The sequence below is a fragment of the Pleuronectes platessa genome, chromosome 15, assembly GCF_947347685.1.
Source record: "Pleuronectes platessa chromosome 15, fPlePla1.1, whole genome shotgun sequence".
Taxonomy (NCBI): domain Eukaryota; kingdom Metazoa; phylum Chordata; class Actinopteri; order Pleuronectiformes; family Pleuronectidae; genus Pleuronectes; species Pleuronectes platessa.
The window spans coordinates 18,629,236-18,769,377 of record NC_070640.1 but is presented as its reverse complement, the minus strand read 5'-3'; the positions used below and the strand labels follow the sequence as shown (position 1 = coordinate 18,769,377).

General features: G+C 41.7%; 11 protein-coding genes and 2 long non-coding RNA genes across 24 annotated transcripts in view; 7 read left to right on the top strand and 6 right to left on the bottom strand.

Moving 5' to 3' along the window:
• The window catches only part of ggnbp2 (gametogenetin binding protein 2), a 6,591-nt gene extending 377 nt beyond the window's left edge, over nt 1-6,214 (top strand). The window contains exons 2-14 of one of the 2 annotated variants that reach the window (XM_053442102.1): nt 548-674; nt 1,373-1,453; nt 1,644-1,897; nt 2,240-2,338; nt 3,308-3,421; nt 3,531-3,740; nt 3,863-4,037; nt 4,121-4,297; nt 4,447-4,582; nt 4,669-4,794; nt 4,918-5,063; nt 5,151-5,342; nt 5,442-6,214. In XM_053442102.1, the coding sequence (XP_053298077.1) occupies nt 582-674; nt 1,373-1,453; nt 1,644-1,897; nt 2,240-2,338; nt 3,308-3,421; nt 3,531-3,740; nt 3,863-4,037; nt 4,121-4,297; nt 4,447-4,582; nt 4,669-4,794; nt 4,918-5,063; nt 5,151-5,342; nt 5,442-5,648 (2,010 nt within the window). In that variant the 5' untranslated portion in view covers nt 548-581 and the 3' untranslated portion in view covers nt 5,649-6,214. Of the gene's footprint in view, nt 1-547; nt 675-1,372; nt 1,454-1,643; nt 1,898-2,239; nt 2,339-3,307; nt 3,422-3,530; nt 3,741-3,862; nt 4,038-4,120; nt 4,298-4,446; nt 4,583-4,668; nt 4,795-4,914; nt 5,064-5,150; nt 5,343-5,441 lie in introns of both variants that reach the window. The other variant, XM_053442101.1, reaches the window with a different exon arrangement.
• A 964-nt stretch (nt 6,215-7,178) lies between these two features.
• dhrs11a (dehydrogenase/reductase 11a) lies at nt 7,179-23,273 on the top strand. Its single transcript, XM_053442225.1, has 7 exons — nt 7,179-7,551; nt 20,183-20,392; nt 21,091-21,185; nt 21,784-21,913; nt 22,018-22,110; nt 22,198-22,263; nt 22,358-23,273. Exons 1-7 carry the CDS (start codon nt 7,420-7,422, stop codon nt 22,397-22,399), a joined length of 768 nt encoding a protein of 255 aa, XP_053298200.1. The 5' UTR covers nt 7,179-7,419; the 3' UTR covers nt 22,400-23,273.
• Nucleotides 23,274-23,276: 3 nt separating this feature from the next.
• On the bottom strand, nt 23,277-29,154 carry si:ch211-283g2.1 (sodium- and chloride-dependent GABA transporter ine). Its single transcript, XM_053442224.1, has 13 exons — nt 28,962-29,154; nt 28,430-28,564; nt 28,148-28,352; nt 26,726-26,858; nt 26,502-26,636; nt 26,214-26,317; nt 26,007-26,131; nt 25,319-25,431; nt 25,088-25,228; nt 24,879-24,978; nt 24,620-24,720; nt 24,351-24,518; nt 23,277-24,233 (listed from the first exon to the last, which is right to left on the bottom strand). Exons 1-13 carry the CDS (start codon nt 29,086-29,088, stop codon nt 24,081-24,083), a joined length of 1,740 nt encoding a protein of 579 aa, XP_053298199.1. The 5' UTR covers nt 29,089-29,154; the 3' UTR covers nt 23,277-24,080.
• A 3,459-nt stretch (nt 29,155-32,613) lies between these two features.
• LOC128457671 (flotillin-2a) lies at nt 32,614-50,044 on the top strand. 2 transcript variants are annotated; one of them, XM_053442468.1, is made up of 11 exons: nt 32,614-32,839; nt 35,749-35,830; nt 39,627-39,717; nt 42,451-42,574; nt 43,325-43,443; nt 43,576-43,689; nt 43,851-43,970; nt 44,054-44,268; nt 44,997-45,180; nt 45,748-45,897; nt 46,760-50,044. In XM_053442468.1, the coding sequence occupies exons 1-11, from the start codon at nt 32,791-32,793 to the stop codon at nt 46,796-46,798; spliced, it is 1,287 nt and encodes a 428-aa protein (XP_053298443.1). In that variant the 5' UTR covers nt 32,614-32,790; the 3' UTR covers nt 46,799-50,044. The 2 variants fall into 2 exon arrangements, with proteins under 2 accessions (XP_053298443.1, XP_053298444.1); XM_053442469.1 differs by lacking the exon at nt 39,627-39,717 and adding an exon at nt 39,017-39,107.
• A 3,849-nt stretch (nt 50,045-53,893) lies between these two features.
• LOC128457525 (uncharacterized) lies at nt 53,894-54,660 on the top strand. The gene is made up of 2 exons (XR_008341931.1): nt 53,894-54,129; nt 54,347-54,660. It is a non-coding gene; the product is annotated as an uncharacterized LOC128457525 (long non-coding RNA).
• Nucleotides 54,661-55,723: 1,063 nt separating this feature from the next.
• eral1 (Era-like 12S mitochondrial rRNA chaperone 1) lies at nt 55,724-83,446 on the bottom strand. Of its 3 annotated transcripts, XM_053442257.1 has the most exons (12): nt 83,248-83,446; nt 82,100-82,286; nt 61,851-62,009; nt 61,547-61,674; nt 61,377-61,454; nt 61,238-61,284; nt 61,080-61,141; nt 60,859-60,971; nt 60,029-60,334; nt 58,613-58,762; nt 58,078-58,158; nt 55,724-56,207 (listed from the first exon to the last, which is right to left on the bottom strand). In XM_053442257.1, the coding sequence occupies exons 3-12, from the start codon at nt 61,918-61,920 to the stop codon at nt 56,085-56,087; spliced, it is 1,158 nt and encodes a 385-aa protein (XP_053298232.1). In that variant the 5' UTR covers nt 61,921-62,009; nt 82,100-82,286; nt 83,248-83,446; the 3' UTR covers nt 55,724-56,084. The 3 variants fall into 3 exon arrangements, with proteins under 3 accessions (XP_053298232.1, XP_053298233.1, XP_053298231.1); XM_053442258.1 differs by lacking the exon at nt 82,100-82,286; XM_053442256.1 differs by lacking the exons at nt 82,100-82,286; nt 83,248-83,446 and adding an exon at nt 63,793-64,036.
• Nucleotides 68,451-97,658, top strand: fam222ba (family with sequence similarity 222 member Ba). Of its 4 annotated transcripts, none has more exons than XM_053442252.1 (3): nt 68,451-68,583; nt 87,544-87,671; nt 93,935-97,658. In XM_053442252.1, the coding sequence occupies exons 2-3, from the start codon at nt 87,590-87,592 to the stop codon at nt 95,668-95,670; spliced, it is 1,818 nt and encodes a 605-aa protein (XP_053298227.1). In that variant the 5' UTR covers nt 68,451-68,583; nt 87,544-87,589; the 3' UTR covers nt 95,671-97,658. The 4 variants fall into 4 exon arrangements, with proteins under 4 accessions (XP_053298227.1, XP_053298228.1, XP_053298229.1 ...); XM_053442253.1 differs by lacking the exon at nt 68,451-68,583 and adding an exon at nt 83,041-83,499; XM_053442254.1 differs by lacking the exon at nt 68,451-68,583 and adding an exon at nt 84,622-85,411.
• Nucleotides 97,268-109,271, bottom strand: trpv1 (transient receptor potential cation channel, subfamily V, member 1). 2 transcript variants are annotated; one of them, XM_053442250.1, is made up of 16 exons: nt 109,112-109,271; nt 107,157-107,363; nt 106,831-106,988; nt 106,581-106,733; nt 106,329-106,466; nt 104,782-105,080; nt 104,453-104,629; nt 104,208-104,363; nt 103,744-103,839; nt 103,585-103,655; nt 101,744-101,909; nt 101,587-101,653; nt 101,034-101,371; nt 100,819-100,940; nt 98,695-98,816; nt 97,268-98,588 (listed from the first exon to the last, which is right to left on the bottom strand). In XM_053442250.1, the coding sequence occupies exons 2-16, from the start codon at nt 107,339-107,341 to the stop codon at nt 98,494-98,496; spliced, it is 2,343 nt and encodes a 780-aa protein (XP_053298225.1). In that variant the 5' UTR covers nt 107,342-107,363; nt 109,112-109,271; the 3' UTR covers nt 97,268-98,493. The 2 variants fall into 2 exon arrangements, with proteins under 2 accessions (XP_053298225.1, XP_053298226.1); XM_053442251.1 differs by lacking the exon at nt 109,112-109,271 and adding an exon at nt 108,634-109,084.
• On the top strand, nt 101,387-101,909 carry LOC128457526 (uncharacterized). The gene is made up of 2 exons (XR_008341932.1): nt 101,387-101,476; nt 101,570-101,909. It is a non-coding gene; the product is annotated as an uncharacterized LOC128457526 (long non-coding RNA).
• A 246-nt stretch (nt 109,272-109,517) lies between the features above and the next one.
• Nucleotides 109,518-118,623, bottom strand: shpk (sedoheptulokinase). The gene is made up of 7 exons (XM_053442248.1): nt 118,434-118,623; nt 118,179-118,320; nt 115,582-115,756; nt 115,335-115,487; nt 114,976-115,151; nt 114,372-114,572; nt 109,518-112,617 (listed from the first exon to the last, which is right to left on the bottom strand). The coding sequence occupies exons 1-7, from the start codon at nt 118,617-118,619 to the stop codon at nt 112,223-112,225; spliced, it is 1,428 nt and encodes a 475-aa protein (XP_053298223.1). The 5' UTR covers nt 118,620-118,623; the 3' UTR covers nt 109,518-112,222.
• A 1,922-nt stretch (nt 118,624-120,545) lies between these two features.
• emc6 (ER membrane protein complex subunit 6) lies at nt 120,546-123,090 on the top strand. Of its 3 annotated transcripts, none has more exons than XM_053442245.1 (2): nt 120,546-120,687; nt 122,280-123,090. In XM_053442245.1, the coding sequence occupies exon 2, from the start codon at nt 122,308-122,310 to the stop codon at nt 122,638-122,640; it is 333 nt and encodes a 110-aa protein (XP_053298220.1). In that variant the 5' UTR covers nt 120,546-120,687; nt 122,280-122,307; the 3' UTR covers nt 122,641-123,090. The 3 variants fall into 3 exon arrangements, with proteins under 3 accessions (XP_053298220.1, XP_053298219.1, XP_053298221.1); XM_053442244.1 differs by having other exon boundaries at nt 120,552-120,687; nt 122,277-123,090; XM_053442246.1 differs by lacking the exon at nt 120,546-120,687 and adding an exon at nt 120,763-120,782.
• Nucleotides 123,091-123,267: 177 nt separating this feature from the next.
• Nucleotides 123,268-130,595, bottom strand: p2rx5 (purinergic receptor P2X, ligand-gated ion channel, 5). The gene is made up of 12 exons (XM_053442247.1): nt 130,432-130,595; nt 128,766-128,916; nt 128,401-128,472; nt 128,234-128,309; nt 127,954-128,038; nt 127,677-127,757; nt 126,791-126,932; nt 125,899-126,032; nt 125,690-125,783; nt 125,541-125,606; nt 124,793-124,881; nt 123,268-124,695 (listed from the first exon to the last, which is right to left on the bottom strand). The coding sequence occupies exons 1-12, from the start codon at nt 130,560-130,562 to the stop codon at nt 124,443-124,445; spliced, it is 1,374 nt and encodes a 457-aa protein (XP_053298222.1). The 5' UTR covers nt 130,563-130,595; the 3' UTR covers nt 123,268-124,442.
• A 1,633-nt stretch (nt 130,596-132,228) lies between these two features.
• Nucleotides 132,229-139,792, bottom strand: ubb (ubiquitin B). Of its 2 annotated transcripts, XM_053442243.1 has the most exons (3): nt 139,634-139,792; nt 136,701-138,987; nt 132,229-132,979 (listed from the first exon to the last, which is right to left on the bottom strand). In XM_053442243.1, the coding sequence occupies exons 2-3, from the start codon at nt 138,977-138,979 to the stop codon at nt 132,289-132,291; spliced, it is 2,970 nt and encodes a 989-aa protein (XP_053298218.1). In that variant the 5' UTR covers nt 138,980-138,987; nt 139,634-139,792; the 3' UTR covers nt 132,229-132,288. The 2 variants fall into 2 exon arrangements, with proteins under 2 accessions (XP_053298218.1, XP_053298217.1); XM_053442242.1 differs by lacking the exons at nt 136,701-138,987; nt 139,634-139,792 and adding an exon at nt 133,605-133,750 and having other exon boundaries at nt 132,229-132,986.
• Nucleotides 139,793-140,142: the final 350 nt, after the last annotated feature.

The window sequence follows — 140,142 nt, the reverse complement described above, 5'->3', positions numbered from 1 at the left end:
GCGGAACAAACTCCTATACACAACGTAAGCTAATCGCTTTAGGATATTCTGCTTCGGATACAGCGACCGGCTTCCTCTGTTCGTAAACCCGTGCTGCCATAGGAAATGAGCTAGCATGCTAACATGAGTAGCCACTGGTCACTATTTTATCATATCGGCCCCACCATTAGACGTTAGCGTAATTAAACCAGTCTTCATAACTTTAATCGTTTTAGAAGTGCAGACAGGTTTTCCACACCCTCAGCCCTCCCGTGTTTGCTTTCGTTTCCCATGTTGTTCAGCTAACTTAGCTGCTTAAATCTGGGTCAAGGAAAATCGGAAAGATCGGCATTGGCTTTAGCGACGTTAAATGAAATGTTGTCGACCTCTACACAAACTTGACGTGTTGCGACGTGTTTCAGTGGCACGTCGTTTGAACGGCAGGTTCTACTGAGAGAAGGTGATGTTGTAGCTAGCCCTGCAATGACCTGCAGTCGGTTAGCATTAGCTCGTTGTAGCTCTCTGCTGGTCTGAGCTGGTCAGTCATTATCCTGTGTGTCCCCTGCAGGCGAGCTGCACCACAACCCACACTGGAAGAAGTCATGGCTCGTCTGGTGGCAGTGTGCAGGGAAGGGGAAGAGGACTACCCGTTCCTCGCCAGACAAATCCCCCTGTATATCGATGATACTCTCACGGTAAGCCAGCTCTACCATATGTATGACCACAAGGAGAATGGCTGCTAAGATCACAACTGGGATGTGGCAAACGCAGCCATCTCTCTCTTTGGGTCAGATGTATGCATCCCATATCCTTTCACTAACATTTGGTGTCACGAAGCAAAGGTGCAGTTGTTCCATTAAAAAGGCCAAGCCTGTTTGAAGGACAAACATTTTATTTATTTTTTTACTTTGATGCACAAATAATCATACAGGCGTATCAATAAAATGAGAGGTGTAGTTAAGTAAGTACATTCTTATGGATGTGTAGGGATGATGGATGAGAAAATGTATAAGCTGCCAGAGGTTATTGAGCCACCTTGACCCTTTTAACATGTTGTGGAACAGGTGCAATATCGCTAATGACAAAGTAAAACCATATATCTTTAATATTACATGACATATATTAGTCATACACCCAATGTATGTCTCGGAGGGTATTCTCCTACTATTGTAGATTAAAAAAGAAAAGAAAACAATGACCAACTGCCAGCTACTCAAAGTCAAGAATTTGTTTTATTGTACAAACGTTAACAACCAAGGGAAGCTTGACTGAATTTTATTATTGGCATGTGATATTCACACCCAGAACATGACATATTAGCAGTTTGTTCTGTGACACGATCCTGATGAGACATGATGTTTATTAACTGTTGTGTTTCATCTCATGTTGCCAGATGGTGATGGAATTTTCTGATTGTATCGTGGATGTTGACAGCCACGAAATAAACGTTTCTCAATGGAAACAATTTTCTGAGGTGAGTTGTTTAATTTTACACATAGTTACCTCACCTTAAATCAATGAGCGTCCTGTTTTAAATGCACCCTACTGTGGGTGTGGTGCCAAGAGCTTGACACCACGTCCTTGTGTTAATGAGTGTGTAGTTGGTCTTCATGTGACTTCTCAGCAAAGTGGTGACAGTTGTTGTTGTTTCCTTGGTCTTACAGTATCACTCCAAGCTGAAGCAACAGGACTTGAATATCGCCATGATGGTGACCTCCAGAGAGGTCTACAGTGCATTATCTCAGCTGGTGCCATGCGTGGGGTGCAGACGAAGTGTGGAGCGCCTCTTCTCACATCTGGTGGAATCAGGGAACCCGGCTCTGGAGCCTCTCACAGTGAAACCCACAGGCATGCTCTCTGTCACCAAGGCCTGTTTAGCAGATGTGAAGAAGCTTCACACCCTCTTCTATGTTCACGGGTAAGATATAGTGAAATGTGGTGGGGTTTTTTATACTGCATATTGAGTTGAACTGTGTTTCTTCATTCAACACAAACTTCAAATCAATATGAAAACAGTTGTTAGCATGAAATGCTCTGTTTGTTGAATTAGTAAGTGAGGATATAATGCTGTACCCAATTAAAACACTCCTATCCTCTTTAGTAGGCGTCAGGCGTAAATTTTTGTTGTTTGTCAAGTCTTTTGACACTTGGATTTAAAGGGGGGGAAATTAATGAATAAAACTAACAAAGAATGATGATGCTGATTTATATTAACTCGAACAATATTGTTTTTTTTTACTCAATTTTTTCCTTCTTACAGGTCAAAGTTAAATGACATGATTGATGCCATTCCTAAAAGTAAAAAGAACAAGAGGTGCCAGTTACACTCCTTAGACACACACAAGCCTAAGCCCTTGGGGTGAGTAAAAGACTTGATCCCGTCTATTTTTCTAGTTGTGCAAATTTATTCCTGAGAATGTATTGTTCAGAGGCTTCATTTGAGAAGTGGACTAGTCACTCTTCCCAGCAGACAGGACCAGTGTGTTTAAGTTGTCCTCTAGCACAGTGAGAGAGGGACAAAGGGTGGTAGGTTTTGTGAATTGCACTGGAAGATGACATGGTATGTGTCTTTGAGCAGCTTGTGTCCATGAGTAGCGGGTAGGCACAAGTTAAAAAGAACAGTTTAGCTCTTTCTCTAGCCTAATGTATAAAAAGTATTATCAGTATTATGAAAATAGTTCTGCAGCTCTAAACTAATCTTCATGATCATTTGAGTGTTTTCTGTTAAATTGGTGAAAATCTGCATTGTTTGGTACCATTCTATGGAAATGATTGGGTTATATAAATACTAAAGCTCTTTCAGTAGATTACTGTTTTGTTGAACTTGAACAGTCAGGTTAATCCTCTCAACTGAAATTTATAGTTTAATTTAAACAAGGTCATTGATTACACACATTTGCCATTTGTCACACCCACTGTAGTTTTTGTGTAATAATTTCTGTTAGAAATCCTTATGCAGTGCGCTTTGGGGCTAACAGCAGCAGTTCCATGCTTTTAAGGCTGTAGACTCTGGGATTAGACTCCCTCAGTCGGTTTGTAGTAAACATATTGGAGCATTTAACAGCTTAAGAGACAGATATTTCCCTCAGGAGTTTGTAGAAACTAAAACAAAACTGAAAGTATGAATTAGATTGGTATTATAATCTCCAAGTGACCATAAAACTGGACTCCTAATGAATGTGAATATCCTCTGTGTCTATGTCCCCATATAGTCAGTGTTGTGTATTCCACTTATTTCTGTGGCTTCCAAGTGGCTTAAAAATCAGCATTTTTACAATATTTATACATTATGATGACATTGCTTTAATAATGGGATGTTTGCTTACAGGGGGAGCTGGATGGATATATGGGAGCTTATGTCTCAGGAGTGCAGGGATGAGGTGGTCCTCATTGATAGTGCCTGTCTCCTAGAGACGCTGGAGACATACTTGCGTAAACACAGGTAATACACGGCTGTCATACTAAAGCATAATTTCCCAAATTCCTAACAATAATTTGTTAATCGCTTAATAAAAAACTGGATTAATTGCATACGACTTTGTTCTGCACAGGTTCTGCACTGACTGTAAGAATAAAGTGCTGAGAGCGTACAACATCCTGGTGGGGGAGTTGGACTGCACTAAAGAGAAGGGCTACTGTGCTGCCTTGTATGAAGGACTATGCTGTTGTCCTCATGAGCGCCACATCCATGTGTGCTGCGAAACAGACTTCATCGCTCACCTGCTTGGCCGGGCAGAGCCCGAGTTTGCAGGCGGTTATGAGTAAGTCAAGGTTCATACAGTGACAATCACCAGTGAAAAGGTCTGTTTCATTTGAGACAGTTTCTGTCATACCTTGTTCCTTTCTATATATTTATATATCGTTTTGATTTTCTTTTTTAAAGACGCAGAGAGAGACATGCCAAGACCATTGATATTGCACAAGAGGAGGTCTTGACTTGTCTGGGCATACATCTCTATGAGCGTCTGCACAGGATCTGGCAGAAACTAAGAGCTGAGGAGCAGACATGGCAGTTATTGTTCCATTTGGGAATTGATGCACTACGCAGAAGTTTTGAGGTGAGCAAAATCCAAGCCAGTGTGTGTATGACATGATTTTTATATACTTGTCAGAGTGACATATGTAATATTGTGCCCCCCAGATGGCCGTGGAGAAGATGCAGGGGATCAGTCGGCTCGAGCAGTTCGTCGAGGAGCTGTCTGAAGAGGAGAGAGCCAAAGAGCTGAAGCAGGAGAAAAAGAGGCAAAAGAAAAAAAATCGCCGCAAAAACAAGTGTGGTGAACAGGAGTTAGAGGACAAGGACCAAAATCTGGATGAGGTAAACCCACTCATAAAAAGTGTGAGACACAAAGCAACCAATGTATACAACTGTATATAGTGTACATAGGCAGTACAGTACACTACATGTACTGTAGAGCTACATGTTTGACCGCCTGTAATTCAGTCCACTCATTTGGTGTTTTGCAGGTTTCTATTGAGGCTGTGAAAGACAGTTGCAAGGTCTGTGGTAGCCATGACGAGGAGGAGGTGACGACCAGGTGTGAGGAGGGCAGCGCTGCCAGCGGAAGCACTTCCTGTAGCTGCTCAGACGCAACCAAACAAGGTAAAGATGCACTGGGAATATTTGTCTTGTTAAGGCATTAACCTCCTTAAGACACTGTAAAGCAAATGTTTTTCCACATTCCCCAGATTTGTCCACCCACAGCAATGCCAGTGACTGCGGCTACTCTTCAAGCATGGAGGGCAGTGACATAGGATCACGAGAAGGCTCCGACGTAGCCTGTTCCGAGGGGATGTGCAACCATCACGAAGCAGGTCAGGCCGAGTAGCTCTGAGCTGCTCAGGACTATGAACTCAACCATTTCAGGGAATAATTAAAAAAAATTGTAGTTTAGTCCACTTCCTCACAGTCTTGTTTTTGTTTACTCTCTAAAGCAGAAGAGCCGACTGTCCATCACTGTGCTGAAGACAAGGAGGAGGATGGGATAGACAGTTGTCTGGACTGCTGGCAGCACTCTGAGGGAAACGCTCAATGCAAGAGTAAAAAAAAGAAAAGGAAGGGAAAGGGTTTATGCAATGATCAGGTGAGGAAATACGTTTGAGAATTCACATGCTGTTTACGGAATGTACCAAGCTGCATATTTTTTATGAAAGCATGCACCTTTCTACAGGGACTAAAATGTGAAGGCTGTGTGTCAGCTGGGAACACAACAGGCCACAGTCCACCATCATCTCACACTTGCCGAACCAAAGAAATCCTCTCCTCCTTATGTGGCAGTACATGTTCCAGCATTGCACTACGGTTACCATGGGCAGTACATCAAAAGAGCCTCAGCCCTCACACAAGTCTTGTGGAACTTCTGGTTAGTGAGAAGTGTTAAATAAAATGTCTGTCACAGCTGACAATCTGCTGTCTAATTCTGTTACTTAATTAATTTTCTCCTGTCGTGTTTTTTATTCAGAATGAGTCAGAGGTGAGTTCCGATGAAGAGAACTGTCTGACACAGGACGAGATCAAGGCATTTCTAGAAAGAAACCAATCCTTCTACAACAACCGCCACCAGTACCGTCAGCTTCTGAAAGAGAAATTCACCAACTACTGCCTCGTCACTGAGCGGAGTAAGCCAGTGTGTGGAAAGTGGTTTGCCACCACCACCAGTGTCACCTAACTGCACTACTGACATCTTCCCCTGGGAGAAACACGACCACTGCTGCAACACATTTAGAAAAGTTAAAATCTTGACTTATATTTGGTGTCTTGTTCACTCATTTTTCCTTCAGAGTAAATGTAATTCTTACTTTCTGTTGGGCACCTCTCTCTTTTGCACTCGTAGACCAATACACCTTGCAGTTAATTTCTCGGCCGCTCTCATCTGTAATTGTTTTCACTTTGACCAAGCCTAGCTGTTTGTTGTTGGTCTCTTGTAGGGTTGTGGGGTAAGAGCTCAGTGGAATCTGTAATCATGCTTTGCAAGCTGTGAAATTGGGAATACGTTTTTTGGGAGTCTTGTGTTTTGTTTTTTCTTTCTTTCTTTCTTTTTCTGTTTTCTATCATTTTTCTTTGCTGACACTTCAGTGTAGTGGTAAAGGTTGTACCATTTAATGTGTACAGAAATTCTAAATTTAAAGATTTTACAGAGAATAAACATCCGTTTGTAATAAGGAATTGGGTGTGATGTTAAGAGCGCAATGTTCAAAATTTACTAAATAAAGAATATTTATTAGTATGCATATATACATTTGTTCATCGTTTACTTGACCTCACGAGTCCTTAACTCTATTTTAATCTGAGATTGTTTGTATGTCACTTTTTCTGTGAATCCTGGCCTTTAACAATTAAACACTATGCACACAGGACCAGTTTATCATACAGGTTATAAGCCAGGTTTTAAGTTAAGAACTTTCTTTATTCAACGTATCTATTGAAGTTTATCACAATCAGGGAACTGGACATCTGGAGGAATATTCCAGTGTCAGCAAATCTGGAACAATACAAGTTAAACATGACTATTTTGCATATTCAGTATAAATTAAACCAAATAGTATGTAGCTTTTTATCTTCTGCAAATACTGCAAGGTTCTCCTGCTAAACTGATAATATTTACCGTTGATCATTTCTTTCCCATATTTCAGTTTTTATTTCAAATGTATAGTTCACTGAAAATGTCAACCAAATTCATGAATGAATTCCTCACAATACCTGGAGCTGGGTTCATTGAGTGCATGGGGATTTCACTGCCTTTCCTTTTCTATAGTAAATTAGACTATTCTCAGTTAAGATGCAGCCAGAACAGTATTAAATATATTCTCTACATTTATGAATTATCTGATACAGCTGTGGCTTTCCTAAATAGCCTTAAAGACTGATTTAATACAACTTGTTGACATTGCCATTGCTGTATGTTTTCAGTTGCTAAATGCATGTGTTCGATGACATTATCAGCTGTGTCACAGCAGGAACATATATGTAGGGGGTTGATTTCTAGAAAACTAAAATGGGATGGCTAATAACGTCATCTTGAGTAAAACAAAGGTGTCTAAAAGCTTTGATTACAGGAAAACGTGAAGGCAACACAGTCATGGCTAGTTCAATCCACTAGATGGCGATAGATGACCACGCAATAAGCAAACTCGGGGCTCGTGGGTTGAAAAACGGAGTGGGAGGTGACGTGAACCAAACATTTGTGCACACTGCCTCCCTTCATATTTCATCCAGCGGAGCGCATGGATCCGGGCTTCAGGTCCACTGGCTGCCGCCGTCCTGGATGCTGCAGACTCAGGCAGGAGCTCGTAGCTGCCGCGTCCCCTCGTGTAATTATATCGCTTGTTTGAAACCACTGCGACAGTGATCTGAGCAGACGGGACATTACAGCAGCAGCGGTGCTTTGGTGCTCGGAGTGCCCGCTCAGGCAGGCAGCAGGCAGGCAGCAGGCAAGAGAGATGGAGCGCTGGAAAGGCAGAGTGGCCCTGGTGACCGGAGCCTCGGTGGGAATTGGAGCGGCCACAGCCCGGGCACTGGTCCAGCAAGGCATGCGGGTCGTCGGCTGTGCCAGGAACGTCGACAAAATAGAGGTGGGTGATTTAGTTTATTGTCGTTGGCCGTTAAGTGTTTCCGACACGCACAGGGGAAGCTAGCTTTACGACATCAAAACTAGCCCCCTAACCTTAACCGCTAGCTGTCGTTAGCTTCACAACTTCAGCTAGGAAGCCCCAGTGGTGGACAGTAGCAAGTCAAGTAACCTATTGAATTCAAGAAGAGGAGCTTCATTCATCCGAATAGTGTTAAGAATAAAAGAAAGTGAACTAATGTTACATCAGTCAATAACTAAACCTTGTGTAAACTGTGGGATCACCAGAGGTGTAAACCAAAGCTAAATCACGACAAGCTAGTGTTTACAACTTTACAGGGACGTAATTGTATCGTAGCTTGATGATCCACTTAATTTATGTGATGTCTCACAGTGCCCCTGTACAATACAGCACCACTGATGCCTGCAGCTCCTATCACCACATATCCCAAAAACCCTTTGCTCTTTATGCAACTCTGTTTGCTGTTGGGGAGGGGAAAACATTTCTCTTAAGGTTGACCTGCCCCAGAGAGGTCAGCAGACCAGCATCAGCAGAGCGTCTGTGGTAAATGACCCTTAAAACGAGCATGATACCGGCTAACAACTGACCATTATGCAGGACAGACAAGATAGTAGGTCATCATCTCAAAGCCCTAATTCACCCACTCCCAGTCTTTAGTAATAAACTTGTTCTGGTAGTGTCAAGTTTCCTCACTACACTTTATGGTCAGTGGACGTATCAACCAATAACCTTAATAAAATAAAACATCCTGCATACAGTTCCTCATTGTGTATGGTATTTGTCTTCTAGAGATCAATTATCAATACCATCAATCCAAGCTGTTACATTTTCTATGAACGCACTGTTCCACTGATAATCTACTTTTTTTCACATCTATATTTTGAGCCACACTATTCATCTCTGCTCGAGGTTTGGGATAAACATGATCCGATACACATACACGTATCACATTTTGACGTTGTTGCTCTGTTGTCTTGTTACAGATAGCTTAAGACACGCCCTCTGTGATAAGGAAAGACAAGTCAGAACATTATTCAGGTCCCGCTCTCATCATGACTCTGATTGTAATAGGTTAGTTTTTAAGTGCGTGCAAATTTGTTATCCGTGTTTTGTACTCTGGGAATTTTTAGGGGGTTTAACCAAAAACATGAATTTATTATGAAGGTTAACATGGGAGGCTGATTTTCAGAATAGTCACAGTTGTTTTAATTCAACTCCTGTGACACACATTCTGGCACAAAGACTCTGGTGGTGAATATCTTGGAGCAGGTGACAGTGGCCCCACCCCTCAAACTCTTGTCTAACCGTGAGCCATAAGGCACTACACCTTGCTTATCTTGTCAGCCGGTAATCAAGCCTTACTCTCTTCACTCCACAGATGTCCTAGCTTCTTGCTGTATGTCTTCTGGTTGAACACCTTGAATGCACCCGGTGTGTTCTTAACAAAGCAGAGCTCAGCATGCCTTGCATTGTTCACATCACTGTCACATTTTAATATTTAGGTGTTGTACAGAGTGTCATCTACTGTGAGTCATAAAACACAGTCGCATTATACGGCAGCAGTCACGTGAATAATCCCTCTGATGTAGTTAAACTTAAGTTTATTTAATTAAGTTTATTTAATAAATATGAATTGTAACTCGTTATAGCTAATTGTAACTATCCTGGTAGAGATCTAGGCTAAAGAGATAAATAAGGTACTGTACATCTTATTGTTCTTCAGCGTTAATGTGAAGAGCTGTGGTGAAGGCAGCTCCTTCCAGTTCAATCAGCTCCTAACCGGGGGCCATCAATGTGATATTGTGTTGCATATAAACTGGATGACCTCTGATATTCCAGTGTCAAGCTGTTTACAAAAGACAGACGCATGCAAGGGACACGATTTAGTTTGAATAGTTTGTCATCATGTGTCAATCTTTTCTCTCCATAGTGCATTCTGGCATTGTTCTTTACTATAGCGAAAGCTAACTATTTTCATTATTAATTAATCAGACATTTATATAATGTCCAATATTAGTGAAAAATACCCCCCAAGCTTCCCAAATCACAAGATATGACTTCAAATGTGTTGTAATCCTCATAATGAAATTATTTTTCTTTATCTGACTTTTTTAATACAAAAAGATTTGAAACAGTTTGGCGATCATCATAGTTGTTACTGTGTTTATTTTTTTACTCTATCAACAAATCAATTTCCAGTCTGCAACAAGGTAGTTGCAATACAGACAAACAGGCACGTACTGCACTAAGTGAATTTTTTCAATAATGTCTTGTTTTGGACATGCAAGCATTTCTCCCACCTTGGCTACACACACACACACGTACACACACTCATGCCCATACACGCATACAGTGAGTGTGAGTTGCGCAATAGAAAACCTCCCTCCATTCATACTCTGGTCACATGCTCCCTCCTGTCAATAGTTAACTGCCACAGCTTGTGTCAGCCCTCTTATATTGCTTGTGCAAGACGACAACAAGGTCATAACATTTAAAATCTTTATGGTGCCTTTTTTTTTTTTATATGTCTGTCAGCATTAACGTGACTGCAGCTCAGCCAGAGCAGTCTCAGTTGCTCTTAAATATGGATTACATTACATGAAACCAAGATTCCATAAACTGAATATTTGCCCGAAAGACCGGAAGATGTGAGTTTGTATAAACTGACAGATTTCTGCTCTCTCCACGAGAGTCTGTACAAGACTTTTAGAGAGATGTCTGTGTGAGTTGAGGGACAAAGCCAGTATTGTGCCCTCTCTGCTATGTAAACTGGGTTCTTGCTGTAGTTGTGCCAAACCTGGCATGCTGCTAGTGGGGGATGCAAGTGTCTATCACCAAGTAATTGTTCTTGACTTCCATATTGGTGTTAATTTCTTTACTTGAGGAGATTAAACGTTTTTTACAGCAGTATTTTCACCTCAGAGTAGACCAGATAAAATGATGGCCAAATGTATTTAAATGTAATAGATTTTTGTTTTTGTCTGTAAACAAACCATGGAGAGAGGGGAGTGGAGAGTTGTGGCAGCAGTATTGTTTTGCTGTCTCTGTGAGACTATGCACTAGGCAGTGGGGGAGCAGCGAGCTGGAGGGCGACGTGTGGTCACCATGGACTCTGAGCAGGAATGGAAGCAACCGTACGCATCCAAGTAGCAGCAACACAGCTTCTCATTAATGCTTGTGAAACTGACCAACGTCCAGCGGAAGAACTGCAGCATCTGCTTTGAGTGTTGAGGAGCAACATCATAAAAGTGGAGAAGTGTCCAAAGCCTATATGCATGTTTTTGAGACTGATGCCATATAAGAAGGCGTATCTGAGCTCACATCTGACTCAGAGGAAGAAGAGGACAGCTAGTTACTGACTGAATAGACCTCTAAGGCCCTCCAGCCCACATAGCCCATATCTGTGGTTTGGATGAACCTGCTTATCAAGCACAATGTGATGCAGTAGTAAATACACAGTCATGGGAGAATGAACTCTTGTTGTTAATTCCCACAAATCAAACTACAAAGGCACCCAGTAGGGCTTAATCCTCCACCTCATCCAGATAATCCTGAATATTGGATTCTTTTACATCAAGATCCTAAAATCGTTTACAGAGAAGTACTGCAAAAAAGTCCTTATTTTGCCATGTTAAGTAAAACGGGTTTAAATTATAAAATAAAATAAAATAATTTATAAAAAACAAATCAGTGGAGAAAGTAAAAAGCAATAAAGCGTCAAACATGATTCATATTTGAGAATTAAAATATTGCACTATAGAAGATAAAATCAAGGTATCAAACTCAACTTGGAAAGAAAGCCAGTGAGAGGAGGCGGGTCTTAAGCAGTGATATAAATGTGACTCGGGTCTAAACAGGTTAAGATGTTCCAGAGATTAGAGGCAGCCTCTGGATCTAGATCTGCACAAAAATGTCAAGGGCTCTTCACCTGCAGTTTCCAAGTTTGATACAAATTGCTTCAGTACTTTTGTTTAATCCTGCTGTCGATTTAAACAAACCAGCAACCTGATTTCTGTGACATAACATAAATCTGGTTTTTAACATAACCCAATGGCAAAAGTAATAATGTATTTTTTTAAAGAAAAACATACTTGGTTTAAAACTTTTTTTATAGTGCACTTGTTGTATGAATCTCCCATAACTGGGTTGCTTATGAGTTTTAGTTGTCATAGCTCATGCCTACAGTCTCTAATGTAAGATAAGCCTGTTGCAATCGTATTCTGCAGAGGCAAAGGGTGGGATGGGGTGGGGTTTTTCACATATTCGATGATTCAAATGATTGATTGTGCATCTAGAAAGTATAGTTTGTGTTCCTGTTTCTACAAAATAATCCAAACCCGACTCATCACTTGTTAGAAACCAGTCACAAATCAATGAACATGGATTTTTATCAGGGCCTGAGGGACGGACCACAAAACCAGAGAAATTGTCCCCTTACTGGTTAATGAAATTATTTATCAGCCGTTATGTACTGTGTAGGATTATTCTGTAGTCACACTTGTTACTCTGACTGAATACAGAAACGGCATCGCCATCTAGATAACAAATCTGTTTGTATTGCCAGTCCATTTAAAACTGGTACGGTGAAACTGACATCACCTTGATGCGTTGAGGCTTCACACAGTACAGACATCTGTCAAAATGTAAAAGCTTTGGCTGCTACAATTTTAGATCAGATAAAATAGGCAAACAATTACTTTATCGTGCTCAACCATTTGTGGTTGGCATACAGTGAGCTTGTGTTAGTATTCCTACTGCTTTTTTTCAATGCTGAATACAAGGAGTATAAAGTTGCTTTCCGACATGCACTGAGCGCCGTATAATCAACAATGTGAGAATGCAAACATCTCAGTCAGTTGCTGCCGAGTTTCTCCTTCCAGCCACCTAGTCGAACTTCAGCATAAAGCCACAGTGAGTGTCCAGGCCCTTTCCTCCGCTTAAAACCGCGAGTTTTGGAATCTGGCCTCATTTTTGTTTGAAAACTTCAGGGATAAATTCATCTGCATTCACTTCCTTATGGCTCTTATCAAGTCACTACTCCGCTATCAGGGGTGAAGGCACAAAGGTAAACGCTTTGTCAGTAGCGGTTCTCCCTCCAAGACAAGAAATCCTTGTTCTTACATTTCACTATTGCTGTTGCCAGTTCAAAGTATTTTCTCTAACTAAGGGACAAATGGACAATCTGCTTCCTGCTTTATGGGCAAAAAATGCACATCTGTACAGCTTTTATTTTAGTATTAAAACTTTAACTTTAATTAGCATGGATATAGTCTCTCTCTGCCTGTTTAGACTTTGAGACAATTGACCAACACATTATTCACTGGGCTAATAGGCCTAATTTAACAGGCTCCTGATTGGCTGCCTGTGAATGCAGCTCTGCATAAAGCAGAATCCTCTAGACTTCTTAGCCAGCCTAAGCATTTATTCTTTGAGCGAGTAAATCTTAAATTAAAACTCAAAGCCCTCTGCAGGTGAGCCAGGAGGTCAATTTCAGACCACGGTTGACCAGCTTTGATTTGGTGCCCATTCTGAAGGAGCCAAGAAATGCTCAGTCATGCTTCAAAAGCTGAGGTGACACAACAAAAGTCAATCAGCGTCCCGCTGTCTCCACTACCTCCTCTGGGTTGTGTCTGTACATGTTGAAACACAGTGATTCGATTTCACCCGAGAACGGGTTTGAAGTGGGCCAGGTCAGAAAGATTTACATTCTTTGTCTCAATCCCTCTTCATCACTTTGTGCCCTGATTCTTCTTTTTATATTTTGTCTATTCCCTATTAATCATTAAAATATATTGATAGGTGTGATGTGTAAATGCACAGTTGGATCGTTGTTTAAACATATCCCCAAAACGCCTTTGCTTATTAAATAAAGTCTCTATGAATAGTTCAATCCCTAGGTTTTAAGATTGTTCCTTTTGGTGTGTCAGCATTGCTGTCTGCTCCTGTGCAGTTATTTGACTTCCCATGACATTTCTCTCCTGAACACAGAGAGTTGCCTCATGGCCTCGACAGCTTTCGCTTCGGTCTTACCCATGCAGAAAGCTTTCCCACTGAGCTGTGAGCTGACAGAGGCTCTAACTGATAATCCATCATGTGTCCATGGATTCTGCTCCCGAGAGAAGAAACATTCACACCACAACACATAACAACATTTCCTCGTGTATGATCCTCCCAAAGCAGCAGTTCAGAATGTGAGGTTATTAATGACATACAGGTCTGTAGACGAAGGGCTGGGCAATGAGACGATATCTATAAATGAATCACAAATGAAAGAAAATACCATGATTTGAAAAGTATAACCCGCTGAAAACATTTCAATAAATGTCTTCTAGTTTTAGCTCAACCCTCACAACCATTTTTATCACTTTTCACTATTAAGCGACAGCAGTAGGCTTACGAATCTGACACGTGTAAACAAAAGTAAAACATGAAAATGTGAAAGCAGAGGCAAATGGCTGACGATGAAATTCAGTAAAAGAGAGGTCACACCGCATCAGTGATATGGAAGCGGTTCAGATTTCTTAAACCGGAGAGAGATATCCGATGCAGGTTATGCGGGCGACCCGTGCTGACAAAGAGTGGAAATGCAATGAACTTTTTTGACCATCTGAACAGGAGCCGTCCCGTCGAGTTCACTGAAAACACTCAAATTGCTTTCACTGACAACCAGGCTCTATAACCAGCTCCCCCAGGAGTAGTGGCTGAGTCTGCCTTTTCAGTCATTGTCCCACATGATAAGAGCCCTGAAGTATGGATTTATTTAGGAATGCGTCTGAGAAAAATGTTATTTGATCAAAGTTATTGATTAAAGATAATTAATAGTTTACAACTATAACAAAACTCAACTGATTCAAACTGAATGTAGCCCTTGAGCCTCAAATTAAATGGTGTCCTGTGGAGGGCCCTTGTTAACAAAGGTTATATTTACAGTTAATTTTTCCATCACAGTCCCACAAGACCAGCCTCAACAGTAAATTTCCAATTTAAATTTAATATATATATATATAAATCTTTTCCATAATGGCAAGCTTTTTTACTTTAGTATACCTGAATGAGTAAGAACCATAGTTCAGACTAATGGATTAATTCGCCCTGTAAGAGTCTGTGAAATCAGATATTAAGATTTTGTGTTTGTAGTCTCAACTCAAATCTGGTGAGATACTCTTCTCTGAAACTCAGTAGCTTTTTTTATGTGTATCTCTGCAGCAATACATTGTTACCAGTACTGCAAATAATATGCAAATTACATTTTTCAGTGCTCACAATAAATAACTCGCGTCTAGAGTATTTTTAATTGGTAACTGGTTCTTAATACAATTACCAGCCTGATTTGACTAGACTGCTCCGTGACTCCTATGAGCCACTCTCCCGGCACCACCACAGTGCTGATCTCTCTGTGCCTATCTTTAACATTTACTGGCATTGACATCAACTCTCCGGGCCTCCTGCTCTGATAGTTAGGCCGTTTCCTGTCCTATTCTGTCACACACTTGCTGAAAAGCTCCTCTCTGTGTGTATTTTGTCTGTGTGTATTTGAGGGAGGTACAATGGAAGAACATGTCATGGAACTGCTATGTGCAACTGTTGCAGCAGGCTGGCACATGTAACGTACTTATTCGTGCAATCAGCATTCAATTACCATATGTGGCAGCGGTGTAGTGCGTACAGTCATGCAGATAAAGCTCAGGAGCTCCAGTTAATGTTGACATCAAACATCAGAAGACCTGCAGCTGTTTTCAGAGCAAAGCAACAACCCTACCGAGTATTACTTTGGTGTTTCTCAGTGGGTGAATGTTGTAGCAGCGACAGCCGAGTGAGAAAGAAAGGATTGTATGAGTCTACAGCACAAAGACAACTTGAGTTCACCCAGTTCTATATTACCATTCAGCATTGGTGGGGCTGGACAGAGAAAATGCTAATTTTATAGTTTTTGGCTTCGACATCAGCCAAATTGGATTTGTTGCCGGGTGTTTGTTTGATATTGGAAACATTTTATGGCCACTGTGAGCTCACACTCTTTAGGCCCAACCCAGGCTGGCCCGGCTTGAAAGAGTTTCATTTTTGGACTGTGTCAGATCACCACTGTCTCCATGCCTCTCTCCCATGTCTGTTTTTGTTGCCTGCTCAGGGTTTAAGTTATCACAAACGCAGCATGCATTACAATGCGGTATCAGAGTCGGGCGTAGGCTTTTGCAGTGAGAGCAAAAGTTGTGGTAACGATCGCCGGCATCAGGGGCAGAAAAAAAAAAGGTCTCACATGAGAGAGAGGAGGCACATGAATGATTCGTCAAGAGGGAAACTTCATCCCTCAGCATGTTTCAACTACAAACAACCGAAATTTAGTAATTTTTTTAATCATATGACGGCCATGTGAATCCAGGAATAAAGGCGGCACTCTGTAGAAATATCAGCCTCTTCCTTAATTTGATATCTTCGTTTGGAGGACAATAATCAGACTGCACTAGTTACACCGGTCTGTTACACAGCACCTGGCTGCCTGCTCTCTGTCTCCCCTGACAGGGTTATAAAAGCCTTCTCATTTAAACCAGATACTCATACTAAACATATGCTGTCGTTGACTCATCACCCAGCAGCACTGTGTTAGGACTTAAACTTATTTATGCCTGCACAGTCGCTGATCCTTGTGACATTATTTCAGAGTGCTGATATAGGTTTTCCAAACTGACCCATGTTCATGCAATGCCTGGACCTCCAGAAAAGCCTAAGTCTGTCAATGAGTGTAGTTTCTAACAAAGAGTGTAATAAATGTTCTTATCGCCCTGACTTGATTAGATAACCCTCAGGGAGGTGGTGTAAAACCGCCCCGTTCAACCTTTAGACCTCTTATAGTGGCCGTCTTTCATTGTGCGAAGACGAGATAATTGCAAAACCATCCTTTCCACCCTGCTGCAATCAGCCTGATGTCTCCTTTGACCCCCACACTCGGCATGACTGATCAAAAACTTGGAAAGTGTTTATTTTTATTGTCACACAGCAGTAGTATAGCTGGATAATGAGTGAAATAAAGAATAACAACTGGATGTGTTCCTCAGACACTAAATGGAGGGTTCATTTAATTAAATACTGGCACTAAATTAGTCACATGCGATGCGAGTTCATCTAATTGGTGGATATTTCCATGAAGCTCTACTTGTAAGACCGTCTCCTACAAAAATCCTACTGAAATCTGAATAATCCAGTTTTTAATGCCGTATGTATGCTTCATCTTTTATTTTCTCTCTCCCTCCTTTTCACGACTTTGTCTGCCAACCCCTCCCCATCCTCCTCCATTTCCTCCCTCCTTTTCCACACTTAGTTCGATCACTGGACAACAGTCTCGTTAATGAGGATGAAAATTCATAATGACAGGAAAAACTGTTCTGTGTGTCACAGGTACTTAAGAGACAGGACAGGAAGGATGAAGAGGGGAGGGGTTAGTGGCTGATTTACATCTTTTTGATTACATTTTTTTTTAACCACCCACCATCAGTCTTTTCAGAGAATAAGAGGAGACGCAGCTTCCCTTAAACATAAGCCCACTTTTGTGTAGAAGAACTACACAGTCCACCTGAGACTAATATAATTTTCTCTGCTAATAGCTCTTGCCTTGTGCTATCGATCGTCTCCTCTCATGAAGCTTATCTGCCCTCAGCACTTTGGCATCTTTTATTTTTATCTCCTGCCTCCTCTCCAGTGAGTTGTTTTGCTGTTGTATTTACACCAGTTCCAAGTGAGTGTGTGAATGATTGAACATGGCGCGGGACGGTGATGCCCGATGCATTGTAGACCTTATATAACAGCCCCCCTGCAGGGGTTAATGTCAATTTGTAGGCATGTACACATATGACTGAGTGCTGTGGGGGTGTATGTACACCCATTACTGGGACATGTACAGGCTTTATGACCTGTTGTAACACTATTTGTCTTCTGAGCTGTATGAGTCTTTGTGTTTCAACATTGGTCTTATCAAGACTGTCTGAGTAATTGCAAATAGGGATTTTTGTTTGAGGTCTGTGTATCTGCAATCTTTCATAAGTACACAATTCCAAACCATATAAATATACGTGATAATACAGGTGATGTTCAAATAGGTTTGTGCATGTTTTTATGTTTTTTTTTTATGTGGACGAATGTAGAAGATAGTTCAGAACTTGAATGTTGCTTTTAGAGAAAAATGGTTGCATAATGCTATTAGTTGCGTCTATTTTGGTTTATTGGATTCCGATGTTGCATTTGATTGATTTAGAAGTGCACCGTCAATTCACCCTGCCAGCAAACATAGCATTTCAGCAAAGTCAGTTTAGCCACATTGCTGTGTCTGCCTTAGAAAAATTATTATGGTTGTCAAACAGGTTTATTAATACTTTTAAAGGGTGTGAACATGCAAAACCTTTTCGATCTTTTGTTTTATTTTTGATGAGCTCTACGTAGAATCAATTCGTAAACAATGCAATTGCTCCACTTTTCGGAATGGTTGTTTATCTGTGGGACTGCAGCGCCATGTCTGTAGGCACAGCCAGTCTGAAGGCTGGAACTGACCACAGCAGCCAAGCTGGTGCCAGAACACACACTCTCTCACACACATTCACAGCCTGCTACTTCCTGTAGTTGGACCAAGATCACAGCCTGTTTTCCCTGCTGCTCCCACTTAAGTGTAATTCTCTCCCAGGAACAAAAGATGGGCCTTACTTCCCCTTTACGTTAACCTCCTTTCTGAATAAAGACGAGCCTCTCCATTCATGGGCCAGAGATCTCCTTCCCGCCTGAAAGCCTTTCCCTCCAGACAACTGTGTATGCTAGAGCCACAGTCTAAAGACAGCTCAGATACTTTGCATTAAGGCGTTACTGCAGCTGAACTGCACCAGGCTCACAAGTTCACCTTTCTACAAGGTGGTCAAAAGAGTCAGTTTTAGTCTTTACAGATGAGACAAGTGTTTTCAGTGATGTTGTATTTTGACAGATTTGCTCGGGTAACGCTTCCCCTCTGGTAAATCCGAGTTAAATGGTTTAGAGGAAGAGCAGGGAAATCGACACACTCCTAAGTGTGAGATAGGGTGCATCAACTCCATTACGCCTCTATTAGAAAACAGCCAGTGATCCCTTTATCCAATTTCATCCTGATTATAAAAAGCAGGCTTCACAAGTATACTTAGTGTCTTCAAGGAGCTGCTGCAGTGGCTGCTGCGATCTGAGAGCAGCCATCTTCACCTGTCAGACAATTAACACAAAATCCCACAGCATTTATTCGCACGACAACATGTGTTGATGTCCAACTTTCTGCTTTCTTAATTTACATTCTGGATGTGAGTGGCCAGGATCAGATCGTGCTGTCTCTTCTCTGGCTTTAGTTTTATCCCTGTCAGTTTTATCCCTGTCAGTGAGCGGTAAACATGAACTTCCTATCTTCAATATTTATATTTTATTTATATTATATATATATTTTAATGGTTTTAATCTGTAATAGTAGAGAAGTGGTTTAAAAATCCAGTCTCCGATGCTCCAGGTTACACAAGTATGGATGCAAACTTCACGAAAAGTGTAAATGTTCAAAATCAGTTGTGCAGAGGCAGGATGTAACTTATAACTTCTGCTGCTGAGATCACGTGTATTGGTTTAGCAAACGTTTCACATGTAGTGGACCGCTTTTTAATTTTTGCATCAGCTGTGTGTTAGAAATGGCATCATCACGCCGACTCTGACATGAATCTCCCGCTGTGTTATCATCACTTGGGCTCATTCGGCCATTCTCTGGATTTGTTACTGGGGTGCTAACCAAAGAAACTCCAGAGAATGTCCAGAGCCTCTCACTCGGACATTGGTGCTCTCACATACTGCCCCTCTGGAGAATTTGAAATGAAAGCTTTATATGCTTTAAAGCTGGATATATCTGAATGAAATGCATGCTCATATATTTTAAAAAAACAAGATAACAAATATGTCTCCATTAGAAATGTAATCCTCTCGGCTCCACACCCGCATAGAGTGTTACAGTGCCGCACATCATCTCAGTCTGTCACCAGCCCCGCCCTTATTATCCATGCCCCTGCTGTCTGACCGGCACCCAGAATGAGACATCAGGTGACCGGTGCAGCTGTGCCTAACGAAGGAATGGGGTTGATGATGTGTGACAGTTAGAATCAAACCTCACAGTGGTGGACAGCCGGCTGACCTGTTTGGAGCGTAGCCTGCCCGGCCCGCTGCAGGCTCAGGCGAGCTGTATCCTCGAGAAAGTGACAGCAGCGCAAAGCTCCTCTTTCAGTCATGATTTGGATTTTGGCCGAAATTTAATTGAAATGCTTTATTATCAGGGAAAGAAACATAATAAGGCAGGTGTGGTTTTGTCCACACTTGTGTCAAATGTGCCCTCTTGATGTGGCGTTGATCTAATGGCTGCACGCTCTCTCTGCCTTCTCAGAGACGAAGTCGGTAGGGTGCAGGGTGGAACCCTTATCTTAGTTATGATGCTGCAGGTTAATTATTTCTAGCTCTTAACTAACCGTGTCTCAGTCCTGTAAATCAATATATGGCAATTTACAGTGTTTTTTAAAAAAAAAAGCGTTTTCTTTCACTCTGATACAGGGTTTAAATTTGGGTCTGATTTTGTGTTTTGCAGAAGCTGGCAGCAGAATGTCAGAGTGCAGGCTACAGTGGCACACTGATCCCCTACAAGTGTGACCTGTCCAACGAGGACGAGATCCTGTCCATGTTTTCAGCAATAAAGACGCTGCACAAAGGCGTGGACGTGTGCATCAACAACGCTGGACTGGCCCACAGCGAGCCACTGCTCAGCGGAAAGACAGAGGGCTGGAGGAACATGATCGATGTGGGTTGATCACAGACACACAAATATTAATGCCTAGGCAGTAACAAGCTGAAGTGAAAACTTTTAATTGTAATGGGTATAGTTATGTGTGTGTTTTTTTTTAAATGTATGTTTACTCTGATGGAGTTGTGGGAACTCTTGTGTTTGTATAGTAAAGAGTAAACACATTCATGTTTGTATATGTACACACACATGCTAATCCTGATGTCCCCCCCCCCCCACCGAGGCAGTTTCTGTGGAGGCCCTGACAGAGCAGAGGCCCACTATTGAAAAGAGCCCAATTTATCTTGTTGGAACTTTACTTTCTGATTTATTGAGCTCTTGACCACCAAAGACCCCCCACTCTAAAGCCCCTGTATCCAACGTCCTGCATTTGTAACGGTCGTCCATCTGTTGTCATGGCACCCTACATAAATTTGTACTCGAGTGTATTTTTAGCTCGAGTTTAATCTGTACCCTGACCTTGTTTAGTCACCTCCCTATCTTCCTACCACGTTGGCTTTAAACATACCGTCTATGAGTATCACTACAATAGCAGATTAGATGCCACAACCTGGACATGAACAGCAAGTTCAGATCTAACACACTGACCCAGTGAGCAGCACTCACTGTTACGTGACATTAAAAACATTTAATTTAACAATACAATAGGATTCTGCAAATGACACATGAAGTTTCTGTCTTCGCCCCGTCTGCAGGTGAATGTCTTAGCCTTGTCTATCTGCACCAGGGAGGCATACAAATCAATGAAGGAAAGGAATGTGGACGATGGCCACATCATTAATATTAACAGGTAAGATATGCATCTTCTAATCTCACGAATGTAAAGATCGATATGAAAATTCTTCTGTCAGTTTTTTCAAGGGGATTTTAATAAGTTAAAGTTTCAATGTGGAAGATTGAGTTGAAAGGGAACTATTGAGCAGAAGATAATCCTAGTGATTTTTTCACTTGTGTGTAATCACCTACATTTTACGAGCCCTATATATTTAAATACTTAATATCAGGAGCGGGTCCTCTCGACAGAGGTCGCATGGCTTTTACAGTAGCCCAGACTGGACAAACTAAACACCTTTTGAGTCTATTACAATTGAATGCTTCTCCACTAGACTCAACCACTAGATGTCACTAAATTATACACACTGAACCTTTATGTAAAGACAACGGGGGCCCCGCCTGACCCCTGGTGGTGGAAGTCAGCCAATATTGACCTCTTTTATTATAGAAATGCTACTAAGACACTCTATTAATAATTAACCATAAAGAAGAGGAATTGAACATAACATGACTAGTAAATCAGACGCTATAGAGTTTAAAGATTCATTCATTTAATTTGGACTTGAATCAAGTGTTTCTAATTAGATCATGTCCGTCTCTTCTGTCTTCTGTAGTATGAGTGGACACCGAGTGGTGCCAAGTGCTGAGGTGCATTTCTACAGTGCCACTAAATATGCTGTGACTGCTCTGACTGAGGGGATACGACAAGAGCTCAGAGAAGCAAATACACACATCAGAGCCACAGTAAGTTAGTTGTCACCCCCAGTGTTCAGATCCTTCTCTCCTCACTGGATCACTTAAATCACTGTACAGTTGGTTCACAACTCATGCATGTTCCTCCTCTACAGTGTATATCTCCTGGAATAGTGGAGACTGAGTTTGCCTTCCGGCACCATGACAGTGATCCAGAGAAAGCAGCTGCGGTGTACGAGAGTATCAAAGTAAGAGCCGACGGATGTATTTCAATAATGTAAAAAAAAAAACAGGAGCGCTGCTGCATCAATAATACTCTTGTCTCCACTTCTCAGTGTTTGAAAGCAGAAGACATAGCCAGTGCGGTCACATTTGTCCTCAGTGCCCCTCCTCACGTCCAGGTATCTCCTTCTCTCTCTTTATCTTGCTTTTATATCATCAAGTACACGGTTCGGCTTCAATATTGATCTCCCTTGCTCTTTTCCTTGTCCTTAGATTGGAGACATGCAGATGAGGCCGGTCGAACAGGTGTCGTAACAGTCAAACAGGAAGCTGCAGGAGGAGCACAGCAGCCATCATGACCCATTAGCGACCTCTGCTGGGCACGGGAGGGAGGGGGGATAAAACAAATCAACTACAGCTGTTTTGGATCTGCTCGGATGTGGATGAGGAGATCTGGAGCCTTAGGGAGGCTGTGCGAGGAAATGAAGGGCGTAGACTTTGCAAACCACTACAAAAATACTACTGAACGCAGCAACCTAGTGTTTTATGAATTGCGGAGCCCGGCCCTGAACCGGGCTGACTGGTAGGAACAAATGACAACGGAGAGTGCTGCTGCTGTGCTACATGGTCATCTGCGTGACCATCACTTCAGAGGGAAGACTATGCCATTGATTGCACATGTTTTATTTTTTTTGATTTTGTTTTTGTAGGTCATATGACATATCTTTTTGAAATGGAAAGAGTTTAAGTTTAAGTATAATTGCCATTAATAAGTTTTATAAATATTTTAACTTTTGATCATGAATAGATGTGGTCTCATACTCACTAAATATAGACAATACTATGTCCTGTACTCCTGTAACTAACCATGAACTGACTTGCATCCTGCCACCTGTAGTCACCATAAGTTTTCACAAACACATTCACTTACCTTTCTATACACTTCTCCGCCCTGTACAAGGAATCGGGGACGACCAAGGCCATTGTCTTTTGAGTGCATGAATTTCGAATCCACCTTTTATTTGCCTGTATAATTTCATTTCTTCTGCACTTTTGATTCATTTGTGGTGAGTTTTAACAAGTAAACACTGGCAACTTATGTAGGGGAGGAAGCTAACTCATTGCACACTTATTCCCTTGAGATGTGTACCTTTCAATTTCTCATTAAAAAAAAATTGATTGCCCCGAAGGAAGTCGTGTTGTGATGTGTTCACCAGACTGCATGCGTCAGCTTGTCATTGCAGAAATGCAGCGATCTTTGGACGTTGTGACATGTTTTTATTAGACATCATGACATGACATGAGAGCTCCATGATCCATGTAATCATCTGTTAAGCAGCAGCGTAATCTCTTATCCGAAGTGCTCTGTTGTTTTTGACCTAATAAATGAGTCAGCCACAATTAATTCTACGGTGCAATATGATCAAAGGGAACTGGTTCTTACAGCTGAAGCTTGGTATTGAACTATGGATGTTAAATAGTTTAATGTTATTAGCTAAAAACTAGATACTGAATTAAATAAAGGCCCCTGATCACAGATTTGTCGATCTGCATTAATTTATGCGGCCAAGAGATGGCACCCTCAGCAAAGTCAAGTCCACAAGAGACCAGTCTGGTTTGTGTATATATCAAGTCTTGAGTCCCCTCCTTTGTCCTTTGGAGCTCTCACGCCAGAGGAAATGCAGGCCAGATGTTGAGGATGCCTCAACAATAACCGATTCTTAACACGTGTCTGTCCACAAAATCATATAAACGAACAAAACAGTCACCGGACGTTTGACAAAATTCTCAAATTAAATTCACATGCTTAAAAAAATGTCCATTTAAAATAATCTACATGCAGCAACAAGTTTCCACAATCATGCAATAGTTTAAGTGGCATAAATATGCTTAATTCTTTACCGGAAGTTTGTTCAAGATTTAAGACTAATAGCAAAACACTTCGAGATGAAGTTAAACCTGCAGATGATGGTGGCAGTGTGAACATCATGAGGTATCAGAGGTTTGTCTGAATTTGAGATTTTTCAGTCACAAGAGAGTTGGAGCTGATGACAGCCATGACTGGATATGCATCGTTTCCTCCCCTCTCATCATAGCTCTTTTTTGTCTTCTCATTCAGGCTGTGCGGTGTGATCGAGAGCTTCAGTTTCTGTCGGATAAAATGAATCAAAGACATTAACCCACAGCTTGACGTGGTAACACACTCACATGAGTTTTAAATGCAGAGCCTTGAGCGGAGAAAAGGTTAATTGTACACGTAGTTCACCTGCATGAATGAGCCAGGCAGCACCCACAATGTGTGAACTGCACCCAGGGGAATCCAGATGATGGAAGCCATGGCAATGACCCACCCGACACCCTGAGCCCAGGGAGGGAAGACGTAGTCCTCGTAGCGGGCTGGTTTGAATTGTATGATGGAGAAAATGAGGAGGACCTGCAGAAAGAAACACTCAAAGTTCAGTAGTGACACTTTAGGATGGATCTTTAACTTTACGTTTTGGGGGAAACTAAGTCCTGGGGGTCCTGCCTACTTACAGCGATCAGTGCAGGAGCAACTATCAGCCAGCACAGTCTGAAGAAGATATTTGCTCTCTTCCCTGTCATCTCTTCCAAGTTGTCTGAAAGTCGCTTCACACCTGCGATTGGGAAACTACTTTGGTAAAACGTTCAGCTGTTATCAGTCTGTTTTATGTTGTTGCTAAATTGATGAGATGCATCCATGTTTGGTTTAAAGTGTATCATCACATTAACTGACCACTAAAATTTGAATTAGAGCCGAACATCTTTTTCTTACCATAGCACCAACAGATTGCTACAACCTCAAAGAAAGCAAGAAACATGATGGACACGATCGCAGTGTAATGGTCCATCAGCTGAAAAATAAATATTCCCACCTGGATACAGACAGAAGCAGTGTTTAGGACAACAGGTGCGAGACTGAAGATCTTACAGTTTGGTTATAGCTTGGTGAAACATCAACCAGGGATGAAGTAGAGTTTGTACCTGCATGACACAAGGAATTCCTAAAAGGCTGGCTGCACCACAGACAGCGAGAACAAACAGCTCCTGCCTCTTAAAAAATCCTATCAGCTGCTGATAGTATTGATCCATCAGACTGGTCACCATCACTTCAACCATCGCAAACTGACAAAAAAAGTAATTAGACGAAATTATAAGAGGTAATACGGAATATCACTAGGACAGATCCAAACGATGGCCGTTCCCTGACTTTACCTCACTGTCCAGTCCGAGGCAGAGCAGCATGAAGAAGAACAACACAGCCCAGAGCTGAGGCACAGGCATGTTGGCAAAGGCTTGTGGGTAAATGACAAAAACCAGTCCTGGACCTGGATACACAAGAAAATCAATAATGCAACGCAGACTAAAAACTCAATCATGAAGACACTTCTAAAGAACAAACTGTGACATGTAATAACAAAAAGCTGTTAGGGGAAAGATCAACATGAACATAATTAATCTGTTCCCTATACACTTTTTCATGGAGACAATAAACACACACTTGAAGAGCTAAATACTCTGTATTGTTCATAAAACGTTCATACTGCTACAGCAGTGTGTTATAATGAATACAGATGATTAACATTTACACACATGTCAGTTCAAGCACTTGGATATTTCATGTACATCTTTAGTTAAAGAAATGTTTCTTGTCTCTTATTCAATTATTTTACAATTTATTCTTAATGAAGTTTTTTTATCCGCCTTTTCTCTCGCAAGAAAACAGATTTATAACCATTCGCACCCACACATGCGAAAACTGGCTTATTTTACTGCAAGTGAATTAATTTCACAAATATTATCCTGATACCATGGTATAAAAATGGGTCAGAATTTATAAAAAGGCTTATCAGAATTTAGAATTGTTATGATTTGATATGAGACTATGGTTTTGTTCTCTTACCGTCCACAGCCAGATCGCTGACAGGAATGCCCTGAAGATAAGACATGTATCCAAAGGCGGAGAAAATGACGAAGCCTGCCAGGATACTGGTGAGGGAGTTGATGATACTTATAGTCAGGGTGTCCCTGTTGGGAAGAGAAGATGTTCTTTATATCACTTTCTACTTCTGTTGAGGGAGAAAGAATAGGAGGATTTCTGTCTTATTACTTCAGAATATTGTTGTTGAAGGAATTGTAGCTGGACATGGCCATGAGGGAGCCGAAACCAATCCCAATGGAGTTAAAGATCTGAGCTGCAGCGTTCACCCACACCTTCAACACAGAGGGGATGTTCATCCGTTACTATTGATAGTCACTGCCAAAACCTATCAACAATGCCTGTGTCAATGTTAACAAAATAAATAGTTGGCTGACTACCCTCCTGTGTCAGTCAGGTCATCCAGAACCATTTCTTTATTTATCTCCACCTCATGCAATCCTCTTGCTTCTTTCTTACCTCCACTGAGAGCAGCTTGTCCCATTTTGGCACAATGAAGAAGGTTATTCCATCTATTGCGCCAGGAAGCTGCACGTTATTGATGAGCAGGGCAATCAGGATGACGTACGGGAACAGAGCCGTGAAGTACACCACCTACACACAGAAACAAACAAGGTAAGCGATTCGCCATCAGTCCGTCAAACTCTCTCTTTGGCTCAGTCTATTCTCGCTCACTCCCTCACCTTGCCTGTTGATTTCACTCCCTTGAAGATACAAAGGTAAATGAGGATCCAAGCCAGAATGAGGATGAGGAGAAGCTCCCAGCGTATCTCTCCTGCCTCCTCCACTCCACTGGTCTGCTCAAGCATCTTAATTCTTCACAAAGAGAAGAGAGAAGTCTCCAAGATTAGTACATTCTGCATTAATCCTGACATTATGCCCCATACCCTAGTATAGTATAACAAAACAATCAGTCCAATTATTTTGTGATATATTAGTCATTTTACTCTGATGGTCATTGGGCAGGGAAGTATTTATATGAGGTGAATCAAAGGGTTCCATTTGGGGCCCGTTCATTTTTCTGCACTCTAATGGTTACGGTGTTGTTCTTATCTCTCAACCTTTGATCGCTGACAAATTTTTATCAACCAAACTATTATATTGTGCCCTGCAAGTGTCCTGCAAGTGTCTCTCACTCAGTTAGCATCAACCATGGACATCGTCCCTAAAGGATGAATCTTCCAGACTTTGAATGTGAGCCTCTAACTTTTCCTCCACTGAGACCAACCCATTTGTGGATTAGGGTGAAACATCATGCAACCTGGTGCAGATATCCCTGATCCATGCAGAGGAGCATGAAGAAGAACAACACAGCCCAGAGCGGAGGCAAAGGCATGTTGGCAAAGGCTTATTGGTAAATGACAAAAAACAGTCCTGGACATGGATACACAAGAAAATCAATATGTCAACGCAGACTAAAAACTAAATCGTGAAGACGTTAAGACAGGTTAAAAATAACTTCATGACTTCTATTTAGCACTGTTGAAGACACTGACAGCCATTGCCAAATATGTTATACAGCCAGTGCTAATTTTCCAAACCTCTGTTTCTCTCACACTGTATATGATATAAAAAAATGACACACCTGGCACAACATATTGACCTATAAGCTTTTACTAATAAACTGCCGTGATCACATGACGTGTGATCTCAAAGTGTATTCAATTGTTTCCTTTGTTTTGTCTTCAATTCTTTATTTGTGTCTCATGAAGCCCTTTGTAAATGTGATTTGAAATGTGCTTTGTAAATCAGGTTTACCACTCATCCACTAACAGCAATTTAACAATTTCATGAGTAAACCAATTTGAAAACGACAGGTTTCACACCACTGACTCAACAGGACGCTGTTAGCAATAAACAGTGCTGGTTCTTTCAAAAGATCTTCAACATGGGATCACTGCATACTAGAAAATAATTTCCAACTTCACCATTTGCACGATGATGTATTACCTTTTTACTGTCCTTTTGTTGTACCATTACACCTGTAAATCACTTAGGTCAACCAAGTTGTTTTAAATGTGATATATGAATAAAATTGACATTGACATTGACATTGACATTTATCTAAGAAGCAGAGCGGGTTTCTCCCACACAGTGAGACATACTTGAAGAACTCCTGGCTGGCTGTGGAGGAGTAGCTGCTGTTGGTGGCATGGTTGGTGCAGTTAGGTGTGTTCCAGGTGTTGTTGCAGCTCTGCCATGGCAGCGGTGCCTGGAAGGAGCTGAAGAGATAGTAAAGAGCCCAGGTGATGACAATGTTGTAGTAGGTGCACATTATGAAGGAGATTGCCACTGATGCCACACCCACGCCTGAGGACAGACAAAAATGACGTTGATATCATGTTTTTCAAAGTCAGACAAATAGACGTGTTTTACCCATCAGTTACCTTTCAGCAGTGGGCAGACATTAATCAGAGCATGGACAGGCCCTCTCCTCGTGTACTGGCCCACAGTCAGCTCCATGTGGAGCAGAGGGATTCCCAACACCACCAGCATGAACAGGTATGGCACCAGAAAGGCACCTGGCAGTTAAATAATGGTCAAATATCACATCAGTCACATATTCCTAGCAAAGGAGCTCCCGCTGGTGCTGTTTTTATGGCATCCTCTAATGTTTAACTATTGTCAAAGTGATCCTGCTCCTGCGTTTCTCTTTTACCTATGTTGGGTCATTTTTACTGTTTTACAATTTTAAACCAATGTTCTTCCTCAACTGTACGTGCAAAATTCCTCTATTTAGTTTAAGCTGGTAAACAGGAATCAGCCACAAAGTTCACTGCAACTATTTCACAACTTGTGATCAAAATAATAGTTTGACTTTTTTTTTTAACATAATCAGTACAAGCAAATGCAGGGCTCACTAACAGCATATTATCTTAACCTGTGGAGAGGGCGGTCTTTTAAAAAAAGAATTCTCACCTCCTCCACTCCTGTAGCAGAGATAGGGGAACCTCCACACGTTGCCAAGCCCCACAGCAGCGCCAATGCCGGCCAGAGTGAACTCTATCTGCCTGCTCCATGTCGGTCGGCTGAGGTGTTGATCCATGTTCTGCTCCCTGTGTCACCACTGTCGCTCATCGGGGCTCAAACTACATGGATGGTTGGCTAGAATTCAAGTAGCCCTGCCTGATATAATCTTCCTTTTTATTATCTTTAATGATTAGCTTAGCAAGACAGCCTACAGCAGGCCGTGGCACTGCAGCTCATAAAGGGGGGAAGGTTTATCTTACTTAACAGGTTTTCATAACAATTATCCAATAGGTTGTTTTGAATATGAAATGTATTTTGAAAAGGGAATTTTGAACACAGTGATTCAGACAGGTGCAAAAGCTGAAATTTAATATTTTCAGAAGTATGTTTTTATCAGTTTAACCTGAAATGAAGAATCGTCCTGTTCAAACTCTTCATATCCAAATTGAAGCAGGTTCTCATCCACAGAGATTTGCCCTGTTGCAGCGCCATGTTATCACAGAGGCCCCGGGGCCCTGTTCGAAGCTGGGTTTGTGCTTATCGGGGTAAATCACGATGGTAACTTGGTTAGATGAACAGCTAACCTGCTCCAGAACAGGTTAAATTGGAGATAAGAGATTAAGCTGTATAAAAGCTCTGTCCAAAAAGACCTGGTTTAATACTCCTTCCCTATCTTTTAAAAGGTTTATCCTTCAAAGTTAAACATTTATTTGGAAGTGGGGATAGATAGTTTACAGATTTACCTTGTGACAGCCCCTATCCCCCCCTCTCTCTCTCTCTGAGACATGGTGCAGAGATTAGGTCCATGTGTTTCTATTGACTAGTAATTGCAAACGTTTCCACCACAGTGTGTCCTCAGAGTCAGTACAGAGAGTGTGTGTTAAACTTCAGCCCATTATAGAGTCTACATCATATGACTAAGTGAAATGTTTCATCTCTCATCCAAGAGGCTTTTTCAGTTCAGTTCCACAGGTCTTGTTAGTAAAGAACAGATTCATATCTCGGGGCAACAAGTTATTTATCTCTTTCCCACGTGTGAAGTTCAGCTGGATCGCGAAAGAGATCCTGGTTATGTTTAACTCCCTTAGTACAGACTCCAGGATGGACTAAAACACAACAGTGGCATGAAAGAGGGCTGCATGGACCATTAGATTGCACTCAATCCTAAACACTGGTACTTTGATGGTTCAAGTAGCTATAACTCTTGTCGCTGGAAGTGAAAAGACTAATTTTTAACAATAATTGTTTAGTAAGTGGGGAGATTCTGAATTTTCCATTGACAGTGCATACAAATTAAAAAACGTCTACAACGTATTGTGCATATACCATTATAGTTATATACATACATATATTTAATATATATCATATTATAATATATCTGTCAAATATTATCAAAGTATATATGGGTTAACAATAATTATCTATGGAGCTATAAAGCTCAAGTAAAGATTAACTTTATAAATCTAAACCTTTCTAAATTATTTTTTACAAAAATTGTTATAATTCTTATAGACCTAGTTATAGACTTCACCTCTCTGCTCCTCTGTAACATATCCACCAAGTTCTTTAGAATGCCGAGAATTCTAAATATCTTCACTGAAGACACAGGGAGACCGAGCTGTTTTTTTAACACTTTAATGATAAGTTTGCAGCACACGAATGTCCGGAAAGTTTACATAATTTGTTCTTATCCACAAGTTATGTAGTGCAGGTTTCAGGTGGAGTCATCTGGTTGAAACAGACCACTTTCCCGTAGGGATAATCTTTACCATTGCTTTTTAAATGCGTAACCTTTAAGAAAAGCTAACAACAAAAAGCCACACAGCACCTTTTTATAGAGCATTTCTCCATCAGCCTCCTTTGTTTTCATTTGTCTTTGCAATTACATTCATGTCTACGTTGGATATTTATTTATTTCCTGCATCGTCCCATATCATTCATAACAGATCACCATGTTTATCATTTATTCTCTTGGGGAATGGGGGGATAAACGTTATTAGGTGAACGCCCTCAAAATAAACATTTCACAGTATACACTACTTGCAGCTCACAACAGAAGGGGCCGCAGGCAGTCATTTATTCATGGGAAGTCATCTAACTGGATATTAGATGTAAATTCTGCTGACACCAGTATCAAACTGCCTCGCTGGACTTTACTGGGTAAGATGGGTGGGTATATTTACTGAAGGAAGCTGGAAGGAAACCAGTATGGGTCGTTCCTGCTGGAAGCCGGGCCAAAGAGGAAACACAGCCGACCATGAAAAGAGAAGGCAGTGGGGGAGACAAACACACCTCCAGTCTCCAGTACAGCACTGGGGCTGTGGGATGAGGCAGACATGAGACTGGAGCCTTGTCTGTGCATGGTGGAAATGTCATAATCCACTTCCTGTTATGAAGAGTTTTAGTATGACAATTTTGCACCCAACTTATGTTGCAAAACAAATCTCAAACCATCGCCATCAGCAGCAGTTAAAGTGAACTGTTTCTGAGGAGCACTGTCGGTTATCAAACAGCTGCAGACCATGTACTCAAATCTCAAAGTCAGAATCTGTGTTGTTATCTTTGTTAATTTATTTGATAGGGACAATTCTCATTAATCAACAGACAAAACACTGTAAATGAGCTAGAGTTAGCTGTATAAGATCATTTTCATCTCTTGTCCTTGGTTTGTCCAGTTTTTACAAGGCAACCTGACAGAAAAATTACCGATCTTATATAATTACAAGTATCTAATAATTTGTGCGTGTTATACATAACATCAAAACTAACTGTACAACAAACCTATAGGTAACACCTGCCAAGCAACCACCCAACCAACTAACCAGCCAACCAACAAAACATCAACCCACAAAGCATCAACCATCCACTCAACCAACAAAACATCAACTAACCAAGCAACCAACCATCCAGCCAGATAAAGATAGGGTGTTTTGCTATGTGCTCTACTGAATGCTATTCAAATTGTCTCTGCAAAGAGTAGGAGCCTGAGGGCCTTTGGGGCGAGCCACCCCCACTCCAGGCTTTATCCTCCTGGTTCACCATGCATAACACATGCATACAGAGACAATTGCAATGCCAGTCTCTCAGGTTTTGGGTTTGGAGTCGCCTCCTACATCAGTGCTTCTTAACATCTTGCACGTAAAGAATCCCTTAACCGACACAAATTAAACAGCGGAACCCCAATTTGACAAGATTTTTGATTTAAGATGTTTTATTAAAGGACGTGTAAGAACACCTGTGGTGTGGGGATACCCGGACCCCATACCACAGACATATAGCCTTTCTACATCACAGCAACCCATGCACGTTTCATTGATAACATATGGGACTCATGTTACAGGAACATTACTACTACTCTCAGGAATAGGGACTGCTTGCGTGAGTGGACATTTAAACAACCACGCCTTTATTTTTATTGTGACATGGTATCCTGCTCTGTGGAGGAGGGCTCGATCGGCTGGGTTAAGCGAAGGAAAAAAATAGACGGATGTTTTTTATAGTACCTTCAAAATAGAACACTTAAGGGTATTTTAACCAACTGAAGTTTTATGTTGAAAGTGCTAGGCGGAAACGAGCTGTTGGTTCATTGGTTAACTGGACAAATTCGTCGATCGACTCCATTTTGAAAAAAGAGAAACATCGATAGGGGCGTGGAGCGAGTGTGCTGGAAAAAGCGTCCACGGTTTGATAAAAAACAGGAGAAATCGAGTTTATTAACTTGAATTGTTTTAGTGTGCGAGGAGTCGGTGTGAATACGAGCTATTTTTCTGTCGATAAAATGGGAAACTGTCATACCGTTGGACCAAACGAAGCCCTTGTAGTTTCAGGTAACGTTTTTTTTTTCTTCTCTATACTACGTATTTTCGCTCTATGGGCCCCTGTCTATTACCTGGATCTGACGGGGGTGTAACGGGGAAAACCCAGAAGAATGGCGAACACATAGTCCTAGCCTTTTATTTCAACAGTATCTCACGTACAAATGCGTTAAAACGGGCGGAATGTACGTGTAATACTACAACAACCCACTTGTGGTTTAAAAAAAATAAAAACGGAGAGACAAACCGCCATGTTCACTACGTTACACCGACGTTTATGGGTTTCTCGTCGGTAGTATTTTCATTTGAAATCCACCTGTTTTCTCCACTCGCCTTCATTTTAGACGATGGCTGTCCTCATCTGGCCTGGCTGCTGAGGATGGGGGTTTGATTTGTTGTGTTTCCACGTCTGTTCCCATGTTTGTTTCCCGGGTGTCACGTTTGATCACGGGGTTGCTCTCACTTGATTATTATAGAACAGCCATTAGGGAAATGTTTACAACAGCAGCGATGCAGTCAATTTAGATTTATTTTATATCCCTGTATCTGATCGCTGGTTGTGGGATATGGTTATTCTAAAAAGCTAATCTACATTAATAAAATTAAGAGGGATAAACTCATGTTTTGGCACACACTACCCAGGAATTTTCTTAATCCCAGGGGCCCCTTACATAAAGACTCGGGGGCCAGCGCCTCCTCTTGTGTGTCAAAGTTTCGCTCACGCAGACTGACACTGGATTTTCCTTCAATCAGAATTCTGTTTTAACATCTGAGGATCTACTTATTGAGTCAGTCATTTCTGTGTTATCAGGTGACAATATAACCTAAACTAAACGACATGTTGCTGCTTTCTCCATTGATTTATAATATGGAATGACTATTACGAATATCTGACCTTTAAACTCTGTGGAAAAAAAAGAAGAAGTTGCGTGTCAGTTTATAAATGTGGTTTGACACTCCATTGCACAAGTGATTGCTAGCACAGCCCCCGTAACTGAATCTGTCACGGTGGTTTCTTGTCTATCCACTTTTGATAAAACACAAAGCAGAAACCTCGTTGGGATTTTTCCATTGTGAGCAAATGTCGGTCAACACGTAGAGGAACATAGACTGTGACAAAGCATAATTTAGTGGTGGAATTGTGAAATATGTGAAAAAACACCACTTCACCAGTGGGTTGTGTCTATGTGACTTTTCAAGAACCAACACTGCAATCCCAAAAGTGATGTTGAAGATGGGTTTTACTTTATCCGCTTGTAAAAACTTTCATTAATTTGCTTGGAGCCCCTCCCCCCACCGTGCACTGAATGCTGTCAGGAATCTCAGTAATGCCAGTGGTAGACCAGAGCAACTAGGACTAAAGTGGTGTGTAGCTCTGAGTATTTCATAGCACGTCTGCCTACAACTTTAGCTGGCAATGACATTTGGCAGCGATGTGAACTTTGATAGTAAAAGCCTGCCCCACCCTCAATCCGTCATTGAAATACCCATTCTACTCTGTCTGCAATGCGTTAGATTATATCATAAGAGAATGTATCCAAAACATATCTTTTAATATTATGCATCCTGCGCATTGGTCAGTCCCTGGTCCAACAGTCAAGAAAGAGTCAAGAAGGCAGAGTTAGTTGATAATTTGAAATAATCTCTGTTAATGTTTAAATTTCACAATATTTCTATTTTCTGTCTGTTTTCGCTAATATTTCTGTTGATGAGAAAGTTTCAGTGTGTCCTGCTGTAATGTTTGGTTATAGGGGTGTATGTGTTAGTAAAGCTAGCCCAGCTCCCCCCCTCCTCCATCCGTACGTTTACGTGTGACAGCTGGGAATGTCACACTTAACACTCCAAATCAGGCTATCAGAGCAAGGCCACTGATCGCGACCGATATATGTTGCCTAACCTAACATGCATCTCAGTAGATATTATGATCTATGAGGAAAAGCGATTGTTTGACTTATTTCTACTTCAAAGTCGAGCAGAACGTTTAAATCCGAGTGGGTTGAGACAGACCAAGCATTTACATTCAAAAGAATGCACAAGGGTTTCATGCTTCTAAACCTGCTTGGTTTGAGAAAACTAAATACTGACTGCCTGCCTATGAATGGCAGAGAAGTAACATTTATCAAGGAACAAAAGTGGCACCAGAAAGCAGAGATAAGTGACATGCTCCTAATGTGACACCACTGGAACAAACCCTGACTGTGTTAATAGACACCAATATTTCAATATTAACCCGATTGAGACATTAGTCTGGATAAGACACACCCTGTGACCTTATTTTACAGTTACTCTAACCTAAGCAAGGTTATACCCATAACCACATTATGTACATGTATATGTTTTTATCCCATTATAACGTCTGTTGGACTGTTCACAACATTTTGGGAAATTAACACATGCAGTTACAAATGCTTGACAACACATGACCTGGGAATAAAGAAGACGAGAAAATAAAAAAAAGAGTAGTAGCTTTTGCGAAATTTGTAAGAAAACACCCAAAATGGTTTTAAATAACATCGCACATATAAGTAATTTAGGTTGGGTTTTTAAAACTGAATGGCAGAACAACGTTGGATGTAACGGGATGGGGGACGTTATGATGTGAACCCTTGCAGAGCGTGGAAAGTGGGTCAGGGTCTCAGTGTTGATGTTTCTTTTTACTCCTACACTACCATGAGCTTGAAATTTAACCTACTGGTCAATTACTGAACAATGTATAGATATATTAATACAAAAGTATTCCTTCACATGCCCTGTGAATATGAATGCATCATGTGTAAATGTTTTAAATTGACTGCATGCTCAATGTTGTTTTTTAGCTGTTTAAAGTCATTTAAGATTGGCATTTATTTTATTCAAACTATTAAAAACTGAGACTTATCCTGTTGCCATGTGACATCTGTTTCCTCTGTATTGTTTTAAAGGTGGCTGCTGTGGCTCAGATAATAAGACGTATGTCGTTGGAGGCTGGGCATGGGCCTGGTGGCTCATATCTGACATCCAGAGGTAAGACATGTCTGCTCTAGGTTCAAGTCATAGACATTGTTAAAGTGTCCCTTAGAGCTATGAAGTCTTCTTAAATGGCACAGTGCGCACAATCTCAGTCAGGAAGAGGGATTCTACAGCTCTTAACCACAGATTTGAAATAACTGTCCTACTTTCCACCATTCCGTTACCATGCATTTCTCCGCAAACACTAGGCTAAAATTTAATTTGTGATATTGCAGAGTCTTTCATTGCCTTTGTTGAGAGGGTTAATGCTCTTCAACGGTGGTTGTATTTCCATTTTCTTTCTGAGTTTTTATTAAGCATCAGCCTTAGGGCATGTGTCAACTAAACATCAGCAAAAGATATTATATAATTTTATTATTTATAAAGGAGAAACATTTTTAAGATATGGGTGACTGGTGATGATATTTTTTTTTCTTATTGTCAACAAATCCAATGAAAAAAGCACGCCCACAACAAATTCATCCCTAAAGAACCCGAAACCCGCTATGTTTGTTTCATAGCTCTAAGGGGTAGAGTGGTCGTCCTCCAACCAAGAGGTTGGTGGTTCAATCCTGTTCCCCATATGCATGCAGAGTTCTCCTTGGGCAAGATACTGAATGCCTAAATGTTCCCTCATAGATGTTGAAATCTCGAAATGTAAGTCGCTTTGGATAAGCATCTGCCAAATGACATGCAGTGTAATGTAATCAGGCATTCATATTTACACTGTCCTGGTGCTGTAAATACTGAGTTGTGCAGAAAATTGTTCCTAACAAATGCACTATTTAATTTTGTGACTGGATATTTGCTAAAAACAGAATGGCTTGATATTTCCGTGAGTAGAGATTCACTTGACACCTATTTAAAAAAAAAAAAAAAAAAAAAGCTTTGTCTTTTAAACTGCTGGCATAACAGGTTTGAGTGCTGCAGGCAAATGTGAAATTGTCAAAACCATTGTAATGTTAATTTTCATTGATCTACATTTTATAAAAATGTGGATGTCCTCATTTTGATTTTATATGCATTTACCCTGTTTTTATTGAGAAGGACGGATGGTTCTTCTCTCGTTCTGGCCCTTATACAGTCCATTGAGGAATAAAAAAGTTATGGTGACTCAAGATAAACAACATCAATATTAAAAGCTAATGTTTAACAGATGTGTAAACACAGCGGCTCCTCACTGTCTTCTGGTTTTAAATGCAGCACCAACAGGCCAGCTACAGAGTTACCACTGGAAAAATAGGTAGATGATACATAACAGCAAGGTCAGGATTACCTTTTAGTATGTTGACCTACCATCTGATTTACAGACACAGCAAAAAGATAATCAAACGGGAAACAAACTGGAAAGAAGTTGCATATGATTCATTTGCCCAAAAAAACACAACCAAATCGAATGTATGTATCCCTTTCTCAGAGCCTGTTACCAAAAAAGCAAACCTTTAGTCTGACTTTAATCAAGTCTAAATTACAAACAACAATAACACAGAAACTACAGCGGCTGCACTGACCCTTTTTGACTAGCTCTGTGTTTGACCTTTAAGCCTCAGTGAAGCATTAAACTAATCTCTCTAAAATTTGCTAACTTTGATTAGTGACCCAAGTTGCTGATTGAATTTCAGTAAAGCGGGTTGTATTTGCAGTTCTATTTTTACAGACTCTGGCCTGTCTTTGAACAGCTTGAAGTGAAATATTTTCATGTCTGACTAATTACACATTTAAGCAAAAATGGACCAAATGATGTAGCATGGAACACGAGGGCTCTTAGAGGTAATCTCGGATTATTCTGATTTAACGAGCCAAAGATTATATATGCCAGTAAATTTTGTACACATTTGGAGCCTCCACACAAACGTCATAGTTAAGTCAACATTACATTATAATTTTAACTTGCAAGTAAACTTACAAACATTAACTGAGAGGCTATCCCGAATTTTTTGGGGGAGAGGTGAAGCGAAATATCAACACTTTCCATTTTAAGTGTAAATATTTTTCTCATAAGCCTGAATTGTCTGAGGGCTTTTTTTAAATATAGCTTTTCTCACTAAACCAACTGGAAAATTTATGAAAATGACCTAATCCGTGATGATAATCCTTGTCTCTGGCGTGCCAGTTTCTTATTTTTTTCTCTGTTTTTACTTTTTGCCTGCCTTTTTGTTTCTTCTTTGCTAACCTGCTTAGCTCTGTCTGGTGTCAGTCTCACCTTTTCTTAGCACTAGTGTGTCTCCTTCAGGATACAGATTTCCCATTAAGCTAGTTTAGTTGCTAGGAAACGTAATGGTAGACCTCAACAACCAAATCAACTTGACGCCTGTGTAGATTTATAAAAACCCATTAAGTGACAAGCTGACCCAAGAAGCCCCTCTTGCCTATTTTTATTTTGGTGACGTGCAGTTTGATCATTATTTCAGATGCTTTCCTGGATGATGAACAGAGAAGAGATGCTCTTGCTTCTCCTCAGAGCAGTAACCATTCGAGCTAAAAGCCCTGTGTGCATAAGCCAGTAGTAGCTGTGCGGCATCGTAAAGACAGGAGGAAGGAGCATAGCTTCCCGCTCATGCTGCAGTAATCATGTTAATGTCCAGGCCTCTGACTCATTGATCCAATTCTTGAGAAGGAAGGGGGAGGTGGAGCTTTTAACCAGAGAGCTTTCTCTCCAACTGTTGCTGCTGTCTGCCTCCCATATCTGTGTACTGACGCCGAGACAAGTCATGTTTTATTATGAAGGGACAGCTCTGGCTGTTTTATCAGCTATGAAACAGAACCTTACATAAACAATCCAGCCAGTCCAGTATTGAAGCTGAGGATATGATAGTTTGTGAAGCACAGTCCTGGGTAATCTCCATACAAATGTAATCTTGGAGAGTCTCTGGGATCAAGAATCCTGTCAACACTGATCGGAGTTTTAATCTGTGGATCTTGCCCTTTGTCCTAGTTTATTTAAACATCTATTAACAAGAGGCAAGATTAGCTCAGCTGTACCTTTGACAGCTCTGGCTTTCTGAGACAGGTTGCAAGCAGCGCGTCCAAACATGAAACAACCTTCAAAGCCAAAAAAACAGCATAAGCACGAGGCCAGGTTGTGTCCTTCACCCCGTCTCTGTCTTCTTCCTCTTGACCATGGTTACTGACATTCCTAACAGCTGTTGTTCAACTTACTGTTTTGCCTCTGCTATTCCTGCTGCCTGCCTGCCTACGTAGAATGTCTCTGGAGGTTATGACCATCCTCTGTCGCTGTGAGAATATCGAAACCTCGGAGGGTGTTCCCCTGGATGTGACAGGGGTGGCTCAGGTAATGCATTTCAAAAGACCCTGAAAAAAACAACAACAAGTGGCTAGTGCTCAGGACCAAAGGACGACTCAGGAAAATGGTTCCACTAACAAGCTAACGCTGTCTGTCTGTGTGTCTGTTTGTTTTCCTCATCACCATTGCTTTTTCTTCTGCAGTCAAAAGGAGACAATCAACTGTCAAAAACTTGGTCTTCACCATAAAGCTGAACTCTTAGTCACCCATGGCAATGGGGGCACTAAATGGATGCTATCTATATAAATGGCAGTAAAAAGGTTTAGGAAAACCAATGCAAAATGCAGGTTGCATTTTATAAACAAAAATCTGACAAAAACCTAAACTCTACAAGATTTGTCTTGTGGACAGCATCTCATTTTGCTCTCCGCTGTTAGTGATCTGGAGTCCTTGGGTGAATGGTTTCACTTTGTCCTGTTTTTTTCCTTATGTTCTGGCCCTTCCCTTCATTTGCTTTCCCTCCGAACATGTCAATTTTTATTTTATATTTTTCCACATTCTTCACAGGATAACGCTTGAGATTATGACCCTGCAGCCCAAGTGTGAGGATGTAGAGACAGCGGAGGGTGTAGCTATTACTGTCACTGGGGTGGCTCAGGTAAATCACCACTCTTTTCTGAGAATGCCAGTTCAGACTCCACTAACCCTACCACCCCTTTCCTTTTTTCTGGCATCTCCCATGGCATCACAGCAGAGGTGGTTCTTCATACACGGGAGTCAAGTTAAGATGTACACCTGCATTTTGATCTAGGGACATGTAGATTTACACACAAATTTCGAAACGGATGGTTTTCTGCATGATTAACATCCCAGCAGAACAACAACTAATTAAACTTACCTGACCAAGTTGCACTCAGACTGACATTAGCACTGTGTCAGAAAAACACACACAATCTTATTAATCATGTTATTTTCAGTGGTTCAGTGAGCTTTGTCCCAATTTGACAGGAACGGGGTTATTTCTAGAGCTGGAAAAATAAACTCTGTTCATTTGACAAATTGTAATGTTGAAGAGAAAATCCACGATAGAATAAAATTCCTCATACAATTTATCTACTTCACATCATACATAGAGTGCTCAAACGTTAAAGTTAGAAACATAAATTAACCTACTTCCTCTGTCTCCGCTCTCTATCCCGGAGATTGAAAGATAGTAAACATCAATTAGACAAGGAGAACCTTTCTATCATCACTCTATAACAATGTCAGAGAAAGAAAGTAAACACAAACTACTGTAATTAAATCAGTTTTACATGTCATTGAGCAACATCAGTCATGGATACCCAGTCTGGACTTGGATCTTAAGGAAATGTGCTCATGTCTGTAAGAGATTCTAAACTAGTGTCATGAAATGAAAAGAAAAATAGCTTTCTATGGTGGATTTTCTCTCTGATAACTTGTACGATAAAATACCACCATTTTTCAGCCTTTCCATTTCAAATGATATCCTGTTGTTATATATTTTCCTTTTTTGTCTGCATGTCAGTTTTTCGTTTCTGCGTTTCAAAACCTGATGTCTCATTATCAGTTCTGTATTTTAGCCACAGTCATGCCGATGTTCCTTTCCTCTGTGTTCTCCTACATGCATGCTGACAATGAGTCCCCTGTCTGGAGCCAAACAGCCCCTCACTCTCCCACAGTTCACTTCAAAGAGAGGCACATCATGCCTCTGTTCCATTGGTCCAACCTAAGCAACAGCCACTGAGGAGTGTGTGCAATGGCAACAGTGGTTTTGTATCCATCTTAGATTTAAAAGACACCAAAGGTTTAGGATCAGATGGAGGGATCCAGCAGCAAAATGTTAATTGAGGATATTGCTTTTACTTCATTTTGCCATTAAATCATATTCTTCCATGTAACTTTGAGAAGGATTAGTTTTTTCTACCAATTTTCAGTAGATCACGTAAATTGAAGGAAAGTCTTCCAGCATTCAATTTATTTTCTGGCCTTTGAGGAACAGCACAAAATGAGGAAAAGGTGGTCAAGACACATTTTCTTTATTTGTTTTGATCAGTTTTGTTTCTTTAAGGAACTGTGAGATTGGCGGAGTCAGGGAGTAGGGTGGTGTCATGAGTTGGATGATTGGGGGTGTGGGGTAGAAGGTCAGGACTGAGGGGCAAGAAAAAACCATAGCACACAAATCCTAATTCCAGTCACAGCACGGCGCCCCCTGCTGTCTGTCTGAGCTGGCCTTTGTGTGGTTGTTTGGCTTAGTTGTAGCCTTTTCTCTTTACCAACATTGGAATGATGTCCGTCCTCCCTGACATTGTGTTGCCCTCATCCCCGTTATGAGTGCATGTTGCAAATTTAAACCATGTGCAGACCTCTCGCCTAAGGACCCAGCTCATTCTCTCTCCTCTTACAGCTCCAGTGGAGTACATCATCCAAGACCCTCTGTCTTAAACACACTTTTTGATTTCCTGATTGTTTAAGTGACCTCTGACTGACTCCCATTGTGTTTATCTTTTAAGCCTCCTGTTATTGCATTGATTTTTTTCCTCCTTTAATTCCTTCAAATTTAAAAGGTTTCTGACTTAATAACAGGACCGGCAGTAGATTTTGTTTTCTCACTGCATTGCCATGAATCCAGCTTTAATGTTGCATTTTCTTCAATGTCATTTTTACTCAGATGTAGATCTTAACCGGAACAATATCTTTGCTTTGCTTAAATGCTTTGCTAATATCTTAAGAAAGAATAGGTTTGAAGTCAGATTTATGTCTGCATCCACTGACATTGATCACCGATGTAAAGATTTATAATAACAAAGATATTAAAAAAGCACTACCCAAAAATATCCTAAAATTAAGTCAAAATGTATTTGTAATTTATCTGGCCATGTAGACTGAGCTCTATGTATCGGCCACTCCTGTTTCTTGAGGCATACTGTCTATATACAAGATAACAATTACAGTGATCACTGCTGCAGCCTTTCATCTCCAATACCAGCCATGCAACAGCTGCTTTAATAATGTGTTTGGAGTCATGTTTTCTGGATAATAATTAAAGCAGCTTATCACAGTCTATGATTTTTTTTGGCATATCAATAGCAGTGATGCACGAACATAAGTGTAGGGCATTTGCTCTTCAAAACAAACAAGGATTTATGCATTTTATCACTAGAGCATTGTAGACTAATATTTTGTTTGTATGTTCCATTATGTTATATATACTTTCAGTTGTTTTCTGTATCTTACTGATGGTGTGTGATAAGTGATAATGTTGTCATGTTATGTGTGCCACACCTATGCATGCCTGTATTTGTGCTTGTGTTGTGCCTGTGCCTGTGTTTGTGTGTATACAGCTGACGATCTTTGTCCATGTTGGCACTAGGTGAAGGTGATGACAGAGAACGAACTGCTGGGTTATGCCTGCGAACAGTTCCTGGGGAAGTCAGTCGTGGAGATCAAAAGTGTCATCCTGCAGACCCTTGAGGGTCACCTGCGCGCCATCCTGGGTGGGTATCCTCCATTAGCTGCATGGCCTTGCTTGTTTGTGTGGTTGTCTACTACTTGTCTACTACATGTAGGGGAAGGATGCGTATTGGTCAGGGAAGAATTCATTTAATTTTGATGCGGTCTCGGTCACTTAAAAGTATATATGTTTTTTTTAATCAATTAACTTTAGTAATCAGAATGAAAAACCTAGATCGAATAAAGTTAGTAAGATAAACTGCTTATGCAAACAAAATGTTCAACATCATCCACAGAGCAGCTTAGTAGTTAAGTTATTTGTAGAGAATAACAAAGTGATAATTTTCCATACATCCAGTTCAAACCTGGTATTAACGTCCTGAGTGATTCGATCACAAGTGGACAGAGGTAACTACAGGTCTGATCACACACAAATTCGTAAAATGTTCATCATAGCTGTGTGCATTCATTCATTCAGTCTCTACTGACACCACATGCTCGACACACACTGACATGAGAGCCGGTAAAAGTTAAAAAAACTAAAACAAAAAAGAACACTGTAAGGAGATTACTATGACCAAATTACTTAAAAGAACATTTGTACACGAACGATTCTGTCCTAAGCTTTTTGGTCTGATCAGGGCCTATATGACAATGTCAAGGATATGTTTGTCATTTTTCTCTCTTGACATAGACAGGATCTTATCTAGTGTCCTACCTTTCACTTAGATGACAGTGATGGGAGAAGGAACAGTTGGAACTGGAAGGCACTAACAAATGTTTCCGTCTTTTAGGTACCCTAACTGTTGAGCAGATTTACCAAGACAGAGACAGATTTGCCACCCTGGTGCGAGAGGTGGCATCACCTGATGTCGGTCGTATGGGCATCGAGATCCTCAGCTTCACCATCAAGGTATGAGAATTACAAAGATTAAGTTTGCTTCATTATATATTTATCACTGAAATATACCTGTTTCCAGTTGCCATGTAAATTATAAGAGTTTAAACTATACCATATCTCCACATGTAATCATCTCCCTGACAGGATGTGTATGATAAAGTGGAGTACCTGAGCTCCCTGGGTAAATCTCAGACAGCTGCAGTACAGAGGGATGCAGACATCGGGGTGGCAGAGGCTGAGAGAGACGCTGGCATCAGGGTAAGACAAGCTTTTAGAGGAAAGTCAAACTACAAACAGGAGCAATTAAAGAACTTCATTTCTCTCTCTTGCAGAGATTTAATAGCTATCACATTAGCAAACCAACAAATTGCTCTGAATCCGTCGCCCTGTCATCACTGTGTGCACACTGTTTTTTACAGGAAGCTGAGTGCAAGAAGGAGATGATGGATGTTAAGTTCTTAGCTGACACAAAAATGGCCGACTCCAAAAGAGAGCTGGAAATGCAGAAAGCTTCCTTTAACCAGGAAGTGAACACAAAGGTAATAGATAGGTCTGAATATCCTATAGCTTCCATCATCAAACATGACAGTAGCCTATTAATAAAACCTTCTGCCTCTTTTAGAAAGCAGAGGCTCAGCTGGCATATGAGCTGCAGGCAGCCAAAGAGCAGCAGAAGATACGTTTGGAGGAGATAGAGATCGAGGTGGTGCAAAGAAAGAAGCTGATCACGATTGAGGAGAAGGAGATCGACAGAACTGAGAAGGAACTCATCGGCACTGTAAAGAGACCTGCTGAGGCTGAAGCCTACAGGATGCAGACGATTGCAGAGGGACATAAGTGAGTGGAGATCCACACAGTTAGCCCTTCTCAGTACATTCCACAGAAAATCACCCATTATCCATTTACTCGCAATGTTACAATTTTGGGGGGGAACGCCCCACCTCCTAGTATAAAGTCTGTTGAAATCCGGGGGGGGGGGGGGGACACTGACTATGAAGATGTCAAGAGAGTGACAATGATGTCGGGATGCCGTCAACACAATGTGATCTCTGCAGCAGAATTAATATTTCTTCCTGCCTCTGTCTACTGCACCCGGCTGCTCCAACTCTCATCTGAATAATACAGAGGATTTGTTGTTGTTGTGAATCTCCTGCTGCGTTGTGTGTTGTATAGGTTGTCTAGCAATGAGCTACGACTCCGTTAACGGAACACACACCTTTCGACAGAAATGTGGTAAAAGATAGATGCTTCTAGCCTCCATTGTCCTGACTGCCAAGACCACAGACACGGCGGCTGGTTCAGTCATCTGGGACTAAATTATGAGACATACAGCAAGTCTTCTTAATGCTAGACAGGATTTAAAGGCATTAAAGCTGGATAATGTTTTTAGTTTAAATAGAAACGTATGTGAAGTTTTTAATGGTCAAAAAATGTGTACCAGACTAATGATAATTTGTTGACTAATATAACAAATTAGCACACACCACATATAAAAGAATTCAACTGTCTGCTAACATAAGTAAAGACCAGTAATTCCTTTTGATGCTTCTCGAACCCCCCTCCAGGATAAAGAAGGTGCTCACGGCTCAGGCTGAGGCTGAGAAGATCCGCTGCATCGGGGAGGCCGAGGCCGCCTCCATTGAAGCGATTGGAAAAGCAGAGGCTGAGAAGATGAGGTTGAAAGCTGAGGCTTATCTGCAGTATGGAGATGCTGCTAAAACTGCTCTGGTCCTGGAGGCTCTGCCCAAGGTCTGTGTTGTACATGTACATGTAGTCACCGCTGGCCTTAGAGCAAACTACCAATATGTGGGAAGTTTGGTTTATTATACATTGTCCTCCCCACCAGAGGATTGGCACTAAAGTAATCCATGAACAGCTTATTCTAAATTAAACAGAAAGTGTGATAAATAATCACAGTTGGTGTAATTTGAACAAGAAATATTGTTGACTATTCTGAAGTCAATTTTATTCCCCAACATCAATAAACTACTAAAACACCCACTAAAGTTAGTTATGGATCAACGGCATTAATGCAGACGTCTCTCCTGACACTTCCCAGTGCATTTCCTAATGTTTCCTTAACATGCTTGGCCGTGTATGTTTATCATTATAGACTAATGTCCTCTGTTACATATGCCTTATGTGCAACTTGTCTAACAATGTGTTTATGCAAACTAGTGCACCAGTTAAAATCCGTCAGAGATGTCTTCAGTACCAGTCGCACTCAGTTATGGTCAATCCTCAGATGTACGGATGATGTGTTGTTTTTTTTCTCCAGTGAATTGACAAACATAATTACTGTCGTTTTTCTATCAGATTGCCAGTAAAGTGGCTGCACCTCTTGCTAGGACCAAAGAGATTGTCATCCTGAGTGGAGAGGGCAGCCGTGTGACCGGAGAGGTGAACCGTTTATTAGCTGAACTCCCTGTCTCCGTCAACGCCCTCACTGGAGTGGATCTCTCTAAGGTGAGACTGAAATTGATCTGTGCAGTTAGTTAATGTATGTCATCAGAATCCTCTTCTAAGGTTTACCTTAATTTTTTTGTTATTAATCTTAAGCTAATTTTGGTTAATTAATTGTAACATTTTATTTTGAGTTGCTGCTGCATCTTAATTTAGTCAACACACGGGTGATTCTGCTGAAATGTGTTAACGCCCCGCCCTGGTTAGCTATGATTGACCATGAGAGGGCGCTTGCTCCTCAAAAATCCCTTGCCGTACTTTACTAGAGCTATTTAATGAAGATGAGTTTAAAAATTTTTTTTTAACTTTGCAGAAATCACCTGCATTTTCTGAAGAAAAATTTAAATATTTTAGATTTCATTCCAAAATGGAGGAAGTACTGTGACAGATAATACACAGGGTTTCTGTGGGGTTAAAAAAAAGTCCCATGTAAAAAATATTATGTTCTAGGTCTGCTGTCAGTTCTCAATTATGTTAACGTAATTTTAATGCCAGCTCCATTAAAATTAAAATTATGTCTTTAGGAGAATTCTTTTAGTGGCATGTATAGTTTGTAATGTCACCATGTGGTGTTCTTCTTTCTCAGTGACTCAGACGCTGTTATAAAACTACTATCAAAGACCAACATGGAACTGATGACTGACCCATATCAGATTTTATAACAGTACACTGAACAAAGGCTTTAAATTTCATTCATTATGGTCTTAAAAAGTTTTTAAAAAGACTAAAGTTTAACTTGTTGAAAGCTGCTGGAACCCTGATTATAATATATAGCTGTGGTTTATGAATATGTGACAGCACAGACTAGACTCGACAGACATCTTCATCAATCTCTGTTAAAACTAACGAATCCCTCTCTCCTCAGATCCCTTTGCTGCAGCAGATGATCAGCCAACAGTGCTAATCAGCCATCTGATGAATCAGGCCAGAGACTAATTCCTCTGAATCCTTCAACATATATCTGCCTCAAGCATGATAACAGATTTTCAAGTCTTTGACCCCCTTATGCAACTGCCTTTGACCAGAACTTCTTGACACCAACCAAGACAGTTTGTGCGTTTTCGATTTTCTGAAGGAAATTAAGCTGGGGCCTTACTTCTAAAGGACCAGACCGGTCGGTTCTCCTGTTGTTTTTAAGTTCCTGTTTTTTAACACAGATTTTTTTTTCACACTGCACTAGTTAGCCAGGATTATATGCTGCAGTTCTGTTCAGTACTACCAGTCATCCAAAGTAGAGTCGGTCCTTTTTAATCTGGTAGCATTCAATGTCATTTACAGTAGGTGCTGTAAAGAGTCTAAACTTAAGTCCACAGAGGCCAAACACCAACTGTAACACCTGTCAACATGTTGACGTTCACACCCAATGAGTACGTAGTAGTTTTAACTGTATTGTTAGATGATTAAGTACATCAACATCTGCCAAAGTGCTCAGATCCACCTCTGAAGTAGTTCTTGCAACAATACTCCAGGGCCGCAGTTTGCCATTATGGATATTTGACTCCACTCCTGATTTCTCTCTCTAGTTAGTTTTTTTCACCTTCCTCGTCAGTTATGACAATTTGGTTGTGTGCTCCAGAGTCTTCATCATACTGTGATTCATCTGATGCTCAGTTGGTGAAGTTGTTTGCAGTTGACTGAGCACCGTGTGGAATCTGAACCTTATACTTTTAAAACAGTTTCCTATAGTTTTATAGTTTACCTCTAACTCAGAGTGTTGGATAACCAAACCGCTGTTACATACAAATTTATAGTAGATCAGACTATCAGATTTATTTGTAAGATAATCCTGACCTCGTGGTATATCGTCATGTTTCCCGTCTTCTCGTTCTGATGTGCAGTGCCTGTTCATCACTCAAGTGCCCAAACCTTAAGGACAGTGGTTTGGCTTTAGTTGGATTTTTTGTCCAAGTGTATCCACTGTGTCATACAGATAGGAGATGTTTAAGTGTCGCTCACAGTTCTCATAACATCTGCTTATACTAACAAGTGTTCACTTTTCACCTTTGTCGTGTTTGGACACAAAGGCAGATTTAGACGCTAACACAAAGCCATACTTAAAAAAAAGATTAGCCTTAATGGAGACCCTGGATGCCTGCCAGGCTTACTGAACATTTCCCTTTTACCTCGAGTAGCACATGGTGGATGCAGGGTCTTTGCTTTAACTCATTTGTTACTCCTCTCTCCTCCACCCGAAATTAACCGTCAGTCCTACTCACCTGTGGTTGTGTGTTTCTCAGATGTCATTTGAAATTTTAGAGATTGTGTGCATATTTTGTAGCTATGAAGAGAAATGCCCACACTAAAATGTTCTATGGCAGAACAGTGATAGTGACCTCTGACCCCTGCGACCACATCCCATGTGTGACATGAAAGCAGCTGGAGTCAGTGAGAAGATGAAAGAGGAAGCATGTGATCAGTTGGTAAACACTGTACATAGTGTTTGTTTGAGTGGTCTAGCATAGATGGACGAATTGAGCAAAGGGACATTAGAGCAACACTGACTTCATTGTGTAAATTAAGGTGAAGACTGAACTTTTTATTTGGTGAGGTCATTAAATCAGCCTCGATATTAAAATAAGGTTTTAATGTTTTGACTTATCAATTTAAAGTTTCTCAAAATCTGATTAAAGTAGGATGACAGCAATTTTTTTGTGTCATGAATCCTGATAGTTTGAGATGCGGGATGACAGCGTTAACCCGTTAACCCATTTAACCCATTTTAACTGAATGAGCCTTTTGTTGTTGCCTGTTACATACCTAAACTTCTTTTTTTTTCTTGTTTTGCCGCTCTATCTAACCCATGATCACAGTTGGGTACTGCCACCCCCTTTTTTTTATTTTGCACTTTGTTTCTGTTAAATCACATTGTGAATGTCCATTAACCACTTGTTAGAGTCTGTGACCTGTAAATATTTTGTTTCAGTGACCATTATAAAGTTATTACCATAATCACATCATTCTCTTATTTCCCTGAAATAAACACACAACTTGTGGGTTCTCTGGTCTGCGCAAATTTCATCTCCTTGTTGAAGTTGAAACTAATTTTCTAACGTGGTTTCTGCTGCATCTATTTTCTATGCTCTAAATGTTAGTGAAAACATTGCCTGGCTTTTTGAAAACTAATGATATTAATCACCAAGTTTCTTCAGCATAACAAGAAACAGCCAGTATTTTTCAAAGATGTGATTATTAGAAAAGCTAATATCAGTCATTAATCACTGTAACCTGACACTGCCCGGGTTCCTTTCCACTCTGTGATGGTTTGCCGCAGTCTACAGTGTGTCACTTCACTGGTGCGGCTGTGGTTGAGAGAGACTCACCCCAATGCCACTTTACAGTCAGCTGCACTGTAGATGATTGACAGATCTCCTTCTCGATCCGACACCAACATGAAACCTTCACACACCCGGTTGAATGGCAGCACCGCTTTCTAGTAGCTCACTACAGTGGCTCGTCCGGAATAAAAAACCTCAATGTTATATCTTGCAATGTTACTCGAGAGAAGCAGATACACAGTGCCTTTGTTGAATAGTATCACTGATACTTTAATGTGCAGTTTGTTAACTATCAATCAGACATTGGGGATGTTCTATCAGGAATTTACTGCAGGACATTGACTTACTTGTAGAATATGTGAAATTTATACATATATAGTTTTCAACTGTGAGTTTTTCTCTTCTATTTTTCTTTTCTTTAACATTCAGTACAAGGGAACATACACTCAGTACATATGCATATATACATATATATATATAGTTATATGATAAATATAAATGTAGCAGAAAGTAGCTTTTGACAGCAGTCCCTGTACAACCTGTACATGTTGAACGATGACTTCTCGTTCATGATGCCTTTCTATTGTGTTCCGTTAAAATCCACTCTTTTTCATCTGCATTGTCTAATCAGGATCATGGCAACTTCCTGTTTCTCCAAGTTGCATTTGAGAAGCGAATGTGTGGTAAAGACCAAAAGTTGCAGATCTCTACCACAACTCTTTTCTGCATCTTTCCTGCTTTTTATCTTAAAAATAATATGTAGTCTCCATTAAAACTATACTGTGTTTTTCTCTTGTAAAACTGACCCAGCATGGCTTGTGTTCATGTTTTTCTGTGTTGTGTGTAGCCCCGCAATAAAAAGCTATACCACCTGCTGTCTGCCTCACTGTCGTTGTTACACTACATTAGGAAGGCTTGATTTGGCTTCTCAAACCTTGTCAACCATCTCATCCGCCTCCACATGAGGAGTTACATCACAATATATATTAGACATGTCAAACCCTAATTATAGCAAATGGTTCTCATGCAAAACGAGTGTTTAAGACGACAACATCACACACAGTGTAGCTGCCTATATATTTGGAGGTTTAATCATATGAGGATAAGCACCATTTTGTGTGTGTGTGTGTTTGTTGGCAACATGACAGGGGTGCAGATGAAGGCAGAGACTCAGAACAGCTGCAGACGTGTGTCCTCTGGTCGTTGACCTCCACTCGGCTGGAGAGACTCACTATGAGAGGTCAGAGGTCGGCATGCTGGTGAAGCAGTGAAAATAATCTTCAAAATATTCCTATGTTTAAATCACAGAAACTTCTATGACTTATATAATAGTTTCTATGTGAATAAATAAAGATCTGAATTGATGCTGCATCCTCATCCCGTCACCATTGTGTTATTAGATATTAAGAAGATATCTTAGATCTTCCTCTCAGCTGTAGAAGCAGAACTGTTCCTAAATGCAACCATAATTTCTTACTTGTGCTTTGAATAGGGTTGCAAAATTCCGGGAATATTCAAAGTTGGAAACTTGCCATGGGAATTAACGGGAATAAACTGGAAATTTTGTGGGTCATTTTTACTACCCTGGGCTAGATGAACAGATGAACCATCCTCAATCAGGACGCTAATATATTTTCCCCAGTAGTATCATCAAAACCTACCTGACTAGTCCTGCACACTACAGCAGGCCTCATTAGCCCTGCTGTAGTGTGCAGGATGCTGGGAATTATCTTAGCATGTGATGGAAGAATGCACAGTGTAGGGTTGACATTCAATAAGCAGCTTGTGCTGCATTCCATACATCTTAAAATAGAGTTTTGAATGATGTTTTTATTGCTCAGCGCTTAATTTCCGTATTTTTTTTTTTTCAAAATTCCCAAAATTTCCGGAAACTTACCGGAAATTGTCCGCCCCTTTGCAACCCTAGCTTTGAATTCTAAATAGTGGATGTTATTATTAAATCATTTCAATAATCCTTTTTGGTCCACACTATGTATCTGTTGTATCTGATGATTGATTTCTTACCCATCTTACTGTGCTGTGCATGGAGGACATGACTCTACAGAAACTGACCCAGAGACAGTTCATGCTCAACCTGAAGAGGGCGTCACAGTCAGCTCACAAACACTGATACTCAGACACTTAAATGCTTCTCTTCTTAATAAATAATAAACCATAAAACACTACTACTGATGTGTGGTGTCCTGTCTGTTGGTGTTGGAGGTATTATTGTTCAACTGCCATGCGGCTCACGTCCCGGAGGTTTTTTATTGAACATCCTGGTGAATACACGTACACCACCTTCAGAGACGTGGCAGCTGTTGTGCCAGTTAATGCAAACTCATGTGCAGCCATGTTTGTAGTTCTCCCACAGGACACAATCTCCCTTCTAATAAAAATAAATGATGTGGTTCAAATTACTCCCAGCCAGATGTTTCATACTTCTACAACCGTGGTATGAACACTCAGTTAATGGCAGATGGATGAACAGTAAAAGGTTTGAATTGAAGAGGAAAGATGTCTTTTACGACTGATGTTGCCTCAGAGGAAGACCATTAGGTCTCCTAATTAGTCTGATTCTATCAAATATATTTATACATAGTTGTATTGCTCTGTAACACTGCTGTTGTATAAGAAGAACCCAGACATTTCTCATCTTCTACAAATATATGAACACTTAAATCCAACCCGAACAAGTTCCCCTGATAATGTCGATAAAACTTTGTTGTACAATGTCTGCGTCCTCCTTTAGATTATAGGACAAGATGTTGAATATCCCTTTTTCATTTGAAGGTCTTCTGCACAACTTAGGTTACCAGCTGCCAGTAGGGGTTAGCAGGTGTTAGTGGCGACCAACGGATTTTGGGGACATAACTGTGCATCTTATCATCATTAAGTGTTTTGGGCTTGTAATCAATGATACAGGCTGAACTTAAGAGTTCACTGAGGCTAAAGGTAAATCCGACTACTGGCTTGTGTGGCAGTATTAAAACCATGTGGCCACTCAGTAGATCAGACATCATTACCTCTTTGCCTTTTTTTGAACTAAACACTTTCCAAGATGGAGAATATCCCTTGTACCTTCTACCACACTAATTAATGCCTACCACCAGTTGATGTTATAGAATGTTGGTGACAACTAGAGGATTTTAGGGACTCATCTTGCTGCCTCCTCCTGACGCTGGATTTCCAGGACTACCAATTTTCTCTGCTCTGAAGGAGTTGCTCTGTTCCACAGGGGTCTACTCTGACCTGGGCCTAAACCTCCTCTTCCCTGTTGAACGTGGCCAACAATGTCAGAACGCTGGTAGTACTGCTTTTGCTTGTCTCTGGACTGAGAGGGTCATCTCAAGCCTTGTTTTGGTGCATTTAAACTCCTCTATATGACTCGTGTTAGGCAGCTTGAGGATGCCGTGTCCATACAGGCTGAATCCACTCAGACATCTTGGGACTCCTGACCACGTTCTCACATCGGAGCTGATCGTTCTCTCCGTGCTCTCAGCTTTTGTGATAGGAACGTCAACTACTGTAACAGGCCACATCGGTCGCGGTAATAGGCCAAACTGTAAGTCTGTACAAAACTTATCTTTGAATGCAAGTGGACATTTTTTGAAGACGCTGAAGCGTTTGTTCTGCAGATAACAAGTTGGAGGGAAACCAAACCACCCTGATAGACCCACCTTCATCTTTATCTGTGTCTACAGGGGGACCTCTCACACCCCAACCAGACCCCACCCCCTGACCAGGGAGAAGGTCACCATGGCAACTGCAGTGTCCCACTTAACCCCGGCCCTCCTGAAGATCGTGTCACAGTTTCGCTTAGCGACATCCATTCCTTAAGATAGATACTGTGTGAGGAAGGAAAATATTAAAATAGTGTTGTTAAAATAAAATTTCATATCTTAGTTCTTCATGTGTACATGTGAAAATATCATTAAGGAACGTGTCAATAGTGAGCAGCATTAAACTGCTACTCAACATGCTTTTAAAGACATTTTTGGGTTTAAATTTAGTGAATCCCGTTGTCGAAGAAAAAAAAAGGGAATACATAAAAAATACAGTGTAAGACTCTTCATAAAGTCTGTTCTTAATTGATGTAGACAAACCATCAGGGATTAAAAAGATAAAACCACAGCCTCTAACCTGCTTTATCACAGCACAGCTACAATTTGACATGCATCGTTTCTGTATATGTGTGACACATATAATAAAAAAGTAGATCCCTCCTCGGCATACCCTGGAATCTGTCTGGGCACATAAGAAATCCTCATAATGTAATATGTCAGATAACATGTCATCAGTTGACATATTGCAGTATTAAATTCCAATCCATGAAAGCATCGCGCATTAATCCTAGGGGATGTGACATTCAGAGGATGGTGAACCTTCGATTTATGATGACGGTGTGAGATAAAGCTCAGAGCGTTTTTTTAATAGACAGGAGAGAAGACATGTTTTGGTTTACAGCTGAGTTCTTTTAAATACTGTGTAAAGGTCAAAACTCCCAACAGAAGTCTGTGAAGTGGCTTTGGACAAGAACAATTGGGCTAAATAAGAAACTGCTTACTCATCTTGAGTGGGCAAAGACACAAACCACTGTAAATGGAAAATGAGTGAACTTTTCCTATGATATTCATTAATACTAATATTACTGATAAATAATACCATTAATAAAATGTTTCAAGAAAAAGCTGTGAGTCCATCTGGATGTTATATGGGCGTGGACCATCAGTGGACAGAGGCAATCAGGTTTGGACCAGATAAGAGAAAAAGTTCAGCCTGTGATGTCTGGTCCACCCCCGATGTCATCACGGTATGCTAATGAGCCAGGGGGCCTTTAAGTGCAGGGGCCCGGCCCTAAAGGAGAACAGTTAGGAGATCGTGAACCTGACGTGGATGGGACGCAGCTTTAAAACGTGCAGAGAAAAGTGTCAGCGAGCAACAGAAGATGCAACAATAGGTGAGTACGCAACAGAGCGAATGCTGAGGCTGTGTAATGATACACTTTATTTAAAACAGTGGTTTCCTTCAGTATATAAATACAAGTCAAGTTCATTTAATAGTTTCTTTACCAATATTTCGAAGATATTATTTCCATCGATTGACCTTCTCCTCCTTCGTCTCACAGACTGCAACAATAACATGCTGCTAACGCCTCTGTCTTGTGCCCTGGACAGGATATCATCTTATACTGTAAGTTTGTTATAGAGACACTACAGTATAGATGATGTACTATCCAGGGTTTCATTCCCGCTCTGGATCCTATCAGCACACACTCGGGCTCAACTGACTGCCAGCTGCACCGCCCTACAGAGGAGGGCCGTCAAACCGTTACCATTACTGAGTTTAGTAATCGTAAGGGTTCCACGGCCCTCGCTCAATGTCATCAGGACCAAGCAGGAGAAGACCGTGACGGACGTGTTATTAATGAGCTTCTGATGCCATTCTTCGACGTACTTGTGGATGCATGTGAAATAAAGATTATATGTCACCTCTTTGTTTTGTTTAAGTCACATCGAAAGCAGGGTATCAGCATTCCAAACATCTTGCGTTTGCAGATTTGCTTTAATGTGCCTGCGAAATCACTCATGATGTTGTTTTCCAGCAGCAGTTGGGTTGTCTCAGTGGCGATCTCTGCTGCGCAGCCGGCTTGTCTAATCACTGGGAAGCAGCCATTGCTGAAGGAGCTGGAGGGGTTGACACAGCTTCTGTGAGACATTCAAGGCCTCTCCCCCCCTCCTCCCTTCGCCCTCGCTTTAGGCCACTGGCTGGTTATTCATCAAGATGCGCCGGATAGCGTTACTGTCGAGTTAACTCACAGGCAGCAGGAATGAATCTAATCACCATTATCTGACCCATTTTAGCATCAGGTTAGTGCTCCATTTTGCCATCCATTAGGGAGACAATTCAGCCCTCAGGGGGAGTGCTGGGCTTTATAAGAGCCCCAAAAAAAATCAGGGGGAGGGAGCGGGGGCAGGGAGGAAAAAAAGAAAGGAGCAGCAGAACAAAAAGTGATAGTCAGAGGGATGGATGGCCACACTTCAAAGCCAAGTGGAGAGGGCTAAAGTAATGTGGGAGTGCGGGGAACAGGGGTGGATGGTACATCAGGGACATCCGAGTGACCACCAACTGCGCAGGTCACACTTCAGTTTATCTACAGGCCGTGTTCGCACGAGGTGCCCGCCAAGTAAAGAGCTCTGAGAGCCAAAGATAAACCATCAGCCTTTTCACACCTCGCCAAATCTGCTCAGTCGTAAAGGCACCGCCAAACTCGAGTCAAAACATCCGTCTGATGAGTCTTTGTTGTGTTTGTTACCTCAAATATATCAGCGATAAATAAATGTCTACAATTCATTACACTTTGTCGCTTTCATTAGCTGCTTTTCATTAACATGTTTTCTCCATTTCCCTGATGCATCACATGGCCTCAAGGTCCCTCAAATGGCCTCGTTTGAGGACATTTGTCAAATGTCACCCCCATCTCTCTTTCCCTGCATCTTCCACTGTCAGCTATCACGCAAAAACATAATATAACCTCAAGAAAATATAAAAAACATTTTTAACAAAAGTTTATTTTACAACAATAACGGTTTTATCACCTTTTCTACCACTGTTTATCAGATTATTTGTTTAATCTTGAATAAATAGGATTTATACGACTGCCTGACAGAATGCGGCTGATGCAAACGGCAAACTGTTTTTTAATTTATTTTCCTTAAAGAGTCAAGTTCAGTGGGAGCTCTGGGCTTGTGGATACAGTTTTTGCTGTCCCATGACTCCACCTCAGACTCATAAACAGGATTTTATCCTTCGCTTGACTCTTAACGTCTATCCTTTGTGGAGAAATCCAGCCTGATCCATCCCCACCTCTTCATCTCTTTAGGATTTCATAGCTCAAAGTCACTTCCATCCTCTTCACTTGCTCAGCTTGACCGAGAGCTTCAGCCTCACATCCCTCAGGTAGACCTGGCTCAGGTCCGCGCCCGCCTCTCGGGCGATCCGTGCTACCATCTGGCCAGCTGGGCCGATCACCATTGACTACAGACACAAGACACAGAGCACCAGTGAATGAACAGTGTCATTGGTTGTATTTTACTGCAGGAAGAACATTTGAAGAACATATTTTGGGATTTAAAAGGTTGGAAATTTTATAAATACAGTATACATATACGTTTTACTAAATTCAAGCTTAAGATTATGTAATGCATCCATATTAAAGGATGATGTCAAGCACCATGTCACCACAAACTACATTATATGGTAAAAGCCACAAAATATTAACTGTATTCATCCAAACTGCATTCAAAGATTAAAACATTTTTAAGAGAATGTTACACTAAAATGTCCATTTAAATTGTCCATCTCCTCAGAGAAAACCGAAGAAACATGTTTGTACAAGGAACTATTGATGAAGCAGATGAGATTTGAATCCTGTGGTCGGTCATCCCCCTGACTTCTAAAACTGTTTACACCTCTGGGGTTATTCCTCTGTTGAGTGAAAAAGCTGTAGAATGGTGCAGGCCTGACTCACTCACTCTCAGAGGTCGCTGGCCTTGAAACATTTCAGTGGCACAGATGTAGCTTCAAATATTCTTTGTCATCAAATATGTATGGTTAAGAAAAGCTGCTCAAATATTTACTAGTTTAAAACACAAAGAAAGAAGAGCCTCAAGGTATGTGAAAGGGGGGGGCAGCAAATAAATTCCCTGAAGCTTCACATGTCTTTTTCCCACTTCTCAGCCATATTGAATTGGTTTGATTAACACCAACGAGGCTCTGTTTTCATTTGCAGATTTGCTGTCTGTTAACAAGATTACACAAAAACTACTGAATCCATTTTCTTGAATCTTCCTGGAAGGATGAGGTATAGGCCACATTTGTTTATTTTGACACAGATCCGGACTAAGGGATGGATTCAGGATTTGTTTTCACTTTCTTTAACATAGCGAGATGGAGTTTTTTTTTTAACATTTTCAGTAATATCACATGAATCATTGATCTTGATGAAAGAATCATACACAATTAGGGAGCTGACATATACGATTTTGTGAATTTTGAGGCAGCTTGGTTGATTTAAGGGGACTTTTGAGCCTTGACAGAGGTATGTGCTCTACTGAGTGCAATTCTGGTTTGTGCTGCATTCACAGTACATCTGATGTGAACAAAATAACTTCTTAAGAGGAGAAATCATGTATCTGTTAGTTCTGATTGTGATAATAAGGGGCTTCATTTACACTTTTGCAGGATCTCTTGTTTGACATTGGCACTCAGGCAAAAAAGCGATGAAAACCTGAATTTGAATCTTACACATTGATTTTTGAATGTGTGAACAATGTGTGTCTTTCTGTTGTTTCTTCAAATGCAACAAAAATGTTAAATTTACCCACATTAAATATTAAATAGATGGATTAACCCCAGAGTGTTTCAGCAGCCAAACCTCATAAAAAACTAAAATGACCACCCTGCGGTCGTACGCCTCCGCCAACCAGGGCAGTTTCAGTTTACAAGCGTCAGATTTGAGATGACACGTTTAAGAGGCTGAGAACTTTTTTTGTGAGGCCACCATGACCTTGAGCTAGACCACTTAAATCCAATCAGTTTATAGGGTGTAAGGAAACATTTGTGCCAAATTTGAAAGGATTCTCCCAAGGAGTTCTTAAGATAACCCATTCACTAGGCAAATAATGTGGTTTGTTAGTTCACATTGGCTTGGACCTTTGACCTCTAAACTCCAATCAATTCGTTTTTCAGTCCAACTTAAAGTTTGTACCAAATAAAAAAAATCCTCCAATAGAAAACCAGAAAAAATAAGCTGCCTTTAGACATGCGCTGAACTGGCTGCCGCCGCACAGAGGCATAACAAAAACCTATTAAATAGGTGTGATAAAACAAGAGTTAATGTACTTACCATGTGAGATTCTTTCTTGGCATAAAGTTTCACTGAAATTTCCAGTTCACCATTTTCACCATCGTACCAGAGCTCAATAGCCTGAAAACAAAAACAGCCCAATATTAGCAATGGTTACGTTTCTCTGGCATCATAAGGTCACTGTTGGGCCTTGGCAGAGATATGCGCTCTCATTCATTTAAATTGATGTATTTGTTTGTCAGAAATCACTTTTCTTAACTAATAACATCTACTACAGTCTGACTTGGTGGTGTGATGCAGGAATGCAAGCAAGCAGAGGCAATAAATACACACCAACATGATAAGCAACATCATTGACAAAATGACAATAGTGCATATGAAAAGCAGGAGTGAAGCAGGTGGAGGTTGAGTTCAATAGCTGCATCAGTGCTCATGTCAGCACGTAGAGTGAAAGTGAGTATGAAGGGCTTTAAATAGGCCTTAGAATCCGAGCAGTGGGATGTGATAGGTGTTGTCATTTTGCTGTCAGCTCATTATCACATGTGCTGTGGAGGGTCCCTGCAGAATTACACACCTGTGTCATTGAATAAGGCACTTCCTGCGGCAGATACTCCAGAAGCTTCTCTCTGATGATGTTGGTGCAAACTTCCTCAGGACTCTGATCCGTCAGGACCTCACTGTGGTACTGCCACGACCCTGGCTTGGCGGCGACCATGAAGTAGCTCTAAAAGGATGAAATAAAAGCAAGGCAGACATTAGACTAATACAAGGAAATGAACGTAGATTGAAATTACCATAATATTTTAAAATCTTTATATTGAAAAACAGACAGTGCACTATAAAACATTTTTAGACGCACGGAATTGTTGAAGAAGAGAATAATTACTCACAAAAATAATCAACAATCGTTAGGTTTTATACATAGTACATACTATTTTACTGCTATAGCTTTAAGTTAAGATGTTTCATCCACAGATGCTCAGCTGAGGGTTCACCTGCCGTGCTGTTTCCAGTTATACGCTGCTCCAGCTCCGATAACTCTGTGCATCTTCCTTTCCCCTTGTATCCCTGCTTTAATGTTCTTTTCAATTTCTGTGATTTCTCAGTATGCACATAGCATTGCAGTCTCATGCCCTTTCATGGGCTTTTGCGAGGCGTTGGCGTATGCTAATTAGGGTAAACTAGGACGCCCTTTCAACTTATGAAGACATGTCATTCTTCAATGTAAGAACACAAATGCAAACAATTCTGCAGTTTAGGAACGCATCATGAATTTGACAGTTTTCTTTGGAAATTTCTCAAGACCAAATCGTAGACAATTCTTACAAAGATATTGGTTAATTAGGCCCATTGCGAATTACCTAATGCTTAATTAAAGCTACTGTCTCTGTCTATGCTTGTAAACTAAAAATGACAAACATGTACAAAGGTATTGTGTTGAAATCATGTGCAAGGGCAAAAAGTAAATTTGGTTTAATTGTGGCATTTAAGTATTCAGTTTGTGTTCTTATTGTCATTTGGAGATTTTTAACATTTATCTTGAATGTTTGCTATAGGTTGATATGCTTCTATCCAATATAATCTAGTGCAGAGGTGACGAGGTTAATGTTGTGTTCACATCCATCACGGTGGAAATTTCACCTGAAACGCACCACAACAAATGTTCCAAACACGATGCCCAAGGGTCTTGATGCAATCCGTGTCTAGACATGCCTTTGCATTGACTTTGTATGCAATCTTGAAGCAAGGGAGAAATGTTCAGTGCTTTGCATTGCTTTTTAGGACAATTGACCAGTGTGAGCACGAATCAGATTCTTGCAAAAAATCAATTCTGACTCTCCCAAACCTGAAACATCTTGCTGCGGGTAATATCACCATCACTTCCATCTGACATCAGACACATGGCCAGAGAGAAGCAGTGCCAGCCAGCACAATAATCATGTATTATGGCTCTGAAGGATGTTATATAGGCTTCACATCTAATCCGTACCTTCAGTGTCTCAACGTCCTCTTTGTCCAAAGAAGACAGCATGAAGACATCTTTGAAGTGAGGCCAGCCCTGCTGGCTCCTCAGCGCCTTGAGCTGCTCTTTGTTCAGTGTAGACTTTGGCTCACTGCTACCCTCGGGCCCTGCGATGTCCTCGTCAAGCGACAACTCTGAATCCCTCTCTGGCCTCTTTTCAGCCGATAGAGGCTTGATCACCGGCCTGACCCGCATTCTGCGTCCATTCACCACTCCGCATGTCAACTCTACTGTGCTCTCAAGCAGCTTGTCCTTCAATTTCACCAGGTCCACCTGAGAGAGAGAAGAGCATTAGTGAAGGCCTCTATAAGACAGTAAGAAAGTCTGGTGATACTCCACGCCAGATTTGCCCAATGAAAATACAACATTGAGCCACACAGTTGAACTGGGTAACATACACAATCCTGCTGCTGTAAATACTCTCTAAAGCACTAAACAGAAATAATTTTCTTTTTAAAGCATGAAACTATACAGTGTATGCTTTTATGTTTATCAAGACTAAAATCTTCAGTGGCAGCGAGTGGGTTTGGAGATCAAGACCACAGACAGGATGAGGAAGTATAATAGTATTTGAGACACAGACTTATACATTGTTTTGGGTCTTGTCATGGAATTGTTGAGATCACTTAGTATTCTGAATATTAATATCTTGTCCTTTAACTTCAGTTCTAATACAACATTTTGATCCTTTTAATAATAATAATAGTAATATTAATAATAATACATATATAAAGCAGATGAAAGTTTGCGTGTCTGTAGATGTGAGAGCTTCCTATGACAGTGTGAGGCCAGCATACCTTATTGAGGACCAGGACTGCTGGGATGTCTGGGTGCTGGGCCAGACATTTGAGCACCTCAAAGTCAAGTGTCCTGCTCATCCATCTGTCTGCCACATCCACCACCACGACCACTGGAAGAGTTCCCATTATAAACCTTTGAAACTAAGCACTATGTTCCACTTAAACGTTTAATCCATGACACAAAAGTACAAATGGCTGAGCATAAGAAAATAAAATACTCAGGTCAGCTTCTTTGACTGTGTTCCAGGGATCCACAAGCAAAGACTTCTCGAGCTGATGTCTGTGGAAACAGAGGGTTCATTCAAACATTACACTGTATTATAATACACTATGGAGACTACAGCTTTTAAATAATGGTGACAATCTACTAAATCACCTTTTAACCTTTGAAGGAGTGGTGAGACCAGGAGTGTCCAGTAAAATCTATAAAAATATAACATATGAATGTTTTGACTGAAGTATTTGGCTTTCAAATGACATTACAGGCATCAGAAGAGAGGTGGGAAAGCTCTTACTATCTGTGTATCATCCTCTGTGAGGACGCCCAAAGCACGTGCCCGTGTCGTGTGTACTTTTTTGGACACAGCAAACACCTTGGAGAAATGAAAACTGCATTTAACAAATGCCAGTAAGACAGATACATTAGAAAGTGGGTTATTAAAACAGAGCCAGTTAAGACAGCTACCTTTGTGCGAAGGAGCTGGTTTGTCAACGTAGACTTCCCAGCATTCGGGGCACCTAATATCGCCACTTTCAAAACCTTTGAGTTGTCAGGCTGATCTGGAGGCCTCAGGAGCAAAGACAGTTGTTCACCTGGAAAAAAAACAAAAGGGCAATTAGCCATTAGACGGGCAGTAAAAGTGAATGTGACTGCAGTAAAAACAGGAATGAGAACATGAGAGTGGTGGGAGGATGACGCCAGCACTATTTGGGCCAGAATGATTAGATGAGTTGATGGATGTAAATCTCTGAGGCAGTGGTCTGGTTACCGCTGTCCGGCGGAACTGATGCTGGGAGGCGATAAAAGCTGCCATCTGCTTCTGCTGCTTTGCCTTTCATCAGTCTATTGAGAAACGCCTCTGATGTAATAAAACAGGCAGGCGTGAAGATAAATCCATTCCTCCCTCCTCTGCTGCAGGCGGCATTTCCTGTAAAGACATCGACATATCCATCACTTCACTGCCAGCAGGGCTGCCAGGTAACTGACTGATTGTGTTTACCTGAATGTTAAACTGACACAGTATTATTATGCATTCATAAGCTCTCTGCCAAAAGTGTATATCATGCCATACAATTTATCACAGAAACACCTCCTTGCAACTAAGTATTTGGGTTTTGTGCAAACTGAGGAGCCTTTAGAAGTCAAATAAAATGTGCTATAAATATTGTACAATTTTAATAGCACCCCTTAAAAGCTACCCTGTGGACTTTTAGTCCAATGGTTGGGCTACAGCGTTGTTTTCACAAGTGGGCCCCTGTTTTGTTAGTATTGTGAAAGACATTGTGGCAGTATAATTTCCTTCTCTCCAGCTGTTTTTACACTTTACTGCTGATGAATTGTAAGTTGTGGTAACATGCCGACAGAGACAGTAAACAAGTACGACTGAAAACATGGATGTAAACAACTCATAACTTTCATTTGTCAATATCAGCTATGCAAATGATTTATGAGGAGTTGATTTGTTTGACCTTCAGGATTCAGCCAGTGCATTTTGGTGGGAGATGCTGAATGTAAAAACGTTTGTATGATCACCATGTTGCTTTACAGAAAATAACCAATAATATTGATTAGTCATTTATGAAGAAGAAATGTCAAACTTTTGCTAGATCCAATTTTTCAAATGTAAGCTAAATTACATTATCAAATAAAACTACATATCATTGAGGTTTGGACTGTTGGATGTAGCGTAGGAGATTTAATTAAATTTTAATAACAACCTCCAGAAATATTTTAAGACATAATAGTAATGAAAAAATCTACCCCTCCACTGAAAAATAGAGATTATATAAATATTTAAACATTATTAATATAACAGCAGGTTAATGAGCTGTCGCCTACTTAACTCATTCCCAGTGTACGTGACCTGGAGGCTTAAGCGCATTAAAGTAAAACAGTCCTGTGAAGGACAAAGTCTGCAATTATTTTACTTAGGTAAAAGAACAAAGATGTACTCAAGTAAAAGTATTACATTCACTTTTTTATTTGAATAAGAGTAAGTAACCACTTGCTACATAGATACTGTAAGTATGAAAAGCAACAGTACTACATCATTATGGTAGAGTCTCAACATTTTAAGTGATTCTTCTTCACCATTAATGATGCTACTGCAGGAGGCGGGGACTAATGTTACCTGTACGCTCTAATTAGGCCAATAGGTCAATTTCACTCAATAATTTCTTTAAAAAATACATTAAAAGTAATGTACTTCGTTATGTGTCAGAACTCTACTTAGGTAAAAGTAATACACAGCCGTGGGGGGACTTAATCACTTCAAAAAGTTTCATTAAATCTCGTGTTTTAATTATGTGTATTAAATGATGCCTTTAAAGAAAATAGGTTACTAGTATTCACATTTGTTTGTGTTGCCTTGTCATTCAGAGAAGTCACAGGTGTAAATGTAACATTGACCAATGGAAAACTGCTACTTTCCCCCCCGAGTGTTGTAATTTGTTATGTTTATAACATAAAAATGTCTCCTTGCTCAGTCAGAGTGAACACAGGCTTTAATGGGGAATATTAAAACCATCATATCAGAATCATAGAGGAGCAGACCGGTGCTTCTCTCAGAGCTTCATCCCTTCAAACCTCACTGTATTTTCCCCCTTCAGTAACCACGCCACGCTTTACTGGAGACCCACTCTGTTTCCTTGGTGAAATGAACAAATATAGCAGATATGAATGAGGAGAAACCCCGTCACTTTGTCACTGACCCGCTGTGAGGAACCATGACGCACTTCCCTGTCGAGCAGACACGAGGGGTCGTGTGCACAGGACCCCGGCGTCTCTGACAACCCGAGAACACGCTCTCAGATACATGAGCTTTATTAGATCCTGAAGTTCTCCCGCCGATGTGATGGTGTTTATCCTGTCTGAGCTGAGACTCCCTGTTTACGTTCACATTGCCTACAGGGTGACACCATGTTGTTTTGATCAACGACAAACGACTTCCGCAACTAGGAGTGTCCTCACTGAAGTGTGTGTGAAGTCTCCAGCGCCCCCTGGCGCCCGGAGGAACCCAGTTTGAAATGTATCTTCTCTGACATGACTTGATTTAGGTCTATTTACATTTACGTTGTTAGTGTTTACCCAGTGCTCCTGTCTGGACTGATACACAAAGACTGCACCAGGAGATAAGGCCTCCGTTTCTAAATCAGAAATGACAGATCAGGGTCTAAGGGACCTCAAAGCGATTGCATAAGAGCAAAGATGGAAATATATATAAGAAGAAAGCTTAAGAAAGAGTTGGACATTCAATTTATAAAGAAACTAGCAGGGAGAGGAGGTTATTAAAGAGGAAATGGCTTCAGATTTAAAAACCACTATGTCAATTATAATAATAAACAAACGTTATTACATTATATTTCACTGTACCCAAGGACGTCTTCCAATACATCATAGTCAAACACATGAATAATTGAAGTCAAATAAAACTTTCAATCAGATTAAAAGATACAAAGACCTATCAATAACAAGATTAATATACATTTACATGTGTATTCATTTGTTAAATAATCACAAGCTCATCACAACGCAGATACCTCTGCCCCATGTGAGCTACTCACAGTTCAAAATGGAGGAAAGTGCTCCAAAGCAGGTTTTGGCTGCGTTGATTTTCTTCCGATTACTTTATGAGGGATGGCGAGTTTACAACCACAAATCAGATTGCACTGTGAAGTCTTTTTTTTCCCCTCTCGTCCCTTGAGCACACACAGCAGAGATTATTCCTGAGGGGGCTTGAAACTCTGTTGTGACAATGGTGTTCAGGATGTATCGAGCATGCAGATTATTCTCTCATGGTCACACCCTATGATTATTCAGCACTGATTTACAATGACAAGCTCATTTGACTTGAAAAGCATTAAGTCCGTGAGGTTAATCATCAGTGCAAAAGGACACAGTTTGCATATTGATTGATTACTGTTACATGTTGTTTTCATTCTGTACGGCAAAGACAGGCAGAACAGATGTCTCCCCACAGTCCATCAAACATGCCGGCTGTTTGTTAGTCCTCGAGGACTTGCCCGGGGCGGAACAAACACCTCCACTGGGGAGGATGATGAAGGATATCAGGTAGCTCACAATCTGTCATCATCTATCTAAAAGCTCTGTAGCAATGGAAGGGCAACAAAAATGGAGCTTTTAGCAGACACTTACTGCCGAATTCCAATTGAACCAGAAACAAAAAGGATATTTTAGGATCAGTAATGTTTGAACTTTCTCTCTATCTGCCTCCCTCCCACTCTCTCCCTCTCAAATTCATTCAAGGCCTTTTCTCCCTTCGGGCTTTCCTCACATGGCCATTTCACGTGGGAGTGTATCAGAGTTCTTTCTATGACTGCATTAACTTTGGCCTTCAGAAAGAGCTCTCTGTACAAAAAAAGACAAAAAGGCTTCGCCTGCAGACCATTTAATCATAAGCCGTAGCCCACTTTGCCATTTGAAGTGCACTTGCCAGTGAGATTCAACATGGTGTTATGGAAGACCTTTCTGTGTGTGCTGCAGTTCAGTGCCCTAATCAATCTTGTTTGGTAAAATTCAAACAGAACACAATGTATTGATAGAGAATAGATCAAATCACCCTGAATATGCAGATTTATTTTCTCCGCAGGTGATGTCAGGGTGCTTCCTCTCTTGTTGATTTGCTAACAGTTGGAATTAGAAATGCAGGAAACTGGCAGCTTCTCCACTAATAAGAAGAATTGCTGCTCACAAGGAATAACAAAGTCCATGGAATAAGAAGCACGAGCCATGGGGCATGTCAACGGGGAGCAGAGGTGGGGGAAAAAACAACAATCTGTCAGTGTGTCAGAGCATCCATCACTCCATCACTGCTGATTGCTGTGAGAGGCGTGATGCTGCACAGCTGGCTGACTGTCTATAAAACAGCCGAAACTTATTTAATGCTGAGCAGTCCCAACACAGATATGTTATTTGGGAAGTACCCCACTGATTAATGAATGGATGGATGAAATGTTAACATCTGGCAAATGAGAAAGTGGTGAGATTTTAACTGTTGCGTGATGCCCTGAAGGTCCCCCAAGGTCCCTAAATCCAGCAATCACTTCTCTATATGTTCTTGTTCAGGCTGGTTTTTTTTAAGAGGTGATTTAGCTCCAAAACTACCCATGTAGGTCACACTGATGCACTGATTGTACAATCTCTCTCTCAGTGGGGGAGATGAAGGGGGAAAAAAACTTTTATTCATTCTCGACTTGCAATCGATGGGACTTGTCTGTGAAGTGGATCAATAATGCCTCCCTTTGAAATCATCAATCACGTCAGTGGTGAATTTAAAAAGCGTAATTAGGAACAGCGTTCTTAAACATCCTCTATTGACATCTTCTTTGGTATGGAGAAAGACACCATTCTGCATCATTAACTTTGTATTATTGCCTGATGGTGCCTGCTGCTGCTACTTCCCCACCTGCTGAACTCAGAGCGCTGTGTGTGATTGGGCTTTCAGACCAAATTCTCCTCTCTTTCACTCGCTGATAGGGGAAGTGAAGCTTGCAGGCTTAAATTGGCTGGAGTATTTTAATAGGCCCGGTCCAAACTGGAACCCAGGCTACAGAGTTATCCTTCACCGTGATGTATTTCAGAAATGTTTGCAGAGTTGAACATGTGTAATCTTCTACCTAATCAATTTTTTCGATGCTTTTGTGCAGGTTCTGACATGACATTACATGTCCATGGGCACACATTCGCAAGCCTTCCCGTAACTAGCCACAGTCTTCTGTGTTGTCCATCTGTCTCTCTCTGGTAATAAAACGGTATCAATACTGTGGAGAGGGCAGGTGGGCGATTGTAATGGAGTAATTTATTTCAGTTGTCACAGAAATATAAGTCTTTGATTAGGGAGCCATACACATCAGGCTCCACAAATAGAACCTTTCATCAAATCACAAAGCATGTGACATTATTGACCGTGAAGTCTTCTCTCCGGGTTTAACCTTCCCCGCAAGATGCATAATACAGCGTGTTAAGGGCACAATGACACAAAATCCTAGCACAACGTGACTCCAGGCAAATAGTGTGCCAAATAGTAATAATGACTATTATATCTGGACCAGTGAGAAGCACAAACAAGCTGTTATTTTCAAGGCAAATGGAGAAATATTGATTATCAATATCAAATGACAAACTGGGGGTGTAAGACCTTTGTGATCATGGCTGGTGGCTTGAAAACCTTAGTTTTCTGTTCACCCATATTAGCCCAATATATAGGCTATATCCCCCTTATTTGATGGTACCACACTGATAGGATCTTTTTATTTGCTTAGGATCCAAAACCATGGCCAACAGTGCAGTACAATGAAAATTAATTCAGTGTTGTTTGTGGAATCACACCTTCCTGACAACACAGTGAATTAATTGACTTAGGCTCCATGTTGGGTTGTATATAGGATGTTTGCAAATTGTCATATAATATTTTGTAGGTACATTTTTAATTTCTATAGCAACTACAGCTGCACAAACAGTATTATCCTTTGAACTATAGTTAAATTCCAATTTGCATTAAGTAAATACATTATTTTAGGTTCTTGGGTTAGCTTTCACTACTGTTCACATTTAATGCAAACACAGTTGAGCCACCCTCCCCATATTAAACATTTTTGTTATTTCACATATTACATTTTTTACATTTTACTAGCTTCTCCCACAGAGCTTGTCAACCAACCTTGAAGAACATGTATTTTACACACTACTACTACTAATACTACTACTACTACTACTACTACTACTACAACTAATACTATTTTATTGAATTTAATTCAACTTACATATTGAGGTTGAGACTTTAGAAATTGTACAGAAACACTTCCCACAATGAGTAAGCACTTTTGCGACTGAGGGGAGAAAAACTTCCTCATTAACTACTACAACTACCACTAGTACTTCTACTACTACTACTACTACTAGCACTACTTCTACTACTACAACTAATCTTCTACTAGACTTGACAATAGGTGTGAATGTAAGTGAATGTTTCCAGCTCCCCCGGCAACAAATAGTAATAATAACAATACCAATAATAAAATAATAATATAGATAATGATAATAATAAAGATAGCACAATAGCAACAACAATAATCATCATCATCATCATCATCATCATCATCATCATCATCACTTTATTGTTTCATCATTTATTGTTTCTTTATATTGCACCCAAAACAAAGGTACATATTTCCTCATAGTTTGACATTAAACAACGGTCACTGTGATTTAATATAAATATCTGTCTTGATTAATTTCTCTTTTTTCTCCTCCCTCTCTCACAAATATTTAAGCGTCCAATCAGATCTCTCGCTGACGGTCCCTTTAAATCCCTCGCCAGCCCCAGCGCAGTCTGGAACCGTCCCAGTCAGTGCGCATGCGCGGAAAGTTGCTGCCGCAGACAGCAGCAGTGATTCGGCAGCGCAGGGCAACGGGAGAAAACCAGTTCGTTTTTAAACCATGGCGACGCACTAAACGATGCCTTCCGCTGAGGTGAACGGAGAGTAAGTAGACGCATGTTAATAACTCGCCCGTCGCCCAGTGCTGTGTGACATCCTCTCAAACGGCGCCATTAATGTCGGGAAAGGTTGAGAAGGCAACAATGGGACTGTGTATGTTTCAGTCTGGCTAGGTTAGCTAGCCGGGAGCCTGGGCAGTCAGCTGGCACACTGGCAACATGCAGGTTCACAGCCACCACACTGCTCCTCTGTACTGTCTCTGTCCGTGCCTGGCTCCTATGAGTCAACATCATTTTCTGCAGGCGCTAAATCAGCCACACTCGTGTTTAAAGCTCATGTCAACTGAATGAAACTGGTCTTGTGTTGCTGAGATGGTTGGCTTGTAGTTTATTTGCAATATGACAACAAGCAGTGAGGCTTATGTGTGGCTCCGTTTCCCTGCCAAATCATCCTCATGATTATAAATCCTCATCAGGGTCATTATCGCTAACGTGATGCAGAGGAATCAGGGCATCCTCTCCTGGCTGTGGCTTGAAGTTGTTAGTGTGGTTTATCTCTTCGCTATTCCTGGCTTTTAAAGTCTAGTGTAGCTGTCACTAAGTTGTCTCCCACTGCTCGTATCGGGACCTTGCGTGCATCGGTCCACATTTGGTGTCAGTCGTCTACACAGCCCTGATCCAGATGTTGTGGCCGCCTCTGCAAATAGCGCCCCTCATCGCATCGCAGCGCCGCGGGGGGAATTGTTTCGCACCTGCAGAGGCGAAGTGTTAAAGGTGATAACAAAAGGTTGACGTCACCGGGCTCGTCCTGATCCTGCCGCACAACCTCGACCACTGAGGAGCAGCAGCAGGAGGAGGTGGAGGAGAGCAGCGATATTTTTCTTTTAACCATAACGTCTTATGGTCCGTGTCTGGAAGGAAAAGGTCTATCTCTGATCAAATTTCGGGTATCCTAAGGGTGCACTTAACTAATGGGATACTATCGATGACCCCCCCTCTCCCCCTCTCCCCCTCTCCTCCGAGCCTGATCTTGACACGGCGGAATGTTAATGTTCCCCGAGCCTGTCCGTGTTGTGTTTGGCCGGTCCCGAGTCTGGCTTTATCACTGTAGTCGCTCTGTAATGACATGGAGCCTGACGAATATGATTAAAAAGAGGTCGGCTATTAAGCTACACCTCTGTGACTGACTGTGACTTGACTATGGATGTGAACAGCTGTGATCTGCACATGGTAAGATGATTACACTGGAATCTAATGTTTGTCCACATCTGCATGACAATTTTGATGTTTGAAACAGATTCTCTAAATGTAAAAAAAAGCCATTAAAGTCTCTTTACAATAATAACCATGTTTAGTTTATGTGAGCAGGTGAAGTCTGCCCACTGATATCCTGATCTCACTCAAGCAGCAGCCTGACATTACTTGCCCAAAAAGTGCAGCTTTGCAACGCAGCTTTCCTCCCCTACATTTTTTCTGAGGAGCAGATAATTAAATTTCAGACCATGTTGTCTGGGAAACTCGGGCCCCTCGACTCTCTGCAATTATCGTGTAGTAGAAGGAATCCTTTTTGCATTGAGGTGCTATGTTTCCCAGCAAAATGAAGATTAATTAGGTCTTAGGAGCAAATGACTGTAAGGCTTCTCCCCATCTGTAAAATGCAGTTAGCCTCTAATGACAGGAATCAGACTGACACCTAGATGAATGAAAGTGAAATGCTTCACAGACGCTGGGAGATAGTGTGATGCAAAGGTTAATAGCTTATGACAGTGCATGTTGTCTTTATATTTTGTGCAGCTAAAGCTTAGTGCTGAAAGTAAAAGTTTGGCTTATGTACAAAGTGAATGTCTGTGTGTGGAAAAGAAGATCTGTGTGGTTGCTGTTACATAAAGACAGCCGAATAAGCCCCAAATGCCAGAAGCACCTACTTGACTTGTTTGTCATGCTGGTCAGCATTGTTGAAAATTACAGTGTTTCACCAAATGGAAATACCACTTGAATGCATGTGTTAATTAGATCCCTGCTCAGCGTTTCAAAGTGTCTGAGCTCCTCTGTCCATGAGTCATGTGCTGACTCTTTGACCTGTCACCACAAACCAAGAGTCTTTGCCGAGGGCCGAACTGACAGGAAAGCAAGTTGTCTTGGATTTTTCGGTCAGCCACTGACAAATATGTGGGATCAAATATTGATTTACATCGCAGGCAGAGGAGAGTAATTTCCTTTTAAATACTTGTGGAGTATCTCTGCTGCTTTAGCCTCCCAGTCTGCAGTCACCAGTGGATGAGGTTATTTTCTGTTGCAGAAAATACATATTGTAGACCACATACGTACGGTGAGTGGAAACTTTGAACTAGGGTGGTGAGTGGAGTAGGGTGTGACTGTAATATGCACACTCACATAATTTTCTAGAGGCTAATCTTACTTGAAATCTTACTTGCAGTGATTACAGGTTTCACAGAGTAAAATCAATCACCGTGAGCTCCTCACTCTAAAGCCCAGATGTTTAGTGTTTCAGTAGGACAGCCAAACGGTCTGATTCCAAACATTAGCCTTGTTTCAGACAGAGACGGAAGAGGATAACATCAAAGCTCTGCTTTATTTCTTTGAGACTTCAGAGCAGACTATGAATAACAGATCACTAGGTACAAAGAGTGAACCAGAGAACTTGAGCAGCTTTTATGTTTCAGCTGTTGTTGGGATTCACAGGGAGCTCATTAAAACACATTGATTAGTAACAGTCCTGATTCTGTGATTGTTGACTGTGAAATGGCTCGGCTAACCAGCATATTTTTGATGCAATGACTCTGCGCTGCAATGAGCCAATTGGCTGATGTTGATTTTAGTTTATTCAGAAGCCAGTCATTTGATGTAGCATTTTATACACAATACTCAAATTGGAAATGCGTAACGGTGCATTCTCCCCAGTGTGATACTTTTGTTCCTTTCATATTCCAGCGGGAGCCCTGTGTATGTTAAATCTCATGCAGGTGTTGTCTGTGAAGTTTATGTGCAGAGCGGATTTGTCTTTTCCTCTCACTGGTTGTTTTACATGAAATAATCAATTTGCTGCACAAGGCTGGGTGGGTACACTTGCCCCTTTCCCTAGCTGGACAGCAGATCAAAGATTGCCCAGGTACTAACGATCTGCCAACCGGCTCCACCTTCTAGTCCTCCAGTCACCAGTGCAGATGTCACTCTACACACACCCACTCAGCCACCCACCATTTGGAGAGACTGTCTATGAGGCCACCCAGTGCCTTCTCTGCTGTATGAGTGTGGTTCCAGACAGGGAGCAGATGTTTGGTAGCCTTTGTGTGAGTGGGCAAAGTCAGGAGACACAGTGTGAGGGTTAAACGTAGGTTAGAGCTGCGGTCACATGATACATCCAGATCAGGTGTTTAGGACACCATGAGCAACTTCTGGATACCTCTGAAAACAAGGGACTGACCTGCAGGGCTTATGCTGTGGGTCAGCTGTTACATGGTATTTAGTTTGGTTCACATGGTTTGTTTTATGTCGTGCCAAATAACTACAGGCAATGGGGCTGATTTGATGATATATATTGTGTCTTTGTTTGCTACATTTCTGTGTTCTTCATGGCTTTTTTTGTATGGATTTGCATGTTAGCCGGAAGGTCCAATTAGGGCAAAAAGCCTCACTCTTGCTCGGTAGTTTGCGTAATCAGAAAATCAAAGCCTTAAGCCAGGTAGTGCTGCAAACTGATGTTACAAAAACTAGGACCAAAGGGCTTTTTGAAATTGTTGTTTTGAGTTTGAGCGCAATCAGGGAAGGATCTGAGCCTCCTGGTGACATTCATGACATGAGCAGCAGTCACAGCGGCAGAAGAAACCGGGCTTAGTTTAGGACCGCATCTGTCTGATCAGGCTTGTTGGAGGCACCAGAGACAACAGGGTTGTTTATCAACCTTCATCTCACAGGAACAGCAGAAGAGCACAGCAGATACTGTTATCTGTTTACGACACAAGATAAGGCCGTCTCAATCGGATCACTGACCCTCCACACAAAATATCCACCCCAATACCAAGCCTTCAGCAGTAAGAGCCTGCCAGACGAGTCCCATATCACTCTTAAGTCATCCTAATAGATGCCATTAGCATGTCCGCGGTTATTGCCGCAGTTTTCCAATGTCCATGCCAACTGAACATATCTGGGCATCATTAGCCACCAACAGAAAGGCTCAGAGTCTGACCCGGGCAATGGGGTCAGAGAGAATGCCACAACAAAGCACCAGTAAAGCTGTGGGGGATATCGAGTGGCGGGGATAGAGGGAGAGTGAACTGGAAGTGTCATAGTTGGCGCAGACATAAGATAGGACTAAGCTACCAGAGGATTAGAGAGGGAGGAGATGTAAAGTGCTGTGGGCTAATTGGGCTTTATTTTTAATATTTCCGAGGGTTCATTAGAGACTAAATTGTTGAAGGATTTCAGTGCTGGCTGAAGTCCGAGGGCCTTTTCGGCACAAGCCTCACAACCTTAATAATGGCAGATCGTTTTTAATAGCAAACCAGTCTTGTCATTGACACAGGGTACGATGTCTGTTATGACACAATATTATATTTTTATCTCTGAGAATTTCAGTCATGTTAAATGGTATTGTGTTAAATGTATTTACCATTCATGCTTCTAAGCCCAGTTGTCTGAGCTTCTCTCCGGCAATAAGAATATAATGGCATTAATGTGCTTTGGATATTTAAAGTCCCATTTCATTTTTTATTATTCTTGCCAAAAGAGTAGCTGTGTGAAATTGGTAGAAAAACTCTACTTTTTGTTCTTTGTAAACTTAAACAGGACATAGTAGCCCAGATGATGGAGTTTACGATATATCTCTCCCAAACGATAAAGCAGCCAGTGTCCTCGAAACTCTGGGTGCTAAGAGCTGTGCTGGGGAGGGATGGAGGCTGAGCTGAGAGAGCTGCTGAGGGGAGCGGTCAGCGCAAGGCACTTTGTCATGACCCTCCTCAGTTTATCATCAGTTGCAGCACTTCTCTAGGCCTCAGTGTGTGGGTGTGTTCTTTTCTGTGTGCATCCAGTGTACCGGAGAGCGAGCGGGGCTCTTTGTAACCTTCTAACCCTCTGGTCCTGTTTGCAGCCATTGTTTGCCAGAGTGAATGGTATCTCCGTGTTTTGAAAAGTAACCAGATGACATTCTTCCTGTTGTTCAAAAGGGCCCAGGGTTATGTTGTGAAAAGCGTCTGAAAGGATGGGCTAGGACTGTGACCTTCGGAGGCTAATCTCTGGCATGCCATTCACTGCCTGTTTAAAGCAAATGCAGACCTTTCTCTCTGATAGCAGTGTTCAAAGTCAAACAAGGCGAAATGTTCTTAGATTTTTTTAAAGTTAAACACTCCAAAACCGTCAAGTTAGTTTTTTCATCGAACCTCATGCCATCCAGGAGCTACAGGGTTTCTCATAGATGCTTTACTGAATCGTAATTCCAGACGGGCAGTGTGTCTGACACCTACATTGTCCAAACAATTTCTCCAGCCTGTGACTGAGCCGTCTGTACACAGACCTGTGGCATCAGCAGCCCCTCTGTGCTGCATGCTGAAATATCGTCACTGCTGTGAAAGCAGAGGGGATGAATTAGTGAGAGGGTAAACACCGGTACAGATCTCAAACTAGCTTATGTTGTTTATATCTCCTCCTCTCTGTTGTATTTGCTGTCTTCAGCTGGCTGCGTTTCCTGGAATGTGCAGAGATGCAGTTGTCGCTCTGCGGGGGGATGTTGGCTGTAATCACAGTTCATAGTTCAGCTCTGTCGTCAGACTCGTCCGATCAACAATCAGACATTATTCTCCTGAACTAGGTGACCACACTTGACATCATTGTCTTTGTACATTGAGATAATCTTAAAATTTTTACCATTAAGATTGTTGACTGCAAAACTGATGTATATACTTTTTTTCACTCTGGGACTTGTATCTTCAACTTTGAACCACAACTGTTACATTCCTGCTCAACCTTTAAATCATTATACAATGCAGTAGGATAATTACTCTGCAAATGACTCTGAAAACCCCCTTCACCAGATGCTTTAGTTTATGAGAACAAGTCTTTACCATTAGCCAGTTCAAGGGGATTTGCTTTTCTGCACTTTAGAATACACTTAACTGGCATTGAGCTGTTTTTGTGCCTGTCTGAATGATCTCTAAGCGCTGTGTACGGCTTCCTGTGTTAGCTCTGTGCCACCTGTATGGCCTTAAAAATGGGGTCAGACCTTTTGCTGGAGTCTGTTGTTCTGGGCGCCCATTTTTTGGAGCCAGTTGTGCTGGGAAAAGAGAACCTGTCAGGTTTTTAAAGCCTCTTTTGTCAAACATCTCTCAACAGTTAATGATTGGCATATCTCCTGCCATTTCCCCCTTTTGTTTCGCGGCCATTGAGTTTGAGAGCAAATCACGAAATTGACCATTACGCGGGATGTGTTCGCAGCCTGTGTGTATGTGTGCGTGTGCATGCATAAAAATGCGAGGTTGTTTACAAAGGAAGCATTGAATTAGAAAAGGAAAATGTCAACTTTTATCATCTTACTGCACAACCATTTTGCATTAGTCAGAAAATATCCCCTGAAGTGGTGTAACATCCGCAGAATGAGATTGAGATAGAGAGGGAGACGGGGTGGGGGCAGAGGAAGAAGGGTGGGCCATGATTTGAAAGGCATACTTGAAAGTACTCGTGTGTAAAGAGTCCTGAGGCAGGTCATGTTGCCGTGTGACAGAGAAGCATTCGTCTTGCCGCGTATCTGACGTCCCAGGGTCTCATTGCGAGGGTTTGCCTGCTCTGCGTGTCGGCTTTCTGTAATTAATAGCCGGTAGCCCCCTCTCCCCCATCAAGGGACCAGGTGCTGCTTAGATCTGCCCTGGCATGGAGAGACACGCTGCTGGTGCGTTCCACTGTTATTTGGGCAAAACCCAAAGATGTCAGCAACATCTCTCTCACTTAAAACACCTCAGCTGAGTGTGTACATATCAACACACAGTCTTAGACCCATAACAAAGAAAGGTATAATCATTACTCTGAATTTGAATGGTCCACTGCTGATGGATAGCTTGCTGGTAAAAGATGTGGTTCATTTAGTCTACTTTGTGTCAAGCACCATTGTGCTCATGTCCTGTGCTGTTTAGCAGGGCTCGCGGCCCTGACAGATTGCCGTCCCGATGGGGAGATTTACCCAGCCAGCACCGCCTATGGCACTGACACCATCATTAGGCTTTGATCAGCTGCAGTCTGCAAGGAGAAGAAGAGAGAGTAATATTCTTGATCTAATTACTAGGAGACATTTCAGGCGGTGTAATGTGTGATTTAACCTCTTGTCAGAGGCTATAAAAGGAAGCTGGGTTAATCTTCCTGGCAACCTCTTTTCCACGCAGGGGAGAGTGCCTTAAAATTTCCATTTCCCATGAACTGGTAAAAAAGCCAGTGACATGCTACTGAAGACTTGAAATCTCTTTCAATGCAGGAGTTTATAGACCTCTAAATGTTAGAAACAGCTTCTTTATAGGAACTCGGGTGCGCTGTCCAGAGAGTTGCAAGTAAAGAACGCTGTACATTGGATTTCTTAATGCTCTCTGTATCCCTCATTCTTTCTCTTGCTCTCTCGTTCTTTTCTTTCTCACAGTCACCCTCCAAACACTCTAATATGATGACTACAGGAGACCTAAATGAACAAATAGATTGGAAGTGCAATGGAGGGGCTTGGGTTAATCAGTCATACATAGTTAAACAATTCTTTGGACATAAGGGATTAGTCTTGCCTATATTGAGTTCATCAGAGCCCTTTCTCCCCAGCGCTGGGCTTTTAAGGCCAAGGGCCATGGCTTCCCTGGCTCCTTGGAGCACCACACACGCACCCCTCAGCATGCTCTGTTGCCGCTGAATGACCCACAACTCTCCTCTCCCTTTGTTACCAAGCACAATTGGAATGATGGATTAGAAAATTAAATGCAGACCTTCTATTCATGGCCACCAAGGCGCAAAGTCTCATTTACTAGATCTCTGAAAAAAACTTTCTTGAAAATGGTTTCCAGGTTCACTCTACTTCTTCGCACTCCTCCAGAATGACTGTGTATTTCACCTTAAAAACATTTGAGAAGAAAACAGCTCAGTGACTCTTTGTCAACGTAAAGGGCGCTCTGTATCTTGTTTTTACAGGATGACTTCCTGAGTATTTTCCTCCCTCTTTTATTACTGAGTGCTGATCACACTGATAGGAATTGGCCCTGATATGATGATTCGTAGTGTTGGTAAGCTCGGTACTCGGCTAGAACCAGCCTGAACCTGCTGTACGCTACCTGTGTCCCCTCCATGTTCCCGAGAGCAGAGCATTTACCCTGTTGATCCACAGATTAAACTGACCTTCTTGACCCATTTTCCCTTTTAAATACCATCCTGTCTTTTCACAGTTTTGATTTATTAGATAATAGGTTTTCAGTCACTAATATGGTAGTAGATACTATAAAGTGTGGTTTTACATTTTTTACGTTATTTACATTTATGTAGCACTCGTTTAAACCTGTAGTTGTAATAGTTGTTTTAGTGATGGTATCTAATTCCTCATGTCAGGGCAGCAAACCAAGGTTAACATTTTTCACAGTATGTCTTCCATTTCTTATTTAGTTGACCTTAAACGATTAGTGTATTAGTCCATTAGTTGATCAATAGACATTTTTATTTTGATAATTGAGTTTTTACACTGGTGATCTCCCCAGGTTGTACGCACCACTTGCTCAGTGTCCACCTGGATTGGCTCCATCTCCCCCTTACAACCCTCAAAGTATAAGTAGTATAGGTTAATAGATATCTGGATAATTGATTATTTGTTAAAATACTTCATGAAATTAAAATCTTTGGGTTGTTTCCTATTGGTCAGATAAATCAAGTCATCTGCCATCGTCACCTCGAGCTTTAGGCACTGCAACATAACATCAATGATTGATTAATCAATTATTTTAAATTTGTCACAGCTTTGTAATATGGTATTTAAAAATTGATGATTTATCTTCTAATATCTATAATTTGAATCATATAGTGATACTTTCTTAATATTATGTCTACATTAGTAATAACTCCACAGAGAAATCTAAAAAGCTAATACTTTCAAGTGTAGGCACTTTGACATGTTACTTTCCCAAGTTATGGAGAGTTTGTGATTATTTCCAAATCATAACATTGTTTCTGGGTGCTTTTCAGCTTCCCTGTTATAGAGGACTCATTTATCTTGTTGTTTTCCTTTTTCAGTGCAGTGCAACTTTAAATCTGTATTTCAAAGTTCAGTTTTTAAGCCCAGGTCTCACATTTTCCCACACTAAGCAGTTAACACAGGCCCCTGCTATCTCTCGCCCCCTCTGCCCCACAGTCCCTCCTACAGTGCAGTGTGGAGGGGGAGTTGCCGTGCTCTGTAGAGACCCCAATTAGCAAGACTAGCCGGCCCGCTGAAGGTCACTCCCCAAGCTTTGGTGTGAACGAAAAAGAGGAGGGCTGGGCCGGTCAGAGGCAGCTCAGAGACTGATGGGGCTGCGACTCTCAGTCGGGCCCAGGAGTTCTCACACAATAACCACACTTTCTTAACAGCAACAGCAGTTAGCATATTCTACATTTTTGCATTGCACAGTGTTGGCAAAAAAGTTGCACAGGATTTTGTTTAAAGGTCAAGTGTTCTCGGCAGACTGTCATAGTATATTGTGACCATATCAGAGGGATCCATTTGTCATTAGCTCCAAAGTCCCCTACTTCATCAGCCCGTGTCTGGTGACGGCTATCTCGGCCTGATTGATAGCTCTGTCCTTCTTGAAGGAACGGGGGTCGATTGCAAAAAATTTGCTGCTGGATGCATTAATGCAGCGTTCAATGGCATAGACCTTTGAGCATGCCTCATCAGTCTTGAATCATTGGACGGCCGCAGGAGATCTGTATGAGCGGGCATGATACAAGAAAGTGAGGCAGAGAGAGAGGGCGATAGGAAAAAGGGTTTTTATCAGTTGGGCTAACTCTATAACTCATATGACTATCTCACTGCGACAGACAAGACGAATAGATTGAATATTTTGATTTAAGCTTTATGTATTCAGCACCATCCACTCCACACACACACTCGGTTACTATGAATATTTTGTTAAAGATTAATTTTCCGCGTCACCTTATCAGTTCAGATCTGCAGAATCCAGTGCAGAATTCAATCAGGCCTAAACCTGTTATGTTTGTATATTATAGATGTTAGAAAAGATATACATCCACATTGTATAAACATGAATAAATGAAATACATTTTCTATGCAACGTTGCTACTATGATTGTTCAATCCAGTTATTTGCACTGAGACAAAACTTTTAGTACAATCATTATTGAATTAGTTTAAAACTGGCATGAATCTTTTGTTTAAATTTGGAAGAATAAGATGAAGTCACAATTGGATGCTACTTTTTGGTTCTCTTTTTTGATACCAAAGGTTTGTTGGAGGGAAATTCTGAACAGATTTAAAATCCATCTAAACTGGCTTTTAAAACTGTCACCAGAGGCCTTTAGCTTGTGGGTGTACAACTGCATTGAAATCTCAAAATATCAGAGCCCTTTTATTAATGATGCAAACTAATCTGCTGATTTTGTAATGTGATAATCACAAGACAGTTCTGTGACATTTGGCCTCTTTGCTTTGGTATGGGTGCTGTTGTGATCGCTTTTGTTTATTGAACCAGTACCTGTGTAGGCGTAACAAAATTCTGGTGCCATGACAACACCAGTGCACACCAACAGTGTGTGTAGGCTGACAGTCAGACAGGCGGACAGACGGAGGGCCCAGCGAGCCTGGCAGGGCCAGATGTTCCCATGCAGGCACGGACGTGAGATGTTTGCTACGCCAGGGCCTGTGTTTGCCTGCCTCTCCACAGAGTCACAGGCTGGCTGCCCGTTGCCCTGAGCCTGTGTCTGCTGGGGGAAAGAGCCGGGGATGGAGACTTAATCACATATACACAGGAGATGAAGAAGAGACAGCAAATGTCTTATGTGTCGCCAGAAGCCAAAGGAACAAATCTCACACAGGCCTGTCCAGTGGAGAAGGATCTCTTTTATTCCTTGGCTGGTCTGTATGTGCGAAGGAGACTCGTTTGGTCTCGCTGGAGGACAGGCTGAATGTCAGAGCTGCCACGAAGGCGGCTGACCTTACCAACCTTCCATAGGCCCGGGATGGAAACAGATCAGCTTTTATTGAGCACATTCACAGCAGGGTTTGGAGTCAGTATGAAGGGTTTGTTTTGGACTTGTGTGGCTGCTGCACGTCTCTATGTAAGTTCTGTGCATCACATCCAGGCATGTATCATAATCCAATCTTACTAACTGAACCAACTTAGTTAAGTTGAATCTCAGTGAGAATTTTTTTCTCTGCCGTGCATGTCACCGGACCTTTTTATAAACCAACATAAGAAATAATAAGGTAATACAATTAAGGATGATACTGTGTTTCATGAAAGCTATTTTGGCTGCCAGTGTTAATAAATTATAGAGTGGCCCTTAAATATTGAAGTTATTAATTGAATTTTAACAGATGTATATAGATGAAACACTTTACTTAATTACGGCACAAAACATTTTATTGTGTCTAAACCAGCACTATGTAACATTTGAGCAGTATGGCAACATAAAATAAGAAGACTAACAGTTAATAAAGTAGCGTCTTTAGTACAGAATAATAAAAGGTTGAGATGTTTGAGTTCTCCTGCAGAGTTGGACCAGGCATGAGTCTAATTAAGCCTTTTTCTTTATGTGTGTGGGAATGTATTGGTGTATATATACAGCTCGTATGGAAGAGAGGGCAGTTAGTATAATGGCACAGTGGATAAATCTCTCACAGCAGGCCAATACTGTGCAACACTGGAAGCTGGTTTTTGTACGTTAAGCCCTTTTAGGATGATTTGCGAGAGTCAGCGGTTGCACCGTTCTGCCGAGCAGAGCATCCACCCCTCCCCACACCCACCCCTCCCTTTTAAACAGGCCAGCCACACGCGCAAACAGGCCAGGTTAATGCTAGGTCACTGATATGAGTCTGGGTGGGACAAATATACTGAGAGACAAATCTTTTTTTTTTCTTCTTTGTTTAACACAGAATATATGTCAATAAGAAGGTAATGGAAGTGGAATTTTTCCTGCAAGGCATTATAACTGGTGATTGTAGCTTGTGTAGTTTCCTATGCATATATATGAGTATAAATATATACGTGAGTGTGTGCGAGAGAGGGAGAGGTGGGGAAACAGCTGCATTGATTTGATTTTGTTTGCTGAGTACTCAGAGCAGAAATGTAAGCTGTGGGAACACCTGGAGGTTGGGGAAAATGGGAGAAGAAGTGGTGGTGGTGTCATCTCTGCTATTGGCTCTGTACCAAGCACACACACACACACACACATACACGCACACACACAAACACACCATACATACACACACACACACACACACACACACACACACACACACACACACACACACCCTTCTGTGTGTGAGGGTAGCCTGGGTACCCAATCAGTAGCACTTAACAAAGCTTTCCTCTTTCTCTCTTTAATCGCAGGCTCAATTTGTCACTGGGGTGTCCAATTTCTGATAAGCGCTTTGACTGAGAGAGGCGAGGTGGGTGTGGGGGAAGAACACAAAATGGATGCACCTGCTAACAAATGAAATCAAACCACTCCATCTTCATTTCCCCTTTTTATGCCAGCTGGAACAATGCTGCTGCGCTTTAGCTCTCAGCACATTGAGTTATTTCCCGTTAACCAGGCAGACGGCCTGGCTGACTTACAGTCAAATGATTAGAGAGAGCTCAGAAATCTGCTTTTTAAAGTTTTAAAGTCTTAAAGGCACAGTTCACCGGAAAAATGTCAATTGACGCATTACCTACTCACCACTTTGCCGATGGAGGGGTGGGTAAAGCTTTTGGAGTCTCAAGGTAACCACTTATTCGGATGTAATAAAACAGCAGAAAAAAACTAAACATGCCTCCATACTGCTCGTGTGGTGTCATCCAGGTGTCCGCAGGCCCTGACATTCATACTGCATTTCACATTAATTAGCTATATAATTGCATTTCGCGGAATGTGAAGATGGAATAAAATTTGCACGGTTGTTCAGAATACATTTTCAGTACATATATCTTTGCACCAGATCAGATCAATACAAGCTCATATGTTAGTTCAGGTTTCACCACACCTTTTTGTGATTTTAATAACCGAGCTTTCACACAGCCAGCTGCCTTGAATCTGATGGAGTGTTTTATGCACATTCAGGCACACACATAGTTTGCAGTATTAGTTTAGTATCTGTCTGTGTATCTGTGTTGGTTTAGTGCCATTCTAGTCCTGTATCAAACCCCAGAGTCTGGTATTTGACACAGCATTATGTGACTCGGCACATTGTTGTCTGGTGTGATATGGGGGATATGTGACGATAACAGAGGTGGTGGCACCATTGAGGAGATGAAAGCAGCAGCTTTGCTCTCATATGTATGAGTGCCGTTTCTGTGGTGGCTCGAGTTTCTCCAGAAGATAAAGACTCTTTTCTCTGGTGCTTACCTGCATTCCTGTGCTTCTCAAGAGTTTATCTGCTGTTGTCATCAAAAGCACCGGGCTTATGTAGTGTGGGTATAGAGGGTTGGCAATGTTGATCCTCTGGTCCAAACTGGTGGGTTGACTAATGGTTAGCCACCTCAGTCCAGGCTGAAATATCTCTACCAGTTTGTGCAGATATTCATGGTCCCCACTGGATGGAAATTAATTTTAAAGGTTTCTTAAGTTATCCAGTAAATATTTCAAAATGTAATGGATATGGGCACAGTATTGATGGCACCTATTTGATGTATTCAGATTATTTGGGTGAGCCCCAGCGTTTTTATGTAGCATGAGGTTTACATTGTCAGTTTGATGGATTGCCATAAAAAAGTTAAAAAATTGTTTACCTCAGGATGAACTGTAACAACTTTGTTGATCCCTTGGTGGATCCCTGCAAATGTTAGCATTCTAACACTAAACACAGTGAGCTTAAGTGGTGAGCACCGTGACCTGCATGTTAGCTTGCTGATGTCAGTGTTTATTTGTGCTATAGCGTCACTAGTATGGCTGTGTCCTCTTGACATTTGGTTCTACTGTCAGCCTTTTTTTTACCTGCAGTGTTAAGTAAGAACAGGCCCAGCCTCCAACCAATGTCATGAATGATTTCATGTGCTAATGGTTGATTGTTTGAGATTGTGAGTAAATCCAATCCAGTCTTTAGAGCTCCTCTGTGGGATCTTTGCTCTTTCCTTTCACTTCATGTCAGATCTTTTTTCTGTCTCTTTCAAGTGGTTCAAGAGTGTCACATATGAGATGAGGCAGTTTTTTCCCTCACTGAGGCACGCCCAGCGTCTGGCTGCACTCTGGATGCATTTTCAGCAGATAAATAAATAACTGCGCTGGCGCCCCTCACTTTGGATCCTCTCTATTTTGGCAGGCCATCCACCCTGCATTTTCTATCAGGTGTAAACATGTCTGTCAGATGGCACAGCCAGGGACCCCGGCATTTTGGCATTCATGAGGCCACGCCGTGTGGTGCTGCGAGCACTTTCTGTCTGCCCGCCTGACCTTGGCCAGGCTTTACATGACTGAGCACACTTAGTTCTACCTTACACATTTGTAGGGCTCTTTGGGAGGCCTAGTGGGCTTAAGTGGCTGTTAGTGAAACTGACCCCGAGTTGAAGAATGGCCCTTGGCTCGCTGTCCTCAAAGCGCTGATGTGGTGGACGGGTAATGAGCATGACAAAGCTCTGGCAGAGATAGCCAGGCCTGGCCAGGACACTCACTTCCTGATATCTTCTCATCCTCTCATCTCACCACCATTACTGTCATCTTCTCCACTGTGAGCAGCCATGGACTTCATCCAAGAGGGCGGGCCACTGGCCTCCAAACTGCTGATGTGAAGACAAGAGAGGGGATATGAGGTCAGTCTGATAAGAAGGGGCCTCATACCTTCAAAGGGAGCTTCCTTCTCTTAGTTTCATGGTACACATCTGCTATAAGAGCCTGTGTTTTCACTGTTTGGGGAACATTCTGAATCTTTGCAAAGATTTATCCAACCCAGCTGTGGACTATGCATTATTCTTGGGGCATGCCATCTCTCTTCACTCTATATCCACCATGTGACCTGAGGGAACTGTCTCTTCTTTATCTGTTAGTTACTGAGTGTTCATACAGCCTCACAGTTCTTTAGCAAACCGCTCTCTCCCTCAAAGGGAGAGTAGTTTCAAGTAGCTGTCTCCCTCTCTCCCATATTTCTGCTGCAGGTTCCTCGTTTGACAGTTTTATCCCTGACACACTCTGTCTCGCAACTTGGAAACCACTATTTTACAGACTTATCATGGCCATCTCCCCCTCTATCGCCTTTTCTCTTCATGTGTAAGATAACACTCCGGGCTGACGATCTCTGCTGACTGGAAAAGCAAACGGCCTGTCCCAAACGCCTCGGGATGTGCTGGAATCATCAGGATCCATTGTGTGAGCCTGTGAACCAGCCTGTCATAGCTTAACGTGCTCGTGTCCCTCTGCTCGCAGCACAAAATCCTTTTCTACCTCTGCTGTTCGTAAAGCCTGATGGACTAATGAAAGCCATACCAAAGTGTTATTTCTTTCTAACATGCTCAAGAGCCAAGGCTTTTTTCCCCTTTCTTTTGACAGAATGCCTTGGCTTGGTATTCAAGGGTAAAAAGCTGTTCTCTTCTTCCTGCTCCTTTTCTTTCTTTACCTCCTATTCAGAGACTGTGCTTGCAAAGAAAAGTAATTTCACTCTCTATGTCCCTGAGAGAATCAACAGAGTGAAGTTGCATTGAATTTTCACTGCAACATTTTTTCTTGGCTCTATTTCAGACCCATAACCTGGGGGTAAACATGCAATTAAAATAACAGCAGCCTGCTTTCTCCTCTCCTCTCTCCTCTTCTTCAGCCGTTAGCACAAGCCATGTACAGCATGGTGACTTGGTTCTCCTAATTGCTTTTGCTTTTAATTGGTATAGAAAAGGCTCAATATTCAGAAAACATGCAAAACATACTTTCTTACCTTTTTTTTTTTCCTTTATAATTTGTCTCATCTAATATCGTTTTACCCGTGTCCTTTTAATGAGCTTATTTTTAGTTCACAATTCTTGCTTTTTCACATGTATTACCGCCGCTGGATATTTTAATAGATCATTTCCTATACAGTCAGCCTGATGCTATTCCCAAATTTCGAACAAATGCAGATCATAGCTGACGAAGTAAACATGGAACAAAAGCTGCTGCAGTCAGCTGGTCTAATTTCCTAAATAGCTTCTATCAATCCCCTTCCTTCTTCTCTTTTTTTGCACAAATTCAGATGGCTATTTCTCTCCTTCACCACAATGAACATAAATATAGGTCGTCTTTTATGGGAGCAATTTGACACATGACACAAGCCATGTGCATCACTTCCTCTAGTCTTGCTTTGTCCGCCCGCCTTTATTTGTCTATAATGAAAGCCCACACAGTTATTCGCACACTTTTATTGCGGCTCTATCGGTAGCTGGTGGAGACTTGCCGAGTCACGGGGGCCCCCTAATACTCTGAGAACCCCGTGGTGTCTGTCTGCATGGGGCTGATAGTGTGAGACGCCTGGCTAAACTCCACCAGGCCAATCCCTGCTTCACAAGCCTGCCCAGCTGGCTCGGCTGGTCTGCCACAGACTCAACTTTGTTTCCACTCAGGACAGGAGGGGCTGTGTCTCCATAACACAAAGGCTACTAAGCCACTGGGGGTAGACACCTACATGGAAAGATGGATGGATGGATGGGGGGTCAAGCCCATGTCCAGACCAGGCTAAACCCCCTGCCTGGTGGTCAGAGGGTAATAGAACTGGGCAGAAGCCAGCAGCTATAGTGTGCACAGTTTCTGTCTGGGCCGGTACACTCTGTCAGGTGTCGTCCTCCTGCGCCTGATACAAATAGTGTAATGTGTTGCAAAAAATCTTGTGTGGGGGTGTTTGCCTTTGGAGAAAGTGCCAGTGTTTGGCGTGTGATGTGTATTTGAAGTTGCTGTGGCAGTGGTGCTGATGAGCAAGTCAGTAGACGTCAGGCCTCTGTCTGTCAGACTTCATCTCCTCCTGCTCACCGCTGTAAAGCAGAGTTTCATCTTGGGCATTACCATAGGCTGACCTTTGCCGCTGCACTCCCCACTGCACAGTTTTCTGACATTCAGGGGCGCTGTCGGGGAGGCAGGAAGGGGGTGGGCTGATGTCCTGTTGGCTGTTTTTTGCCTGTATTGTGGTGATGTGTGTGTTCTTATAAAAAAATTAACTGACAGTTTATGCTGGTGTTTTTTTCTTTTTATTTCACCACATCATTTCATTCTCCTACCTCTGTTTTTCTTTTGTAATCCATAGCAAAGACCCTGTTGTATTTGATATTTAACTTTCCTCAATCCCAAACCTGCTTGTTGTCAAAGAGATTGCTGTTATCTTTTTGCAAAATCCTGGCAACCTGATAAATGAGAGAGGGCTGGAAATCTTGCCTGCTGACATCAAGGCGCTATGTACCTAAAATCCTTCCAAGGCAGAGGGAAAAGAATAACATATCAGTCCAATTAAAGTTAATGCATGGTGACAAGCTGAATCGAGGGCAGGGATTGCTGCCATATGGCGGTCCAGGCTGTAAATCAGAAAGCAGGGGAGAGGGAGAAGGATGAGAGGAGTGGGAGGCTGGGCAACAGGAAAGGGTGATGCAGCATCAACAGCACTAAACACCCCTCAAAATCCTCAGATCTGTCTCAAGACTGCAGCTCCACCACCCACCTGCCTCCCCCTCTTTCTCTCTAGCCCTTTCTCCCTTACTTCCTCCTGCTGCCATGCCCCTGCAGCGCCCCAAGGTGCAACCCCCTCAGGTATCTGTATAGAACTGGCAGCTTCATTAAGGCTTGTCCCCCCCCCTCACTGGGAGGATTTAAATGAGCTGTCATCCTGACCTTTTTGAGCTCCTGCTTTTTAAAGCAGGTTCAGGCACCCCACCACCCCAAACCTGCCACCCGTCTCTCTTTCTTTCCACCTTTCTCTCTCTCTTTGTCACTCTTTCCTCCACTTTTCTCCTCTCCCTGCAGGGGGGAAGACACTTTTAAGCCATCACCCTGCGGCAGACAGGCATGCCAAGGTTGTTTTGTAGGTAATTGCCTCTCTCATAGACACTGTTTGTCTGCGCACACTTGCCGCCCTCTTCTGATGCCACACAGCAAAAGGGGAGGGTGCGGAATCTGTAGACTTAATTTGCTTCCTGACTGTTCTTCAGTACTGATTAAGCAAGCATCTGTGGTGTTTTGAATACAGCAGTAAGCCAAGTGGAGCATGGCTAATGTTTTCTCCCTCTTTATTACATCAGGTTATTGCACAGTAGTGGCAGGCATGTATTGGAGCTGTAATCCTTTTTATTCTTTTATTTTTTCCACATCCTGAGCCAGATCCATTGTGTGATGTCTCCAAAATAAAGGCCTCTTTGAGGCCTAGAGGACTGCAGTATCGATCAGAGCCCCACCAACTTGTCAGCTCCAGGCATCTTGAGTGTGTTCTTTTCAAGTGTACAGGAGTCATTAATTTCCTCCGCCTTGGTCTGGTAGAGACGGAGAGGTAAAGTGCAGGTAGCAGGGCCCAGCTAGCTGACTAACATGCGGGGAAAGTAAGTGGAAGGACAGAGTCGATTTGAAGCTGTGGGCCCCTGAGGCCCAGTCTGCCCGTTTTACTTCAGCTGTTTGATGTTTAATTGAAGTTGTTATTGGCATCAAATGTCACCTTACCTGATGCTCCAGGTGTGAATCAGTTTCTAATTGAAAGGTAACTGTGTCTCCCTCAGCCCTGCGCCTCCGGGGATCGGCCTCAGAGTTCTATTAGTCTGGACCTGGTCGCTGTATCGCTACGCACACCATGTGCTGCCTCACAGTGATGTCTGACCGCTGAAACCCCCCATCTCTCTCTCTCTTTCTTTCTCTCTCTGCAGTGTGAGGAGAAGTGTATGTCCCATGTTGCATTAGTGTCCGTGTGAAATGCTGGCCTGTCTGCCGGTGCCAGGTGATCTCCCCCTCCAGCTTCTCCCCCACACGCAGATGAACACTGGACTTCAGAAATGTAAGTACTGATCTCGACACAAACCCACAACGCATAGTCTTTTAACTAATACCAACATCCCACACAATAAACCAATCTGTTACATTCCTGCTGCCGCCCCACGTCATATCCCAATGCCAGCCCTGGCCCGGTTCTCCTCTACAGTTATGTGTTAAAACCAGAAAGGGAGAAATTACATTTTCATGCTCCAGGACCGTATATCTGTCTTCAAGGAAAATTAGGATGAATTGGGCCATTAATTTGCTGATGAACAGCGAACTAGCTCCCTCCCTCCCTTATCGCCCTTAAAGATCTGTCTGCCACAAGAGTGTGGTCCTGTGTGCCTGCTACAACACTATCACAGCACTCAAGTGTCAGATCTGAGCTTCTCAGTTACTTTTCACCATCAGGAAGAGTCAGACTTGGAGACAGATTGCGGCTGAGTGGTTTTGCCCTGACGATCTTGTAATGTGAGTGAGTTTTAAGATGCAATCTGCTGCCCTGGTTTAACTGCAGACCAGTCAGCGCTGGCCCAGTTAATTCAATGTGTTTATATTTTACAACTCAGCTCCTGAGAAACTCGGACTCTTTAGGGTGTAAGGGGCCAGAAGGACAAGTGGAGAGTTAGAGTCAGCAATCAATAGTGAGAGCTAAGACTAATTGGCTTTGGAGGACATTAATGAATGACAAGTTGATTAATGGGAATGATAACTAAGTCAGTTTTGCTGCATTTGTGTTCTACCTGTTCAGCCTATACACATTTAAACTGACATTTCATTGTTTTTAGTTTGAAAATTATAATTTATTCCTTTAAAAATATATTCAATAATAAATTCATGTAAATTAATGCATTCCTACATTTTTGTAATGATGGGTTCATATGTATCCATTGATACCTGTTCAAAAATATACTTTTATATTGTACCACCAAGCTTTCTATTTTCCAGACATCGATTATGGCTCATCCAAATGCTCATCTTTATAGGTTCTATCATAAAAGATATCTACGTCTTATTTTCCTCCTGCTTCATTCTCTCTGAGCAGTAACTCCATTTTTGCAGCACTTTTTTTGTAAACTGCTCCAGCTCATCAAGACTGTAATTTCAGAATCACAGTAATCAGCCAACCCCCAGGAGATCAGTGAGTGTGAGGGAGTCTGTTAAGTGCCAGCGTCTGTTGCTTCACTCAGGCAGGCTTGTGACATGGTGCAGCCATCAGACTGGATCTCTGCTCTTCCTTTATGTTACACACTAAGAAGACACATCAGACAACAAAGTGCAACTGGAGCTCAATTTGTTGTTCTGCCCGCTCTGTAATCTATTTTGGTGATGGAGTGTGTGCTTCCCAGTGCACGGCTGTTCCTAAAAGTGTAATTTCAATCTGTCTTTTCCTTCCTCATTATTCTTTCATAATGCTTTCCCTTTTCATCTGCTCTTCAAAGTACTATGACCAGACACGATGTTTCATCAAAAGCCACAGATCTGTGTTTTTTTTTGATTAAATCATGCTCATTCAGACTAAATCATTTCTATCAGAGCATCTCAGTACAGACTCTCAGGTTGCTGCCCCTGCTGCCTTGCTATCCAGCCCCAGTAGATCACCTCTGCATGTCTGCAGGTTGTGCAGCTGTCATGTTTTGACGCATTAGTTCCCTCTGCGCCGCCACACAGCCAGAACCAGGCTTCAACCCTTGAGTAAATCTGCCGTATAGCTGCTAGCTGTCCACGGGACTCTCTCCAGCGCCTCGTCATTTACCCATCACGTGAAAAAATAATCCCACTGTTTAAATCCATAAGAGATGTGCTTGACTGCATTTAGGGGAAATTCCTAGACTAGTTGTCACATGAAATTTTCAGTCAAAGCTCTCTACACCCTAGTTATGCTGGAGAGTTTACATAATTGGCTTCGATTTGTATTCCCATTCACTTATCCTTGACCTCTATCCTTTCCTGCGGGTGAGCCTTTGCATAGCACAGTCATTTAAAGTTACGGGCTCGCAGGTTGCTGTCAGAGGCAAGGCTGGAGCAGCTGCTCTATGTATCATCAGGGAGTGACTGCGAAATGGAAAGGCCGTGAGAGGAGCTGAGCAGGTATGCTGAAAGAGACAGTGGGTCAGGAAGAAAACGGCTCATCCTCCAGGCAGGATGACTCGAGTACCAGGAAGTGGCCCTGAGTCCTCAGTTCTTAGAGGCAGAACAAACAGTGAGTACAGCTGGACCACTTGGCTGGTTTTCACATCTCAGTCCCTACTGAGATCAAAAGAAAAAACATCTTTTCTCTCTCGCCTCATATATTTTCAAAGGTTTTGCTACGCTGGGCCGCTCTTTTCAAAAGTCTGCCAAAAAAAAAAGGAGAAAGTGAGGAGGTTTGTTCATGAAAGAAACCAAAATTCACATGTCTAATTTGACACTGAAGCTTCAGACCTAATTTCCTGCTCTAATGTGAAAATTGAAGTTTACAACAGCATGAGCCCGTGGCCCCCCGCTGCTTAAACATTGTTCAATGAAAGCAGTAGTTTGAATAAAAGAAACGCTAATTAGTGCCTGCTGACTGTGCACTTGTGTTCTAGCTAGCTAGCTAGCTAGCAGCGGGGTAATTAACACATGGCCAGGCTAGCCTCTTTCCCCCCATTCCCCGCCCTGGGAACGTTCTTAGCTGTGAGATCTGAGAGATGAGATGCTTGTAGCCACCAGCAGCCACCTACAAACTTCACTCATATCCTCATTAACCCTCCCCTGATGTGTTAAGCTCTAAAGCTAATCTGGGTTTCAGGTTAAGGTGGAAATGCTAATAAGCTACACTCGCTTACCAGAACATGTAACAGCTGCCAGGACCCACGAACAGATGTAAACAGCAAGAGGTTGATTTTTATCCATTCTCTCAGAGAGAAACTACTCTATTAACAAGTTTCATTACACAATTTACAGCAGCTCTGTTCTTTCTGATTTGCTTTTTCAGCCCGGTAAAAAATGTCAGCTTTGTTAACAATGTATAATCCCTTTTTCAATTTAATGGTTTGGTCAGTTTCCAGACATAGACATTGCTTCAGTAGCTATTCGCTTGAATCTCACAACTTCAGTATAAAATTCATTATAGAAACGCCAGTGGCAGAGAAATAACTCTGTTTCTAGTTGCATGCCTGCTGCTGTTTTTCACGCCTTCTTTAAGTGAAAGCTATTCTCTCTAACTTAAAAATGGCACACAGAGTGTAATTTCTCTAAATGATAGCATAGGGCTAAACACACATGTTCTAACGAAAACCAGACAGAGAGCCCACATCACTCCAATTTCAAAATCTCTCCACTGGTTGGCCTGTCTCTCTCAGAATTAATTTAGAAATTCCTTAACTAGGTTTTAAATCACAGAATGGCTTTGCCCTGTTTGGTTAAATATGTGCCTGATTAGTCCCTGAGGTCCTCTGACTCAAACCTTTTGATCGTTTCTAAAATAAAAGACGCGGAGAAGCTGCCTTTTTTAATTACACCGCAAAACTTTTATTGACAGTTTCAAAGGAAACATCTTTTAAAATAGCCCTCTCCTGACGTGTTTTTTACCTAATGGTTGTTTTATTTATCATAGTAGTACAGCTTTATTAAATATTTTAGCTCATGTCTGTTTTATCCTTTCCAATTTTAGCTTTACATATTATTTAGATTCAATTTAAATGTTCTTGTTATTACATTATCATATATGTAATATTGATTTCATGGAAAACTGTTAATGTTGCATTTTATGCATCAATTGTGCTATGCAAATAAAGTTTACTTTTATTTATATTCATTTGTTATTCACTTAACATGTTATATTAAAGGTGTAAATCTCAGCCGTATCTCATCCTGTCTACAGATTATACTAAACAAAGCCTGGTCTACTTTATTATGAGTGTATTTTCAGAAATACTGAGGTAAATCTATCATGTGAACAGTTGGTGAAGATATGAAATTATTCAATTCTGACCCCAAATTAGAAACCTTTCCAGAAATGACAAGTTACTCTTCTTTGTTACTATATGTTGCTGTTAGATACATTATTTTGCATGGATGTATTAATTACTTTAATGTACCCCTTCCTTACAGTATGTAGCCTGATGTCTCCAACTAGCTCATCTGACACAAAGTAAAGCCTGACAGATGATGTTGCGTATAAAGTTAATGTGTTCTTTAACATTCATTCATGCTCTTCAGACTGGTTTCATCTGGAAGATTTCAATCTGATGAAACGATAAAAGATGTTTTATTCATTGCAACAGCTGATATTACTCTCTTCCCACCTACTCAGATCCTTTTCTTGAGCTACACTGACATGAGGTTTTGACAGCAGCCGCAGAGCCTCTGCCAGAATCTTACAAGCTCTAAATATACGTATCTTGAATACTGATGGCAAACAAGCTGCATTTATCAAAGTGAAGTTTTATTGCTAATATGGGATGTTTTGTGTAGTAAGTATAACCTGCTGATGCCCTGAAAAGTAGCTTTGTATTTATTTTTGCCTGCGTCTGTGTCACTGTGTGGAGCATCATTTCCAACAAGGTCATTAATCATCACCTGTGTCTGACAGGTGAAGTCCATCCTCAGCACATCTGGGTGCTTGTGTCTAACTGTTCATTTATCTGTATCTGCTTACCCTGGCATTTATTCAGCGACAGACATTAGGCCCCAGCGATGGCGGGCATCGAGCTCCAGCCCCTTGGCCCAGACCCCAGCATTAATGAGGCTGCCATCATCGGGTTGAACTTAGTCACAGCAGCCTAGTGTGCCGCCCCATACCGGCCCAGCACATCGCTGCCTATTGTTTCCTGTTCACAAATAAAGCAGGAATTAATTAGCCAGTTGGCACAACTCTCAGTGCCACTGTGTCAGTGCTCACAGCTCCGTCCCTCATCCCTCAAGCCTCCCCCTTCTGTGAGACCGGGCATTACGGCCACGGCCGCATGAAACCGCAGCCCTTTGCCAGCAATTCAGACATTTCAAGTTGCTGCTCACTCAACAACAAAGAAGTAGCTGTAATGTCAACATCCATTTTACCCAAACAAAAAGTTCCTCTCCTCAAAACAAAATTAGATGTAACTCAATAACAATTGATCACCTGTGTCAAAGCTGTGGTGAAATTAGGTCAGATTAGAAGTGCTAAGGTGATCAGGACAGTGAGATGAAGCAAAGCAGGGAGACAAGCCTGTCATTCTGGTGTGGCTGTGGCAAAGAGAGTAAAGCGGGTCAGCCACTAGCCAGAGGGCCATTAGCTCGATCCAAGTCTCCCCATTCCGTGTGCCAGTGCCCTTGGGCAATATACTGACCCCCAACTTGAGTGATGTGTGATATAGGAAGTGCTGCACATATAGATGGACTGAATGAAAATGTGCATGCAAATTCTACTATTAAGCACTTTGAGTGGAAAGACTAGAGAAGTTCTAAATAAATACACCATTTACTGATATTCATTGTGCTATTGACATAACTGACATTTATGGTGATAGTTAAATGAGTGGTAGCAAGCACACTTCATGTTAAAACGTCTAAACTCAGACTGAAAATAGGTACATTATGTACATGACACTGACACATTAGCCCTTTTAAACAGGCTCCTGAATGATACACACCCTCGCCCTCACACATGCACAAACACATAATCATGTTCGCATTGTCAGGTTGACATGGTTAAATTTAACCACGGTGCTTAGCAGGTATAACAAATGTCTGTGAGCTGAGACCTGGGAGGTGTTCCCGCAGATGAGAGACGCTGCTGCTGTGTCTGATTACTTGTCTGCTGTCATGGAGCTCTGCTCTCCACGTCTATCTCTTTCTTTTCTTCTCCCCAAAGCAGCCACAGGGGACTATCAGTGCCTCACTCACTCTTTGTTTATTTTGTGAGTCAGTAGCAAGCAGCACAGCACCCCCTACACCGATCTACTTATTGTTTGCCCGGATGCTGCGTCAATTAAGCCCACTAAGAGCTCCTGACCTCAGAGTCACAGACACTAACACAAAATTAGATTTTTGGAGGTGTTGGTCTTAGAAGTTCAGTGGAGAATGGGAGGGGGAATCTCTCTCCCTCATGAGATGAGTGCTGTTAGGGTTTTTTAGAGAAAAGCAATGAGGTATGGAATATCAGAGTGCTTTCCAAGTCAAGTTCCCCTCAGCTGCTCAGATTACAACTGATGTGCTCTTTTGTGCCATATCCACTGGATTGTTCTCTCTTTCTCTCATTGTGCCTTTCTCTCCATTCTCTTCATCTCTCTTAATTTCTGACTCTTCTTGCTTTTTGACCTGTCCTGTCCTCCTCCACAGGGGACACCACACAAAGGATGAGATCCACTCCGTTTCCAACCCCTGCAGAATTGGATGCATATGCTAAGAAGGTTGCCAACCACCCCCTCACCATCAAAATATTCCCTAACAGCGTCAAGGTCCCCCAGCGAAACCACGTGCGGCGCACAGTGAACGGGCTGGATACGTCAGGCCAGCGCTACAGCCCTTACCCTTCGTCTCAGGTCATTGCAAAAACAGGCCTCCTTGCAATCATCAAGGGGCCTACAGTCAAAGGCGTCCTAAAAGATTTTGACGGCAGCCGGGCACGCTTACACCCTGAAGTCATCATGAACCATCCCACTGGTCCCTACCAAGTGGCTTCGACCAGCACTTTAAATCACCACCCACCTCTGCCGAACCTTCACCTGACTCAGCATAACTTAACCCTTCAACAACAGGACCCACCTCAGGCTTTACAGATGCCCCTTCCTCAGCACCAGGGTCACACCCAGAGCCTCAGACACCCTCCCCATATGGCCCAGCACCCTCAGGGCCCACCTAGACTTCAGACTATGTCTCAGCATCCAGCTCTTGGCCATCCACAGGGGCCCCCTACTGTCATGCTTCAGCAGCAGCACCTTCAGCAGCAGCAGCAGCAGCAGCAGCAGCAGCCGGCACTTTGTCTACAGGGGGGCAGAAAGCCACCAGATGGCGATGCACCTCCTAATGTTACAGTCTCTACCTCAACCATTCCACTCTCAATGGCTACCGGGCTGCACCCGGGCCGCCAGGCCGACTTGAGCACCATTGTGCATCAGATCAACCAGTTCTGCCAAGCTCGAGCCCAAGGTGCAGGAGCAACCTCCATGTGTGAGGGCCAGATCGCCAACCCCAGCCCTATTAGTCGGAACCTGCTTATCAGCGCCTGCTCCAGGGTCTCGATGCACAGCCACCCTGGCACCCCTGGCTTCCCCCCACCCAACTGCATTATTTGCCCTCAAGAGAAAGCCACGGTCCCAATAGGAGCTCATCTTCCACCTGGCATGACTGCTATGAACCACTTGCCTTCCAGCCACTCTGATCTCAAGCAGCAGCACCAACTGCAGCATCATCTGCATCAACAACAGAATCAGCAGCAACAACAGATACAACATAACACACAGCAGCAGAAGATGCTCTCTTGGAATCCGCACCAGATGGCTCATGTACCCCACATTCAAAATGGTGGGACCCACATCTGCAAGCAGCCTTCCAGGGACCCCACCTTCCATTTTAAGGGCATGGGCTACCCCGCAGAGATATGTGGGGGTCAGCCTTACACACTGAAGCCTCCTGTAGAGAGGCCCACCCCCTCTCCCCCAGTCAATAACAACTGCATGCCTGGTCCCATGGCTCACTACACTAATGGTCATTACTTCCAGTCTCACATTTGGAACAGCAGCATCCTTCCCACACCCAACAGTGACAGCTCCGGGTCTCAGGACATAGCCATGCCATTCCATGGTGCAGGCCCAGGGGGTTGCACCACACTAGACTGTGGGCCCCCTGGGGCTACCCATTACAGGCTAGGAGCGAGCTCCTCCTCCATCTCTTCCTCCGCCCAGACTACTCTGATACAAACAGCAGATTACTTGGGTGGGGACTTCCAGACGCCCTATTTCTGTGATCAGAATCTAGGGTTGATGGGCAAGATGCACAGGCCTTCTCTGAGCCGGGTAGGTCCAGAGGTTGGGGATGGCAGAACCGCTCTCATCCAGCACCCAGGGTACAGATAAGCTATGGCCTTGTCTACACAACAGTTATCAAACCCCTTTGTTTAGTCTTAAGAAAGGAAACACAAGAAGAAAATTTAGTTGATAACTTAAGCAAATTACCGCTTATGTTAAAGAGGTTAAATTAATATATTTAATGAAGAACAGTATTTTTTTGTTCTTTTGTTCTTTTTTTTTTTAAATAAATCTTGCAAGTGATCAATTGCTACATTTATTTTTGTTGATGAGTGCATTTATCGAGCACTTTAGGGAACTTTTTCATGTACGTGTGTGTACATGTCTGTACTGTGTGTGTGTCATTCCCTTCTTCCTCCTCTTCTATCACACTTGCCTATTTGTGTGCCTGGATCTACAGATCCTGTGTTATTTCAACTTAAGATCTACCGATAATATTTTCTTATGCATGAAGAAAAGAAGAAGAAAAACAAATAGATGGCCCATTAAAAAACTCTAATGTTTTTACAGGGTCTTGTCAGGATTATTTTGTTTTAGACAAGTGACTAATTCTAATTTTGGTGTCAATGCTCAAATTTCGTAGTAGCTTGATTGAACACAATCATTAGAGAGTAATGATCTTGTTTCAATGCAAAGCGATCAGACACTGGAGATAGTAGTACAGCTTGCGTTATGCACACGTACACAGTGGTTTTATTCTTTTTAAATATAACTATTTATTTGTATAATGGGACTATTCAACATTGATTCCTTTCTATTGGTTAAGGCTACATGTAATCAAGTTGCATGTACATAGTTGTGATCCAGCAGGGAGCAAATATGTTAAATAGGTGATGCTCTGTTCTGCTTACAATGCTGCAATGAATTCAGGTGTTTTAAAAAAAAAAAAGAAGACTTGTTAATGCCAGGAAGGTTTGGCAACAACATTGTGAAGTACGCTCATACCTTCAAACGGCCAAAGTCAGGTTCACAAAGACACACTGTTATGAAGATGCCATTTTATTTTGTTTCCTTTTCAGATCATTTTTTGTAACCATGACAAATGTAATACTTGAATGTTGAGATTATTGAAGGGGATCGGTTAGTTTTGAGGACAGAACTCTGGACTATAGGAAGTGATGGTGTTATCAAATGTCCCATAGAATCGAACTACCAGTCGAGCCAGAGTTTTGATCCAGACAGCAGGAACTTAAGTGGATTAAGTTATGTGCAGTTGCTACTGATTTTGATGTGAAGTCTGTCTGGAAAGACCAAATTGATCACTTGCAAGATCACTTGGAGGTAAACAAAACTGACCTTTTGAGTTTAAAGTGAAACAGCAAATGCATTGTTTATTTTATTGTACACTGGCTTACCTACTAGACTACTGTAACTTAAAAAATGTAATGATTGTGTGTGGATGTTGCCTGCTGATGTGGGTAGACTTCAGGGTGTGTATGTGTGTAGGAGAGAGATTGAGAGAGAGTGGTTGTGTGTGTGTATAGAAACACAATGATGCCCATGTTTTATTCACCTAACTCCCTAACAGCCCTTAAAAAGCCTTAAGTGTTTGGTCCTTGGACTTTCCTTTGCAAATGAGCATGGTTTTGACGAAAACCCCAAACAATAAGGTGAAGGAAGACAGTAAGGATACACAGAAATAGCATTTCTTTTCTTCCTGATCTTTTTATTTTGATGTTTTGTTGAATAGACAGACAATTCCTTAGAAATTCTTTATTACGGAAAGCGATAAAAGGAGTAATATTTTGTAATTATATATTTTAGCAATGTGTAGTTACAGGGCTGTAACTTTTTTTTTTTTTTCAAGTTTCAAAGCTTCAGTTTGCAGTTGTGACTATTTATAATACTTGATTTGCTTGTTATTTAAATTAAATTTTTCTCCTTTGTTTCTTGTACTATTGCTGTGAAAAGGAAGAAGGTCCACAAGCCTTTTTTTTTGTCATTCTGTACTAGAGATAAGAGGCGAGTGCGTGAGAGTTGTGCTACTCTTTTTGTAATATTGTAATAATAAAATAAAGTTCTAATTTATGCTTTGATATGAGTCTGAGCCCTCAATTTGGATTATCTGGAACATTCTTATTCATGTTGGAACTAACAACAGATGATTTAACTGCATGTTTTCTATTGCTCTTTTCATTCTGCAGCTTAGTAACTTTTAACTATTACAAGTGCAGGTAGGTCAGTTATTCACACACTTGTCTAACATGAGGCTGAATGGTCCAAAGGGTCGATCTTCACCAACAGCTGGTGCTATAGGCAGTCATAGCTGCACCTATTGCTGTGCTTTCACGCTATTTATCCGAGCCCGGCTCTGCCAAATAGAAACAGGAAGAGGAGTAGACAGAGCAAGCTGTGAAATCTGCAGGACTTTGTGGCTGCAGTAGATTTAGCTTGTCTGGCTGTGATGAAAATGGGACCCGTATAAAGGGCACACAGCAGGAGGGCAGGATCAGCACCTTCGTGCTCCATCTTGCCCCTTGAGGGATTTTGAGCCGTGCCTTTGGATGTGGTTTTTTTTTTGCAGACAGAGGACATGCATCCTGTTTAGGTGGAGCCATAGGCGGCATCTACAAATGGATTAAATAGTTGATGGGTTTTAAATGCATGGTTTCTTTGATATATAAGCAGCACTTGTTACAGCATTCAGCATTGATAAATTCTCTTTTTAACAGTCAATTAGATGAAAGTCAACAAACTCTCTCATCACTGTCCCTGTCTGAGAATTTGCCTCAAAGATTCCATTTAAAGTCAAGCTGACAGTGGAGTATCAGTCATTTAGGAAGGTAGAGCTGAGAGTGAATACTGTCTTTGGGCTTGAATGCCTCGTTGCTCAGGTCAGTCAGGCTGAGTGAAGCCCTGAGCTGTGTCTTTTCAGACCGGTTGGCTGCTAAGAGGACTCATCTCTGTGGACTGATGTGTCTGCAATCGCCTACTGCCATCCCTGAATAAGCCTCTCCAGCTCCTCCCTGTGGAAAAAGGAGGACACGTCACCAGGGGCGGATCACTTTCCTGCCACAGAGGATTACTAGATTAGAAAAAGGCCTTTTTTCTAATCTAGAACCGTGTCTGCACCTCTGTTTGGTCTGTGCAGCGGAGTGTCTGGTGTGGGCTGGTGTAAACGATCCCAGCAGCCGGGATCCTCATTGATTTTGCCCAGGTTGATGTTCCATTTGTTCCAGTTGACTTCCTCCACTCTGAGACGACAAGAAGAGACACATGCTCCAATTACTGTCCGCTGTGTGACACATCAATCAGCCGTCAGAGAAGGCAAATTAGTGAAGAACAGTATGCTGCACTTAAATCGATCCCGCTCACACAGCCTCATCATTTGTTAAATCGTAAAGCACAAGCCTTTGCTTTCACATTTACCTGCTGTCTTTTATTCCTCTGTTATAAATCAGAGGGGTAACTTGTAAAAAAGATTACATTTTGAAACATAGGAGACAATGTCTAAAACGCCATATAGCAGCCAAACTTTTAGATCATGTGATGAAATTACTATGTCAACACGTCTCACTGTCATGCAACACACCAGGACCAAAAATTATGGACACACATGAAGATGTTGTGTCTCATCCAGCAAAACTAGACCCAAAATATGAGTACTACTGAGTGGTGCCTCTACTACTCTCTGAATCTGGCCTGTTGCTTTCTTACCGAGCATGTACAATGAATGCACACTGCAGATTACACATGATGGTTTCACTTCAGCACCCAGCCCCCAAAAACCAACCAGTACATGCTGAAAAAAATGTCTTCCCCCTCGTTTACTGTGCAATCAGACTAAATTAGTAGGATCGTGCTAAATGTATAGCTTTATATCAACTGAAGTAATGAAGATATCAGAGATTTCCAGTCTCTACCAGACAGGACGTCAATATTGTGTGTGACGAGTCTGCAGCTGTGTTCGACTGCACTTAGGCACAGTGGTGCTTTGAGCTAAATGCTTCTCTCCTCACACCGACATGCCCACAATGACAACGCTAACTTGCTGATATTTAGCAGGTGGGATTTTTCCTCCATTTTGCATGTTAGCGCGGACACATTTGCAAACTAGCAGCAACCAGAAGCAGGAGCAGCTGGGGCCGATGAGCTTTGCATGTATTTGCATTTTAAACCAACGTATTGGAAAATAAATCGTTTGGCTTAATGATGGGGCTAGATGAACTGGGGATCACCAAAAGGGGATTCTGTTCTAAATTCAACAGAAATTGGTTCACTAGTCGTTGAGACATCAAAATCCCAAAGGTAAACATCATGGTGGTGTTAAAGGAGACTCCTGGCCTCATCGAGCTGCTGATTAGACAAATAAACATTCCCGTCCTTAGAGCCACATCCTTAACATGGTCACAGTGCAGTTTACATGTGCTGGAGTTTTTGTTACCTCCACCAACGATGTTTGTTTGTTAGCAGGATTAGGCCAAATCTGGACTGATTACCACGACACATGGTGGAAGGATGTGGTATGGGTCAGGAAAGAACACAGAAAACCTTTGTGTGGATCAGGGGGCGGATCAAGGAACTTTTTTCACACTCTTTAAAATCATGAAAGGGCGTCAACATATTCGTATATTTCTCAGTAAGTAATTCATGGATATTGAATTAAAATAAAATCACATTACGGAACTGATACTTAAGTGTGTGTAATTTGATGCAAATCCAAATAAAAATCTGAATCTAGTGCATTTAAATGCGCTTTCATAAGGAGACTGTTCGGAGATATGAACAAAGAGTTTAATTCTTTTTTTAACCATCCAACCTGATATAATTGATATGACTAACATTTTGAACATTCTATCTATATTCTAGGATCCAGTGCCATGGGGAACATTCTCAGTCGATAATTTAATCTTTTTGCATTCATCTCCCTTTTTGAGGATTTTCCTCTTTCTCCTTTTCTATTCCTCCAATTAATTACTGAGTGAAGACGTCAGTGTCTCTGCTCCTCCAACTTCTCATGTCTCACACAACTTTTGTTACACAATTCTAGTGACATTCTAATCTTCATGTGTTTAATATTCCTCTTTCTATGTTATTCATTTACTCATGCATATAAATCAAACTAAAAAATTTACACAAACTCCCTACAGCTGTTGGACTTTCTATCTGGGGTCTTATTGTGATCTACTCACTGTCTGAAACATTATTGAACATTTTGGTAACTGACTGTCTGAGCTGAGCAAAGCAGAATCTAACCTGAAACACCGGCGACGATCATCTCCAAGAGCCGTGCCCAGTTTCTTCTCCACCCCGCAGCGAAACCTTCTCCTCACGAAACCAGGCAGCCTTTTCTCCATGTCCAGGATGGTGATGGACCTCTGAAACCAAATTCACAGCACCTCATTTAAACCACAGCCGCCTAGATGAAGTCACTCGGACGACCAGTGGAAACCTCTGGATGCTTCACTCACCTGCAACTTCCAGATGCTGCTGCTCTGCATTTGGATCCTCTCTACGGTGCGGTTCATGAGGGCGATGAGCATGTTGAACAGCAGGATGTAGGTGAGAATGATGTAGGAGATGAGGAGCATGTAGAAGACCTCCGTGTTTTGGGAGTCCTGCATGAACTCCATGTCGCCCATGCCGATGGTGAACTTGAAGAGCTGCAGCGTGGTGTAGGTGATGTTGGAGTAGCTGGGTTTCAGGCACTCCTCATCAGCATCGAGGGGACCAATGAAACGCCCCTTACCAATTATTACAGTTTCGGTTTTGTTTTTTACAGAAGGGTCTATGAGCAGGGAGACCACGGCTGAGACAGGAAACAGGAAGAGGAAGAAGTTAAAAATGTTATCTCAATGTGCTTATGATTTATTTTGAAAATGTAGGAGAGTGCTAGTTTTCAAATCAATTTAAGGTAAGTACAACTATGATGATATTCATTTGTGCATTCTATTTGCAAGTCAGAAAGTATTGTGAGGGGGTATTGAATGTCTCTTGTCATTCATAGAGGAAAACGTCAAATACCTGCAGAAAATCCAAAGAGGAAGACGACATAGACAAAAAGAAATCGCAGGATGTCACTGAGGATCATCTAGAAAAAGAGTGGAAACAAGAGGCATCAGGGATGAGAGTGGTCACTGAGGGGTTCACTGGGACACAGCTCAGGCCGTGTGCACTGTACCTTCTGTATCATGACACTGTAGATGCCCATGTGTCTGTCTCCCCTGGAATAGTAGAGCAGGTTCACCCAGCTCAGGGCGAGACACAGCACCATGAAGCCCAGGTATGCCTGCTGCCCGCACACGTACAGCCCGGCCGAGGTTATGAAGAGGAAGCCCTGCAAGAAACTGCCAAACAGTAGAGTGGTCACAACTTTGATTTTAAATGAGAACTCAGTGCAGCAGTCCCCTTATGAAACCACATTTAAATTCATTAGATCTGGAGTTTTAAATAAGAGTCTCTTAAACCAGTCAGATTTTTTTTTGTCATCAAGAGTAATGGATTCTTCTCTGAGAAATCAAGGGAAATTATGAAAAACTCTCTCTCACAATGTTATAAAAAGGCAAATGATTCCTGGAACTTCCCCTTTGATTTGAATCTGCACCAAAATGTGATGTGTTCAAGTCATGTTCCAGTCATGTGGCCCCTCATAAATGTTGAGTGGGCTAAAAATGTGTACATGTCAGCTAAATGACATGTAATGTAAATCCTCCATGTTTTGTGGTAATCTATCTATTAGTTTTTGCACAATCCTTCTAATTATCAAACAAACAATCAAATTTACTCCTAGGTGTATAGTATACAAATCTATATGATCAGACATAAAACAGTGAGTTGGTATGTTTTTATTTGTAAAACACCATATATAAGACATACTTTAAAAGATCATATGAGGCTGTTTATATGTCAGTGGTCTGTCACTGTTTCATTTATCCCCTGTGTTATTCACTGTTTGTGTTTTATAGTGAGTTGTTCTTTTAGTAGTAGTATTTAAAATTGAACAGTGATTGTAAACTAATCAAAGACGTTTAATGTCAAACTGAAGCCAGTTTTATAAAAAGGGATGTAGACCGATAAAATAATCAAACAAGTATCAAATGCACAAAACATTTTACAGATGAATCCAACACTTACGATAGGTGTTATTATTAATAGATTTAAACCATTAATAATGGCTCCCTTCCATTAAGCTGCTTCTGCTTCAGGGTTCTTGCATTGTTCATGTCGGCTCCTGTTCACACTGTCATGATTTACACTTAAATAGGACTGGACTTGTTGTTGATGTTATCGCCTGTGACTTTCCAATAATGACAATTCAAACATGTCTGACTGATCTGTAACGTCAGATGACGACTGTAAGTGAGATCTCCTGTATGTAGTCAAGGCATTTACTTGTCAGTGATTGAAGGGATGATATCAATACACTACTGTGACAGTATGTACAGGAAACAAGTACTGTGGCATTTCCATTGGCCGCAGAGTAACAAGCAGGTGACTTTAACTGTGTGAGTCGATGAACTGCATTGTTTTCTTCAGATTATTTCATTTCTATTATAAATAGAAATGTTGGTGACCAAATAAGCCACATTCAACCCGTTTCTGACTTGATGTGTGAAACAGTTGTTGGAACCCTTCTTATACGAACTATGTGTATATCTGTGTTATTACACTAGTTAATGCCTGAAAACATTGATCCAAAAACCCACCTCTCTGTGACCTTAGAAAAGGTCAACCCCCTATTGACTATTTTCAAATGTGTAATATTCACTCCCACTAGATGGTGCACTAGCACAACAAGCGCTTCACTGGCCAGGTTCCCCTCCCTTCCAGTTCCTGTGAAACTCGGTGAAAATGGCCCCTAATCCCACATCGAAGAACAACAACTTACTAAAGTACTGGAGGGAAAATAAAAAACATCTTGCAAACATGATATTTGTTGGCTGCTATGTTTGTGATAAAATCTCTTATAACCGTCTGAGAATCGTTATAGACAGACAGACAGAGAAATACATTTTTACTTACAAAAGAATCTCATAATATCCATCTATCATCAACGTCTGCAGCTTTGGTCGCTTCCTGCACATGTCAATTATCTGGGGATTTAGGAAAAAGGGCAAGAGTCACATGACTGCAATACATTCCCAACAAGATGGTGATACAATTTAGAGTAAGAGCACATACCCCTCCTAAAAAGAAATAGATGTTCGCCAGTAGTAACAGCAGCTGGCCTGAAACGTACAGGTAACCGTTCAAGTTGTGTTCCAGGTGAAACGGAAGCTGTGGAGCAGAGGTCAGACGTCAGCATCATCAGCACAGGTCTGTCTCAGATGGATCATAGACTGTATTTAAAGATGGACGACATTGCTGGCTCCATGGAAATGAAGCCAAAGCACCATGATTGCCACCTGACGGCTGGTTGAATACATCTGGCCCCCTCAATGGTAGTAAATGGGACATGAACTAGACAAAAAAGTTGTTTCTGAAAGATGGCTTCATCCCTCGATCGCTACTGTGCATACTCTTGCTCCATAAGCGCAAGATGGCGGCACTGGTATCATGGATATTTTAGCTTAATTTCAGGATAGCGGAAGGAAGTGCGGATGCGTTATCCATCTTTATATTCAATCTAGTTCTCTGAACCTCACCTTTAACTCTTTCTTATTGTAACCCACAAGAGTGAATATGATCAGGTACAGAAGGTAGAACAGAAAGTTGACGAAAAACAGGGGACCGGCAAACTTCTTCCACTTCTCATCCAGCATTCGGTTCAGAGGTTCCGTCTCAAGCATCTTGTGACGGTTCTGCAAGGAAACAGGAGGAGAAAGATGTTTGAGAACGGGATGACAGCAGCAGCAGCAGCCCTGACTGGGCTCTTGATGCCAGAACTCACAGGAATGTCGCTGCCGCGGATTAGTATCTCCAAGACTGAGGCTTCCTCGCACGAATCCAACGTGGCCAGGTCATACAGGGAGCAGTTGACCGGCCCGTAAACCCATTCGGTGAATTTACGGGACAAATGTTTGGTGTGGCTCTCTTGGAATTCCCGTTTCAGGATGTGGGCAAAAAGCTGCAGGCAAATGAAAGGAAAGCCAGAAGGTTCACTGTCTGTTGTCCCGGCAGTTAAACACTCAATCTAAAACTGTAGACTTGTCTGGAGCACACTACTAGGCAGCAGGACTATGGACACCTCTTAAATGATCTAGCCACATCTCTACTGACCCCTATCTTTCCAGTCTTGGCCGCCATTTTGAGAGGCGTTAGCCCCTGGTGGTTCTCGATGTCTTCCAGCTTCAGCTTCGGATGCAGTCGGGCAGTGGTCTTGAGGATGCTGTCGTATATGTTGGTGATGAAGTCTGTGTTCTCAATGGAGTTGTCCGCAATCACCACCAGAGCATGCAGTACTGTGTTACCCTGAGAATCTGCCAGCTTTGCGTTCGCCTGCTCGTACTCGTTCTCCATCAGGAAGTCCACCACGTCAGCCTGGTTGGTGCAAGCGGCCAGAGACAGAGGCAGCTCACCTGAGGATGACGCAGAGAGGGACTTCAGTCTGTGGCTGGTCTTTATTTAGCCTGTGTTTGTGTCATTTATTAAAACACTTCATGTTAGAAGGTTTGACATTCAATTCATCACTTTGCAAGCATGACCTTTGCTTGCAGAGCTTTGAGACTAGCACATCTTTTCTCATTCAAATTAGTTATCAGAATGAAAGATATAGTTTTATGACTACTGACCTGTTAAAAACTGCTGGACATTATTTAGCCAGAAGTTTATCGAAGAAATACTGTATTGTATATCCCCTACCAAGGTCTTATTCCGAGAACCAAGTTTACCGGTTATCTCTAATGGACAGTGGTTGATGGAAATTAACCTTCAGAGTTTGTTCTATAAACTTTTACTTTACATCAGTGTTCCAGATTAAACCAGACTTCTTAAAACACTCCTTAAGATCTATTAGTGTAACTTTAACTCTGGAAATTCACTCTTATTTTATTATTATAATTTTATCCGTAAAATGGGAAAGACGTTCAGCAAAGAGCCGGGTCAGAACCGAACCGGCAGCCGCTAATGAGGATCATTGGTTTCACACCAGGTTCAGTTTACTTGTTCCAAGAGCAACTCGGCCTAAGAAAACAGATGTTTGTCTACTATAACCCTAATGTGGTCATCAGAGTTATTTCAATATGTGCTTGAAGGTCCATTTTGTAGGATTTAGTGGGATCTAGTGGTGAGGATATAGATGGCAACTGACTGCATAAGTATGCCCTGATCACTCTCTTTCCAATCGAGTACCCTTCCAGTAATGTAGAAACTCTTCAGAGTCTTTGGTTTGTTCACTCCGAGCTGTTGTAGAAACAACATGATGGGCTCTGCGGTGTACCAGCTCCTGATTAAGATATGAAAAGCTCATTTTGATCTAATGACAACACAATGATTTTGAGTTTCCGGTGATTTATCTCTTATGAAAACACAATTAATAATAATAATAATGAATATTTTGTTGCAGTTAATGTCAAAGATTTCTAGGACACAGTGGTCTTTCAAAATTAGTTACATACTCCAGTGACTTGAGCTTATACCCTTCGTTAGCATTAATTAAGAAAGTCACAGTTATTATTTATAACATGAAAAGAAAAAAAAGTTACTGAATTTTGTACATTGATATCCTCAATGGTTGAAGTGCAGCAGAGAAACAACCCAGCTAAGACAGCAACAAAGACTGTCAAATGCTGAGTTGTGCTTCCCGCTCTGTAGCAGCGTAAACTCACCGAAGTAAAAGTAGGGGCTGTCATGTGGCCGGAAGAATTTTCCACAGGCTTTGGCGTGGACATCTGCTCCTTTACTGACCAGTAGTTTCACATAGGAAATACTCCTCCTCTCGATGGCTATATGGAGAGCTGTCTGACCTGTCAGAGTCAAACATCATCGTGTTTACATGGGAATGACTGAGAGAGTGGGGTCCCTTAAAAAAAAGGATTGTGTGAAATTCAAGCTCTTAGATTCCCAGATAAAAAGTCTACCTTTGTAATAGCTGCTGGTGTAGGCTGCATTCACAAACTCTTTAATGTCGCCCAGCCTCTCGGAAATCTCAATTAATAATTCCACAGTCTCGTTCTTGCCATCGCGGAGGTGCAGGAGAGCCTTCATGAGGGGGGTTTTGCCATACGACTGATCTGCAGGTGCAACATAACACTCAGGGAGTAAATACACACACATACAGACGGGTCAACAGCTTCCAGTGTGGTGCACTCGGGTTCCTGACACACTCACAGAGGGAGTCGGACAGTTTCTTCATGTTTTGGTACAGGTACTGGTGCAGGCCGTCCAGCTTTCTGACGTCCCGGCTGGCCACTGCTTCAAACAGCCTTTCAATGTCAAATGTTTGACTCTCTCTCTTCCGGTTGTCCGGCTCTATACCTCGAATCGCTCTACAATGCAAAATATCACACAGAAAATTGGGTTAGAGACATACATGAGTCAAAAGGGCAAGCCGCTCCACATGAATCAACTCTGTGGGGCTTGATGACACACTGAAGCTGAGATGTGGTGATTTACAAACAGGTAGGATCATATTATCAAGGCATGGAGAACCTCACTTGTCAAAGTTGAGATTGAATCTGAGTTTCGGCTTTGTCTCCTCCATTTCTTCCTGGTAGTCAGTGTCCATTGGTGCCTTTGGGGCCTCCTTGCCATTCCTATTTGCTGCTGTATGCCGCGATTTCTCCTCCTCCGTCCTGTCGTCTGTTTCCAGGGAGAAGCCAAACATCTCTGACTTCTTCATCTCTACCTCCCTCTGCAGTGGTCTATGTGGAGACATGGCACAAGTGGACATGGCTTTTGAATAGTGCACAAGACCTTTTCTGTAGGCGTGTTATGAGCCACCCAAAGATTATAAAGATCGAACAGAATATTGAATACAATATCTTACTACTCTCCTCCAGTATCTGAGATTTCTCAAATCAAAAAGGCTGATTGTATATTAGAAAGAGTGCATACTCCCGACAAGGTGCAACAGTTCCTTTAAATTGAATCAAGGTGCACCAGATTGCGCACACTTAGATAGATATCACTCCCTTAAACATGCCTGACTGTTTACACCAAGAGTGGTTCCCTGGGAAATCCGAGAAAACTAACAAACACACAGACAAACAAATCAACAAACAAACGGACAGAGGTGTAAACATACCCTCCCTGACGAAAGTAAAAGTGCAGGACAACATGTTTAGTGTTCGTGCTTTCCACATCAGTTACAACGTGTCTGTATCAGCTGAGTCTGAATGTGTTTACCACACCTCACGGGCAGACAAACATGTGATAGCTCAACCCCACTGACTAACAAAGGAGTGTATTTATAAGATTTCCATGACAGCAGTGCACACAAGACGATTTCGCAGCTAATTCTGTGCGGAACAATCCAATCCAGCTTTCAGACGATCATATTGGTCCAAAGTGTTGATTTAGAAGATGACATGTTAAGGAAAATGGAAACACATCTCCTGCGGTTTCTTGTTCCCCTTTTTATCAAGAAAATGGGGAATCAGTGACTCTGGAAACTGCATGATCATCACAAGACTGGCAGACACAAAGAATGCAGGAACAGAGAAGTCCATCTTACACTGAAACTCAAATATATTCTGGACATCCCATCTGAATGACATGAAACACGATTTGAGAAATGTTTTTTGTGTTTTTTTGGAAATTTGTGTTTTCAGAAACAGCACACGAATCATTTATTTCCTTCTGCTTTTTTAATATTGTTTATTATATTATTTTTTTTTTGATTTGATTTGCATGGGTTTTCAGCAGATTACTCCAGATAGTCTGATTATTAATAAGTATTATTTCTTACAATAATATTAAAAAATAATAATGTGAAGAGAGACAGTCTGTTTCCTCTGATTTTCTGTATCTTTATCAAAGCTAAGCCACAATCAAAGCTGTGCAGAGTATGATCTTAAATGTCTCAGACACATTAGGTTTTATTCATGTAAGGATGCTGCAGATACTCCCCTGGACCTGACTCAATCTAATCAAAAAACAATCAAACAAGGACATAACACATCGGTGACTCACCAGAAATAATTCTTCTTCTCCCTCTTCTTGATCAGAAATCTGATCCATCAGTCGAAAACCAAAACAAGCGTACAAAGAGCAGCAGAGATCTGGGCGTGTGAATCCTATGGTCCTGTATGTCCTGAGATTCCAGCTCAGTGGAACAGAGACAAGGAAGCAGGAGGAAGCTAGAGGCAGATTGAGTGACCCGCCCTGGAGAATATCTGAGCACTTAAGTGAAGCCTTGTGTAAAAAGGGATGCTGTTATTGATCTCACCCAGCTCGTCAGCAACTATGATGTGTTATATTGTATACATTACAATAATGTGTTTCAATGATGAGATCTTCGCGAGCTGAGCAGCTTTCTGCAATGTTTTCATTGTTATATTTCGAGTACTCCACTGTCACATTTAGATGGAAAGAAATTCCCATGAAAGAAAAGATTTTAAAAGATTGTTATGTGTCTCTGAAAATAAAAAAATATTCAAGAGAAACTTACCCTTTTTGTCTCGGTTTTTCTTCCACTTGTCCTTAATGTTGCTGAAGCTATTCCTGTGTCACATAAGCCTCTCATTAGTTTCACAGCAACGGCAGTGTGTGTTCCCAGTGCAGCTGTGGTCCTGTGACTGAGTGTGTGGTTGTAGAGCTTCTGCATACAAGTTCTGGTTTCTTTCGTAGGGTTACTTCCTTTTTTATTTTTATTTTTTATTTTTACAGTAACACAGGTCACCAAGACAGTGAGCTGGTTTTATCTGTGTTAATGTACTACGTCATTCAGTGTGTCTGTTTGAACTTTTGAAATCTGTGCACAAGAAAAGAATGATGGTCGATATGTCTACGATAATCTGGACGAGTTAATTAACACTATAGTTCAAAAAGTAAAGGTAATGCAATACGAGACAAAATTATTAGTAATACTGTTTTATTTGTATAATCACATCACTTCAGCCGTGAGCAGCACTGACAGAAGCATATTTCCATATCAACTGTAGTTGATTCAACAAAATCCTACCTGAGTAGTAAACAAACAAACAAACAAACAACCTTAATAACAGTGATGTCATGTGTGTTTTCCACACAGGAAAAATGTTTATATAAATTAATTATTATAAGATCAAATATGAACATGGCTGCTGGAAATATATCGTGTGAAAGGACAGTTTGCCATTATCTGCATCGAGCCTCATCTGAAGCAAAATGTGGCACTGAAGAATATTAATTTCAACCTACAACATTGACCACATTATGAGCAGAAGAAATTCAAACTGAAATCATATATTAAGACGTAGAATTAAGAGAAGGAGAAGAAAGTGCAGTGATCATCTATTTAAATAGCATCTTAAGGATTTAAAAAAAAAATCCTTTATACCAAAGTTTGTCCTAAAATTGGGGAATTAAGCAAATAAGATTAAATGAAAATATAATCACAGAATGAACTGAGCAGGGATAATGATACAACTGATACTTGGCAGCTCTTGAGCAAAGCACTTCCAACCTGCAGCAACACCAGCTGAGTGACTCACAAGCATCAGTGGGTCGTTCTGTGATGTGACTGGTTTTCCAGAGACATGACCCCAATTCACCTTTAACCATTCACCAATGGCGGCCAATGTTGCACGGCTCACAGGTTAACTTCATCGTGATCAGATCAAAACATGTCAACTTGCCAGACTACTGTCCAATCAGATCACTGGGTATATTTAGGCATCATCACTGAATCCTGACTGAGAGAGTTTTCAAACAAGTGTCAAGTGTTTAAGAGCGATAGAGATGTTTTAATGGCTCAATAGAAGCACTTAAATAATTAAACCAAAGGAATGTGTGTCCACTCTGGTAATAATATTTTACTTGAAACATTCAAAATAGTAGCTGACCACGATGCAGTGAAATAATATCAATTGTCCAAAGGGTTTTTAGGCTCTTATTCATGTACTACAGCTCAGAATAGCACAAGGCAACTTTTGAATATTAAATTGTTTAAATCTTAAAAAAGTACACTTTGTTTTTTTGTTAGAAAAAAGATGACCACACACTGATAATTTGTCCAGTTACTTACATATGCACACTTTGTTTATATACACCTTGATATTTGCAAGATTTCCCATCTCCCTTCCTTTTTATGCAGGCACTCTGAATAATTCCCCTCTGCTTTTCATCAGAATCTTTAATTTTTCAACATATGATTCATAAAAATGCATCATTAGAAAACAGTATAAATGTCATTACAGATCATGCTCCTATAATCGCTCCAGTGAATATGTTGACAATACCAAAAGTTTTAAAAGACACTTTATAGCCTTATCCTTTAACTATCTGGATAGTATTCCTACTTTTCTATAGTGCTTTAGTTACATTCTAGTTTCTAGTGCTGCATTACTGAAGATAATTCAATAAAAAGTCTTGTCCATCTCATATGTAATGTTTGTGTCATGGTTTTAAAGTTTTTCCGACTGACCGGCCTGTAATAATGATGTCAGCCTGGAAGGTATCTCATTACTGCTTTCTCGTACAGACCCGTGTACACAAAGGCACAGTCTGCATCGATCGATAGATGAAATCTCTTCAGCGACCTCAGATAGTCGGGGTGACCTTAAAGATGAGAGGGTCAAGAACCTGACACAGAAACCACGAAATGGAAGGATGGGGGAGGGGGGAGGGGGAGGAAGACTGTCATACCTGAGGAAGACACGTTTCCCTTATTGTTGGATGCTGAAATGATTCATGGCCTTTGTATAATGTCTTTTAGCAGCACACTTGGAAAAAGCATAAACACGTTGCTCTATACTCTTGAAACATCTGCGTTGGTGCAGAGACCTAAGACTGTAAAGCTGCGTGGTAGTAAGATGAGGGGTGCAGAAGCCCCTTAGTGGGCTTCAGGTTATTTACCATATCAGTAGGAACTTTCATTCTCATGTAAGCTGTTGCGAGAGGGAAGAATCGCAAACAGATTTTTGACCACATATACATGAAGTGAGATGTGCGTTGTGGTATTGGTGAAACTTGGTGAGTGGATGAATGGAGATATATATCTCACTGATCTGGATTCCTGTGTGTAACATGTTGAAGACCTAACAGTGAAAAACAAAGCAGAAGTTTGACCTAAGTCTTTCACAGCATATTGTGTTGATGCAATGTATTTGCCCTCACAAGCTTCCCATCAGTCGCGAAATCAACCATTCAGTGGATTTATTTGAAGCATCACATGTTTGATGCCATAGTGATCTTGGCTGGGGGGAAAAAACACTATCAAACACAAGTGCGACCCAGAGATGGTCAATGTATTGCTCTTCAGGGACAGTGAATTTAAATGTGGCTGCACTCAGCTGCTAGTTGTGGCTAAAATGTGAAACATGTCATAGATTCTGTCCTTTGGTCCGAAAGGTTTCACAACCTCACAGCACATCATGAGTCACACAAGGTTTTTTTATTCCTATCCTGGCAAATATGCTGTAGCTTTTTATAGATCACAGATTACAATATGTTGGTGCATTTCAGTTTGCTTGATTCTTCCTTCCTTCAAAGTGGTACCATATGATACCGAACTCAGGTGTGCAAAATCATCAGTTAATCATGTAAACATACATGGGAGGTTTCCCCTGGGGATTCTCATTTAGAGTCGGTCACAGCGGACCATGGCCACACCGACAGCAGAGTCTGCGTTCTGTCTGTACACCACCGGCTGATTAAACGCCTTCTCCACTTCCTGCCTCAGCACCTCGTTGCGAGTGAGCGCGCTCCCGCTACCCACAATCCTGCTGACCCCTGCCTGCTGCAGACGCTCGACTGGCATCATGGAGGTGAGGTTGTCCAGTACTCCTCGACACAGCGCCCTGGTCACGTGGCCAAGGGAGAGGTTATCGGCGGAGATGTTGATGACCTGACCGAGGCAGAGGGGGCTGTGTCTCTCACCCAGGATAGTGGGGCTCACCCTCAGATCGCTGCTCTCCTGGTTCAGGGCGCAGCCGATCAGCTTCTCGTATAAACATGAATCAGTCAGCTCAGCATCTGGGGGGGAGAGAGGGAGCAGTTTGACATTTGGATGAAACACATTTAAAGGGAATAATCTATTGTGATCTGTCATTTGAGTAAATAAGTAATAAGTGTATTTAATTCAGCACATTTTTAAAGTGATTCAGAAGAATAAGGAATGAGTTATTAAACAATAAAAGAAACAAAGCATTTGATCAGATAGGAAAACAAACAGCAAAACTAGACAAAGGCCCTTTGATGTGAGTAGGCAAATGTCCCAGTGGGAGCCTTCAGATGTTAGGAACGTTTTTAGTTAGTCGCCAGTGACGATTTGCTGTACACAATTGCACGTGATCCCCAGGCAGAATTAATAAGTTATGTCATGCCTCTGCCTGCTGTGCCACCTCATATAGTAGAATTGTTTTGGCCCAGATTTGGCCCACACTACCATTCGGCCACATACCACATGGAAAGATAGCAATTAGCCGGTGTGCTCAGTTCTGGGCAACAAGTTAGCAATAAGCCGAAGGTGTCCCGAATTAGTTTTATATTAACCGTTCACCACTTTAGGTTCATGTCCACACCACACCTAGCCTACAGCAACAACATATTTTTTAGGATATTTTGGCCCATTTACTGTATCAGTCAGACAACGCACGTTGAAATGCTTATTGCAACAGTAGAACATGTTAGTGTTTGGCGTCTAGTCACCGAATTATTCACTCCCCCCGATATGATTACATAGATATGTGATGACCAAATACTTGTCACCCTCGGTCGGCACCTACAGGTGGATGCTGGGATGGTGGAGGGGCTGAAGCAACTGTCGGCAATACCGAGGCAGGTGCGCGGCAAGGGAGTAAATTTGGGTAACTTTTTCTGCTTAAATAGACGGCCTAATAAGGAGGGTGTGTATTATCGATGGTTGTGGAGAGTGAGGTATGTCATGGGGTGTATGTCACATGATTGGAGCAGAGTGGCTCGAGTTGCCTGCCTTAACTAGCTCGCAAACACCATTATATATTCGGCCACTTAACGCTCACATCCACTTCCTCCGGACCACAAGAAGGCCAGAAGAGCCGCATCATTGCCTTAAGTGGCCCACTTCCATATGCTATCTGGGAACCTACATCTGAACGGTAGAGACATTTCTGTGCTATTATGAGCACGTCTAATCTATGAATCTCCTGCTGCGATGTTAATGTGTGAAAGCTAAACTCCAGAGAAAGTCAGGACCCAATTCTGCTGTGCTCATTCTCAAAACAGCTAAAGTTAGCCTTGTAATACACTGGCAACCGGTCCAGGCTTTACCCCTCTTTAGAAGTGATGCTATTTGAAATTATGATGAGAACCTCCGTCTTATCTTTAAGTAACTGTATTATGATTAATTAAACTACTCAGACACTAACTCTCCATCTGTGTTCAGAACATTGAACAACCTTCGCTTATTTTTCTCTGGATTCAGGATGAATAAACTGGGATTGTATTATGAAACAGGTTGTGCAGGAGATTACCGAAAATCCACTCTATCCTCAAACCAACACTGCCCCTCACTGGTGATGATCTGAAAGTGAAAATTCTTTCTCCAATCATAGTTTCTAAATGCAGCTGCGGTGTGAAATGGGCCACCCAGTTGAGGTAGGTTATTATGGTTTTCACAAGACTCAGGGGTTCATCTTCTAAAAAGTCCTGGAACGAGCGGGTTACTGCAGCAGGACAATTTAAGGCTATGGCAACTTCATCAGTGAGTGTACAGTCTATCTCACGAAGTGCTGAATAAAAACACATACTGAGCTCTTTCATCCAGGCGCTGAGCATCTCCACAAAAGACGCCAGGACATTCCCTCCGTTCAGCGATGCCGCCACTGCCAGGTACGAGGAGTCAAAGTAGGGGAAGTAGGAGATGGAGGAGGCGGGCTGAGGAGAATCAGGAGGACTGAAGTCAGCGGGCATGGCGAAGGTCAGCTGTGCTGAGGTGCTTATGTTAAGAACTGGGAAATTTAGGAGAAAGATACAGTATATGAGAGCATGAGATGTAAGAATAACAGCAACAAACGAGACACGCAAAAGGCGATTGTGGGAAAACACTTAACCCATAATGCATCAGTCTTCTGTGTGTGCTAAAACATGTGATCAATTTTTTTAGTTGCTATAAAAGTGAAACTATTCTCCTATTTCCATCACCACATTAATAGATGGTTGGAAGATGTTTATTGCAAAAACATGAGAGAATAAAATCAATTGAAGAAGTAGTGTATTAGTAGAAGAGATCTAATGGTGGCAGTCATTTTGGATTCCTTTATTCAAACTGAATAAAGCATGAGCATATGATGCTTTCAGTGCATTAAGTGTACTCCCAGCCCGAGACCTCCATGACTGGACTTCGTGTTTCACCTGCGTCTGTAAGTGCACTCATGCAGGAGTAGACAGAGCACTGGAAGTCTCCCAGCGCGGCCCCCACTGGTGTACCAGCAGGAACACCATGCCAGTCAGAATGAGTCAGTCCCGCCATGACACCAGATGGCACACACTGAGGAAGCAGGTTCAGAGGGAAGCCGGCACCCTTTAGACTAGAGCATGCACAATACACACGGAGGGACTTGTTATGCAGGGGACACACAACAACAGTGACACTGAGCTTCTGAGGATGAACACCTGTCATGCATTTAGTGCTTCAACTTGTGGATCTTAGTAAGAAGACACTCTGCCAGCTTTAAGTGTTATTAACACAGGAAGTTGAGCACTTTTCATACATGTCTACATTCCACTGGTTGGAAGAAGTGTTGAAGAATCCCCAGCTGGCTGCGTTCTGAGGCGTCATCACACACCCGTCCAGACCACACAGCATGGACACCACGTAGTCCTGGATGGTTCCTGCAGCTGTGAAGTCCTCGAGGAACTCAGGCCTGGAGGGAAACCACCCCTTTTTACATTTTACTGCTTTCATATCACAAAACTGAGTGGCTTTACATGGAGTGTTTTTTAAAGGTGTTTCCTGACCTGTGTTTCATGTACCAGAAGATGGTTGCACAGCCAAACCCTGTGGCCACGCTGAGATGTGAGTCTGGTTTAGGGAGAGAGGACAGGAAGCTGCTGCTGCAGCGTCCGTCCTGCCAGGTGATCAGCTGACTGGTGTCTCTGGCTGTAAAGGAGTCTCTGTTGGACCAATCACAACCTGAGAGACATGAAGAAAAACCCAGCAGATGTTAACTTTAGATTTTGACCACACAAAAAAGCAAGTGTTTAACTTTATTGTTATGGATTAAGTTTGTTTTTCATACAAAAATATCCCAGTAGCATTAGATTCCTATAATTGTTAAAAAAAAACTACATGCACATCTAGTTTTAGATGCAACTAGCAGAGGTTGGCATAGTTATGAAAGTTTTATTAAAATTAGGATAATTAGATTCTCTAACTGTCCATTTCCTCAGTGCATTAAAAAAGTCATCAGCATTACAGACTGAGATATCACTGTAATTCAACAGTATGGAAACACAGCTCTCCTGCTGACATGTTTGTTCCAAATCTGCTCGACTATTACTAGTAAATGTTCTTCTAATGCTGTCTGGTTAAACATAATGGGAAATGTTGTGTCATCAAACTCTGACCTATCTTTAGAGTCTCTCTCTTCAGACTGTAAACACAGTTCAGATCAGAATCAGACCTGACTTTACTTAACTTTATACAAAAAGATAACACATTCAATGTTCACTGATCTGTGATAATAGTTACACAAAACACATTTTTCTGAACAACTAATTCAAAATCCGTTGCAATTCAAGTGGTGATCATTTAGATGAAACATGCATGTGAAATCATCCCTAGGATTATTTTATGTAAAATTTCTCTCAATAGATCCCTTTCACCTAAATCGTACACACTGGACCTTTATTCACAATTAATGTTGACCGTTTGTTTGTTTTTTATTTAGCGGCATCACGCAAACGGATTACCATGACAGTTGGTGGAAGGATGTGTAATGTGTAAGGAAAGAACACATTTTAATTCATTAAATAATTTGTGGATCTTGATGAAAAGAATCTGACGTATTTAGGGAGCTGGTATCTATGATTGTGTGCAATTTTGTGCAGACCCAAATAAAAACCTGGATTCTAGTGAATTTGAATGTGAATTCATGAGGAGACCTTGGAAAGGGGTCTGTGCTCTATCGAGTGCCCATCTAGTTATGTATTTGAATTATAGTATAGCAAACAGAGTGTCTGTGAAGAACTTCCCTGAAAAGAAATGTATCTGCTGCTGACGGACTCCTGCGGTGAGCAGCATGAATAAAAACTGAATTGGAAGAAGGACAATTATTGCCTGACTTCTCCCTTAAAACGTGTTTTTTGTTGCTGTCCATAAACTTCTGCTACTTGCAGTAACCTGCAAAATGCCGTTATCATCAAATCAACCTGGAATGAAATATTCAAGCCAATGAAATTTCGGTGGCCCTGAGAGCTGTTTTCTCTTCCTGGAATTTTCTCTTCACTAAACATGTGCCTACTCAGGCCTGGGCAACAACATGTAGATATGTTGGGAAATATTGTCTGTTAGCAGTCCCCACCCACTATCCCAAGACCAGTTTGACAGGTGAATATTAACACTTAACTCACACCTCATAATATTTACTGATGATACAAACTGAAGGAAAAGTTGAGGCACTGTGAATGCATACATAAGTTAAATAAGTTAAGTTAAGTTGGTTTCTTTCTTTTAATTAGAAAAATATTAATAGCTGAAAGACGCTAACATTTTCATATAGTCTAAGGGCCTGAAAACAAAACTAAGCCCATAGGATCATGAATCAGCACAGAATTCAAAACTATGTTAATAAATCCTTTGTTTTGAGCCCTCACACATGAGTGTGATATGGGGCCTTTATCATGGATGGCCTGACAGGGCGCATTAGATTTAAGTAAGTAAAAAGTACAGATTGTGTACATGCAGGGGCCACATCTGAAACTACTCTGACGTGGGCACTGAGTTGCTCTGGACAGAGGCCGCTCATTTATTATAAGTGAATATGTCATTACTATTACCTCCTTCAAGGAAGTTATGTTTTCATCTGCGTTTATTTGTCTCTCTGTTAGTTGGGGATCCCGCAAAACCTACACAATGGATAATGGTCACTTTCGTTAACATTGTGAGAAAATGTTTTTCAACTATTTTGTTGGTTTCACAGATAATAGTTAATGGATCTTGATAAAAAAAATTGATAGGCAAATTTAGGTCTAATAAATACAATGATATGTATGAGATGTCTGCATTTTAGTGCAAATACAAATAAAATCAGGACCTATTGGATTTGAATGTGGTCTGCTATCAACTGCTTTAAATGACCCTACCTGAATATGTTGCTATGACCTAAATTAATATCAGTTTACACTATCTACATTTCAAAGTCCAGTAGCAAGCCGATCCCCTGACCCTGAAGGTATTTATTCTGTTTTTTCTGTTAGGTTATCTAATGAATTCAGTGACGATCAGTGTCTAAGCACCTCAAACTTCTCCAAGGACGTTGCTACACAAGTGACCACACATTGTTTTGAAACTCCACCGTGTGCATCCACACATACAGGCAGGTCAGTGCTCTCACCGCTCTTTGCCTTCCAGAATAAGACGCCGTGCATCTGTCCGGACAGACCAATGCTGCACACATGCTGCAGTTTGTCTCTGGGCAGGAGCCCGATGCACCGATTCACAGCGTCTACGATCCGACATGTGTCCTGCTCCTTAGCCTGCAGGTTGACAGAGAAAACACAGCCGGGCTACACGCACACTCACGCACTGGGCAGAGTTCATTTTTCCGAGCTGCAGGGTAGAGAGTAGTTTGGTACTTGAACGCACTCACCTTGCTCCCGCTGCTGTCAGTGATATCAGACGTGGTGGGGACAGTATGAGTCGCAGCCACTGCTCTGGAGTCGGTCTCCAGTAAAACCGCTTTCACCGAGGTGGTCCCCACGTCCACACCCAGGATATAGGCCGACATGCCGCTGACTGAGTGTGTGTGTGTGTGTGTGTGCGTGTGTTTCATCATCAGGAGGAAGACAACAATGATGCGTTTATGTCGAACAAGGAAATCGGATTGCTAAACGTGTCCCCTTGAACATTGGTATCCACGTTACTCAGCATTTATTCCTATATTCCACAATGTACAGCTTACTGAGATATATATGTATTTACATATATACATAGAATATTGTGAAATTGTATGTGTTTAAGAACACATACTTAAAATTGTTTAAGATAATAATTTATGATTAAAGAAATGAAAAACACATGCTGACTTTAAAGAATGCCTTGCAACACGCCTAAACCATATCTAATTCCTTTTTGTCACAGTGTACATTTCAGCTTACCGATCAACAGCCCACAACATATATCATAGGTATGTACTGGCTCACTGCCATGACCTACCTAAGTGGAATTGGGTCATTACTAGTTTCATTTGTTACACCTCACTTCGAGACAACACAAAATATGGACATTTAATTAAAAGGACTGATGTGATGGTCACATAAAATGCTGTTACACATGTTACAGCAAATAAGTGTATTGGCAACACACTTGTCCATTTTTCTTAACTATTCATGAACAGCGTTATTTTATTTAAAGTAATGTGGATATAAACACTGAAAATAGGCCTTTGTGCCTTTTGACAACTTATTTATAATAGTCACCGGAATTATCTTTGATTGCAAAAAAACAGTTTATCTTTCATTTGAATCGAGGTGTTGGAAAACATTATTATAATTTGTATTGTTTGTATGGTAAAGATGTGAAAATAATTTACCACAGGCAACGTATTGTCTCAAGGGCATGACACGTTCACTCAGACTAATTAAGGGGCAGGTCGCTCGTATAGGTGTGGAGTTTCCTACGCTTTGCCGTGCATGGAAACGCACCACATCTTTAGCCTCCTGCTCGATGGTTACCCAGGTCCCACAATGCACCGCTGAGGAACATGGCCGCCCGTGATCGTGGAGTGTCGTCCCATTAAAGGCCAATGTATGCTTCTGCGTTTTGACGGACACGGACAGATAGGACCGCCCTCTCCAACGTGGAACGCCCTCTCCGTGCCTCTCCGAGGCTCATCGGAGAGCTTTTCGTGCCGCGCTCATTTTTCTAACTATACGTCGAAATGACGGACAGCCCACGGATAGCACTTGGCTGTGATTGGTCCGCTAACGCCAGCATTTCGGAATGGAAACTTCCTGTTCCATTCCCTACATCACAATAAACCAAAATCACAACTACGACTCTATGATTAATGTGACAAGTGTGTTAAGCCAGCGGCGTTGTCCGGCTGACGGTGGCTGGTTAGAGCACTTACGGCATGTGTGTACGGTCACATGAGGTTATAACGAACTTTGATAACGGGGCTAGCGGGCTAGCCACCATGCTAACTGCGGTGGGAACAGCACCAAAACCCGCTGACTTTAATCCCACGGCTCGCATGACACTGTTTCTCAAACACCGTCAGGTTAGAAGCAAACACTTGGTAGTAGCTAGTATCGGGTGTCCGTGCTGACTGTGTGTGGAAGCTGGGGGGAGCTAGCTGCCTCCGTGTAGCTTCAAGCTGTTGCAGCTGTTGAATTAGCAACGCAGTTTGGAAACAAGACCGGGGAACCGCTGCGTTAAGACACGATAACATAAGCATTTTGACCCGCTGGGTGTCACTTTATTCAGCAAAAACTGTCGCGTCATCAACATCCTTTTTCTGTTAGTTGCCATCGTTCACTGTGTGTGAGGAGCCGGGAGGACGTAAATAAACCAGCGTGGACTTCTTCTATATACCTCATGAGGTAGGCTTGTCTAAGCTCGACTTCCGTTTCGCCATCTACTGTTCTGGCGGTGAATTGTTTTCACAACAAAAAGGCTCGAAGAACTATAAATCAAAAAGGGTCCGTCCGATCCGTCCGTCCGTCATTCCGAAACGGACTCGGAGAAGCATACTGAGGCCTTTAGAGTGAATGTGCTGCTGCTGCACCTCAGAGGCCGATTCCACCTGAAGAAGTGACCGGACTGTTTGAGAACCACATCACACGGAGCATGAGTTTGTGATCCCGCTGCGAGGAGCCGACATTTCCTTGCGTTTATCTCCGGTGAGAAACTCGCTGTCAGCGGAGCTAGCCGCGGAGCTAACTAACGATGCTAGCATGTTAGCGTCAGCACCGACATTAATGCTCCACTTCATCAGGTTAATGCGCAGTGAAATCATTCAATGTAATTCTTAGGCTTTGTGTTTGTATGTGTGTCAGGTGTCTATGTGTGTTACCGCTGCTAGGTTTGACATGTGTTGGTTAGCAAGGTAGCTTCATCGTATTTAGTTGCTAAGCTAACACCGACCAATGCAGAATGACACCTCTGTTTTCTCTCTTGATCTATATTCCAGGGATTTAATCAGAACTGAGCAATGTGGCCGATAGCTTTCACAACAATTTATCCTTAACCATCACAATTAGTGTCCCTATTTTCATTCATTAATTCATTATTTCCATCAGTAATTTGGTACTAACCAATAAAGCCAAAATACACCGAATTCTTGGGTTTGAATTAGATAATCACCCTGTTTTGAAACTATCAAGCTATATTTGTAAATCCTCAATATATTTATTCAAAACATTTACCCTATTACAGTCTTGCGTCCCCTGTTCATATTTGTCCCGTTAATTTCTTGATCTCACCTATTCCACTGAGTTTTTATAAAGGATCTCTAGATTCAGACAAGTTCTCTATACTGTGGGGGAGTGACTTATGTAATACTCTCTACATTATTTGTGCATAATTGGATTTAATTAAGTATAACTTCAAAATGCTGTTAGTCGGTTTCACAAATACCAGAACCTTTTGTGTGATATGAAAATGTGACGTGTTTGTTTTACACATGTTTGCCCTAACTTCCAAACAATAGGTAATGCAAGGAACAATTAGGTATCAATACAGTTTATGTAATGCAGTAGATGTATTTGTTCCTCCTATGAAGGTTGTGGTTTAAAACTCTGCTTTATGAGCAGAGAATGACACGGTCTCGGTTTAAGAGATCAATTATATTGCGATAATTATTAATGATGCTTTATTGATCATTGATTTCTAATTTCCCACCTTCATAGCATTGCAGTAAATCTGCCAATTTAATTATATTGACATCAGACCTACAGAAGTCTGTCAGTATGCAACCATGGATATCAGCTTTTCTATTGTTGAAAGGTTTGCTTTTAGCATTAGTGAAATAAGCATCAAGATCAATTTTGATAAACACAAGTATTAGTACCACATTGTATAAATGCTCCATCAAAAGTAAAACTACATGCATTTAAATCTTATTGAAATAAATATATAGTGCCCCTGTTGTGCCATTGCAGTTATTGTTATTATGGAGCTGAAGTTGTACTTCTGTTTGATTCAATTAGTATTGTGTCAATTATGCAATATGGGCAAAAATGATATCAAGATTAAAATTAATATAAATCAATATAAAAAATGATCACAATAAATGTTCTAAGCTTGAAATTAGGTTTAGGCTCCTGATATTCTTCATCTTACAGGTTTTTTTCTAAAACTGCTCTCCATATGTTTGAAAAGTATAATTAAGACATGAACAACATAAAATGAAAGAACACAAGTGTGTCAAACCTGCACAATATTTAGTATTTGCACTGTAAACATGTCTGAATCTCTCCTGTTACAACAGCAGCCTCCATTGATACCAGTCTTGAGCCAACATGGCAGGAGTAGTAGCCAAGCGTGAGGGGCCACAGTTCATCAGTGAAGTGGCCGTGAGGGGCAACGCCGCCGTGCTGGACTACTGCCGCACCTCTGTATCTGCTCTGTCCGGAGCAACCGCTGGCATCCTGGGACTGTCCGGACTGTACGGCTTCATTTTTTATCTCCTCTCCGCAATTCTCCTCTCTCTGCTGCTCATCCTGAAGGCCGGACGGCGGTGGAACAAGTGCTTCAAATCGCGGCGGATGCTCTTCACTGGAGGCCTCGTCGGAGGTCTATTCACCTACGTCCTCTTCTGGACTTTCCTTTATGGAATGGTGCATGTGTACTGAAATGATCCCCCACAAATATCCCCTGAATGATTTCTATCTAATCCTATGTAAACCAGTCATAAATTGTCTGCCCTGCTGTTTGTAGATAAGCCATTAGTGAAGGATTTAGGATTTTTCCAGTATGTACCATTAATATACTAGACAATGTGTCAATAACTACCAAATACAGAATAAACAGGTCCCCTTTTCATCCTGCTACACACTAACATGTGACTGTGAATTTATTTAACCTGTATTTCTGCTCTGTGCACAGAATCATCCCTACCAGAATAAGCCACGGTTGTTATAATATAAGTTGTGGTGTAACATAGATTAAAATCCTAATTATATTAAATCATAACCACTTTAACAAGGTGTGGCATCACGTTTCATGTACAAGACTGTGTTCTGATTATAGATGTGATTTATGATTTTAATAAATACCTCTGTACAATTTGTTTGCATACATTATCTCTGCCAAGAGTTATGTTTTCATTCATGTTTTTTTGTTTGTCGTTTATTTGTTTTGTTTGTTGCAAAATTACACAAAACTGCTAAAATGGTTTCCACAAAATCAAAGAACCCTTTACATTTTAATGTGGTGCTAGGAATGTTATCTAACTCTTCATAGCATTGTGAGATAGGGCGTTTGTAGATATTTTCAGTTTTCTAAGGAAGATTTCATGGATCTCGATGGGAGAAAACATATATTTAAGCAACTGTCAGGATCTGTGTGAAATTTGGTGCAGCTTGACTGGATTTAAAGGGACTGTTAGGTCTTGGTAGTGATGTGTGCTCTACTGAGTGTCATTATTTTGTCTGTCAGGCAGTGTCACATGCTTAAATGAAATCAACATGACAAATACACTAGTTTCCAGCAACGAAGAACATTCAATAAAAAGGCACAGGAACAAAACTGGAAAAGGAGTCACTGCACTTAAACGTCAATCAGGCCAAACATCTCCAGTGAACCTGACGACTCAGAGAAGACTGACGGCAAATGACAGACTGCATTCCACAGTGTCCTACGTGAATAATGATCAGAGTGTGCTTTAACAATTGCATGGTAGATATCCATGTTAGAACCACAGAATAGGAAACACAACACATCAGTGTTAAACTAGTGTTCACATGTCTGTCACAACACAGGTACATGATGCCTCCAGCTGAATAGTAATTAAGACAGTTCACATTTTCTTACATTGAGTGCACTAAAAATATATTCTCTTCAATCTGTTCTTTCATGACCTTTTCTGTTACACTGAATTTAGAAGATGTCCGAGGACTGATTTATCATATCTAGTATTTTTGGTGTAATTTTTATAATGTAGTCCATAAAATAACAGGTCAAAACTTAGGCCAAGAATACAACACACACATGGGAAATGAGGCCAAATTAGTCTATTAGATTCCCAACCATAAAAAAAATAATTGAAATAAAATTTATAACAATTAATATTAACTGAAACACCAACTGACACATATTTGGCAATTCACAGAAATTCTTGGATGAATGAATCATCATTATCACAGTACTTCTTATTAATGGACCTGTTGTAATCTCATGGTTCCTTACCCATTAACTTAAAACCACCCTCTTGTTTGTATGACATCAGAGTCCTGCCCCCCAAACCAGTGCAGCACATCAACATTTCCCTGGACCAACACATTTTCAGTCAATGCAAGCATCTCTCGAGCTGGTTGAAATGGCAACAGTTATACCAGCAGATAAGAAGTGGACAATCCATTTGACGTTTTGCTTCCACCTCCTGCAACATAACCGGGGCCACTGTGGCTGATTGGTCTACCTCTGTCTTATAACCTTAACTGTGTGGCGAGAACGTGATGTGGTTCTTCTGCTCTGAAACGTGGGTGGGGAGAGCGGAGTTGTATCTTTGACCTGTGTTGCGTGGAATGGTGGGACCCCGTTTTTCCTCTGCTGTGGGAGAAGATTCCTTACTGGCTTCAGTTTCCTCCTCTTTGTTAGAGTTGCCGACGCCTTTCTCTGCCCCTGGTTTCCTGGCTCTCCTCTCCCGGTGCCCAGTCTTCCCGTCCCTGTTTTTGGTCCGCTCCTTCCTGTTACACAGAGTGGGGGAAAGATGTGCCAACAAATGTCATGATACCAGTTTTGGATAACGATTGATTGGAGTATGTGAAACAGTTAAAGTCATACTTGAAGTTGATGATTTCAAACTTTCTCTCTCGGTAGAAAGAACTCGTGTTCATCATGTAGAGTAGAATCATATCACAGGCAAAGGCTCCCTGAAAGAAAAAACATATCAGTGAGTAGCTGAAGGTCATTTTCTCTGTTAGTGATTTCAGAGGAGAATCCAGGGGTGGCATCAGGGGGGCACAGTATCTCTATTCAGAGGCTGCATCCCTCAGAGGGTGTGGGCTACCCAGCCCAAAAATGATGCAATCTTTTTGTGCCGGGCTCAATACAAAGGTTTTAATGTCCCCTTTTTTAACATGTGTACTGTTAGCTGTTCAGTACGATTGAAGCATAATACACATTAGACATCTCTGCAGCTCCCTGCACCATTATCTCTTAGAAAAATGGTTTGTCACTGAAGCACAATGACCCCTGGGATACGCCGGGCCAGTACGGATCCACCCGTTGGAGCCTTTATTTCTTGTGGATAAAATGACGCATTTGTCAGCCGACAAGGAGGAGCCTTCAAATGAGGCCTTCAAAGGATGCAGCTACTATATTTGAAACCAGCTTAAACAGGAAATGTGAAATGATGTTGGATGTGTAATTGGCCCCTCTATGTAAATCTTGCCCCTATTTAGAAAGATCACAGTTCCGCCACTGCTTGTTGCAGAGTATTATGTTTTTTATTTTCACCTTAATACTAGAATAACACATCAATAATAACCCACATGCACATCAACATAGAATTTCAGAAAAAGTTACTCACAGCACCCAGCAGGGCAATACCAGAACCAATGGCAATTATTGTGGGAACAATGTTGAATTTTCCAGCCTGTACAACAATAACAGACAGTCACTGCAGGTGGCTACAGGAATCATGTCGTGGGGGAAACACGTCTCATATTTCTGTTGTACCTGGCCGTTGATCATTATGTCGAAGCGAATTCCATACACTTTATACAAAGTGCGATAGGTTTCACCATTTTGATCCTTGTAATACCTGGCATATCTGCAGGGGGAGAAACAAGTCAGTGGACTTTAGGTGCAGGAGATGAAAAGGAGACAGGTTAGACAGACAGTGGGACGACAGACTTATTTCTTGTTTCATGCTTGAGAGGACGCACCTGAAGTTGTATCCAGATGTGACTGAGTTGTTCAAGTTCATATCCAAACGAGTGAAGCTGTAATGTGGATTACACTGTGAGGAGTCCCTATCCAGGTCACAGTTCCACTCGATGAGGATACCAACAGATCCACCCTATGGACACAAGTACATACTGTATATAACGATAATACAAATAGGCTACTACAATAATAATAATAATAATAATAATAAGTATTTTTCCAACATTTTCTCTGTTAAAAAAGATATTTAATGAACATTAATCTTTAGAATAAGGTGTCTTTGAGTGTGTGAACTTTGGTACAGCTTGACTGAATATAAGGGGACTGAGGTATTCTCTCTACTGAGTGACATTCTAGTTAAAGAAGTGATGTGAACCACGGCTCCACATGGTTTGATATCACAGTATGAATGAATGATGCAGATATCTTTTTATTTTACTTTAGTGTGTGACACTTTTCTGATGTAGTAGAGCTGCTCAGACCAGATGCTGTGGCTGTTAATTCCACCAAGGAGGTTATGTTTCCATTGCTGCTTGTCTGTCTGTAAGCATAAACCACTTAACCAATTTAATTGAATCTTGGTGGAAGGGTGGAATAGGGATCAAGGAAGAGCTCATAAACGTTTGAAGCAGATTTGATTTAAGCTTCACATCCACGATTCTCAAGAAATAATGCAGAAATCAGACATACATTGAGGACTGATATCTCTGAGTGTGTGTAACTTGGTGCAGCTTCATTGGATTTCAATGGACTAATAGGCCTTGGTGGAGGTATGTGCTCTACTGAGTGCCATTCTATAGTTTGTTAATACCCAGCTATACAGAAACAAATGAACTTAGCAGTGCAGAAGCAGAATATCAGTCTGAAGTGACACATTGTTTTAGTTTGTACCTTCACAGCCATGTCCTGGAAGTCGTGTCCAGTCCAGCTCACCAGATCTCCAAGTCGGAAGATAGGGCAGTAATGATGATTCTCTCTGTCGTAGGAGCATCTCTTCAGATAGCTATCGTCAGAGGTTTCAAGGACGTTAGACCTAAAAGGGGAAGACAAGAAATGTGTATCTTTAAGTTTATCAATCCAGATTGAAAGGGAGATTTTTCATATCCCCTTTATCCGGTGAAGTTAAAAGATGAAAATCATCAAAGGTAAAGTTGTCAGACTGCGAGACACAGCTGACTATGCCAAGTAAGAGTTTTCATTTGCCTTTGACATTTTGATCATTTATTTTAAACATGCAGGATTCAAACCACATGTTTACACCTTCTTGCTATAAGAACAGAGTGAAACCGCGTGTGCCACATAATAGGACGAGTCATGTTGCCAGCCATTTCAAGTAGCACCGATTAAGAGGGATTTCTATTACCTGCCAAACCCCATAGGCCTCGGCACGTCAAGATCAGTACGGAAACACAAGAGAGATGAGTGTGTAATTGGAATAAGGTCCTGACTGATGAATCAAGTGTGGCTTGTGGCATCTCGATGCTTTCTAGCAGGAGTGGAACAGAAAAGAGCAAGGGGGGGCGACAGAGGGCAGAACAGCTCAGTGGGCTAGCCCCATCTGATCTGACACCTGTCCTGAGCCAGGCCTGCTGTCAAGGACATCTCAGATGACTGTTTCACTGTCTCACCGAGTGCAATGCACAGGCCGGTATAAATAGAAGGCTCTCTGCACCCTAAAGTTATTTAAAGCAGCCGCTGGAACGTATATCCCTCAGCTCTCTCACTCATCTGTGTCCTGATGTCTTGAGTGTTCACTCTGGCAGTCAGCGCCACTTACTTGGAGAATTCAAACTTTGGGAAGCGGATGAAATTCTTGATGTAGATGGTGAAGTTTTCTGCCTCGCTCAGTAAAGGCTCTCTGCGAATGAAAGAGACAGGCGGCTGTGTGAGAGGGGGAAAAAGAACTGGAGCTGACAGGCTGTATTAGTAATAAATAGAAGCTGTGAAATATCTGTGTGTGCAGGGGTGGGGGGGTAGGGGTCACAGTCTGTGTGAATGCCACAGCACAAAATGGATTAATTTCTAAAGTTCTGCAACAGAGCAGGGATTCTCACGCGGGACGCTTGGTGTATTCGACCGGACACCAGGCGTGAATCTCACAGGTCCCGGTGCTGTTTATGCATAGGCCGGTCTTGACCCCTGACAGAGGAAGAACAGATTCTTGGCTGGGAGAAGTTTGTTACAGAACAATACATATTGGAGTACTGTCGGTATGTGTGAATTTTCTATGATTAGTTAATAAAAAAAACGTATAAATGAGCAATGAAATGTCTGCATGCATCTGGAAAATGTAAACCTGTATCTGAGCTGAAAACATGGGTGTGAGGTCCTCACCATGGCCAGCGGTTACAGCCTCACCTTCGACGCAGTCATCATCACTGAGACATCGTCCATTCGGCACCTTGTAACTCTGTGAGGAACGATAAAAGCTGCTGGATGTGAAAACATCTGTAACAGTGTGATTTATAGTAATTCAGACATTAGGATTTCTGTGTCCTCACCTCAGCACAGAAGCCCAGTCTCTGATTGGGCGTCTCTATGTAATTTGTTACTATGAAGAACACCTGTTCGCCCTAAAAAAGGAAAATTCAGGTCAAGACAATGAGTTCGACAAGCAAAAGGTTAAACTAATTACACTCCCCCGGAAGTTCAATATTGTTAAATCTGTTTAGTTGGGTGTTGAGGCTAATGCTGACACTCAACGTACTGATAATCTCGTTGTAATTAGGGAACGCTCTGACATCAATACACACACTGCGAGGTGGGACGGCCTTTTTTAAACTCATGGGGTGGTTTTGTTTTTATGTTTATGTGGAAGATGCATATAGCTAGACTGAAAGAGAAGGGGAAGATACAGCGGACTCACATTTGGAGGTATGACGTAGTCCTCAGCGCTCCAGAGGTGGAGCCCAGACTCTGAGCTGTTGGTCAGTGTGACACCTTTGAGCTTGGTGATGACTGACGTCTGGATGGCCTCCTCTCTCTCCTGGTAGCCCTTCCTCACCACAAACACCCACCTGAGGTTTACATGGAAACTTTAGACTGCATGATGTCACACATGCAGAATACATCCAAAATCAATTATTATGTTTGTGGACATTGTTTTGTTTTATGTCAATGAAACATGTGCGATATCAAAATATGATGCCTTGTTGAGCAGCATGTAATCTGGGCTGACACCACACACTGTCTGTAAGTGTGTTCACCAGCATGAGTAATGCTAATGGTTATCATAGAATACATGGCAGGATATTTGATACAACACAGCTGGAACTATAATTGTTATACTATTCTTCTGCTATATACCAACAATAAACATATTAATTCTTACATAACATTTTCAAACTATATTTACTGATATGGGCCTTTGATCAAAGCTATAGCTGTAACAGTAAACAAAGGAATGACTTAAATGTGCATCTTACTGAATATGTAATTGTTCATGGATGTTCATGGACATATAATTGTGTGAATTGTGGGTCCTTTATGGTCCCTGCAAGAATCCTTGATCTACCACTGCTTCACAACAATAATGTTAGAACCAGTGTGTAATGTTCACACACAGGACGAGACTCCAGCAGCAAATTAATTGAATTAAAACCACTAAAGGTCTCAGGAGTGAGACAGAAATGAAAATCAGTGCATGTGAACATGAGCTGCAGCACATGCCTGTGATTTTTACAACCAGCCTGCAGCAGACACACTGCTGCCTCCACCACCACACACAGCACAACTTCTCCCTCTAAACCAGTGAGCTCAAACCAGTTGATAGAATGAATTGTACCCGTCACCTTCTCAGCTCTTTTTGCAACTTTAGTCAAAAACTTGTACATTGTTGAACAAACATTGCAGGTATGTGCTCAACACAAAAAATGAACAGCTAAAGTGACAGTACATGCAAAAAATGATGTTTGACATAAATATAACTGTTTTCTTTTTGTTCGTTTAAAATGTCATTATAAATTCGGACAGTTCTTTTAATTTTTTTGTGTTTATGAAGTCTTGCTTTATTTCCTGAATTCACATAAAAAAATCCAGCTAAATCTGGTTTAGTGATTGCTGTTCGACATTCGAAATTTACCATTAGGTTTAATGAAGTCACAGTCAAATTTAATACTGAGATCAGACTTTACACTATATATAATCTTTCAATTCAAAAAAGTGATTTAACGTAATGGTAAGTAGTGGTAAATGTGTCATAGTTTGTTGTTTATCGCTGTAATCACCCGTCTGCTGCTTTTCATCATGTCTCTTACATGCATGTGACATAACACAGTGAACGGTGAGGTAACATAACCCACTCCGTCCATAGCAGTTTGACACATTAGATAATTTACCAACACAATCCTACCTAATTTCAAAAGAGAAAACCCTTTTTCCAGATCTGAAAACAAAGTGACGCTGCCACTTTAAAACCTAAAAAAACTTTTTTTGACCAGCTCAACTATTTTTAACTTGTGAATCACTCTGTAAAAGGTTACTTAATGCCATCCATGTTAGTAAAAAGCCAAGACATGCATATTGCTCCTCACCCTATTATGTATCCCAGTACGGCCAGCTGATAGAGACGAAACAATATTCCAATCCTCCTGTTCTCTGCGATGACATATTTCTCTGTCTTGTAGTTGAGCAGAGAGAGGAAGAAGATCCCCCAGCCTGCCATTCCTTCCCCCCTACACCGCCTGCACACACTGACACAGGCTCCTAGGCTCCAGCTGATATATGCAGCCCTTTCACTTGTCAGGCTGCAGACACACCAAGTGAGAGAGGGGCAGAGGGATCAGCACAGTGCACACGTCACACTTCAATAATTAGGTTACATGTCACTTTAGGAACATGTAAATCTCACAAAACTTTTTGACATATAAGGTTTAATGATAAATCTCTCTGCTGTATTTCTATTGTATAGTGGCTCTAATTATAACATATAAACATGTCCTACTACTCTAATATTGTTACTGCAGGAATCGGTCACTGGGGAAACACAACATGTTTGGTAGACTACAAGAAGGGCCGTGCAAAAGAGGTGGGTAGTTGAGAGGGACATGCACAACACCAGTACATTAGTTTGTCTCTGTGTTGTAATTAGGTGCTATGATCATGGTGGACAGACAGTGATCGGGAGTAATCTAGCAACATTCTCACATAATGCAACTCAAGTGACAGTTTTCACTTTTATTTTGTGAAGATCCAGGAATAATTTTTGGATCATAATGATATAAATCAAGCACATTAAGTTAATAGATGTGGGTGCCTGATATTTGGAGCAGTTTGATGTAGTTTAAAGGGACTGTTTGGCCTTGTAGGAGATATATGCTCTCCTGGGGGATTTTCCGTAGTTTTTTGTGCTGAAATGTCTTTTTTGTCGATTTTTCACTGTTCAATGCAAATTTAATCCATAGAACTGGTACTACTGGTCCACTGATAGTTCTCTAATGATCTGCAGAGTGCCTTGCAAAACCGCAATTGTACTGAACTGGTGCTGTTTGAAAAAGGGATCATACCAAATATTGAACTGATTTAGGTTGTTATAGTGACTGTAGATTGTGTGAAGTTAAGTGATAATGTATTGATGGCTTTATTTTTCAAACCACCTTCACTTTACTCTTAGTGTATTGAACTACTGCACTCAACAGCCTTTTAAATGTAAAATCATCAGTTTCAATATGAATAACCAGAATATCATGAGACTAATCCATAGCCGACCATAAACCCATCTTGTTCTATGTGTGCAAAAATGTAAGGTCAAGCTTGGTGTTGTTTCAACGTGTGAGAAACTGGGATTTCAGGGCAGATCAGGCAATGAGAGGGCACTCCCTTTAGACCGCATTCAGTATCTGTGCGATGATACAGGAAGAACAAAAACTGTAGCTTTATGGAGGGCGACCTCTAGTGGATCTACACTTCATTGCAGTGAAGTGTGATAGTGATTAAACTCAGTAACAGGACTTGTCAAGATAGTTCTTGCTCCTGATTTTACAAATATAAATGATCAAGAATCCTTAACTACCTGCTGCTATGAACAAATAGAAATCAACTATTCAGAAAAACACAACTGACCTTATCCTACACTGCTGTACTTTATCTTTTGAACTAGCCTGTACGATGCAGTCACATCCACTAAATTTTCATAAATTAGCAACAGGAAGTTTATTGTAAAATCTTGGGTTGCTGGTTAATTGTGTAAGAAATAAATGATACTTTAGAAACAAATATAGAGTGATTTCAAAGATAACTGTAAATTTGTTTTTAGTGCTGGTTTATGTTTGATAGCTAAATTGTTAGTGGGCAGATGCCTGAATGTACAAGATAAATAAACCACAATGTAATTCAATCTCAACTTTTATTTGGTCAGGTTGTCATGTTAATCAAGTAATATCTAGGGACATTTATTGACCACCCCTCAGACGCAGGACAAGATGGAGGGTGGACTCCTTCTGGATGTTGTAGTCGGAGAGGGTGCGGCCATCTTCCAGCTGCTTGCCAGCAAAGATCAGCCTCTGCTGATCTGGGGGAATGCCTTCCTTGTCCTGGATCTTGGCCTTGACATTTTCAATGGTGTCGCTGGGCTCAACCTCCAGGGTGATGGTCTTGCCCGTGAGGGTTTTGACGAAGATCTGCATACCTCCCCTCAGACGGAGGACAAGATGGAGGGTGGACTCCTTCTGGATGTTGTAGTCGGAGAGGGTGCGGCCATCTTCCAGCTGCTTGCCGGCAAAGATCAGCCTCTGCTGATCTGGGGGAATGCCTTCCTTGTCCTGGATCTTGGCCTTGACATTTTCAATGGTGTCGCTTGGCTCAACCTCCAGGGTGATGGTCTTGCCAGTGAGGGTCTTGACGAAGATCTGCATACCTCCCCTCAGACGGAGGACAAGATGGAGGGTTGACTCCTTCTGGATGTTGTAGTCGGAGAGGGTGCGGCCATCTTCCAGCTGCTTGCCGGCAAAGATCAGCCTCTGCTGATCTGGGGGAATGCCTTCCTTGTCCTGGATCTTGGCCTTGACATTTTCAATTGTGTCACTGGGCTCAACCTCGAGGGTGATGGTCTTGCCCGTGAGGGTCTTCACAAAGATCTGCATGATTGCACCTGAGAAAATATAAAGACACTATGTAAGGCCTCTAAATGTAACAGGAAACACAGGAATGAAAACACCACGTATGAAACACAGCCTCAGCCATTTCAAATCTTACATCTACAGTTTATTAAATGTCCCTTTACAGGATTTGTGACAGGAGCTGTAGAACAATTGTTGAATCATATTAAACGTTATACACTCTTTAAACATACAGCCTGCTGTTATGAGCAGTGACAATTCGCTAAGAGCTACTGTGTGACACGAACATACTGGTAGGAAGCCGAGGATTCGAGCACCAGCGCCATTTTAAAATAAGCTATTGTTGTTTGCTGTCGTTTGTTCGGCTAACGTAACCCGCTAATGGAGGACACAGCTAGAAAATGTGACGTTGTTACCTGTGACTACTCCTACTTGTCTCTCACGTGCTTACGCAAGTTTAGGATGAATTATATGAATCATAAAACATGGATTACGTATGTTGTTTGTTTGAGAGGCGTTATTTTTGGTTTGGCTGCTACACAGACCACAGACTCTGGTAAAAGAACAAATCCACTAAGATGTCACTGCTAATAACAAATGAATATTAATGTATAGTATTGACATGTTCAGAGGCCGATGGATGCACTTACAGTCCCTTTCGGTGTCGTCTGCCGCTCTCTGGTCACAACAGCTCCCGTGAATGCAGTTGCCTGGGGGACAGGACCATTTATACAGGAGACACGTCATCAACCTGTGTCCGTCCGCGACTCAAAATAGTTCCGCCTTGTCGCCTTTTTTTCTCCTTTTTAAGATAAAAATTATCTTAAAATGTGCAATATTACAGCAGCAAGAGACAAACATGGCCATCAAGGTAATAATAAGTAACATGCAATACCTAAGAGTAAAGATAATAGTAAGGAAATATAACAAAAATATGATTGGAATATAAACTAATTTATATAGTATAAAAATAAGAAAAGTATGTACAGTGTGAGAATATGAACAGTGAATGGATGCAAATGAACCATTGTATTGCACAGACAGAATGAATATTGCACAATAGAGTTAAACCAGAGTTAAAGTGCAGTCCATAATGGGTGTGTGTAGTTCTACTGGGAGCAGAGCTGGTTGTACAGTGGGTCAAGGGGGCATCCCAGAACCGAGCTGGCCCTCCTAATCAGTCTATACAGCCTCTTTATAAAGTTTTGTTGACAACCAGTGCCACCATGTATTCTCATATAGTCTACTCTGTCATACAAGGAGTTTAGTTGTTTTAAATGTAAACTTATATATGTGAAAGGAGAATATGGAGTGTGTAGGTATATTTCAAATCCAATACACAACACTCAGTGCTCACAGTAGTTTCTGTCAACTACTGCACGACTAACCTGCGGTCATGTGACCATCATGAGTCACATGTGAATGAGTCATGTGGAGATCTTAAGAAATGAGTCTGCCCTCAAGTGAAGTGTTCATCAAATAATTCTTCTTCTTCTAATTGTACCAACCAGGAAGTCCATATAAATAATAGACACTCCCATATTGAGTAAGACATGATAGATAAAGACAACACAACCACGCAGTTAATCTGTTCGTTTAACAAACGACTGGTGTGACTAGTTACAACTGCTCAATTACTTTGTTTAAAAAATAGTTTCAGAGGAACTGGCTGAACAAGTCAAGTAGCTAATATATATTATTGTTTTTTAGAGTACAGCTAGTCTGAAAAGTATATGAAACAATTTATGTTCATATTTGAATAAGGAGTGTGTTTCATGAACTCTGCCTCTTACCCTTTCCTGATCGTTGTAAACAACCTAACAGCAGATTGTAGAGTCAGAAGTTTTATGAGACTATGAGATCAATGATGTTGGCAGAATAAACAGATGACACCAGATTATCCACATAACATCGTTGAGACAGTTTTTTTTGGGATTAGATGGTAAATACCACAGCACAACCCTGGTGTGCTCTATAATCCATACTACATTCTTACAGTCATGTCCCTAAACTTCGCCTTTCACGTGACTTCACATCAGTGGGGTTCAAAAGCAAGAAGGGCCTTTTATGACATTAAAAATCTATCTTAAATAAAAAATCCAGATGTATTATCAGTCTAATGTTCATAAAGGATGAACAATAAAAGAAAAATAGTCATTGTGACTTTTATATAATCATATATGATGTAATTAGATTGTTAACAGTGATGCATCAGTGCATAAGAAACAATATAAGATTTGAAGTGAATCTATCATCGAGTGATTCATTCAGTTTTACAGCTAAGTCCAATGGTTCTCAATCTAGGGGTAGGGCATCTTACATAAGGTCACACAATAAATACGATGGGGTCATGAGATAAATAATGGTGTGGGGGGAAAAAGGAAGACCAAGTTTTGCTGCTCAAACATGTTTTCTGTTTTCTAATCTTTTAATTTAATGTAAACATGGGATCATTTAACCCTTCGGGGCCTAAAACGTGTTGATGAAATGTATCTATTTTAGAGATCTGCAGGGGAAATATATCTTTGGTGGAATTGTTAATTCAGCCAGCTGTAACATAACAAGAAAACTTTTTTGTTAAGGATCATAAGCCAATAAGGGTGGGAACAACTTGTTTAATCTTAATCATGTATGTTTACTGTATATTTAAGATTATCATAGGTTTGTATGCAAAAGCTTTATCTATGAAGTAACTATAATTGCCAAATAAATGTATAGTGGAGAAAAAGTATATTTCATTTTGGTGTAATTACATGTTTACATTCCATAGCTTATTTAAATGTATGTTTTTTATGCTTTGAATAAAGCATATTACTTTTACAACTACCCAGGCTTACTATGAATGACATCATGTTCCCTTCTGGCTGCCACCAGGACATCACCACTGCAGTAGAGTGCTTGTACAGATGTGTGATATGAACATGGACTCTTTGTCCTTTCTAGTGATACAAAATGTTCTCCATCAGGATAAAAACGCTTACGAGACTAAACCGCGTGGTCAACACTAGATGGCGCCACACCCTAAGGTAAAAAATGTCCTCACCCATTTCGCCTGTTCTGCACTCTTGATTTGTGCATCAACCCTCTCTGTGCTCCACTGCACCCACTTAAAGAAGCACAGCTTTGTGAACAGGCTTGTACAATATCTATGGATGATTCAATATAAATTAATGCAAAATTGTGATGTACATTATTGGTCAAGAATAAGCCTGCTTACTTCTAGTCATATAGTCTTAAAAGAATACATATTTGCAGCATATTCAATTAACTACTGCCTTAGAAGCATGATATTCAAATTAGTTTATTGAAAAGTTACTTTAATGTTATTGCTACATCTTGTCTTTTGAATGTACCACAAAGGAAACAACTTAATGGATTTCCAGTATTGAGCAGGAACAAGTCCTGCCATAATATTGCCAGTTTGTTTGACAAGATTACAAATTAGAGAACTGCTTTACATTAGTCACAAAAGTTCCAACATGGCAATATATTTAAATGCATTTTTACATATTAGCTGATGTCAACGTTACCATTAGTTGCACCTTAATATTGTGTTGTTTTTACAATCAATATAAAATGGGATTTGCATCAAGAAAGAACACCAGGAAGTTAAGTTTAACCTTTTATTAATTGTCATTTTGGTCATGTAAAGGTTAAAATTTTAATAACTTTAACAGCATGTCATATTTAAACAAATATGGCGAGAACTATGGTGAATAACATGGAATTGTGCTGCAGTTTACTGCCCGCCCCTCAGCCGCAGAACAAGATGGAGGGTGGACTCCTTCTGGATGTTGTAGTCGGAGAGGGTGCGGCCATCTTCCAGCTGCTTGCCGGCAAAGATCAGCCTCTGCTGATCTGGGGGAATGCCTTCCTTGTCCTGGATCTTGGCCTTGACATTTTCAATGGTGTCGCTGGGCTCAACCTCCAGGGTGATGGTCTTGCCCGTGAGGGTCTTGACGAAGATCTGCATACCTCCCCTCAGACGGAGGACAAGATGGAGGGTGGACTCCTTCTGGATGTTGTAGTCGGAGAGGGTGCGGCCATCTTCCAACTGCTTGCCGGCAAAGATCAGCCTCTGCTGATCTGGGGGAATGCCTTCCTTGTCCTGGATCTTGGCCTTAACATTTTCAATGGTGTCGCTGGGCTCAACCTCCAGGGTGATGGTCTTGCCCGTGAGGGTCTTGACGAAGATCTGCATACCTCCCCTCAGACGGAGGACAAGATGGAGGGTGGACTCCTTCTGGATGTTGTAGTCGGAGAGGGTGCGGCCATCTTCCAACTGCTTGCCGGCAAAGATCAGCCTCTGCTGATCTGGGGGAATGCCTTCCTTGTCCTGGATCTTGGCCTTGACATTTTCAATGGTGTCGCTGGGCTCAACCTCCAGGGTGATGGTCTTGCCCGTGAGGGTCTTGACGAAGATCTGCATGCCTCCCCTCAGACGGAGGACAAGATGGAGGGTGGACTCCTTCTGGATGTTGTAGTCGGAGAGGGTGCGGCCATCTTCCAGCTGCTTGCCAGCAAAGATCAGCCTCTGCTGATCTGGGGGAATGCCTTCCTTGTCCTGGATCTTGGCCTTGACATTTTCAATGGTGTCGCTGGGCTCAACCTCCAGGGTGATGGTCTTGCCCGTGAGGGTCTTGACGAAGATCTGCATGCCTCCCCTCAGACGGAGGACAAGATGGAGGGTGGACTCCTTCTGGATGTTGTAGTCGGAGAGGGTGCGGCCATCTTCCAGCTGCTTGCCGGCAAAGATCAGCCTCTGCTGATCTGGGGGAATGCCTTCCTTGTCCTGGATCTTTGCCTTAACATTTTCAATGGTGTCGCTGGGCTCAACCTCCAGGGTGATGGTCTTGCCAGTGAGGGTCTTGACGAAGATCTGCATGCCTCCCCTCAGACGGAGGACAAGATGGAGGGTGGACTCCTTCTGGATGTTGTAGTCGGAGAGGGTGCGGCCATCTTCCAGCTGCTTACCGGCAAAGATCAGCCTCTGCTGATCTGGGGGAATGCCTTCCTTGTCCTGGATCTTGGCCTTGACATTTTCAATGGTGTCGCTGGGCTCAACTTCCAGGGTGATGGTCTTGCCCGTGAGGGTCTTGACGAAGATCTGCATGCCTCCCCTCAGACGGAGGACAAGATGGAGGGTGGACTCCTTCTGGATGTTGTAGTCGGAGAGGGTGCGGCCATCTTCCAGCTGCTTGCCGGCAAAGATCAGCCTCTGCTGATCTGGGGGAATGCCTTCCTTGTCCTGGATCTTTGCCTTAACATTTTCAATAGTGTCGCTGGGCTCAACCTCCAGGGTGATGGTCTTGCCAGTGAGGGTCTTGACGAAGATCTGCATGCCTCCCCTCAGACGGAGGACAAGATGGAGGGTGGACTCCTTCTGGATGTTGTAGTCGGAGAGGGTGCGGCCATCTTCCAGCTGCTTACCGGCAAAGATCAGCCTCTGCTGATCTGGGGGAATGCCTTCCTTGTCCTGGATCTTGGCCTTGACATTTTCAATGGTGTCGCTGGGCTCAACTTCCAGGGTGATGGTCTTGCCCGTGAGGGTCTTGACGAAGATCTGCATGCCTCCCCTCAGACGGAGGACAAGATGGAGGGTGGACTCCTTCTGGATGTTGTAGTCGGAGAGGGTGCGGCCATCTTCCAGCTGCTTGCCGGCAAAGATCAGCCTCTGCTGATCTGGGGGAATGCCTTCCTTGTCCTGGATCTTTGCCTTAACATTTTCAATGGTGTCGCTGGGCTCAACCTCCAGGGTGATGGTCTTGCCAGTGAGGGTCTTGACGAAGATCTGCATGCCTCCCCTCAGACGGAGGACAAGATGGAGGGTGGACTCCTTCTGGATGTTGTAGTCGGAGAGGGTGCGGCCATCTTCCAGCTGCTTACCGGCAAAGATCAGCCTCTGCTGATCTGGGGGAATGCCTTCCTTGTCCTGGATCTTGGCCTTGACATTTTCAATTGTGTCACTAGGCTCAACCTCGAGGGTGATGGTCTTGCCCGTGAGGGTCTTGACAAAGATCTGCATGGTTTAACCTATGTAGAATATAAAGGGGGGTAAATGGTTAGAAAATAACATTTTGTAAATAACATCTTATTTAACATTAGACATATGGACAAACTACAGCGAAACAGTTGTCACTTTAGTGAATGAATATCCTGTGCCTAGACAAATAGCAGCAATATCTCCATCTAAAAGGTTAAATGTACGACAGGGTCATCTTTAAGTTTAAAATCGAAGCCACGTAATTAATAATTGTCCATTTAAAATGTTGATTTACAAATCGGTTCACAGTTCCCTTCCATCGGCAGCGCGGCCGCCATTACGGCCCGGGCGCCATTTTGAGATCTTATTGACTCTCCTTTTGTTCAGCTAACGTCACCCGCTAATGGACGATACTGGAAGTGTCGAGTCACTGCTGTAGCATTAGCTTTTCCCTTCGATGGTGTAGCTTCGACGAAATCGACGATAACCGTAAAAACAGTGATATTCGTTCGAAGCACGTTAGTAATGTCACTAAACAGCCTGATATGAATGTGGATTTAACATTTTGAAACCTTTGACGCTTCCCTAAGCGAAGCTGTAAAATCACTAAAGTTTCTAAACAGATTACGGCATTACTGTTATCGTGTATGTATAAGAACAGTTCAACATCAACAAAATATTAAAATGCCTACTTACGTTCGCAACGTAGTTTGTATTTTCAAGCGTAGAAGATGTGCGTCTCTATGTGCTTCGCGATCTGGTTCTGCCGCAGTCTAGTGCAACGTTACATATATAGGGGAGCCTGGATACGTCACTCACTGATATCCATCCGCATTCAAAAATAGTCCCCACTGCTCCGGAGCGTGTTATTTGAACACACACAATTGATTTGAACGATGTAGTTTATACATAAAAATGCATAAAGGTTATACAAGGGAATATCTATTTCGACGGCAGCGGTTTATAGCGATATTTTGTATGTATCCACCGCGGCGGAGTAACATCTCGCCACACTCAGGCTCGAGAATGTTCTAGAAGCCCAGCAACAGGGACTTTGCCCGAGCATGTGATTGGATGGCAAGATTGTTTGTCTGACCTGTGATTGGTTGCTATGTGACATAACGTAATGTCTGCTAATGGTCACGACTGTAGGATTCTGATAAGTACACAGACCCATTCAGACATCACCTAAATACGCACAAAAA

Excerpts from the sequence above, each read along its gene's own strand:
- dhrs11a (XM_053442225.1), top strand. The coding sequence starts at position 7,420 with ATGGAGCGCTGGAAAGGCAGAGTGGCCCTGGTGACCGGAGCCTCGGTG. Across the intron at positions 7,552-20,182 it reads GGAACGTCGACAAAATAGAG|AAGCTGGCAGCAGAATGTCA; the intron begins GTGGGTGATTTA and ends TGTGTTTTGCAG. Across the intron at positions 21,186-21,783 it reads CACATCATTAATATTAACAG|TATGAGTGGACACCGAGTGG; the intron begins GTAAGATATGCA and ends TGTCTTCTGTAG.
- si:ch211-283g2.1 (XM_053442224.1), bottom strand. The coding sequence starts at position 29,088 with ATGGATCAACACCTCAGCCGACCGACATGGAGCAGGCAGATAGAGTTC. Across the intron at positions 26,318-26,501 it reads ACAAGCTGCTCTCAGTGGAG|GTGTGGGTGAACGCTGCAGC; the intron begins GTAAGAAAGAAG and ends TCTGTGTTGAAG. Across the intron at positions 25,229-25,318 it reads GCCTCGGACTGGACAGTGAG|TTTGCGATGGTTGAAGTGAT; the intron begins GTAAAGTCAGGG and ends TTTTTTTGTCAG.
- LOC128457671 (XM_053442468.1), top strand. The coding sequence starts at position 32,791 with ATGGGAAACTGTCATACCGTTGGACCAAACGAAGCCCTTGTAGTTTCA. Across the intron at positions 39,718-42,450 it reads CTGTCACTGGGGTGGCTCAG|GTGAAGGTGATGACAGAGAA; the intron begins GTAAATCACCAC and ends TGTTGGCACTAG. Across the intron at positions 44,269-44,996 it reads ACGATTGCAGAGGGACATAA|GATAAAGAAGGTGCTCACGG; the intron begins GTGAGTGGAGAT and ends ACCCCCCTCCAG.
- eral1 (XM_053442256.1), bottom strand. The coding sequence starts at position 63,898 with ATGTATCTGAGAGCGTGTTCTCGGGTTGTCAGAGACGCCGGGGTCCTG. Across the intron at positions 61,285-61,376 it reads CAGAGGATGATACACAGATA|ATTTTACTGGACACTCCTGG; the intron begins GTAAGAGCTTTC and ends ATATTTTTATAG. Across the intron at positions 56,208-58,077 it reads CCAAGAAAGAATCTCACATG|TCAATGGTGATCGGCCCAGC; the intron begins GTAAGTACATTA and ends TTGTGTCTGTAG.
- fam222ba (XM_053442252.1), top strand. The coding sequence starts at position 87,590 with ATGCTGGCCTGTCTGCCGGTGCCAGGTGATCTCCCCCTCCAGCTTCTC. Across the intron at positions 87,672-93,934 it reads GAACACTGGACTTCAGAAAT|GGGACACCACACAAAGGATG; the intron begins GTAAGTACTGAT and ends CCTCCTCCACAG.
- trpv1 (XM_053442250.1), bottom strand. The coding sequence starts at position 107,341 with ATGAAGAAGTCAGAGATGTTTGGCTTCTCCCTGGAAACAGACGACAGG. Across the intron at positions 106,734-106,830 it reads GAAACTGTCCGACTCCCTCT|ATCAGTCGTATGGCAAAACC; the intron begins GTGAGTGTGTCA and ends TTGCACCTGCAG. Across the intron at positions 106,467-106,580 it reads CACCAGCAGCTATTACAAAG|GTCAGACAGCTCTCCATATA; the intron begins GTAGACTTTTTA and ends TGACTCTGACAG.
- shpk (XM_053442248.1), bottom strand. The coding sequence starts at position 118,619 with ATGATGAAACACACGCACACACACACACACACACACTCAGTCAGCGGC. Across the intron at positions 118,321-118,433 it reads CTGACAGCAGCGGGAGCAAG|GCTAAGGAGCAGGACACATG; the intron begins GTGAGTGCGTTC and ends GTCAACCTGCAG. Across the intron at positions 115,488-115,581 it reads TTCTGGTACATGAAACACAG|GCCTGAGTTCCTCGAGGACT; the intron begins GTCAGGAAACAC and ends GTTTCCCTCCAG.
- emc6 (XM_053442245.1), top strand. The coding sequence starts at position 122,308 with ATGGCAGGAGTAGTAGCCAAGCGTGAGGGGCCACAGTTCATCAGTGAA.
- p2rx5 (XM_053442247.1), bottom strand. The coding sequence starts at position 130,562 with ATGGCAGGCTGGGGGATCTTCTTCCTCTCTCTGCTCAACTACAAGACA. Across the intron at positions 128,310-128,400 it reads GACTGGGCTTCTGTGCTGAG|AGTTACAAGGTGCCGAATGG; the intron begins GTGAGGACACAG and ends CGTTCCTCACAG. Across the intron at positions 124,696-124,792 it reads TTTGAAATCATCAACTTCAA|GAAGGAGCGGACCAAAAACA; the intron begins GTATGACTTTAA and ends TCTGTGTAACAG.
- ubb (XM_053442243.1), bottom strand. The coding sequence starts at position 138,979 with ATGCAGATCTTTGTCAAGACCCTCACGGGCAAGACCATCACCCTCGAG. Across the intron at positions 132,980-136,700 it reads GTTCTGCGGCTGAGGGGCGG|CATGCAGATCTTTGTGAAGA; the intron begins GCAGTAAACTGC and ends CTCAGGTGCAAT.